The sequence below is a fragment of the Lytechinus variegatus genome, chromosome 8 (genome assembly GCF_018143015.1).
Source record: "Lytechinus variegatus isolate NC3 chromosome 8, Lvar_3.0, whole genome shotgun sequence".
Lineage (NCBI taxonomy): Eukaryota > Metazoa > Echinodermata > Echinoidea > Temnopleuroida > Toxopneustidae > Lytechinus > Lytechinus variegatus.
In genome coordinates this window covers 31799973-31937352 of record NC_054747.1, presented here as the reverse complement: position 1 = coordinate 31937352, position 137380 = coordinate 31799973, and the positions used below count along the sequence as shown (strand labels likewise).

Sequence of the window (137380 nt, the reverse complement as noted above, 5' to 3'; positions counted from 1 at the left end):
TTAAGGGTCTGAATGTGCAGCCTACTCATGCCTTGTGTGTACTGAAGGGTCTGTGCCTGCAGACTACCCACCCCTTCCAATGCAGGTTTGGTTTGTTAATTTAATGGTAGGGGAATCCGGTCGCATGAACACTATTGAATTAATTGTAATGGCTTACTTTCAAAAATGAATTTACATATATCCAGAATGACATCCCACCATGATTAGATAATAATAACATTTAATTTTCAATTGAAATTATAAATGAAGCATGACCATAAATAGTTCGAATTTCTGTCGTTGTAAACTGGTTTGTAACACATTATTCTTAACGAAGCGGGTTACAAAACATCACCTGGAATTTGCCTGATAACAACATCGAGATGTTTTTGGTTTGATCGGAGGTCTCCCTTCCATACCTTGCCGAAGTCACCCCGTCCAATCGAGCCAAGTCTGGTGAAGAATGTCACGTTTTCACGAGTGATGACGAAGGAGTGGGATGAGTCAGGTTTTAACTCTGTGTATGCTACATTTTTAGAAACATAATAATAGTAACAGTCAGTTCTTTTATAGCGCGTAACGCATTATGAATAACGTCTCTATGCGCTTCCAAAAGAATCGGATATTATTACCCAGGCGGTAGCTCAAGCAGCATGTCCAGCGCTCCGCATTTTAAGGAATAAATCCCAGCCAGGTACCTATTCACCACACTGTGGATAAATTTCTTGCTGAAGGAAACTACGCCATGGCTTGGCTTTTAACCCACGACCCTCTGCTTCAAAGCCGGAGACTAATCATCTGGCCACAACGCTCCACATATAACATTCTCTGATAATTACACTACTTTGCATAAAACTCCAAAACCAATCAATCCATATGAACTACAGCAAAAGTTACATTTTTATTCGACAACCATGGACTTCAAGGGGTGTTCTATATTTCTTAAAAATCTTAAATTAATATAATAAATTGGAAATTCAAAGCGCCAACAGTGCTTTTCAATGCACAAAAATGAATTACGTACATGTATATGCGTTTAAATTTTAGATTGCATTTACATGTAGTTATTTAGATCTCATTTGGAAAAGTAAAATGTTCATCTGTTCATGAGATGATCTGAATACCATAAATTATTGACCAGAGTGTATGAATAAGTCATCACATATATGTGTAAAACTTAAGTACAATACAATCAGGTAGAATACTCTTCAAAACAGATATATGAAATATGACCAAGGAAATGTAATTGACCTCAAAAACATCATTTTGTCCCTACCATGTAGAATGAAAAGGAATATAGAAAAAAAAATGTTTTATCGCGTACCTCTATCTCCGCTTTGAATCATCTCATAAGCTACGTTGTCATTCAGCTCATGTTGTATATTAAATTCATCTCTGTACAAGAAAAAAATTGTTAAAATATATTTGATTCCGTAATGGGATAACGTGTAATGAATAGATCATATTTTTTTTACACCTATTCAACAGCCCAAATTTACACATTTTCACAACAACCATGTAATATGCGATTGGCAAATGATTATTATAAAAAAAAAATGAAAATCTATTGTGGATTCTAAATAAGGAGATTGGGCAAATGTAAGGTCATATGTCAAGTATTTAAAAAAAATACATATATATCTAAATAAAATGATTCAGAATGAATGGAAACAAGGAATCAGAATGATTAATCCACTGTATTGTAGTAACCAATTCTCTCGATGTTTTTAAAGCTTAAAATCTATCATACATTAGATATGTAGTGGTTCTGACTCTCGCCTTGTAAAGGGTCTTGTGTTCGAATCCCACCGCGGTCTAGCGTCCTTTGGCAAGGCGTTAATGCACACTTTGCCACTCTCGACCCAGGTGCTAAATGGGTACCCGATAGGATGCGAAAGATATTGTATGTTTGATTTTGCCAGCGCCATAATGTCGCTGCGATGAATGCAAGGAATGCTCCCCAGGGAGTGGAAATTGTGCACTTTTCGTGCTTGATTGAAATGAATCCAATGACCGGGGTAATAATATGCTGTAACGCGCTTGGGCCATTCTGGAAAAGCGCTTTATAAAAATTGGCTATTATTATTATTATTACCGTTTGGCTGAGCAGCGCTCTGCTCGCATCGCGCGCACAGCTCGCAAATCGGGGGGGGGGGTCAAAAAACGTACAGTTAACTTTTTCCCTAGGGGAAAAAATGGACTATGCGTGACGTCAGCAAGGAAAATGAACTATTTCATGGCAAACGTTTTTTCGTAGTAAAACTATTCCTTTTTTCTTTGTGTACACTCTCAATACAACAATCTTAAGTGAGGGATACAGTATTACATGTCTCATGGTTCAAAATGTCGTCCGTGTCTTGAGGGTACATCTGAATATAGTGTTTTAAAAACAAATTGTGTTTTTAAATATTGTATAAATATGCGTGAGGGTGGGTATTCGGTATGCGGTGTTCCATTTTCTGACAAAGGGGTAAAGGGGTGAAAGTGTTTACGTGTGGTGAGTGTGATGTTGAACGTGCGCTTATATGTAAAGTTCGTCAAGAGGGTGTGTGCGTACACAGGATAAGAGGATGTGTGCGTACACAGGATAAGAGGATGTGTGTAGCAAGGTGTGTGTGTGTAGTGTGCGAGTGTAAGAGAGAGGGTTTGTGAGCGCATGTGTGATAATGGTGCGGGCATGTGCGTGTGGGTTTGGGTATAACATAAGAGGTGTATGGGAGTGTATTTGATGTGTGTAAAAGTGTGTGGACGTGGAGGTTACTTAGAGTGAGAGGGTGCAAGGGTTTTGTGAGGTGAGTGGGTGGATGTGCGTGTTTGTGCACATGATATGGGGGTCAGCTGGGGATATGCCTGCGCTAAATAGATTGGTTTGGGATAATAAAGACTTGATACAGTATGAAATCATTTTAGTCATATAAAATGTGAGACTGGGTATTGCCTTCGAGGGTGTGTTTGGCGTGTGATCAACATTATTTGTTGTTCTACTTACCTTTTATCATTCTTCTTTGAATCATCAAACTCTAGAGAACATAAATAAAGATAGACATGTTTGTCGGTTTTAAGAGTGATGAGGATATGAAATGAAGTGTAAACCTGAGTGGCAAAAATAAATTCAAGATAGCATTCGAGATCAAGATGTTCTCCGCTCTTAACTTTCAGTTTAATCTTTCCATGATATAAAACATGAACAACTCGAGGACTGTTGAAGAACCCACCTACTTAAGTTTAATTACGGAAAAAATCTTTCTATCACAATTTTGGTGTCTGGTGTCAAGGGGAATAATGGTGTGATCTAGTAACCAATCTACCTTAGATGGATATTGGGCATCAGAGGAAAGTAATTACATCTTTGCGTTATCTTTTCTTTTATTTCTATGACCATCGCCGTATTCACAATTGTTATATACATCTATGTCATGTATTTTTACATAAAACATTAACGATGCTTACCAAGACCAAAGGGCAGAAAATGTATACAACTTTGCACCTTTACCATTTCTACACATATTACACCTGGAACACCTCTGAACGTGCTCCTCTTGTTGTAATAATTATACTCGTTGAATGTGTGATTTTTGTCACTTTTTACCTCTAGATCTCCCCCCCCCCCCCTTTATTTTACCTCTCCTTCGTAATTATTAAAGCAAGTGCAAACACATGTCGTTACCTTATCTTCTTTTGTACTCCCATTTAGTAGACATATCAAAGGAACTGATGAATAACAATTACCTGCTTTATTCCTTCTCCTAAAGAGTATGAACTGTACAATATTGACTGAGATAGAAGCTACTAGAAGAATTGCTAAAACAGCTATCCCTGCAGAGGCTCCAGAACTCAGACCAGACGGTACACATGGGCATGGTGTAGGTTCGGGTGTGGTTTCTGTGTATCAAATAAGATCGATTTATAAATGATATTTCCTTACACATTAAACAATTTAGATAAAACATGATGGACTTTGCTGGCATCTATCACTTAACCTGTAATGATTGATTATACTCAAAGTAGATCATTTAATATTTCACGATCTTCTAATGCTAACGAAGATGCATTAACATTAATTAATTCTACAATAATGCATAACTTGTCAATGACTGTCTGATAAAGAAATATTATTTTTAAGTCAACAAACCTGATTTTTTGGCAACAGGATAAAGTTATACAGTAAAGCTCTGAATAGATTCTGGTATACTGTATGAAATGCTATAAGGGATTGTTTAAATGTTGGACGGATTTTTTAATTGATAGCAGTGTTCATCTGCTATTCTTTTAATAGCTGAGTGTTGTCAAACAGTAATCCAGGTTGTGTAAAGTTTATATGCATGTTCTTTTTTGGTTTCACCCTGTTTTTCAGCAAGTCAGTAAAAACAACATAACGAATTTATACATTTTTTGTAAAATAGCATTAATAGTAATATTTCAGTACACGCAAATATATGTATAAAAACACACACCCACGCAATACATACACACAAAAGAATACAGCATCTCAATTTGCTTAAAACATCGTGTATGTTGGATCCACAGTGAGTCTAAACATTGTACAGGGGAATTTCCCCCAGAATTATACACCATCAAAACATGAACAATACAGCGTGTTTATAGGCCTACCTGGTTTGAGAGAGTGTTCATGAATATACGATAAACGGACTTCGGCCTCTCTCCCTTGAATTTAAACTTACAGGACAATAAACCTAACAGAGATCAATGCATATCTTTTTATTGACCTAGCTCATGTTTGTATATCAGATGCCGAAATAAATAAAAAATAACTATGCAGTACTTCCCTATTACAATGATACAGCAATGAAACATTCAGTAGAGTACAACGTTTCTACCGGTTATATACATTTTCTACGTAGAAAATGTGTTTTTGATTACCAAAATTAGTATTTCCTATGAGAAATCATTTCATACACCGTTCATACGTTTTGCCCATCGACTTAATATCAGTTTTAATAATATTGAATTCTTTCATATGAAAATCTGAGTATAAACAGGTCAAATTTGTGTTCACGATAATTTGAAGTGGTTATAAAACTACCCAAGTTTTCTGTTCATCGCCAAGTACGTGTCTGTTTGATAAGGTCATGTGTATTTTTGTTAATGATTGTCCTCATAGATCTGTTTCCAATCGGTTTCTTTCTTCGAGAAACAATATTTGAAGTAAATCTACCTTTTTCTGATTCTGTAGTACTACGGCTGGGATGAAATTCCTCTGAAAAGTGACGGGGAAAAATCATACAAATGTCAAAAAGAAAAGGAAATCATGATTGTAAAATTGTAAAAATTAGAATTGTAAAACAAACCACATTCCTTCCATCGAAAACATACTAGTAAAATAATGATTAGATATCAACTATTGCTACACTTCTCAAATTAAAAAAGAAATAACCAAGAAACGAGAATCCCCTTATACCTACCATGCCTACCATCGCTTCACGACTTGTTTGATTTTTATTCAATTTCACTACTCATTTTCATATTTCGTTTTATTACTATCAATAATTAGCACCTGTCATTGATTGTTTCGTAATTATTCGGTTTCTTTATCCATGATCTGTTTTTTCCTAAGAAAGACGCACATCGCCAACCAGTCACCATGCCAACCCCGTCCAAATCTATATGATGGTAAAATTTTGTGCATTTCAAAAACTTGGGGGGAAAGATCATTTGCTTTTGCATGCCCCACTTTGTGGAATAGCCTTCCTGAAGACATAAAAAAATGTACCTCTGTCGAAACTTTCAAAAATCTTCTAAAAACTTTGCTATTTAACTCTTAGCTCTTTATGCGCCTTGAGCACTCTACAGAGTGGATTTGGCGCTTTACAAGTCTCATTATTATTATTATTATCTTGAAATTTGATAAAATACCACAATGTAAACAAACGTTACGAAAGTAGACGAACACTAAGAAAACTGAGGAGCGCCTTCGAAATGTTTTCTGAAATGAATGATTTTTAACACGACGCATTAGTTAGTTACATTTTTTTCTCATTTGGGGAAAACATAACTTTGCCACCATGTAAATCTAACTAGCAGACTCAAAGGGGAAGTTCACCCTGAAGAAAACTTTGTTGTAAAAATAGCAGAAAAAATAGTAAAAAATATTGGTGAGGGTTTGAGGAGAATCCAATTAAATCCAATTAAAGAGTAAGTTATAAGTGTTCAAAATTTTGGATTTCTGACGTCATAAACGAGCAGCTGCCCCGTGTTTATGTAATATAAAATGTATGAATTTCAAATTTTGTATGGTTCTTGATGACTTAATCTCGTTTTCTTTTCTTGATCGGGTGTGAAATGATTTGTCTATTGATATAAAAAAGTTACAGTGAAAGCCATTAGATAGATAGATAGATAACTGGTTTATTGATAAAAAAAATCATTGCGACAGAGTCGAATTGCGATGAGTTTACAAAGGTAAGTTTACAAAAGAGGCATTACAAAATCATAATAATCCAAACAAAGAAAATAAAAATATTAGTTAAGAAAAATATATCACATAATCATACATTCGTAATTTCATGAAAGTAATACATTTAGACACAATTTAGATGTATAATACGAGATCAGTTTGAAAACAAATACATGAATTCAGGGGAAAGGTAATAAAGAATATGCACGTGGATGGAGGGGAAAAATAAGTGAAGAAGGAAAGGAGGGGGGGAGAAGGTACTGAAGTTAAGGAGGGGAGAAATAAGAGAAAAGGTGAAACGGAAAAGGCATACAAAAGAAAGAGGAAGGATGGAGTGAAGAATCACACAGATTGAAATATTGATAATTTAATGAGAAAAAATTGACCCATATATGACAATGATACTCTATGTGATGAAATTATATTGGGTTACAGAGTGTGAACTATATTGGAAGATAACCCCCCCCCCCCCTTCCTGATCCGAACAAAGTACATGAAGCATTATCCCCGCCCTAAGAAATATACATCTCATTCTCTCACACACACAGCACACACATACACCCTCACACACACCATCATTAGCATATTCCTACAAACCTCAGGGGGAGAGTGTTCCAACGACAATGCTGTAACCATGGTAACAGATTTTAAAATTTTCCTCGCCCAAACATATTAAGACACAAGAACTGGCTAAAATTTTGAAATATATTAAAATAATTTTCCCTAAATATTTGTTATTAAATGAATAATTACTGGAATTTACATTTAAAACTGACTTGAAGTATATAAAAAATAAGAATATTGGTTTCAATTACTTAGTTCATTCGGTACTTGAGGTTTTATGTTCAATTTAGAGTTCGTTCGCAATTTCACCGAGTATGGGATAGTGCTATCCCTGAGTCTGTTTGTTCTGAATTTTATTTGCGGAACTTGGGGGCTCTTTCTAAGCCTCATAGAGAGGGCAGTTCTGGCGCCACTGGCATCAAATGGTGACATGGTCCTGACGGCTTGTTCAGTTCCTTAGCAAATTGGAGAACATTTCAGTTTTCTGAGAAAATGACATTTCATTGATTTTTTTTACCATTCGCTATGTATGAATGCTGCTCGCATATGACGTCACAAATCAAATAATTGAAATTCTAATAACTTTTTAATTATTTGATGATTTTTTCTCAAACCTTCGGCAATATTTTTTTATTATTTTTTCTGCTATTTTTACAATAAACTTTTTGTCAGGGTGAACTTCCCCTCTAAAATGAAATAAAATAAAAACAGAGACATACTCGAAATCAAAGTTAACATTATTTTTATTTGTAATATTCATTAACTTATGAGAAAAATCAGTAAAAAAAAAAGTTGATTTTCCCTCTATATTATGTTTATAAAATAAATAGACACAAAGAATATATAAATGTTGAATGAAATAGATCGAGTCAATTTCTTAAAATATTGGGCATACCTGTAGATGATGGAGTGAGGGTAGTTCCTGTTTTCAATTATGAAAAGGACAAATATGAAACAAACCAAGATTAACAGGTGGAAGTTACGTTTGATGGCAGATGAACAGATATCGCCTAGAGGCATATGATTATACCCAATAATACGAATGCAAGAAGATTTTAACTATCAACAATCAATCAGTTTTGTCACTTTCTTGTGACACGTTTTTATAATCATGCTAAAGTTTAGTCCAACCGCAACAACATTCTATTCAAATTCTGTCGACACACGTTGGTTGTTAAGTTTGTTTTTATTGAACTACCATTGGTGAATGGGCTACCATGACAAAACATTGAGATAAATGAACGAATCTATGGGCACAAATTTAAGAAGCATAATCCGAAATCCAACCTATTACTTCTTTTGTACTCTATTATTATATCTGATTATTTCCATTATTTTAATTCCAATATGGAACCAAAGTTTGATTATTCCCTGAACATGAGTTACAAGATTGTATAATTGACATTGCTAACCAATGTAGATTGATAAATGGTCCCGTTATTTTCAAATCCGAACAAAATATGGACTCCTTTACAATTGAGTTATTTCGGTCCTTCAACTAATAGTCTAAGAGCCAGGGGCTTTATTCAGAATTTTTGGTGGGGAAGGTTTGACAAGCTTATCCGGGTAAAATTGTGCGCTGATTCCAAAAATGCCACTCTTATTGACCGTACGCACGCCATTTTGGTCATTTTGGCCAAAAAATGACCTTTTGACCACTCTTTGGAAAATGGTCCCTTAACAGACTGCTTTTGTAGCCACATTCAATTAAAAGGGTCTATCTTAAGTAAAAATTCACACAGATTCCAGATAAAGTGCTTTCATTTGCCAAATCACAATAGCAGTGGTCATTTTGGCCATAATTTGGCCAAAATTGACAATTTTCATGATTTTTTGGCCGAAATGTGTTACAAATATTGATCAGAGCTTCAACTGGATGTTTTTAGAAATCCACATTTATTTTCAAAATTTGCGCTGGATCATAACCATCAACCTTATGTCATTTATTCCGTCAGTTTTGACCTATGAGGGTCATTTTGGGTACTTAAGACATAACTGACCATTCACGCAGTTTTGCATATAATAAACTGCACATAGACAGGAATTGCAGGTCTTCAGCGTGTTTTATCTTCTTCCATATAAAATGGAAATGCATTCAAAAGTTCATCTTATGTAAAATGTGATGCTGATTCCAAATATATCACCCTATTTAACAGCTTTAGATTATTTTGGCCACTTATGGCCTTAAAATGGCCAATAACATCAGTTCAATTTATCCAGAAATACTTGAATGTTACCAGAATCTTAACAAGGGGTGTGCTGTAATACCCAACACTGGTGAATGAATCCTTAAAATTGAGCATCCCCGAAGTTGACTACCTTGGTCATTTTGGCCACCTTGACCCCCCCCCCCCCCCCCCCCCCCCCCCCCCCGGCAGCCCTGCTCATTGTGTATGTTAATTCAGGTGATATCGAACATGGTGAGGAGAAATTTTGGATTGCGTTAATATTAGCATCAATTATTGTTAAATGGGGAAGTTTGAAAGCTTTTTGGTGGAAATCAAATTATTCCACACAGACCATAACTATTGGACCCTGTGGTCATTTTGACCACGTTTCCCTCAGTATTGACCAGTGACCATGGACCCTAGGAATCTCCAATTAGTGGAGAGATCAGCTAAGAGAGAGACCTTGCATGCTTTGATGAGTCAAAAAGGGCTCAAATGCTGGTCAGTATCATTATCAGCATGAGCTACCAATAATCGGTGAAGAGTGTCGATAATTGTGATAAAATCCTTTACATCGTGCATACAGAAGGTTGTTTGACCATGGCACTGTGGTCATTTAAATGATTTTAGCCACCTTGACCACACAGTAAATGTTTATGGAAACCTCACATATATGGGGCAGTAAATTCAGGAATGAGACACTTTAGCATCATTTACATGTTATTTTAAGACACTTTTCTAGATTAATGTAGATTAATGATTCCAAATATATTAGTCTTAATGACCATTTATGAGCTAGTGGTCATTCGGTCCCGACAATGACCAATCACATTTGCATGTATCAAAGAGGATTCAAATGTTGTTGTCGCTCCGTATTGTTAATAAGATGTATTATATCAATTATTGATTTCAATATGATATGACTAATAGCACATTATCAAAATTTTGAAACCAATTTGGCCATTTTGACTATCTATCGCATGTATGACTTTTGTAAATAAACATGACAGGAGCAATCGTGGAAATGCGTTCAATCCAATTCAATTCAAACAATGCGTTGAATTGTTTAGATCTCCTCCCACTAATGTAACCCCCACATATTCTTCAGGTACATATGATAATTTCATTGCTGATGCCTTCAGTTCATCGGCTGAAGAGCTGCAATTTGACTTTGATCACAATGACCGGCACATACTTCCCTTTGTAAATACGTAACCGTTTCCCAATTTAATGATATTGTTAAGAATTTTTATACCAATACATTCTCCCTACTTCATTTAAATATAAGAAGCTGGAGCAAGCACTTCGATGACTTACAATTGATACTGAATAACCCATCACCACAACCTATGTCTATAATAGGTCTTACAGAGACGTGGCTATCCCAGGACACTAACCTTCCATTTTCTTTAAACAACTATAACTTCATTAACAAAAACAGACAGGGTAGGACAGGTGGAGGCGTTGCTCTGTACGTTCATCATAGTTTTCGCTACTCTATCCATGAAAATATTTCAATTGTCAATGACTTTATTGAATCTCTTTTTATAGAAATTGAAATCACGGCGCCAGGAATGTCATTGCAGGTGTCGTTTATCGACCTCCAAATTCTAATGCAAATGACTTTACCTCGTATTTATCTGACCTGTTAAATTGTCCCACTTTTACCAACAAGGATTGTTTTATTATGGGGGACTTCAATATAATATACTGAAATTTACAAACAATAACATTGCACACGAGCTTGTTGAAACTTTCTTAGCGGCCTCTTTCCTACCACTTGTGTCCAAACCAACTCGTGTCGCAAACTTATCTGCTACGCTAATTGACAACATCTTCTCTAATATTATACCTCATCCTGATTCATGCATAATTTTGTCCGATATTACAGATCACTATCCAATTATGACTTCTTACAAATTAGCACAACCGTCCTTTCGACAAGGTGCTTGTTCCTCAAGACGTAGCGTCAATTTAGGCAATTTAAACAGATTAAGTGCTAGTCTTGAAAATATGGATTGGTCTTGTATTTATGACATAGAAGAGGTTAACTCTTGTTACGATAAATTTTGCGATTTGCTTTTAGGTCAATTTGACATTCACCTTCCTAAAAGGAGAAATGACAAGATGAATTATAAAAAGTCCCCTAGACTACCTTGGATCTCCAAATCCATACTTCGCTCAATTAATCGAAAAAATAATCTTTATTATAAATATAAAGCAAAAGGAACAGAAAATGCCAAATTGAAATACACATCTTATAAAAACACTTTGACTAAAATCATTCGTATTGAAAAGAAAAGATACTTCGAAAATAAATTACAACTACATAAACATGATATGCAAAACACTTGGAAAATTCTCAAGCAAGCTATGAATGTCTCAGAAAATAAAGATGTTATTTCAGAAGTTAAATCAAACAACGAGATTATTCAACAGCCCCTCAACATCGCTAATATATTCAATGACCATTTTTCATCGATCGGAAACCGCCTTGCTATGGATATAGCGCCCTCATTCAAACAATTTACCGAATTTCTTGGTACACCCAATCCAAATTCAATATTTTTGACCCCGACATCCCCTTATGAAATTATGGATATTGTCTCTAATCTTGATAATAAAAGAAGCTCCGGTTATGATGATATCAATAACGTTATACTTAAAACTATTATTCAATATATTGTTGATCCTCTTGCTTACATTTTCAATTTGTCTTTACTTCATGGACAAGTTCCTGACTCCATGAAAATTGCAAAAGTCATTCCCATTTATAAGAAAGGAGATAGACTGAATATTAACAATTATCGACCTATCTCCCTACTACCATGTCTTTCTAAAATTCTGGAGAAACTCATATATACTCGAACGATTAAATTTTTGAATGATAACAACGTTTTTTCAAATTTCCAGTTTGGGTTTTAGAGAAAAGCACAGTACAATTCACGCCTTATTATCCTTTGTTGAAAAAGTTGCTCATGCTGTCGATAAATCTTCACACATGGTCGGTATTTTCCTGGATTTCTCCAAGGCCTTCGACACTATTAATCATGACATCCTACTTCATAAATTATGGCATTATGGCATACGTGGGAAGGCCTTGGAGTGGTTCAGGAATTACCTCTCTAACAGAAAACAATTTGTTTTTCTTAATGACCATTCCTCCAATTTGTGTAATATTAATTGTGGTGTGCCACAAGGAAGTATTCTGGGACCCCTCTTGTTCATTTTATATATAAATGATTTTTGCAGAGCATCTGACATTTTATCTTTCATTATCTTTGCTGATGACACAAATCTATTCTTCTCTCACAATGATCCGCTTACACTTGTTAACATAATAAACTCCGAATTAACTAATATTTTGAATTGGATCAGAGCTAACAAATTATCAATTAACCTTCAAAAAACTAAATATATTTTATTCAGTAATACCATAGATTCCTTACCTTTTGACATTTTTATTGAAGATTTCCGATTGGAAAGTGTTACCTCAATTAAATTTTTGGGAGTTCATGTAGATAACAAACTCTCCTGGAAATGCCATATTGATAAAATTTGCAAAACAATATCCCGAAATATAGGCATCATAAATAGGTTGAAAACGTTTATTCCTGTTACTTCTCTACTTACATTATATTCTTCTCTTATACTACCATACATCAACTATGGGATCCTTGTTTGGGGCAATACCCATCAAAGTTTACTTAACAAAATATTATTATTACAAAAAAAAAGCCCTTCGTATTATTTCATTCTCGCACCCCCGTTCTCACACTGATCCGCTTTTCCTTGATTACAAAATTTTAAAGGTTCAAGACTTATACCAATTTCAGCTTGGGCAGTTTATGTTTATGTATAAAAATAGTATGGTTCCTTTAGCATTTAATCATTTGTTTTCTCAAAATAACAATTTTCATAGGTATCCTACCAGGCAAGCCGATAACTTTCATCTGCCTATCTTAAGAACTCGTTTTGCGCAAAATACTTTTATTTTCACCCCCCAAATTTTGGAATTCACTCCATAAAGATGTTCAACAGGCCCCCTCTATCCACTCCTTTAAGAGAAAACTGAAAATAATTCTTTTACTGTCTTACCAAAGTAATTAATTAGTTTGTATATTTTTAGTACTATCTAAGCATTGCTATTTTTGATTTTTTGATTTTATTGTTTACTTCTGCAATTACATCATTCTGCAATTACATCTATTGAGTCACACTCTCGTTGATCCACGTTTGTACTCTCGGTCTTGCCCCCCCCCCCCCTTTATCTCTTTTTCTGACCCTCTCTCTCCATATTATCTGTGTCTGTCTGTCTGTCTGTCTGTCTGTGCATCCATCTCTCTCCCTCCCCCTCCCTACTTATCTTTGCCCTTTCTCTCTCCCTCTCGCTCCCCTTTCAGTACTTTATTCCTTCTCTCTTCCTTATATTCTTTATCATGTCTGTTTTCTTTTTAGTTTTTAGTATCGTCCTGTATCTCTGTCATCTTTTTATCATTTCTCGCTATCACTCACCATCTTGTTATTATTTCCAATATTCTATTTTAACTTATTGTATTTACTCCTGCGAATGAGCCCCATTTCTCAAATGTTTGATATACTTTCTTAGGGGATCCACGCTCTACAAGCAATGCTTTTTAGTGGATCCCCTCATTTCCATATCAGATTCTGTTAAAACTATTTTACAAATATTTTGTAACTTGTAATTGATTTGTAATCATTGTTATCACATTTCATTTGTTTCTGTCTATATTTATAATGTATGTTTGATTTGTATTTGCCTGTAATGTTGATCATGGAAATGGAAAATAAACTTGAACTTGAACTTGAACTTGAAATCCCTTTCGATTGGAAATATTAAAAGCTCACCTTGAGTAAAAAAAATTGTTCCAAATACCTCACCATTTGGTTATTGTGTGGTCATTGAGTAGCCATAACATCATTCCCTCCTTTTTTATTTAAATTATACAGATAACTATATTCTAGAGGAAGGCACTAATCCTGAACTCATAGGTGCGTCATTACAAAGCTATTGGTCAAAGTGGATTTCACGAATAGATTTAACCATGGTGCATTTTTATTACCTTTGCCATTTTGTGTAATGTTTCACAAACCTCACATTGGCATGATTGGTAAAGTTGAAAGTGGAAAACTTGCCCTAAACTGTTAAAGAGTGACCAAAATTCGGCACAGAGAATAATTTCATATGGAGAATGTATTTTTTACCCAGTACGTCTTCAAAAGAATTAAGGGTAAGTTTGCTGCTTACCAATCATGCCAATGTGAGCTTTATGAATCACTGTACAAGAAAAAACAAAGATTGTAAAAATGAATGATAGTCAAAGCTCTTTGTGAACTTCACTGTGACCTATTTTGCTTTGTAATGATTCTCAGTAGAATTTGACTTTAAAGAAGGAAAATAATTCTGGCTATTTAGGAACATACAGTGATCAAAGGGGCCACAGTAGACAGTCACATGATATCTGGCACAATTTTTACTCAAGGTGAGCCTTTAATATTTCCCATGAAAAGGGATTACGCATTTCATCATGTTCATAGACCTACAATTGCTGCTATCATGTTTATTTCAAAATTCACACATTGGATAAACGGTCAAAGTGGCCAAAGTGGTCACGTTTTGATTATGTACTATTAGTAATATCATATTGAATTAAATAATTTGTCACTGATTATGATTGATACAACAATTCTTACAAGAATATAGAGCAAAAACATTGGAATACTTTTGATACATGTAATTGTCATTGCTAATTGTAGGGACCAAAATGACCACTAAGTAGTCATTAAGACTGATATATTCTAAATCATTGTATTAATCTGGTGCAGAAAGTTTTTGTAATATGTTTTATCTAACATCATTCTTGAATTCGTTTCCATGAATTACAAAATGGTTAATGTGGCAAAAATTATGAAAATGACCAAAGTGCATGGTCAAACAACCTTATGTGTACTTGATGTAAAGGTTTATTGGTGTAGTAGCTCAAGCTGAAAATAATATTAAGCAACATTTGAGCCCTTTTTAAATCAAATAATGTGTGGTCACGAGAAATTATTGAGGAAAGGTGATCAAAATTACCACAAAGTCCAATAGTTCGGCCAATAACACTGATTTATATGGAATCATTGCATTGATTACCACCCCAAAGCTTTCAAACTTTTCCAATTTAACAATAATTGATGCTAATATTAACACAATCCTGAATTGTCTCCTCACTATGTTCACTATAGGCTAATTTAGTATACACATTGGGCAGGGGACAATCTGGCCAAATTGACCAAGATTGTCAAAAATATTTTGGGACACTCAATTTAAATGATTAATACACCAGTGTTAGGTGTCAGAGCACACTCTTGTAACGATTATAGTAACATTCAAAGTATTTTTGGATAAATTGAAGAATTGAACAGATGGTATTGGTCATTTGGGGCCAAAAAGTGGCCAAAATGACCATAATCTGTTAAATGGTGTCATTAAGACTGACATATTGGGAATCAGCTTGAAATTCTACACAAGAACGACATATGCATCATTCCCATTTTATAAAGGAGGAAGATAAAGCACACTGAAGACCTCAAATTCCTGCTGATTTGCACAGTTATTATGCAAAATTGCACGAATGGTCAGTTACCCAAAATGGTCAAAAGTCAAAACTTATGATATAAATTACATGAGGTCAAAATACTTTTGAAATGTTAATTTTAAAGGATTAATACACCAATGTTCGATGTCACAGCACATCCTGGTAACAATTCTGGTAACATTGAGGTATTTTGGATAAATTGAACTGATGTTTATTGGTCATTTTTATGGCCATAAGTGGCCAAAATGACCATTAGGTGTTCAATAGGGTCATTAAGACTGATATATTTAGAATCAGCATAATATTCTATACAAAAGGGACATTTAAATGTATTCCCATTTTATAAGGGAAGAAGATAAAACACACTAAAGACCTCAAATTCCTGCCTATGTGCGAATGGTCAGTTATGTCTAAAGTATCCAAAATGACCCTCATAGGTCAAAACTGATGGAATGAGGTCAAAATAATTTTGAGATGTTCAATTTAAAGGATTAACACACCCAATGTAAGGTGTCGCAACACACCCTTGTAACGATTCTGGTAACGTTCGAAGTATTTGGGGGTAACATGATCTGATGTCATTGGTCATTTTAAGGCCATAAGTGGCCAAAATAACCATAAGCTATTGAATAGGGCCAATAAGACTGATATATTTGGAATCTGCATAAAATTATACACAGGATGGATTTTTGAACGCATTTGCATTTTATATTGGGAAGAAGATAAAACACGCTATGAGACCTCAAATTCCTGCCTACATGTATATGTGCACTTTATTATGCAAAATTTCATAAAGGGTCAGTTATGCATAAAGTACCCTAAATGACCCTCATAGGTCAAAACTGATGGAATAAATTACATAAAGTCAAAATACTTTGTGAGATGTTCAATTTAAAGGATTAACACACCAATGTTAGGTGTCGCAGCACACCTTGTAATGGTTCTGGTAACGTTCGAAGTATTTGGGGGTAAAATGAACCTATGTCATTGGCCATTTTGAGGGTCATAAGTGGTCAAAATTACCACAAGCTATTAAATAGGTTTATTATGAATGATATATTTGGAATCAGCATAAAATTTTACACGGAAGGACATTTAAATGCCTTCTCATTTTATGAGGGAAGAAGAAAAAACATGCTGAAGACCTCAATTTCCTGCCTATTTGAACAGTTAATAATGCAAATTGCGCGAATGGTCAGTTATGTCTAAAGTACCCAAAATGACCCTCATAGGTCAAAACTGACGGAATAAATTACATGAGGTTGATGGTTATGATCCAGCGCACATTTTGAAAATAAATGTGGATTTCTAAAAACACCCAGTCGTAGCTCTGTTCAATATTTGTAACACATTTCGGCCAAAAAATCATGAAAATTGTCATTTTTTGCCAAATTATGGCCAAAATGACCACTGCTATTGTGATTTGGCACATGAAAGCACTTTATCTGAAATCTGTGTGCATTTTTACTTAAGATAGACCCTTTTAATTGCATGTGGCTACAAAAGCAGTCTGTTAAGGGACCATTTTCCAAAGAGTGGTCAAAATGGTCAATTTTGGCCAAAATTTGGCCAAAATGACCAAAATAGCGTGAGTACGGTCAATATGAGTGGCATTTCTGGAATCAGCGCACAATTTTACACCGGATAAGCTTGTGAAACCTTCCCCACCAAAAATTCTGAATAAAGCCACCTGGCTCCTAGACTATAATTACACATCATGAGTATGAAAAAAAAAATAGAATTTTAAAGACTTATAAGACTTTATGCTAAAGACATTAACTTTAGGGTCTTGAAACCATTTACGTAAAAATAGCTAGATACCTATTCGTTTGGGATATACCTAAATCGCACCAAGCTAGTGTCGAGCGTCAAACAATGTTATAATTTCTTCGTCCCCAGTTATACTTTTTCAGTAGCCTGTATAGAAATCTAAATATTATTATTTTTAAGTTTTAGGTCAACAGTTCGTTTAGGATTGTTTTAAATGAATATGCATGCCACCTTAATTAAATGTTTAAGTATTGCAATTGATTTAATATTAAAATGCTCTGCAGAATTCGTTATATTCGTTTATTTCTTTCCTCGATTAATAATGACTTTAAGCAATCATTAAAGATAAACTTACATATTAAAGTATATATTTGAACGTACGTCGCCCAACGTATTCTGTTTTCTAAAAATAATACTCAATACATTATCAATGTACATGATATAAACGTGTACTTACTGCCAGGATAAAAAGTCTCTATAGCTGAAGTATTTCCAAGATAGTTTCCTCCTACACACATGTATTCTGTATCATAATCAGCTCTAGGCTCAGAAAGAATAACTGCGCTCTGCGATTGGTTTATCAGTGATCATGGTTCCACTAGAATATATGTAGAATGAACCCATAGGTGGAATAGCTGCATCTACTTCAGGATTAATGTTACATGATACTGTGAGGTCTGTTCCATCACTGATTAACCCAATGGTAATGCCTTCAGCTTCTGGAGGATCTGTGAAAAAAAAAATTAATAAAATGATAAACATGATAAAGAAACATGATTTTACCTCAAAATCAATTACAAAATATTCAGTTTGTACATCACAAATTCACATAAGCTGCAGTATTCTTTCTCAACTACAAATACACATATATTATCTTACATCAAATTACTCCACAATATCAATAATATCTTGTACATCACATATACAAATTACATATCAGAACACTCATCTTCTCTACAGTCATATATTTTATCAAAAAACAAACACGTTCAAAAAATCGAACAGAATTCTAGTCATAACTATTTCAAAATAGACTATGGCATTTTAGAATCGAGAAGGGTAATGATAACAAAATAATATTGCGTGATACATGGCCTGCTCAAAGAACAGTTCATTAATACACTGGGTAAATGAGACATGAAAAATCTAGAAGCTTGGAGATGGGAGAATGATTTCCATTTTCATGAAAATTATTTTATTTTGAAAGATAATTTCTGAATTCTGTAAAAAGACATGTAATAGACATATTTGTAAGGGGGTGTAGAATGAAAAGAACCGAAAAGGGTAAGCGAGAAAGAATGAGATTATGGTTGTATTCATGTAAAGTAAAATGAAGAATACTTTAATAATACATGATGTACACACTGCAGACGTAGGTGGAAAAGTCGGTGTCTACAAAAAGTTACCTTAACAATTATTGATAACTTACTATGAATATCAACCAATCTTGTTTCTTGTCTGTTTAACTTGTCAACTTGATGACCACTGATGTTACAATCCAATCTCGCATTAATTTTCAATGGTTGCTGGAAATATGGACACGCTCCTTTTATCAAACAGAGAATCATCTGATATCTGAGGGTCTGTTTCCACTATGCCATTAGTCTGAGTAACACCGTTTAATATCCATGTAATAGTCTCTACTGGTGAGCTGCCTATAGCATTACAGGTTGCTATATATTCGCTATAATCAGAAGAGCTGGTTATTATTGGTGTTTCAGAAGCTGATCCCACTGTAAAATGGATGAAACGAGGCAAGAATTAGGGAGGACCAAGTTGACTACACTTTTTACGTATGAATTTACTATATTTACATACTGTAGATTCAAACCAAACCTGTTTTCATCATCATATCTACAAAAACCAATTAATTTTTAATACTAGATAAAACACACAAGAAAAGAACTTAGTATTCTGTGCAGCATCATTGGTTTTATCATACATGTATCTTAAATTGTGCGCATAACTGAAATAAAATCAAATTCAAATTCAAAATGTCCTCCGAAACCTTCTCTGATCTAATGTTACATTTACATTTTTAGATTTATACAAATTTAGACTTGTTTGATTTTGCTATAATAAAAGCCTTTTTTGTTGGAGCGTATTTTCAATAAGCACACTATCTCTTAATAACATAACTTCAGGGTTACTTTCATGAAAATGAAAAAAACAAGGAATAATTCTAAAGGGGAAAGAGGTAAATAATACCTTCTACGATCACAGTAGCAGGATCTTGATTTGGTTGTTGACTGACAGTACAACGATAGTCATCTGCATCTCTCTTCGTATATTACTGATAATCAATATAGATCTCTTATCAGCGACATCTTCTTCCAAATCAAAATTGACATATGTACCAGGTGGGACTTCTTTCCTCCCTCCTAAAAATATGACAGTTGCAGTAGATACCTCAGTCCATGAGAATTCAAAAGTACCATCTGGTGCTGTAGTAGTACATTCTAATGAAACCTGACCACCTACTTCTACATACACCAACAATGGTGCGATGGCTTGTCCTTGGATTCCTTATGAGATATATAATAATTAAATAACGTCATAGTTAGGAGCATTATTATCGGCCTGTAATCGTATTATTGAGGAATTTCATTGATTTGATTTAAATACAGTACTATTTGTAGGGAGAAATTGTATAGTTACTTTATATTTACTGTGCATCACGATTTTAGTATACATGTAGGCCTACATATCGTTATTTAATCGTAATAAGCCAAGAGCATTAGGTTTAGCATGGAAATTTTTGGTAACAAGCTAATTTTTTCAGGATAGGTCCAGAAATATGTCTAAAATGACATACTAAAATTCCTCATATATCCTCCTTGAGGGTTTTCCGTAATCCAAGATGGCGTCCAATATGACCGCCATTCACAGAATATGGACATATCCCACTCATCATCCACCCTAGACATCAAGTTTTGATGCATATTTCATGGTTTAAATGTGTAAAAAGAGCTATTGATACAGGTTAGAGTAACCATAAGCAGACAAGTATACCCAAAAATCCAAGATGGCGTCTAAAATGGCCGCCATAACCTGAAAATCCACAATTCGTCGAATACTAATGTTAGTATCTTTGATTTGTTTTAATTCAGTGGTGTTCAAGGTTAGGTAGTATATTTGGACATGTTACAAGGACAGTCAGTGGTCAAGTATGTCAAAAAATCCAAGATGGCTTCAAAAAATGGGGTCTAAAATGGTTGCTATTACTTAAAAATTGACATTTGTACATTTAATACCTGCTTGAGATATATTATTGTGGTATCTAAACCATGGTTTAAAGGGTCAAATGATACATTAGGACAGGTTAAAAGGAGTTTCAGTGGTCCAGTATGTCCAAAAATCCAAGACAGTTTCAAAAAATGGCGTCTGAAGTGGTTGCTATTCCTTACAAAGGGACATAGTTAATTTTACATCCACGTGAGAGATATCATTTTAGTGTCTTAATGGTTTTAAGAGTCATATAATACATTAGGACAGGTTAAAAGGACAGTCAGCATGGTCAGTGGTCCAGTATGTCAAAAAATCCAAGATTTCTTCCAAAAATGGAGTTTAAATTGACTGCTGTTACTGAAAAATTGACATAAAAATCGAAGATGGCTTGTAAAAATGGAGTCTAAAATGAGATAGTCTTATCTATTATATGCCTGGGAGATGATATTTTTGGGTCTTAAGCATGGTATAAGGGTCTTATAATGCATTATGACAGGTTAAGAGGACATTCATTGGTCCAGTATGTCATAAATCCAAGATGGCTTCCAAAAATGGAGTCTAAAATGGATGTTTTTAATTACAAATGGACATAGTTCATTATTTTGATATCTGCCTGGGATATATGATTTTGTTGTCAAAACCATTGTCTAAAGGGTCAAATAAAATATCATGAAAGTTCAAAGGACAGTCAGTGGTCCTGCATGTCCAGAAATTTAAGATGGATTCCAAAAATGGAGTCTATAAAATTGACTGCTGTTATTGAAAATGGAATACTTCATTAAAAATCCACCTGAGATATATGATTGTGGTATCTATACTGTGGTTTAAAGGGTCAAATAATACATTAGGAAAAATTAAAAGGACAGTCAGTGGTCCAGTATGTCCAAGAATCGAAGACGGCTTCTAAAAATTGAGTTTAAAATGGCTGTTTCTACATACTAATGGACATTGTTCATTTCATATCTGCCTGGCAGATATGATTTTGGTGTGTAAACCATGGTTTATAGAGTCAAATAATATATTGACACAAGTTACAAGGACAGCCAGTAGTCCAGTATGTCAAAAAATCCAAGATGGCTTCCAAAAATAAAATCTGCTGTGACTGAAAAATGACAAATTTATTAAAAATCCACCTGAGAGATATGATTGTGGTGTTTATACTATGTTTTCAAGGGTCAAATAATATTTTTTGACTGAAAACAATGATATGCAGTTGTCCATTTTGCCTAAAAGTCCTAGATGGCGTCTCAATGACTCCTATCATTTGAAAATAGCGTTAATTCATAAAATATCCACCTGTGAGGAATAATTGCGGTATCAACTCTTAAATGCATTGGGGAAAACTGATCCTATGGCTTACGGTTTCAGGAGCAGGTAACAGCAGGCATTTTTCAATAATTTTACCCCCTTGGATTTTTGCACATAATGAAAAGCTGAACATCCTTGTTACTTTCTTGTCCTATATTTGCCAATTCACTTCTTACAGGTGGATATGAAGTATGACCTTTTATAAGTGATGGGAGTTACACGCCATTTTGGAAGCCCTCTTGGATTTTAATGCAAAATGGACGATTGCATATCATTGTGAGGGGTCCCAGAGTATTATTTGACTCCTGAAACTATAGACACAAAAATACTAGTAATATCTCTAACGCGGATGTAAAATATACTAATGTCCCTTTGTATATCAGCCACTTTAGACTCCATTTTTGGCAGCCACCTTTGATTTTTTTGACATACTGGACTATTGAGTGTCCTTTTATCTTCTCGTAATGTATTATTTGACCCTTTAAACCATGGTTTAGACAGCTTACTATCATTTTCCAGGCAGCTATTAAATGAACTATGTTAATTTGTTTGTAACAACAGCCATTTTAGACTCCATTTTTACAAGCCATCTTCGATTTTTGGACATACTGGACCACTGGCGGTCCTTTTTTTTCCCTTGTATTAGTGTATTATTGACCCTCTAAACAATAGTTTGACACCAAAATCATATATCTCGGGTAGATTCTTAATGAAGTAATTCAATTTTTCAGTAGCAGCAGTCAATTTAGACTCCATTTTTGGAAGTCATCTTGGATTTTTGGACATATTAGACCTCTGGCAGTCCTTTTTATTTGTCCTGGTGGATCTTTTGACCCTTTAAAACCATAGTTTAGACATCAAAATCATATCTCTCGGGTGGATTTTTAATGAAATATGTAATTTTTTTAGTAATAGTAGTCAATTTAGACTCCATTTTTGGAAGCCATCTTGGATTTTTGGACATACTGGACCACTGCATGTCCTTTTAACCTGTCCTTATGTATTATCTGACCCTTAAACCATGGTTTAGACACCAAAATATTATCTCCCAGGCAGATATTAGATGAACTATGTCAAGTTTAAACTCCATTTTACAAGCCGTCTTTGATTTTTATGTCAATTTTTCAGGAACAGCAGTCAATTTAGACTCCATTTTTGGAAGTCGTCTTGGATTTTTAGACATACTTGACCACTGAGTGTCTTTTTAACCATTCCCTTCAAACTATGATTTGGACACCACAATCATATATCCAGGCAGATATTAAATGTACTATGTCCATTTGTATGTAATATAAGCCATTTTAAACCCCATTTTTGGAAGAAATCTTGGATTTTTGGACATACTTGACCACTGACTGTCCTTGTAACTTGTCCAAATGTACTACTTGACCCTTAAAACCATTGAATAGAAACAGAATTAAAGATACTAACATAAGCAATAGATACATTGTGGATTTTAAGGCTTTGGCGGCCATTTTAAACGCCATCTTGAATTTTTGGGTTTACTGGTCTGCTTACAGTGTATGTTCACTCCAACCTGTATCAATAGCTCTTTCACACCTTTAATCCATGAAATATGCACAAAAATATGATGTCTAGGTCGGATAATGAGAGCGTTATGGCAATTTTCGGTAATGGCGGCCATTTTGGACGCCACCTTGGATTACGGAAAACCCTCAAGGAGGACACATGAGAGGACTTTTAGTACATGTATGTTATTCTAGACATATTCCTGGATCTATCCCGAAAAAATCAGCTTGTTACCTGAAATTTCCTTTCTTAAAGCCAATACTCTTGGACTATAATAGACAACTCCTCTTGTTATAAAGACCCATGTTTTAAATATCATTGTTAAAATAATGCCATGATAATCTTAAAAGGTATATCTTTTAGGACTGGCTATATATAACACGCAGTCAATGAGAGACTTAACACACGTTTAACACTGGGGCCCTTTTCCACGATCATTCTGCACGCATACTTCTCTTGTGAAAAGTGACCCCTCCCAGGCCCTTCAAGGGTTATACTTTTCTTACCTGATAATACGAGATAGAATGACATCAGAACCAGCAGTCCACTTGAAAATCCATTCATGATTCTTTGCTTTGGTTGTTGGCTTGAATATTTTTTTAGATCCAATAGAATACGAAAACAGCATTCCCTGAGAGGAGAGTAGAAATATTTCACGTTTTACGCACAGCAATAAACATGACAATAAACACGAGATCGGGTAAAATCAAGGAGCTTATATCTCCTTGGTAAAATGTGAGCAACATGAACAAATCATATTCTAGTTATCTTAAAGAGTTTATATAACGTGACGATGTACTACGGGTGGTACTACGCACCGTCCGTTGCGATCTGAATGTAAATATAGCTTTGCCAATAGTCAACGTCCAAACTACTTTTTTAGAGATATAGGTCTACCACCATAGCCGGCGGAAGCGGGGGGGGGGGACGGGTGTGACAGGTCTCCCCGAAAATTTGAGGTGGGGGACAGTTCCCCCCCCTAAATTTTTAGCTGATAACCTTTTTTTTTCCTTTGTTTTTGCTTGTCAATTTTGTTTCCTGCGTCCCCCCTAAATTCTGGTGGACCCCCTTAAAATGTCTCTTCCCCCCCCCCCTCCTAAAATTTAGGTCGGTGACCTATTTTTTTTTTTATTTTTTTGCTCTTTTTTTTTACATGTGTCCAACTCAAAATTTCAGGTAGACCCCCCTATTTGATTTGATTTGATTTTATTGTTTACTTCTGCAATTACATCATTCGTATATAATACATTTTCCATAACATAGTATATTGAGAACTTTTTTGGCATGAATCATAACTAAGTGTACTAAAATTATCATTACAAACAAAACTGATCTCATTCCAAATTAGTTAACATTTACAATTTGCAGGAGAAGGATTGTCATCATAAGCAGACTGCTTGAAAAAAATGACAACCCAAGGTTAAAACTCATTGATTCATATAATACATTAATACAGCAGAATCGATATACAGTACATTTCATGAAAAACAACAGTAATGCAATTTGAGCAATGAAGATGGAGATGATAGGGATGAAGATGATGGTGAAATGGTAAAGATGAAGGCGATGGAGAGGATGATGATGGTGATGATGCTTTAATGATGACACATCGACATTGGGGGCTTCCGCCGCCAATGTCTACCACAGACCGGATTTTGATATAAAAAAGATAATCAAGGCTGGAAAAAGTATATCTAAAAACTTGAGCAAAATTCACAAAGCAAAATTTGAAAATTTGATAAAGATCAGATGACAAACGACGAAGTTTGCATTATTTGCATTATTCCGGTGAAACAGTTTTAGGCTTGAGTAGTAAAATTAACCAGTTGTCTCAGGATGGATCAAACGTGATCAAATGTAAAGGTTGGCCCTTCAAGTATTTCAGAAGATAATATAACTTATCCTCTGTCCTTATGTTCCTTCTTTCAATCAGCAGGTCATAGCTTCTTTTCTATGTGGGATATTGCAAAGAACTCCCACCATACACAGGTGGTTCTGGAGGGGGCAGATGATTTAGACTCATCTGGTCCAATATGGTTGCCGCCAACTGATCCCCTGTTCCAAGTACTTGAGCACTCGGAGTCATTTTCGCCGTAGGAGGAGCATCTTGGTTCTGAGCGTCAACCCACTGCTTGCATTCATTCTCCTTTCGTCATGAACGTTTGGAGGAATGTCTGGACGAAGTTGAACTTGAGGAGCCTACTTGTAGAGCTTTCATACGAATATGAGTTTCCTTCATAAGTTCGGTGAGTTGCTCCTCAATCTCTTCGATTTTGTCAATACTGTCATCATCCCTATCTATAGCAGCCTGTACTTCGTCTCTCTGTTGTTTGATTACTAAGATAAGTTCTTCATCATGAGGGCATGCAGCTCTAAGTTTGTTGGCCGCCTGTCGCCAAGTCCTTATCAGTGAGCGAAAGTGTCGTTCCTGCAGCTGATACTGCAGGCCCCTCTTTGTGTCATCGTCCGACATCTTGTCCTTGTTGAAGAATAACCTCTCAGCCTGAAGTTTTCACTGTAGTTGCAGCCACTCACACAACATGCGAGGTTAGTAATACTAACCTCGCACAACGCATGTGATTTCATAGTGGACTTTGACGTTTTCATTCATCACACGAATGTGAGGGAATGAAACACGCCAAAGTCCTTTCAATATTTCTCCACTATGACTCTTGCAATTGAACATTCATATTTTAACTTCATTCTAAAAAGGAATTATTTATAAAACTGTTTTTATCGCTTACCTCCAAATGTCAACCGTTCAATCCGTCCTTAGTTATCCTTGATACTGCGGTGGAAAGTACGCAAACAACAATCGAAAAGCAATTTTTCCTATCGAACATTCTCGATTCAAGTCGTCAGCGCATAATAGGAAATTGTACCAAAAATCAACAGGTTGCATCTCATGTATATACTTATTGGTAAAGTACGCCATCTTTTGACAAGATGATGGTAAAAGTGGATTGAACGAGCAAGAAAATAATGCTGATCGCCTAGAATGCAGCTAGCTTGCAAAACCGTAAACAAAGGTATGGTATACCGTAAACAAACGGTAGGCACTTAAGAACCAAGTTTGAAAGGACACTCGTAAAATTACGTCACTCTCGCGATGAATATTCATTAGATCGTGGTCGTGCGTGTTCAATACAAACTCTCTGCATGCATGCACTCAGTGTGTATTGAACACGCACGACCACGATTTAATGAATATTCATCGGCGAGAGTGACGTAATTTTACGAGTATCCTTTCAAACTTGGTTCTTAAGTGCCTACCGGCCTGTGAATAATATCGCGCGCCCTCTTTAGGCAAAAATTGATATCCACGCTGATCCAGAGGCATCTACGTGAAGATCACGAAAAAATGCTTTTATTTTATTAAAAAAAAACAGCAAAGAGAAGTCAACAAACGATCCATATGGTTCGGTAAGTGCCATATCACAATTAGAATCCGTAGCTATGATGTAAAGTCATAGTTACTTGAGCTAAAAAGGTGTGAAAGATTCGCGTTTACCAGGTGCATATGAATCCTTCACACACGAGACGATTTGAAACCATGAGTTGCAGCCAATCAAACATAGCAGACATGCTTTAACAGGAGTAGTTTCGTTTATTCTGTCTTTTCTTTGACTCCGTGAAAACTGTAATGAATAAAATACACAGATGGAAGCCAATCAATACCATAAAACTTGGCTAAGCTCTTTAAATTAGATGATATATCATCAAATAAAGCTTCCTCAGGTCCTGCTATTATATCCCTTCACTCATGGTTTCAAATCGTCTCGTGTGTGAAGGATTCATATGCACCTGGTGCACGCGAATCTTTCACACCATTTTTACTAAAATAACTATGACTTTACATCGTCGCTATGACACTTACCGAACCATATGGATCGTTTGTTGAATTCTCTTTGCTGTTTTTTTTTAATAAAATAAGAGCATTTTTCGTGATCTTCACGTAGATGCCTCTGGATCAGCGTTGATATCAACTTTTGCCTAAAGAGGGCGCGCGATATTATTACCAAGCCGGTAGGCACTTAAGAACCAAGTTTGAAAGGATACTCGTAAAATTATGTCACTCTCGCCGATGAATATTCATTAGATCGTGGTCGTGCGTGTTCAATACACACTGAGTGCATGCATGCAGAGAGTTTGTATTGAACACGCACGACCACGATCTAATGAATATTCATCGCGAGAGTGACGTAATTTTACGAGTGTCCTTTCAAACTTGGTTCTTAAGTGCCTACCGTACCTTTGTTTACGGTGTTGCAAGCTAGCTGCATTCTAGGCGATCAGCATTATTTTCTTGCTCGTTCAATCCACTTTCATCATCATCTTGTCAAAAGATGGCGTACTTTACCAATAAGTATATACATGAGATGCAACCTGTTGATTTTTGGTACAATTTCCTATTATGCGCTGACGACTTGAATTGAGAATGTTCGATACGAAAAATTGCTTTTCGATTGTTGTTTGCGTACTTTCCACCGCAGTATTAAGGACGGATCGAACGGAGTATCCTGGTTGAGACTTGGAGGTAAGCGATAAAAACACTTTTATAAATAATTTCCAATTCATTTTTAAAACAAACTTAAATCATTAAAATAAGAATACGATAATGGAGAAATACTGAAACGTTTGGTGTTTTTATTTCCCTCACATTCGTGTGATGAATGAAAACGTCAAAGTCCACTGTGAAACCACATGCGTTGTGCGAGGTTAGTACTACTAACCTCGCATGTTGTGTGAGTGATATCCCTTATAACATCTCCATTACTAAAAATTTGGGAGTGACCCATTGGCATTTCAACACAATTGCCCTATCTGACTTTTACCCTTAAGATGGCCCTTCTTGTATTTCATTAATTATCCTAAACACTTTTATTATAGATAAATGTTCACAAATTGACTCACTTCAATACTTGATTTATACAGGTCGATACTATATTCAACAATAAATAAATCCATCCTTTTATCAAAGAAACTGTTTCATTACGACTTTCGACCTTTGTAAAATATATAAACCAACATGAATTCTTAAACGTGGGACAGGTAACGCTACTCACATGTACGAGTGTAATCAACTAATATTTGAACACATAAATGTCATAAAGGTAAACATTATTTCTAATAAATTATTCAATACGAGTGTAAACACTGACCTTCTTGCCACTATTTTGACGTTTAGGATGACTCCGACTAAGGGATTACTTAGATTTCTTCAATTCAATGTAAATATCAGGCATTTTATGCCTATCATCAAAACTCTAGATGTGGTGCCGCAGATGGCGTCCTAACTTTTTCGTTATCTCGAAGTCACGCAGTTACACTTTTGAGAAAATTTGAGAAAAATCGGACAAATAATGAGAAAGTTATGAGAATTTGAATATTGCAATCACTAATGCTATGGAGATCATCCTATTGCCAATGCGACAAGGATGTATGATGTCACATGTGAACAACTTTCCTTTGGTGGACTATAAAATACCCTCAAAATGTCTCTTTCTGCTTTTTCTTGTGGTGATACAAACTCTTTATCCATGATGTATTCTTTGAAGATCTGTCTTACGTTGCCCTCCTATAGAAAGAACACATGATCTACTGATAGATGTGATAAAAGAGGCAGTTTAAGTGAAATATACATTAAAGTAATGGGGAAAGTTGTTCACAAGTGAAATCACACATCTTTGCCGCATTGCCAATTTGAGGATCTCCATAACATTAGTGATCACAATATTCAAATGCTGATTAACTTTCTCATGTGGTAATCTCCTCAAATACCCCGCGCCTGTTGTTCTGTGAACCTTATCCAAATTTCAGAAATCTCGTCTTGTACCTTGGTGGGAAAAGTGTGATCTTGACCCGATTAAAAGGTGCCGCATATCAAGAGTGGCAATGTGAAAAAATACAGAAGTTCAGCTTTATGATGATATAGATATCATTGAGGCTCAAAATAAAAAGTTTTGCACAATTTGCAAAAAAAAAAAACAGAGGAAGAAAATTCAGTTTTGAGGCACATTTTCAGGCCAGAAATTTACTTATTTAACAAAATATTGTATACAAAATAAATGACCAATATGAAAGAGTAACTTTACTCTATCTGATGGTGTAATAATATTTCATTTAACTTGAGGTTAAAACAGTTAAATTCTTAAAGAAAGAAAATCTCACGAATCACGAGATTTGCAAGGAGGAGGATTCAGCCACGAGATGATTTGGATGAATCTGGCCTTTTTGCTCATTAACATAGGGACCTGCGGTCTGACTGACACCACCCGAGCGTTGTTGGAGCGGTCGTGGAGCGGTAGGGATAGGGGTCGAATTTCGCTCACAAAATTGGGGGGGGGGAAATGGAAAACAAAAATCAAAAACAAAATAAAAACAATCGAAATCGAAAATGGTGAACGGGAGCGAGCGGTAATGATTTTTTTTTCTCCGCTCCACGACCGCTCCAACAACCGTTCGGCTCGGGCGGTGTGACCATGCCTTTAGCAACTATAATTGTTAAATCTTTCGAACAAAATAGCTCGAAAGGGAAGAAAACTGAAGCGATAAAGCTGCTCACTCAAGAAGTGAGTGATATTTGGCATTCACATGTAAAGGACTTACTAGTTAATGGTCGGTTTCTGGATCTCATGTCAAAAGAAGACAATTGTGTTATCTGGAAAACTATAATAACGTGTTTGTAAGAGTGCTAAAATTTCTCATAAATTATGTAGCCGACACAACCAACACAAGAGCAAATTTGGAAAGATGGATTAAATTTGTTACAAACAGATGTAGTTGTAAAGGTGTCGAAACTTAAAATCATGTCTAGAATAGCTGCCCTTCCTTCCTCTTACAGGGCCGCTATACGTGGCGCCAGAAATATAGTTTGAAATATTTAGTACGTCTGGCCACAGAAAACACAATTGATAAACCCGAACTGCAAATCTTTCACAACATTCCAAACATGAATGGTTACTCTCCAGCCTCGACCATCCCCATGTCATGCACCCAAACGATCTTTGTATCTTAAATGAACGTACCAAAATATCATTAATCTAAGAACTTACCGTTCCTTTTGAACTTGCAATTGACAGAGCGCATCAATACAAAACAAAAAAGTACACTGCTTTGATTACCGACATTGAGAATAATGACTACCGAGTAGATTTCCTCGCCATTGAAATTGGTTCAAGGGGTTTTCTTTCCAAAGAAAACACACACAAAATCAAGTATTTTTTTTTTTTTTTTTTGAGGCGAGACTAACAAAATATTCTTCGATTAGAGATAATTTGAGTAAAAGGGCGGTTGTTTTATCTTTCTCAATATATTGTGCAAAGGATGAATCCATCTGGGGTGACTACAGTCTTTTGGAGCAATAACTCATATTGTTCATTATTTCCGAAATCTCCCCCCAACCCCATCTCTACCTCTCCCCCCCCCCCCCCCCTCTCTCTCTCTGTCATTCATTTTTCTATACCCCCTCTTTTCTCTAATCATTCAATTTTCATTCCTCTTTCTCTTTCCTTCTACAATAAACATTTTCGATATTATATTGACATTGATGATTTGCTATACAGTTTAATGGTAGACCTTTCAGACTTAGTATTGTGGTCAGAAGAATACCTGCTATTTGCCTATGCTTTTGAGATTGGCCCCAACCTAATATTTGCAAACTTTGTATAAGTATGTATGTATGTATGTGTAGTTCTTTTTCTCTTTTTTGTAATAATATTTACCCTAACTTTTGGTTTTTATTGATCATTTTACATACTCATTTTTAAGATATATTATATGTGTAAGCTATGTACCCGTTAATTACATTACACTTACCGACACTGACAGTTATACGCCATGAAATGATCTTGTATTGACTTTTTAAATTTCTTTCCTTTATTTTGATTTTAATAAAGACTAGATATCAAAATCATTTAAGAAATTGTCTTGATAATGTTTTTGTAGAAAATGTTCAGGGGTGTGAAGCTAGCGGACATAAGATAGTTGAAACACATTTTTTGTGTCTGAATTGTGACTTTTTTTTTAATAGAATGACTCATAATCATGATAATAGTCCCCAGCACAAACATGCAAACGGACCAGGTTTCCACTTTGGCGAGTTAACATCGCGAGTTATGGCGAGTTATAGAGAGTTGCCAAAATGAGGCACTTGCGATACCTCGCATAAAGCTCACCATGAAACTCGGGATAACTCGCGACAACTCGGCATGGCTCGGCGGATCTCGTTCAAGCTCGGGACAACTCTCCTTGAAGTCGTGAGCAGTTTCGAAATTTTTGAACATGTTCAAAAATTTTGCTAACTCGCTGTAACTCGTGCTGAACTCACCTAAACTCGTTATATACTCGCATGGCTCGCAATTACTCGTAAAAAACTCGAGATAAACTCGTTATAACTCGCCACATCTGAGAATACGCGAGTGCGTTCCGAGCTCTTAAGAGCGAGAAACGAGCATTGCGATCGTTTTACGAGTCAAGTGGAGGTGCCCATGAGGGCTTATTTCGAAAGGGTGGGTGCTGTCGCGTTAGGGTGCGTCAACGCGAACGCGGAGATTCGTCCAAAGCCCCCCCCCCCCCGGTTTGGCCGAAAGGGTGCGTTGGGAACGCCACGTCGCGTCACGTTCACTGGAACGCGCCCTTTCGTCCAAAGCCCCCCCCCACCCGGTTTGGACGAAAGGGTGTGTTTAATAATAATGAATAAATAAATACAAATATTTATACGAAAGCTGAACAAACAAAAAAGACGAGTGATATGTGAAATTTGCATAGGAACATAAATCATCATATGACACAAACATTCTTTTTAAGGTAAAAAAAAAACAATGACGGCATGCTGCATGAGGATTTTTCGGTGGAAATGTTTTATGGTGTAATATTGATACATGTAAAAAATATGACTGATTTCAAGGTTCTTTCAAATAAAAAAAAAGTAACTTACCTTCAATTTTATACTTTGCAGGTGTGTATTTATTACAAAGGAAAACATTCGTATACCTGGAGATATTTGGTGTCCCCCAAATTATAAAACTTACGGCAGATGTGTCCTGGAAGGGCAAGGCCAAAATTGATGTCGGGTCAGCATTCACAACGTTTAACTCTTCAGACCCTACCTTACTATATTTTACACTTGAGACCCTGCCTCAGTATATTTTGTGAGATGTATCTGTTGTGTATGTGTGCGTGTTGTGTGTATAATAATAATAATAATAATAATACTTATAATAATAAAAATAATAACAATAATAATAATAAAACTTATAATAATGATAATAATAATAATTTTCACCCCAAAGAGTGAATTTATGGAAATGAATTTGGAGTGAAAAATTGGCGCCAAGTGGCTTATTGCAAGGGTGGGTATCTGATTTTATTATCATTATTATTATTATTATTATCATTATCATTATTATTATTATCATTATTATTCTTAGTTGAACTTTTCTTTCTTTTCCTCAAATTGTCAATGCTTTAAAATGATTGAAAATCCATTATTTTACGTCCAAATTGGCAATGTTTGACAAAATACCTTATATTCAGCTTTCGTATAAATATTTGTATTCATTTATTCGTTATTATTAAAGTAGACAACCGAAGAATCAAAAGTATTTCATAATGACTTTTTTTGGTCATCATTGTAAAGGGGAAGTATTACTAATCAGATATATAACTTCACCTTTTAAAATAGTGATTAGAGTTTGCAGAAATCAGCTCTCAAAAATGACTAATTTTCATGGCATATTTCTGCCTTCGTCCGTCCTCTGGCGAGCTCCAGCTGAGTGACGTCACACCACGAGCAGTGAGCAGCTGAGCTGACAGCAGCCCATTGAAGACGATCTTTCCAATCAGCGTTTTTTGCTCTTAGAATAGTTTATTCCTCTCAAGATTGGTCTTATTACATAGATAAAAGTTTGAATTTTCTGAACAGTAAAATGAAATGCACATTTAACATATTTTGGTAACCGATATTTAGCTTAGAAAAAATTATTTGTTTTCAAGAAATATACGTGAATAAACAAAGCATATTTTCACTTAGAAATCATGCTTGCACCACATTGATATTATTATCAATATAAAGCATAGACATTCGTCTTCACAACTGAATTAAAATTATGAAATTTAATTACGTAGCAAGTTCAGGAACCACAAAAAAACACGGCAATATATGATCGCGAAATGATTGGAATTGCACTTGGATTGCCGAAGCATTGCGAGGCAACTGCAGCGAACGCACATTGTTCATATATCGTTATGAACACGATCTATGCTATAACATGGTCTGTGGACAAATCTGTACGCACGCATTTTTTTTTATGAGTGCGGGGATCCTGGTTCGAAACTCTTTGATTTTTTTTTTGGTTCTGGATTTTTTTTTTAATTATGTTCCTTCCCCATTCCTATCAGCTCTTTTTTTTCTTTTTATTTTCATGTGAGATTCTATTCAGTCCTGTATTTATTTATTAAATCTTACTTCTTAATTGCTGCTTTTGATTTTCAAGTTCTTGATTAGATTCTCTACTTATATTATTTGGGCAGCGACTCACTCACTCACTGACTGGAGTGGAGCAACACAATGACGACTGCAGTGGACAAAATTGGTCTTTACAGTCCACAATTCAATAAAAACGGGCAAAGGAACACAGTTCTGAATCACGTTTGGTCTGAAGTTGTCGAAAACAGAAATTGAATATCACATTACATGAAGAAAACGGTAAATTCGGAAGATATTGAACAGGTCAGTAAGGTGATTCAGTGCATGATGCACAGAGAGATGATGAGCACGTCGATTGTGTGACGTCATAATTCTCGACCGTTTTCGGCTGCGTGATTGTCGGTCTGGGGGGCTGAGAAGGGTGTCTAATAATTTCATTTCTTGCATTTCCACGACATCTATAAGACTTTTTAGTGACATATTTGTGTATAAAAAGACAATACCTTTCCATCCATATATAATTTGTCTATAATCATCACTTTCGTGAAATTTTCTTCGTGTGTCTCCTTTAAACAAACCCTTTCGTCCAAACCGGGGGGCTTTGGACGAAAGGGCGCGTTCCAGTGAACGCGACGCGACGTGGCGCTCCCAACGCACCCTTTCGGCCAAACGGGGGGGGGGGGGCTTTGGACGAATCTTCGCGTTTGCGTTGGCGCACCCACCCTTTCGACATAAGCCGTCCACGAGAGAAGCGCGACTTTAGCTCGAGCACCCCGAGTTACAGCGAGTTTCTTATGAGTTTATTCAGAGTGCGTTGCGAGTGATCATTGACTTGCCAGCTGAATGATAAATATCCATTTTGCTATATATAAACCCCTCAATTTTTTTTGGAAATCTGAGTTTGACCATTAATTTCTCCCAACTCCCAATTTTACACAATATATATTTGACATCATTTAAAAGAACATTTAATTTTCTTTACAATGATACCATGCTTGTTATGATCATGCCATTAAGAAAAGAGTATGATTCATTAGTGTTAGATGAAGTCTAAATTGAAAAGTTGCATAACGAGCAAAAAAGTTTGGAAATCTGAGTTTGGCTATTAATTTCTCCCAATTCCAAATTTTACACAATGTATATTTGATATCTTTTAAACGATCAGTTGATTTTCTTTAAAATGATAACATGCTTGTTGTGATCATGCCATCAATACAGAGCGAAATTCAGAAGTGTTGGATGAGGTCTAAATTGAAAAGCTGCAAAACGAACAGAAATAGTCATGAAGGGTCAATACAGAACATGATTATTTTGTCTGTGTCAATAGAGATGAAAATCCATTCAAATCAAGCCCGTGCTTCTTCATTTCTTATGTTTAGTTGTGGTTTACGTTGGTTTGTTTGTTTTGTGTTTGCTTGTGCAGAGGTGTGTTTGATTCCATTTTTAATGTTGATATTAAGGTGCATGAAAACAAAGAAACCGCTGGGAAACTCACTCATCACCATGGAAGAAAAGAACAGTGACTTTCAATATTGTGTCATTTTGCAACTTTTGAATTTTGACCTTGCCCCACATTTCAAGGCACTGCACCTCCATGTGAACCATAATCATGTCATGTAGGGTATCAATTTTAAAAGAAATTAATGATCTATTTATTGATATTAATTACACATTGACATTTACTAAAACCGAGGAGGGATTATTGATCAAAGTCAGATTTCCAAACTTTTTTTGAGGAGTTTATTTCAAAGTGAGAGCACGTTTTTACTGACCCACGCATGTGTACGTACTTTTAAAAAGGCTGTTGTCACTCCATTATTACAACTACCGACAAATAAGGAGAGAAATATGCCTCGACCCAAAAGATCCAAGAGTTGATATCAAATCGTTACTTCCCAATTCCTACCATTGTATCAGTTCGTAAGGAGGTTTTTAGAAATCCAAATTCATGTCCCAATCGAAGAAACCTCATTCCTGTAGTGGCTAGAATTAAAAGTACACATCATAATCTGACTTTACCGAAAGTACTTTTGTGTAATCCCAGGTCACTAAACAATAAAATTGAGGAATTGAGTGCTGTACTTGACAATGGTTCTATTGATGTCGCGGCAATCACCGAGACATGGTTTTCGCCAGATGCACCCATGGATCTATTTGGTATAGCAGGCTACAACTGTTTCTCCCGTCCACGATCTCATCGGCGTGGGGGAGGGGTAGCTCTTTATACAAAGGAACATCTAAATGCTAAATTCATCAATGATGTTCAAATCCCCAATGATGTCGAAGGATTATGGGTCAATCTACGTCCTCAGAGACTTCCGAGACATATCTGCAGAGTTGTCGTTGGTGTTTTTTATTATCCCCCAAACAGTCCAATAGCAGAAACTCTAGTTGACCACGTCAGTTCAACTATTGACTATCTACTCACTGAACAACCGAACTCTGGCATTATTGTTCTTGGAGATTTTAATAGATTAGATATCAGTGGTATTGTTTCTAATAGGATGGTGCAAGTTGTAAACAAACCTACGCGAAATGATGCAATTTTGGACAAAATTATTACCAATTTGTCCCATGAGTATAAGAACCCTGAGACAAGTGCACCATTGGGACTAAGTGACCACCGTATTGTTCTCTACACACCTCATGCGCACGTACCTAGCGGAAATAAAACACGTAAGCATATAGTTCGCCCAATGCCTGATAGTAAAGTACGAGAATTTGGGACTTGGATACTTAATCATGATTGGTCAGAAGTTTTTTCCCCCTGATGAAGTAGCTGACAAGTGCACTGCATTCTACGAAACACTCCGCCAATCGATTGAGATTTATTTCCCTACGCGTACTATCAAAATGCACTCGACTGATAGAGTATGGATCACCCCCTACATTAAAGGTCTTATCAAGAAACGCCAAAAGGCCTTTCATGACAATAAACAATGTTTATGGAGACAATTGCGGAACAAAATCAAACGAGAAATAAAGAATGCCAAAGAATCGTATTATATTGATCGTATTCAACACCTCAAGTCTACCAATCCGAGCGAATGGTTCCGCCAAATTCGTGTGATGTCAGGTAAAGACACATCTATCTCAATCTGCGTCCCGAATTTAGATCCCTCAGACCACAAAGAGATTGCAAACACAATTTGTGAGAAGTTTTCCTCTGTGGCAGATGATCTCGATCCAATTGATAGAGAACGCTTGCCAGCTTACCTTCCATCTCAACCTATTCGACATGTCACTCTGTGGGAAGTCTTCACGGAGCTGTGCAAAGTCAAGGTTAGGAAATCTTGCGGTCCAGACGGGATCTCATCAAGGTTTATCAGGTTATTTGCATATGAACTTACTAAACCTCTGACCCATATCATCAATGCATCCTATACCCAACTGTCTATTCCGCCAATGTGGAAGCGAGCACACATTACGCCTCTTCCAAAGACTACACCTGCTCACGTAGACAGTCTGCGACCAGTTGCACTAACAGACACCTTTGCCAAGGTAGCAGAGCACTTTGTTGCTAGGGATGTTCTTCAATCAATGATGCCAAGGATGGATCCTGCTCAGTTTGGTAACCTAAAGGGCGTTTCCACTAGTCACTGTTTGATTGACATTCTGCATATCCTCCACAGTCATGCTGATAAGGGTGGTTCAGCCTCTACAGTCCTCGTCACCGATTTTTCTAAAGCTTTCGATCGAGTGGATCATACAGTAGCGATCAACAAACTGCTAGACATGGGCGTGCAGGGCAGTCATGTGGCGTGGATCGAGAACTTTCTTTCAGAGCGCCATCAAAGGGTGAAATACAAAGGAGCTCTATCGAATTGGTGCATCACTTCAGCGGGCGTGCCCCAGGGCACGAAATTAGGCCCGGTTGTGTTTCTGGCATTGGTCAACGACGCTGCAACCAATGAACTCAGTTTATCAAGGACCAATGACATATGTGTGGATCATTTCAAATATGTGGATGACCTTACCTTTGTTGAGACCCGTCCTGTGAGAGCACCGTCAACACTCTTGTCTGCACTTACTGAATTACATGAATGGTCAACCGCAAATGGAATGCGTTTGAATTTACAAAAGTGTTTCACAATGGACATAAGTTTTTGTAGAAATGTACCAAACCCGACGGTGCTCTCACTCCATGATGTGTCTCTTCCTCGTAGCAATACTTTGAAATTACTTGGTGTCTATATCCAGTCGGATTTGAAATGGTCTACACATGTTGAATATATGGTCAAGCGTGCAAATAGTCGTTTGTATGTTCTTCGCACTTTGAAATATCATAGTCTGTCATTTCAGGACCTTATAGTTGTATATACTAGTTTCGTGAGACCAGTTGTTGAATATGCTGTACCTGTATGGTCAGGAGCACTAACAAAACAACAAGTACAAGTCATCGAACGTATTCAGAAACGTGCCCTTAGAATCATTTTTGGAGCAGCATATTCTTCATATGAGCATGCTTTACTCCAGTCAAAACTGATGTCTCTTGAAGATAGACGGATCAAACTCTGTCTTGCGTTTGCGAAGTCTATGCAAATCCCTACGTCTAAACTGCATCATCTTCTACCTCAAAATAGGACTTGTCAATATCAGACCAGAAGCTCGACTGGAATAGTAGAGATGCGATGTCGAACTTCACGATATAGAAATAGCCCCTTGCCCTCTTTGATTCGTCACCTAAACTCTAAAAGAATTGATTACAAGGAGTAGTTTTGTTTATATATCTTCCCCTATCGTTACATGTATAATAATATCAAGCTATTCAACATTCATTGGACTCTTTAAATAGGATATCATTAAAAGATTGTTGCTTTTTGTAAAATGCAGATTATATGTACATAATAATTCTAATGTTGAGCTCTCTTTATGTTGGAGAACTCAAGTTTTATTTCATCTCATTTTACTTTGTTAATCAAAATATTTTTCTTCCATATGAGCAATTATTCACTGATATCTAGTCGTGAACTTAATATTTTAATTGAAATCACAAAAATCTGCCAAAATATGTATCATTGCAAGTATGTATGAAAACATGTGACCTAATTGCTTTTTCGCCTTTTTCTCTCAGCTTCCCTTTCACTATCAATTTCTTGTCTTCTCTCTCCCCCCTCTCTGCTTCTCTTCTCTCTTCAACTACACTCTAAGGGATGAGGTGCTGATTTGGCTCTTGAGGAGCGTGTATAGTGGCTGCGCTTCGGAGTGCTGATTTGTCTAGTTCAAATTTGAACTTGACGGGTCAGCGCTCCGAGGTGCAGTCGCTGTGCGCGCTCTTTGGGAGCTGAATTGGCACTTCATTTTTTAGAGTGTATTTCTCTTCATTTCTGCTTTCCATTTCATTTCCTGTATCCACTCATATTTACATGTACTTTGAATATTTTCCATTTTTGTTTCATTTATCAGTGAGTATTGATTTGAATTTCTTTATGAAATACTTTGTTACACATATGTCTATATTGAAATTTGTCTGTAGTACTATAAGTTATTTTTACCTTGTTATTGATGATTTTGTTTGAAATGTAAACTTTCGCAATTCGGCTTTGGCTGCAAAGAAAGGATTTTTGATAAACCATTTTGAATTGAATTGAATTGAATTGAGTTGTGGCCATTCAGGTCGGGAAACAGCGAAAGAAGATCATGTGACATTCAAACAAGGGTAGAAGAAGTGCAGGAAGAGACAATTGAAACGGAAGAGGAGGTCAATGACGAGCAGAGCCAAGGTAAAAGAACAAGACATCAAACTAGACAAGGTCCAAGTGGAGCGCCTCTGGCAGTCTCACCTGCATCACGCTATCCAATATAGTAGCAGTCCTAACTTTTAAAACTACTATAAAATAATTATTCACAAAAACACCATTCATACAATGATACAATACTACGTTCATTGACAATAAATGACATTTGACCTTGATCATGTGACCTAAGACTTGTCAGTGATACTTGATTACCCCTATATCCACATTTTATAAACTGTATCTAAACTTTGAAAGTTATGACAGCAATATAGTATTAATCTCCAAAATGGCCAAAGTTCAATAACCTTAAATGACCTTTGACTTTCGTCATGTGACCTGAAACTGGCATGAGATGTTCGGTGATACTTGACTACTCTTATATCCAAGTTCCATGAATCAGATCTATAAACTTTCAAAGTTATGATGGTAGTTCCAGATCACCCGAACATCACTAAAGTTCATTGACCTTTGACCTTGGACATGTGACCTGAAATTCGCACAGGATGTTTAGTGATACCTGATTACTATTATGTTCAAGTTTCATGAATCAGATTCATAAACTTTCAAAGTTATAATGTTAATTTAACAAATACCCCAATTGGCCAAAGTCCATTAACCCTAATTGACCTTTGACCTTAGTCATGTGACTTGAAACTCAAGCAGGATGTTTATATACTTTAATAACCTTATGTCCATGTTTCATGAACTAGGTTCATATATTTTCTAAGTTATGATGACATTTCAAAAACTTAACCGAATGTTAGACGTTGATTTTTCCTAAACATGGTCTAAGTTCATTGATCATAAATGACCTTGGTCTTGTGACCTGAACTTCAAGAAGGATGTTTAGTAATCCTTGATAAACTTTATGGTCAAGTTTCATGAACTAGGTCCATATACTTTCTAAGTTATGATGCCATTTCAAAAACTTAACCTTCGGTTAAGATTTGGTGTTGACGCCGCCGCCGCCGGCATCCTAGTCCAGATTGGACCTTGTTGTTTGGAAGTGCCCTTTCCCAAAAGCTAACATAGAGGGCACATGTCTCCCAATCTCTAATCAGCGCCAATCTACTCATCTTGACTCCCCCAACAAGGTCCAGTACAAAACTTTGCTGTACCAGAAAAGCTAGGCATCAATCAAACAAGTTCCACGGTAGGGGGTCAGGTGCCCTAGTCTCACACACCAAACAAGACACATTTTACCCAAAACAACTTCATCTCAAACAGGGTGAAGAATGCAAAGTTGTGCTTTTTTTATAATGTAAAGATAAGGCTCCGTGTTCGCGCACTTAAGAAATATCTATTCAGCGCCTTCCTCTCTCGCCAAATAATTCCACCCATGATGAACCAAGTATCAGAGTTTGAATAAGTAGACTACACCAGTCACAAGGAGGCAACAGCTGGTTAACATCTCTGGCTCAGGCAGCGATCAAGAGATGCTGACCCCCTCCCCCATCATGGTCAGTGGTAGTCCAGATTGGACCTTGTTGTTTGGAAGTGCCCTTTCCCAAAAGCTAACATAGAGGGCACATGTCTCCCAATCTCTAATCAGCGACAATCCAGGGAGCGAAGATGAGTGGATTGTCGCTGATTAGAGATTGGGAGACATGTGCCCTCTATGTTAGCTTTTGGGAAAGGGCACTTCCAAACAACAAGGTCCAATCTGGACTAGGTTTCCCCTGACCCTCCACTGCCCACTGACCACGATAAGGGAGGGGGTCAGCATCTCTTGATCGCTGCCTGAGCCAGAGATGTTAACCAGCTGTTGCCTCCTTGTGACTGGTGTAGTCTACTTATTCAAACTCTGATACTTGGTTCATCATGGGTGGAATCATTTGGCGAGAGAGGAAGGCGCTGAATAGATATTTCTTAAGTGCGCGAACACGGAGCCTTATCTTTACATTATAAAAAAGCACAACTTTGCATTTTTCACCCCTGTTTGAGGTGAAGTTGTTTTGGGTAAAATGTGTCTTGTTTGGTGTGTGAGACTAGGGCACCTGACCCCCTACCGTGGAACTTGTTTGATTGATGCCTAGCTTTTCTGGTACAGCAAAGTTTTGTACTGGACCTTGTTGGGGAGTCAAGATGAGTAGATTGGCGCTGATTAGAGATTGGGAGACATGTGCCCTCTATGTTAGCTTTTGGGAAAGGGCACTTCCAAACAACAAGGTCCAATCTGGACTACCGGCATCCATCTTTGAGTGCCAAAAATGTGCATATTCCACCCCTTGGTCGTATGAAACTCTTATCACTCGTAACAAAATCTTTATAACTCGTTCATAGCTCGCTTCAAGTCGTATAAAGGTCACTGCAACTCATACTAAGCTCGGCAAGACTCGCTTCGCGCTCGGTTCACTCGTACAGCGAGCGTAGTGAACTCAATGTTGAGTCTTTTGTCGCTGAAGCAAATTCCAGGAAAAAATGTAAATTTCACGCGAGCTTGTGCGAGCTAATAAGGCGAGTTAGAGAGCTCGCGCAGCTCGCGTATGACTCGCAACTCCAACTCGCCAAAGTGGAAACCTTGCTAATGCATAGACGTCTAGTAGTCTCTACTGACACAACTACAAACCATGTAATGAACACACATACATTACTGTGAAGTATTTCATGGGTCGATTTATTAGATAAAAAAACGACCGAGCAATTTATTGATTTCCTTATTTTGTAGTAGAAAGCTATCAAATGAACATTATCAAAATTAGGTAATATAACACTCTCCCGTACCATTTCAAAGCTTATTTATCAACAATTTTATAACATTATTCTTATATCCAACCAACTATGTTTGTAACCTACATTCAAAGACAAAACCAAATGATTTATGTACATGTATCTTAAGTTAGTCTATTTTTTTCTCGTCACCCATCAATCCATGATGGTCAACTCATTATCTACCATTAATTTAATCACAAATTAACATGATTAAAAGTATCGGAAGCGCATAAATGTATTACTCATGTCCTAAAGCAGAGGTTGGTCATTGATTTATTTTTTTTTTAAATCATGAAAAGCAAAAAAATCCACAAATTGATCCTTGTGGCATTTCAAGCCTGATAAGAGAATCTTCAAAATTGAGTTACTAATAGTACGTTGAAACAATTTAAGGACTCTCTGTAGATCAAAACACTGTAGATTTAAAGGAGAAAGTTGGATATTATCCAAGATCAAAGCTTTTGTATACTTAATGAATATAAGTAGAATTTATAATTTGTAGTTATTATTTTTTTTAAGTAGTCTTAACTTGTCTTTTAATTTACTTAGTACTTGATTTATTTGGGTTCAATATACGTTTGAGAAAATTCACGTATTGCTAGCTTGCTCGGCGTAAATCTAACTCAATTAGGCAAAGATGATTGTTACTTATAAATTCTTGTCAGTGGCGTAACTACGGGGGGGGGCATGGGGGGCACGTGCCCTCCCCCCCCCCCCCCCCATCGGCTGGCAAAAAAAATAAACCGGGGAAAAAGAAAAAGAGGGAGAAAGTGAGAGAAACGTAGTGGGAAGGACGAAATTATTGTTAATTATGTTATATTACATTATAATTATGATATGTTATATTACATGAAAATAAAAAAACATCATAACTTTATGAAACATAATTTGCTCAGGTCCTTTGTCTTCATTGTTCCTGATGTTCACATTATCTGTTTAACGAGATGTATAATCCTGTTGTACTAAAACCTCAAGCCAACTCAAGTAAACCCTTTTCAAGTCAATATACACCAAATATATTTCCTCGCACTTCGAATTATTATTGTTTTATGTAGTGACATATAATTTTAAGGTCTTAATGTAAAACACTTCCCGTCCGCGCTTACGTTCGCAATAGTGGATTAATGAGATATGTCTGCTCTTCATGAATTCCTAATATCAGTCCTTAAAATGTCCCTTTTTCTGATCTGAATATAAAAAAAATTAGCTTGCGCTCGCATCGTTTGATTAGGAAATGCGCATGGTCTACATGAATTCCTACAAACAAGCCTTAGAATGCCCCTCTTCAGGTGTGAATTTCCTAATTTTTCAGCTCGCGCTTCGCGCTCGCAATATTTGACAAGTGAGATGCGTATGATAATCATGACTACAAAAAGTATGTCTCTATGTGTAATTCTAACTAAATCAGCATGCGCTTGACACTCGCATTTGATGACTATAGTGAGATATGTGCACTCATAATGGATTCTTTTAAAAAATAGTCCTTAAAATATCCGTGTTTGGGGTCAATTTGTACAAAAATTTCAGCACGCGCTTTGCGCACGCTTATTTTGGTTAGTGAAATATGTATGGTCTTCATGAATTCCTATAAAAAAACCTTAAAAGTGTACCTCTTCAGGTCTGAATTTCCAAACTTTTTAGCTCGCGCTTTGCGCTCGCAATAATTGATTATTGAGATGCGCATGCTAATCATGATTACAATTACTACAAGTGCTTTATGTGTTTGGATGCATATAATTCTAAAAAAAACAGCAAGCGCTTGACACTAGCATTAGATTACTATGGTGAGATACATGTATGTATACTCTTAATAGATTCCTAAAATATAGCCCTTAAAATGTCCGTTTGGGTCAATATATACAAAAATTTCAGCTCGCGCTTCGCGCTCGCATTGTTTGTTTAGCGAGACAGGTCATATCATGATTACAAAATTTGCTTATAATGTCCCTTTTTAGGTCTGAATATAAACAATTTTCAGCTCGCGCTCCGCGCTCGCATTATATCATCAGTGACATACATATTCGTTTAATGACACTGTCCTTAAAATGTTTCTGTTAGATCAGCAAACCTAGCAGTGCGCTATACACGCACACTAGGTGACTCAAAATTTGTGCTGGTGCCCCCCAATGCCGTGACTCACGGTACGCTACTGATTCTTGTTGAATGTACCTATATTTTTCAATTAACGCCTTATTCAAATAATGCAGGAATATTCATTAGACATGTTAGAGCAAGCAAATATTTGGGTTTTTTTAAATAACCGTCATATCTATTTGTGTTTGATTTTTTTTCGGATAAGGGTGTGCTAACTATTTTATTATTATGTTGAATCAAACAAAGGGCAACATTAAATAGTCATTTAGCAGAAAATTTCAGATGACTTTTTAGGTTTTTGGAATATGCTTATATTATTCTGACTGTTTTATTTGTAAGAATTACTCGATCGCGTACAAATATCAATGTGAAAGGTAAGTGAAAATGTACAAAGTCTAATATTTGGATAAAAGATGTCTAAGATGAAAATGATGCCACTAAAGTAAAAGAGGGAAGATGGGGAAGCGGACTTTCGAATAATGAAAGACCACTCCCCATTTGATTTTTTGAAATATTTTAGTGATTGTTTTTCTAAATTGAATTAATTTATTGTGACGTAAAGGTCAAGTTCACCTCAGAAAAAGGTTGATTTGAATCAGTAGATAAAAATCAGACAAGCACAATGCTGAAGATTTCATCAAAATCGGATGTAAAATAAGAATGTTATGACATTTCAAAGTTTCGCTTATTTGTAAGAAAATTGTTATATGAACTAGCCAGTTACATCCAAATGAGAGAGTCGATGACGTCACTCACTCACTATTTCTTTTGTTTTTTATTGTTTGAATTATACAATATTTCAATTTTTACGAATTTGATGATAAGGACGACCTTGCCTGAAGCACAAAATGTTAAAATAATTGAATTCCACGTGTTCAGGGAGGAATGAAACTTCATTTCACATGACAATGACGAGAAAATCAAAATATTTCATATTTCAAACAATAAAAAACAAAAAATAGTGAGTGACATCATCGACTCTCTCATTTGGATGCAACTGGCTCGTTCATATAACTGTTTTTGTGAAATAAAGCGAAACTTTAAAATGTCATAACTTTCTTATTTTACATGCGATTTTGATGAAATTTTCAGTGTTCTGTTTGTTGAGTTTTTCTCTTTTTATTCAAATCAAGTTTTTGTTTGGGGGTGACTTGTCCTTTAATTTCCTTGAGTAAAATGGATGCAAGAAAATAAGTGAATTTTACTTAAATCTGCCAAACTAATAAATACTTGAAAAAATAAGGCAATTTGTTGAAACAATTTTATTTAGTAATTTCAAAAAAAAATTTACAGTGTAGGTAGATACCAATAATGAATTTCCTTTATCTATAAGTTTTTACAATTTATCTTGACTTTAATCACCGCCGTTGAAGCAGAATGTTTGATTAACATATCAAACAGTATCTTTCTATGAATATTTCCCATGACGAATTTTACTTACTGTTTGCAGTGTCATCGATAAACAAGACTCAAGATACTTTTATATAGCAATAATCATACATACAGATTAACAAATACAATGAATATAACATAATATCATTAGAAAAGCGGACAATCAAAATAAGGACCAAAAGAAAAACTATAAGCATTTGTTTGGTATGCCTCTGACCATGTACAGACACTGTAGATTGCATACATAATAACACACGCACAACATATTTATTTACGAAACCACACTCACAATTTAATTCAATGTACTCTTTATTCGCATACGAAATACATATATACGATAATAACAATAATCTGCCGTTTCAAAAAAGCAAATGAAAGAAACGCCATAACACGGTGATAGTTTTTTAACATAACGAAAAGATAGATGCCAAGATTATTTTAATTGAAAAAGGCCTGATAAGGGTACTTAATCCTACTTACAGTTGAACTTGATCTCGATTTTATATATCTAATTCCAATACTTTAAATCATTTGAATTAGATAGATAAAATAAATGAGTTTAACAACGAGGTTAATTTGATCCAAGTATTAACCCATAAATATGATTACAATAACTCGAATGTTGTAAATTAAGACTAAAGTAAATCAATCTGAGTACAAAGCTTGACAAAGTGTACCTTAATCTCAATAAAAAGGCCCACTGCTTATACATTGCAAATGTGTGAGAAATTCAGTTGAGAGTATTCATTTCTGTTAGTAACATTCTCTATACTTTGCAAATTACACATATTGGCATCATTCTCTGTCGTCGAGATGAGACTTGAATATTTGAATGCCGACCTCCCTTCTTTTGCTTATCTTTTTCATCCTCGCAATAGTTTTGAAAAAAAAATCACAAGGTTTAAAGACTTGTTTAAAAGTATAAATAATTTTCTGATAGGTTGACTGGCTAAAACATTGTGCTTAAATTTATTAACAGCGTTCGGCGTGATCAATTTATCTCTGAGATAGGGCTTACTAATTTGGAAAGCATGTCATCATCAGTTTTTTAAAGTGCTGACCTAGTTACCATAATGCGTATTTTGATAAAATGTTTAATAAAAAATATCCAAGTTTGTGAAAGATTTTTTAGACCGAATGTTCAGAAAATATTTCATATTTTACCCTTATTCCTTTTCGTTTATTTCCTTAACTCTTTTTTTCTGGTTCCTAAAGTATATGTATACATACATACATATATATATATATATATATATATATATATATATATATAAATATATATATATATATATATATATATATATATATATATACAGTGCGTCCCAGAAAAAAAACGAAACCGAGATTTATAGATGATTTATCATAATTTAATTACAAATACAATAAACAAATGACCTTCCATTTTAAAGCTTAATATCTCCTCTTTCATCTGAAACTACTTAGATTATTTCTCATTTACGCATAAGTGAGCGAAAACTATTTGAAAAGGAGATTCCAAAAAGTCACTTGGCGGGCCGTATCTGGGTTTTGAAATGAAAACCACGTTTTTAAAAAGTTCAATATCTGTTCTTAATTTGATGCCTCAATTACAGAAAATTGTCAAGGAATAACAAAGTTCAGGTTATTTGAAATAAGGCTTCAATTTCAATTATTTCATAAAATGAAGAGGTTTTACAGGCTAGCGTTCAAACTCACTCTACAATCCGTTTTGTTGACGATCACCCATGCATTAAGTCTTTTGTTAACCATGCGATAGCTTCTGTGGGAAACTGGTGAAAACACGTTTATTTAATGAAATTATGGAAATACAAGCATTGTTTCGAGCGATAATAACTTTTTTACTTTATTACCATTTTTGTGTTTAGGTATCAAATAAAAGAGCAGATATTGAACTTTTTAGTCATGTGACTTTCTTTTTGAAATTTAGATACACCCCGCCAAATGAGTTTTTGGCATCCTTTCTTTCAATTGTTTTTGCTCACTCATGCGTGAATAAGGAATAATCTACCAGATGAACGAGGAGATTCTAAGCTTTACGTTGGTAGGTCATTTGTCCATTTTATGTATGATTAAGTTATGTAAATCATCACTGAATCTCGGTTTCGTTTTTCTGGGACGCACTGTATATATATATATATATATATATATATATATGTATATATATATATATATATATTGGGGGAGCCCCACCCTCCCCCCCCCCCTCCCTCCCCCATCTGTACGCTAGTGTTCTGCTGTGAATTCAATCCATTTTTTTCCTCTCGAAGTACTCCTGTATTTTTCCTGCACTCTTCGGATGTTTTGTGTTTAGGTGTCTCTGAAGCTTTTACGGTTTTATAGGCGCCTAATTTGACAATAACTTCAACACATTCGACACACATTGCTTTTGCTTTTGCATCATTGCCAGTTATAATGAATTCAAATTTAATTTATTCAGGGTCATAATTTTCTTACAGCTCCCTTATGACACTTTTCAACTGTAGATTTGTTTCCCTCCCTTACCCTTTTGCTTTAAAACACGGTCCAGTGTGATGAAAGTATGTTTTGTGTAATTTGAACATAAAGCTCTAAAGCACATTCGAAACAAAAAGTTTGAGAACTGCATTCGCCGAGGTCCGATAAATGGGCGACAATTAACACAATATGTAGGACTGGGGTTCACGTCAAAATTTCGAATGAAACCATCATACAATGAATGTCATGCATATTGCAACATGCATGATCGATAATTTGTAATGTCATCTTTGTTCCCCTTGCCCTTGTATACAGGGGTAGTGCGGGCAATCTTCAATCACAGGGTATGTCACCTGTGTACAGGAATAGTATATTGCAACATGCATGATCTATAAGCGTGTCCATGCTTTGTTTGACCCACGAAGACCGATCATATATAACATTTTCGGACATGAAAATAGTACGTGTGAAATATACTATAGTTTTCCCCCTATTTTTTCATCTTATGGACATTCTCGCGGCCCACCTGAGAGAGTTTCGTGGGTCACCGGTTGAGAAGCGCTGGATTAAATGACTTGCTCGCAGGCGTAGGTACATCGGACGGGTATCGAACTCTGGACTTCCCATGTATAGTCAGGCACCGGAGACCACTCGGCAAAGGCACCTCAACCTCAGCACATAATCATTATGTAATTCTTATAGGATGCTTTAATCATAATTCAAATATCAATAGCAGACGCGTAGACTCCTTCATCCAAGTCATTAAGTGACAGGTAGCTCTGTGAAAAATTAAACGATTTAAAGACAGCGAGAGGACTTTTATCAATATGATGAATTGAAAGTCATGTCAATAGATATTTTTCAGCATTGTATATCAAGCAAATTCATTAGTTGAAGTTTTGGGGTATATATATTTCAATATTTATTGAATATAAGTCAATATCAACAATTACAAAGAAAAAACAAAATGAAATGCAGGGAATAATATGCACATAGCAATGGGGAGCGAAACAATGTAAGACGAAACAGGCACTCAAATCAAATTTCCTCTATTGAAAATGAATAGCACTTTTTTTTTCTGCGAGGTCATACTCTGTCCATTGTTACTTGGAATAGGGGATGTATTCCTGTTTACAAAAGTATTGCACATAGTAATAATACAATGAAATCAATCATGTATGGCTGCAAAAAGTAAAGGCAGGATGTAGCGTGAAATCGATTTGTTTGAAAGAAATTGAATTGAAGTTTAATCTTACATGAGTCTTTTCTAGAATCCTTTCTAAATCCTTCAGGATCCGGTCAAAGTTGGTCCTAGATGTAGGGTCCTTCTCCCAACACCCAGTCATAATCGCATACCTGTAAATAAGAAAATTATTCTTTTTACACCACTGTTAGATTCATAGGCTTTTTTCCATTGGTGATTAACAGATTACATTATTTATTATGTTGATACTCTTTGAACACAGATTGCTCTTGTTCTTGCTACCGTATAACAGTGCATGAGTTGTTTTTTCTCTAATCCCGCGTGGCTTTTTGACAACTAATTTGTATCTGGGTCATTTTGCCTCCGCCAAAGATTTTGCTTGGATCGAAAGCTTAGGCCCATTTTGACTTTCAATTTGAATCTAGTCAAATACACATTTTATCTAGAATTCATGCAGACAGATAATTCAAAACGGATGATTTAAGAACGGCTTTGTTGCTCTGAACAGGTAAGGATACCTGGAATTATTACCAATATAATTAATCTTCTCAAAATCACATCGCATTTTGACGTAATAGTGTTCATGGCGCTTGCTATTGTTAGGTTTTATGTCAACATTTGATAATAAAGATGTGTAGTTTCCTTTATGTTTTTATTTCTATACACCATGTGGGGTTATTGATTGATACAATATCATCATCATGATCTCCTTGTGATCTGTCTAGATATTTCCTTGAAAAACACTTATTATCTAAAGTTAAAACGGCTGAGTGAAACTGAAATTACACTTCTTGTGCACAGTGACGAGGGCGTGGCATCTGGTAACCATTAGCAACCTTCGTCTGGACAGTGGTAAATGTCATATTAGGGTATGGCCTTGCACCTATCAGCAGCAGAAGAAGATAAGAACAAGACTCGATGCAATACATTGTAATTGGTAGACGGTCTAAAAGGACTAAAATGTATCATACAACAATTCCTTGACAAGCGTCAACAAGATGGTGATATTCAGCCTTTCGTGCTCTGCATAAGGATATACTCTTTGATTTTTATATTTCCATTAATCATTTTTCCATTTCAATGAAAGATGAAACACAAACGACATACATGCATACGAAATGTAAAAAAGTAGTAAATAGATTTTCAAATCAAACATTGAAACTAAAGCGAAAACATCTGAACTTATATGATGCACTATTCAACTATATGTGATTCTGAGATGCGTACAACCTGACATGTTATTTAACAGGTGATATTAAACACATTGATGTTTCATGTTACCATTATTGTTGTTACTGATGATATTGCAACTATTATATCAACAACATGAAAAAATATCCATAATTTATTGCTTGAAATACATGTAGAATTTTAAAATTCATTGGAGCACCAAACAGGGTAGGGACAAATTCCACCTATTATCGTCTTTTGGTCTTACGTGGCCGGGGTTTGAACTCCCGACCTTCTGGTTGCGTGGCGGAAGCTCCAGGACACACCAGTATGAAAGTTTGGCTCCATACACATGACACAAATTTGTGTAATGTATACTTCTACATGTTTTTATTCCTTACCTAACGTTACGATTTCCCACAGTACGATACCAAAAGACCAGATGTCTCCTTCTGTCGTTGGGTCACTCGTTACCATGTTTTCTGGTGAACTCCATCTTGTGGCTTTCTAAGAAATGAGTATGATAATGGAAAGGTGCTAAACATTATCGCATTGCACTGAGAAACAAATATATTTGGGGGTAGCTATCAGCTGCGGATCAAAGATCTTTTTTTCTGAAGGGGGTGCATTGTGTTACAAAAAAAGAGAACAACATTTTTTGATCTTCAATGTTAATAATTACTGTTTAAAATTATTACAGTAGCACATGCTTCATTAACAGGCTCTCAAATCTGTTCTATAATACAACGTAATAAGACGCAACCCTGGCTCGGTCCATTTTTTTAGTTTTTAGTTTTAAGAAATGAATTGGCTCCTGGATGTCGAATACTTTATACGACGTTTTATGAAACAAACTATTTGTTCTTAGCTTGCTCGCTTTTCTTCCACACATTTTTTCAACAGTTAATGTGTAATCTTTGTTTTACTCCCAAAACATTATTTCTTCTCCAACTGATTATCATTTTTGTTGGTTCGTTTAAGTCTAGCTTTAGCATCTGTAGAAATCAATCATTCCTCTGGCGAATATAGTAGATACTCTATCAGATATTGTACTTACTCCTTGGTCAGAAAACAGTGAGTTGGATAGTCCATAATCTGATATCTTGCATTGTTTTCTATCTCCTAGTAACACATTGTGAGCACAGAGAGTTCCGTGAATGATCTAAATTTGTAAAGAAAAAACATAATGATAAATAAAACAATCATCTTGAGGTAATATCTTAGCCACGAAACCATCAGGGTGGTTTTTTGGGGGGTCTATTATATATTTTCAATCAATGTCCAAATGTAAACAAAAGGTTCCAAATTATCTCTAAACATTCTACTTTTCCTCCTTATTCTTCTCAAAATCGTTCATATCAGCACCAGTCATGCCAGTATAATCATTTTTATTGATATGCGCCAAGGTCATAGATTTAGGAATACCTTATCAAACCCCTTTTATGGAATCACAGTTTATTGGTATAATATTATCAATAAATCAAATTACCTGTTTAGATGCAAGGAACTGCATTCCTTTAGCAACCTGCCAAGCCAAGTTAAGTAGGGTACCCTCATCAATACGAACACCGTTTGGTTTGAGATTACTGTACGTAGGTTGAGATTGCACCCCAGAAGTCTGTAGATATGTAAGGAGTGTACCCCCTGAGATGAACTCATAGAGAATACTACCTATATGAATAGTAGATCGTTAGAGAAAGGTAGACTCAGTGACCATTTTCTAGTAAACCATCGGATTGTGCTTGAAATTTGGAGAATTATTTGAACTGTTTCATTGAATTCCTGGCTGCCACATGAGAGGTGAGAAGACCTCATCACCACCACCTCTTTTCCTATCTCTTGGTGGCATTTTGCCCATTAAAATCTGCACTTTGCAAACTCTCGCTCGATGCCTCTCAAGGAGGAAGGGGCAAACAAGCAATATATCGGATATTAAAAATAGTAAGGATTCCTTTCACTGCGCTTTCCCAAAGGTCATTTCGAATATCGATATTATTCAAGAGTTTTCACTTACCTTGTTCTTTACAATATCCGAGACATTTGACAATATTTGGTTGATCCGATAGCTTGTGAAGTATCTTGATGGCTTGAAGTACTTGTGATGATTTTGTCCAGCGATCTACGATTATATAACAAACAAAATTTAGTTTCATAACAATTCATTTTTATAGTTTCAAATAGATTTGTCATTGGCAGGGGCAGATCCATGAATCTACTAAAAGAAGTGGCGACTTAACACTTTGCACACTGTATTATTTTTTTGGGGGGGGAATAATAATGACGATTGTTTCCATGTAATTTTCTTTCATTTAAGCAATCCATATTGCACCATTAGATGTTATCCAAGAACTGTTGCATTTTATTAGCTTATCTAATTTGAAGTTAGTGGACAAAACTAATTATTACAATTGTTGATTTTAATTGTACGAATGTGCAAAATTGCAACATCAGCGCGCAAATAACAGACAAGAGGGCTGTTTTCAATCATTAACAGTCTTTCCCATGACTAATTTCTGGACAAGCGAAGAAAAAATAAAAAGTATACATTCGGTTTTCAAAAGGGGCACGTGCCTCCTTTGTGTACCCCCCCCCCCCCCACTTCCAATGTAAGTCCGGTTGGTTGAATTCATACATAGGGGAATCCCATCGCATAAAAAAAGCTTTCCCAAATGAATCTGCATGTCCAGAATGACATCGTAATGAAATTCAATTTTCATTGAGATTACATATGAAGCATGACCATAAATAGTTTGAATTTCTGTCGTTGTAAACTGGTTTTTATCAATTATTCTTAACGTAACGTGTTACAAGCCATCACCTGGAATTTGCCTGATAGCAACGTCGAGATGTTTTTGTTTTGAGCGGAGGTCTCCTTTCCATACCACGCCGAAATCACCCCGCCCAATCGGGCCGAGTCTAGTGAAGAATGTCACGTTTTCACGGGCAATGACGAAGGAGTGGGATGAATCAAGTTTTAACTCTGTGTATGCTACATTTGTTCAGAAACATAAAACATATTTTATAAGTTCACTACTTTACATAAAACTCCCAAACCAATCAATCCATACGAACTAAAGCAAACGTTACAATATATTTATACGACAACCATGGACTGCAAGAGGTGTTCTATATTTCTAGAAAATCTGAGATGAATATAATAAATTGGAGATTGCTACTAGATTTAATACAAACAAATAAATTACGTATATGCGTATATAATATATACACACCAAAAAAGTAAGTCCCCCTAAATCAAATTGCTGTAACTTTTGAACGGAATCATTTCGAGATATGAAATTTCGTAGGTGTATTTTTACACTTATTAAACAACTCCTGGGGAAAAATGAGATTGATCGGTTGAGTCATGCATGATTGATTAAAGATCGAATTAAAAATGACCATTTTTTGAAAGTCACAAGAGTCGTTTTTCAGATTGTGCAAATACAAAGTTGGGCAAAAGTTTTTTTTTAGGTAAATTCTATGGTGTTAATGCTGTTTTACTATCCATCATTTAGCCACTCCACACACTATTCTGATATCGTATGTTCATGGTTGAGTGAGCACATTATTGCAGGGGCCGCGGAGGCGGGGTGGGGGGCTGGGGGCCCCCACTTTTTTTCCAAAAGCATGTACAAGAAGGTAAAAATGACCATACGAATGTGATGATTTTTTGCATGATCAGGCCCCCCCCCACCCACTTTTGGCTCAGCTCCTCCCCCACATTTCGTAAACCGTTCCGCGGCCCCTGTATTGTGATGTATCATCACAGGGGTTTTTGGTAGTATCCTCTACAACTTGTTAGGTCATATTAAAATTTAAAAATATTGGTGGCTCCCCCGATTATAGGCCCCTCCCTAATTTCTAAATTCTGGATCCACCACTGATTTGTCCATAAATAAACCTGATCATGGGAAATTGTTAGGAAAAGAATACATTTATGCAGTAAAAGAGTATTCATTCTAAGTTTTCGAATGTGCTTGCTCAACCATTAAAATGTTAAAAGTTCGGAAAGTGTGTGGTTATAGAAATTATGGATGATAAAAACATCAGCAATTAAAGTCACATTTGAAACCGAATTTTTCCCCAATATTCACCTTATTACCCTTTAAAATGAGTATATTTTATGTGACGTTGAAAATACCAATTTTCCAACTTTGATGCGTGCTCACTCATCCGTAAACAAATGAACGATTTCATTTTTGCACATAATTCTGTCCATATGTTGATAAACATTACTGCCAAATGACGTTGCTAAAGACCGCCTTGAAAAAAAGTTCCACCATATTGAATAAGGGGTTACTTATTCTTAAACATATGCACCCATAATATACACAAGTCTATAAGAGAGGGAGTCAACATTTCAACACATTTGAAATGAGGGGTTGTTTCATGGACGGTTTTTGTTACTTCTACCAACAGTTATTTCATGAAACTTAGCACATGGCTTTAAAGTAACACTATCCAAAAGGCGCGCACACCAAAATAACCATTCGATACGGCACAGAGTGGGGCCAAGGCATTGAACTTTCTTCTCATTTGCATAATTTTCGAATATTGTGTGCTCACTGATGCATTAAACATCGGGATTTTCATAAGAACCAAATAAAATGAATAATACAAGGAGGTTCGTTACAGATATCCATAGTCACAAATTGCATTTTTTCCAATAACGTAAAAAACAGCTAATCACATTCCAGACGTTCATTCAATCGTTAATGTTTAATTGAATGCCTTTGAATCATTGAAGCATATTAATTGGTCATGAACATAACGAAAAAGTTGATAAAAGATCAGTTTCAGTTACCAAAATGAAACAATACTTGCCTATGATATTTGAAAATCGTATTTTTTGTTTTCAATAAATGTTCATTGAACCGTGAAACGATGAATATTGTTGAAGATACTCTTCCCCAAAAGAACTGTCACCATATTCTATCATTTATATTGATAAAAATATGTAAAAAAATCCAATTCTAGAAAATTTTGACTTGTGTTTATTCAACCGTTAAATTTAGCCCCAATGTTGTATCGTCCTTTAGAAAGTACCTTTTAGAAGCCTTCTGACTATGTTTCAGGATGAGAATGTGGAATCAGTTCCAATAAAATGGAATCAAAGTCATGATATTTTGCTTGTGACTTTTGAAAAGTGACATTTTTGCCTTCTGATGGTGCTCACTGAAGCATGACGTAAAATACGTCCATAATATTTACTCAGAGGGTAGCATATAAAATAGCCTACACGCTCATGTAAAAATATATCAAAACTCGCATCGTTTCCGAAATTATTGACGTTTGTTCAAGGGGGGACTTACTTTTTTGTTGTGTATAGATTACATTTAGTTATTTAGGTCTAATTCGGGATAATCAGAATATTCGTTATTGACCAGAGTGTATGAATGAATCATTGCAACTATGTGTAATATTAATGCACAATAAAATTTGGTAAAAGTAAAATAAAAACATTTCAAAACAAAAATGTAAAACCAAGGAAGTGTATTTGATCACATAATCTTCATTATGACACTACCGTGCAGAACAAAAAGGGAAAAATTACATTTTCATACTACCTATATTTCTACTTTGAATCATCTCATAAGCCACGTTGTCATTCACCTCCTGCGGTGTATTTACTTCATCTCTAGTTAAAAGATACATATATATATATATAGGTAAGCAAGTGAGAAGTGATATACTGCAATATCTAATAGTGCTCGACTGTGTAGGAGCTGAGTATAAATAATTTATTGGTTGGATGCTTAACTTAAGCTGGTCATACAGACTGTTTCACCCGAAGGATCATCAGCGACTGGTAGTATGAAGAACACAATTTTTTGAGACAGAATAAAGTATATACAGAGCATGTGCATTAGGGTATAGCATTGGGTTGACAGAGCATGTAAATATGAATGGGGTTACCGAAGCCTTTTTTCATAATTTTTGTGTTTTTGACACCCTTATCACGTTACGTACGTAACGTGCCCTATCGTGAAAAGGACATCCTTTTTACGTGTTTTTTGGTCGCGCATGGTATCCACTCGTCAATGTAAGTGCCCCCCCCCCCCCGGGGTACATGTGCTTTGTTTATTACATAAGGGGTACTTAGGGGTCATTACTGCATGGTTACAAGTGAGGTGGGGGGGGTAGGGCTATCCATATCCAGCAAGGAGGAACTTTTTCTTATGTCTACAGGTAGATATGAGTTCAGTTCGAGAGTTCAAATTGTTGTTTTTCTTTGCAGTGATGATGAAGAATTTCTCCCATAGGCAGAGGTTGCAGCGTTTTGTGAGTGGTGAGTAATGATGCTTTGTGAGATGCATGTCTGGTTTTGAATGTGGTGGAGGTCAGTCCGATGTAGGATTTTTCGTCGTGGGGGTGGTAACTTTGGCTTCGTAGATCACGTTTTTTGTTGTGCATTTTCCTGGTAGAGGGCAGTCTTCTGTTTTCCGGCAGTTGCACTTTTCGGTTTCTCGGCTTTTTTCTGTATTCGATACTTTGTTGTTGTGTGCCTTTATGGATTTGCCCATGTCATCCATGCAGCTGTAGCTTATTTTTAGGGTGTTTCTGTTGCAGATTTTATGGAGTTCATGTTCCTTGGGGAAGTGCTGGTCCACAAGTGCCAGAAATCTTTTCCCGATGTTTGTGTTGACATTTTGGCTATATGGCGGGATGAACCAGGTTATTGTTCTTTTCCTTTGCTGTTGGTGTGGCCTTGGATCCGTATATATATATATATATATATATATATATATATATATATATATATATATATATAAAAATTCATAATTCATTAGGGTTCACTTCATCTCAAAAGATATAAGAAATATTTTGATTTGCATCTATTCAAAGGAATTGAACTGCACATATATATAATAATCGTGCGTGTTCAGTGAAATATGCTATTGACAAGAATGGTTGTACAATTTAATGAAGTATAAGAGATTAGACCAATATGAAGGTCATACGTACAGTACTAGTTAAAACAGTTACACTCTTGCAACATTTGAAAGGACACAAAATCACAAAAAATGAATATATACGTAACATATTTCTAAATAAAATGATTCGGATTTAAAGGGAAAAATGCAACAATAATCCATTTTATTGTAGTAGTCAATTCTCTCATTTTTTTCCAAAAGCTTAAATCTATCATGCATTAAATATCATTAAATGGTATTTTGAACTGTTTTCAACCCATTGAACAGGAAACTAATACCCATTTACTAAAATAAAATCATAATTTCTTTCTGTTTTGTTATACATGTAACTCAGATATATTGGTTCCTATGATGCAATTGCATTCATACTGATCAGTGTACATGTTTCTGGTTCAAAATGTGTTCCGTGTTTTGAGGGGGTATATCTGTATAAAATGTTTTAAATATGTTATGGTGTTTTAAAACATTACATAAATATGTACGAGGGTGGGTATTTGGTATGTGTTGTACCGGTTTCTGACAGAGGGTGTGCGTATATATGTGTCAGTGGTAAATTGCCAATTCGTCCACTGGCAACTCGTCCACTCACCAAATGGTCTACCTTCGTTTAGTGTAATGCCATTCCGGCCATCAACGTTTCGTCTAACAACCATTTGGTCCAATCATAACTTCGTCTAATCATCATTTCGTTTATTACCATTTCGTCTAATAACCAGTTGGTCTAATACCCATTTTCTTTTCGTTCATTTTTCACAATTAACACTTTAGTTTAATTAGACCAAATGACATGGACTAAATGGCTATTGGACCAACTGGTTATAAGACGGAATGGCATTAGACTAAATGAAAGTTTACCATGTGGTGAGTAGACGAACTGATGATACATGTAGATCAAATAGTAGAAGACGAATGTACGATTTGGCATTGGACGAATTGGAAATAATTCTTAGGTGTGGGTGAGTGAGTGCGATGTCGCGCGCGCTTGTTCATAAGGTGAGTATGGAGGGTGTGTACGTGCACAGGATAAGAAGATGAGTGTACAAGGGTGTGAGTGGGGTAAGCTGATGTGGGTGAGAGGGTTGAAATGTGCGTGTGGGTGCGTATATGATAGGGTAGGTATATGGGAGTGAAGGCGATTTATGTGTGAGTGTGTGTATGTGAAACTAAGGGTGGGTAGTGGGTGTGCGAGGGTGATTGTGAGATGAGTGGGTATGTGTGTGTGTGCCTTGTGCATGTTGGGGAAGAGCTGAGGATTTGCTTGTGCAAAATAGATTGTTTTGGGGTAACAAATATTTGTATACAGTATGGAATCATTTTGGTCATATCAAATGTTAGAGAGGGATGCCTATTATTTTGAGAGTGTGTTACGCGTGTGATCGACACTATTTGTTGCTCTACTTACCTTTTATTAGTCTTATTTGAATCATCAAACTCTAGAGAATATAGAAATAAAAATAGACATCAAACTCTAGAGAATATAGTAATAAAAATAGACATCAAACTCTAGAGAATATAGAAATAAAAATAGACATCAAACTCTAGAGAATATAGTAATAAAAATAGACATCAAACTCTAGAGAATATAGAAATAAAATAGACATCAAACTCTAGAGAATATAGAAATAAAAATAGACATCAAACTCTAGAGAATATAAAAATAAAATAGACACCAAACTCTAGAGAATATAGAAATAAAAATAGACATGCCGGTCTGAAGAGTGATGAGGATATGAAATGAAGTGTAAACTTACATGGGAAATAAATTCAAGATAGCACTCGAAATCAAGATGTTGAAGATAAATATACCTTGCAGTTTTATCTCTCCACGATATAAACATGAACGACTCGCGAATGTTGAATATCCCACCAACTTAATTACGGAAAAGTGCTTCTATCAAGATTTTGGTATCAAGCGGAAATAATGGTGAGATTTAGTAACCAATCTACCTTCGATAGTGGGCATCAAAGGAAAATATCTTTGCTATATCTTTTCTTTTATTATTATGATCAACGCCGTATTCAAAATTGTTATATACCTGAATGTCATGTATATTATAAAACATTCACGATGCTTACCAAGAAAAAGGGCAGAAAAATGTATCCAACATTGCACCTTTACCATGTTTACAAATATTACACATAGAACAACTCTGACCGTGCTCTTCTTGTTGTAATAATTATACTCATTGAATGTGTGATTTGGGGGGTCGCTTTTTACATGTTTTACCCTTTTCCCCCTTTTTACATCAACTACGTAGTTAAGTAAAGCAAGTGTAAACACATTTTACTTTATCTTCTGTTGTATTCACATTCAATAGACATATCGAAAGAACTTATGAATAACAATTACCTGCTTTGGTTTTTCTCCTCAGAATATTGAACTGTACAATGTTGATGATAATAGAAGCTAGTAGAAGGATGGCTAAGATAGCTATTCCTGCAGAAGCTCCAGAACTCAAACCAGACGGTGCACAAGGACATGGTGTGGGCTCGGGTGTGGTCTCTGGGTATCAAACAAGATCGATTTATGAATTTTGTTTTCCTTACACTGTTACACATTAAACAATTTAGATAAAACATGATAGACTTTATTGGCTTATAGCACATGTACATGTATAAACTTCAACTGTAATGATTGATTGCACTCAAAGTAGATTAAACATTTAAAGATCCTCTAATGCTAACGAAGACTCTTTAACATTAGTGTACATTCAATTCTACAGTAATGCATAACTTGTAAATGACTGATTTTTTTGCAACATGCAGGATTAAGTTAAATACAGTAAAGCTCTGAATAGATTCTGGTATATTATATGAAATGCTAAGGGATTGTTTATATGTTGGGCAATTTTTATGAATAGCAGTGTTCATCTGCTAATTTTTTAATAGTTGAGTGTTGGCAATCAGTAATCCAGGTTCAGTAAAGTTTATATGCATGTTTTTTACTGTGTGTGTTTGTTTGTTTTATTAATTTCGATACGGTTACAAAAAACTTGCTATCAGCCGACCAACCATTTTACGTTAGGTCGATTATTGCACATCCTGGTTCTGGTGCAGGTCGGACTGCAATCGAAGCAGACCTGGGAAAAGGCTGATCGGGTCCGACTCATTTGATCCTCATCGAGTCTGAGTCTTGAGAGTTTGAATTATGTAGAAGCTGCTACTCCTTTGTGGTATCCTGGGTGATGTAGGTAGTGTGCAACCACCTGTAGCCTCTGACTTTGGGTAGGCATTGATTACACGGACTCTTCTATTTTTGTGTATAAATGATTAATTCTAATAGAATATTGTGATTTATATAGAGTATGATGCATTCTAATGCCATCTGACTAAATATGAGTAATATGCTGATTAACTACTAAAGAGTCTTGAGATAGCTGCAACAATGATATTTCCAAGCTGTTTTTGAGGATGCATGTATTTTGTCATTTCAGTAAATGATAGAGGTGAATACACCCTACTTTCAATATCAATATTTTGCCATGTATTCAATATGTGTGATGCAGGTGCTAATAGATTGAAATGGTGTTATTGATAATCTTATTTCATTTTTGTCATTACAGGGTTGTTTTTGTGTCACTCCTTTCATTTCGTTGGTTTTGGTTAACCTCAATAAATTCGAAGAAGCTCAGATCTGGTGTTCCGCAGCATCTGCAAGGTTTGCTCTGTTACGGTCTTAATTGGCTAACCCAACCCACCCCCGACACAACAAACCAAATTTATATTTTTTTTAATAATAGCATTAATAATAATATTTCATTACACGCACATATACATAAACACACACCCACGCAATATATACACACATAAGATACATCATCTCCATGTGCTTAAACACCGTGTTATGTGAATCATGACAATGTTTAGGGGAATTTCCCCCAGAATTATACAACATCAAAACAGGAACAATGCAGCGTGTGTGTACCTAGTTTAAGAGAGTGTTCAAGAATACACGATAAACGGACTTCGGCCTCTCTTTTGACTTGAAACTTACGGGGACAATAAACCTAACAGGGATCAATGCATATCATTTTTACTGACCTTGCTCATGTTTGTATATCAGATACCGTGATTATGAATAACTATGCAGTACTTCCCTTTAACAATAATACAGAAATGAAACATTCAGTAAAGTGTAAAACGTTTCTACCCGTCTATACGGTACACATTTTCTACGTAGAAAATGTGTTTTTGATGAAATATTAGTACGAAGAAAATGTTCATATGAGCAATCAATTCATTAACCGTACATAACATGTGTTCATCGAGTTAATATCAGTTGTAATACTATTAAACTCTTTAATATGAAAATCTGAGAATAAACAGGTCAACGTACATGTTCAAGATCATTTGAAGTGGTTATTAAACTACCCACGTTGACTATTCAATGCCAAGTATTTAACGTGTCTGTTTGAGAAGGTAATGTGTATTTTGCAAATATTTTTCCTCATAGGTCTTGCAATCGGTTTCTTTCTCTGAGAAACAAAATTTGAAATGAATCTACCTTTTTCTGATTCTGTAGTACTACGGCTGGGGTGCAATCCCTCTGAAAGTGACGGGAAAAAATCATACAAATATCAAAAAAGAGAACGAAATCATGATTGTAAAGTTGTAAAAATTGGAATTGTAAAACAAACCACACTCCTTCCACCGAAAACATAATAGTAAAATAATGACTAGGTATCAACTATTGCTACACTTCTAAAATTATAAAAATATCCAAGAAAAAAAAATGATGAATACGAGATTTACTTATACCTACCATGCCGACCATCGCTTCAGGACTTGTTTGGTCATTATTCAGTTTCACTGCTGCTCATTTTCATATTTCTTTACTATCAATAAATAGCACTGGTCATTGAGTGATTCGTAAATATTCGGTGTCGTTATTCGTGATTTGATTGTTCCTATATGAAGGACGTGCATCCCCGACCAGTTATCATACCAACCACGTCCAAATCTATATGATGGTAAAATTTTGCGCATCTTGAAATTTGATAAAATACCACAATGTAAACAAACGTTACGAAAGTAGACGACCACTAAGGAAACTGAGGAGCGCCTTCGAAATGTTTTGTGAAATGAATGATTTTCAAAACGACGCATTAGTTATTTATATTAATTTTTTCTCATTTTGGGAAAACATATCTTTGCCACCATGTAAATTTAGCAAGCATACTAAAAATGAAATGAAATAAAACAGACAAATACTCGAAATCAAATTTAACATTAATTTTATCTGTCATAATCATTAACTTATGAGAAAAATCATTTAAAAAAAACAAGTTAAAAAAACAAGATTTTCCCTCTATATTATGTTTATAAAATAAACAGACACAAAAAATATATAAATGTTGAATACACTAAATCAAGACAATGTCTTAAAAGATTGGGCATACCTGTAGTTGATGGAGTGAGGGTAGTTCCTGTTTACAATTATGAAAAGGACAAATATGAAACAAACCAAGATTATCAAATTATATAAACAGGTGGATGTTACGTTTGATGGCAGATGACAAATCATCGCCTAGAGGTATATGATTATCCCCAATAATACGAATGCAAGACGATTTTAACTATCAACAATCAATCATTTTTGTCACTTTCTTGTGACATGTTTTTATAGTCATGTTAAAGTTTTGCCCAACCGCGACAATCTATTCAAATTCTGTCGATACACGTTGGTTTTTACGTTTTGTTTATTGAACTAGTATTGATGAATGGGCTACCGTGACAAAACAGTGAGATAAATGAACGAATTTATGGCACAAATTTAAGAAGCATAATCCGGAATCCAACCTATTACATGTACTTCTTTTGTACTCTGTTATGATATATGATTTTTTTCGTTTCTTTTATTTCCAATATGAAACAAAAGTTTGATTATTCCGTGAACAAGAGTTACAAGATTGTATAATTGACATTTCTAACCAATCTAGATTGAAAAATGGTCCCGTTATTTTCAAATTCGCACAAAAAATGGACTCCTTTACAGTTGAGTTATTTCGGTCCTTCATCAACTAATTGCACATCATGATTATGAGAAAAAAAAAATTTAAAACTTTTAAGTCTTTATGCTAAAGACACTAACTTTAGGCTCTTGAAACCATTCACGTAAAACAAATAGCTAGATACATATTCGTTTGAGATATTTTTGATATAATTTTTACGTCCCCAGTTATATTTTTTTCAGTGGCCTGAATAGAAATCTTAATATTATTACTTTTTAAGTTTTAGGTCAACAGTTCATTTGGATAGTTTTAAATGAATATGCATGCCACCTTAATTAAATGTGTAAGTATTGCAATTGATTAAATATTGAAATGCTCTGCAGAATTCATTATACATGTATTCGTTTATTTCTTTCCTCGATTAATAATGACTTTAAGCAATCATTAAAGACAAACTTATATATTAAAGAATATATTTAAACGTTTGAGGAAACGGTACGTCGCCCAACGTATTCTGTCTTCTAAAAATAATACTCAACACGTTATCAATTTATATGATATAAATGAGTACTTACTACCAGGATAAAAAGTCTCTGTTGATGAAGTATTTCCAAGATAGTTTCCTCCTACACACATGTATTCTGTATCATAATCAGGCTCTGGGAAAGGGTAACTGCGATCTGCAATTGGTTTATCAGTGACCAAGATTCCATTGGAATATATGTAGAATGAACCCATGGGTGGAATAGGTTCATCTACAATATTACATGATACTGTGAGAGTTGTTCCATCACTGTTTAAACCAATGGCAATGCCTTCAGCTTCCGGAGGATCTGTGAAAATAAAAACATATTTAAGAAAAAGATCGCAAACTATAAATTTACATTACATTTTAAACAGTCCAAAATGCAAGAGCACACTCCAAAGATTTTCAATGATATTTTGTTTTTTATGTATGCTCATTTCAACAACAAATGAATTACATATCACAAAAATGCATCGTTGCATAACTTGGTTTATATTACAGAAATGTATGCAGGTAAAAAACAGGACAAAACGGTTTTTTACAATTTATTATGAAATCAATTCTCTTCAGACGAATGATTTCTGAATACTACAAAATTGATCTTTTCGGTATATAATACATGTACAAGTATCAAAGTGAAACACGGGAATACATGAGGGAGGGGATGTGGAGTTATGAAGACAGATCTAGAGATATAGAGGGAAATGAATAAAAAGAAAGAAAAAAAGTCAGAGAGGTGGTCTTCATATCTAGAATATCTGTGTACATGATAATTATGATTGCATGTATCAAAATGAAATTTAAAATAAACAAAAACTTACTATGAATGTCTACCAATCTTGTTTCTTGTCTGTTTAACTTGTCAACTTGATGACCGCTGATGTTACAATCCAATCTCGTATTGTAATTCTCAACTGTTGCTGGAAATGTGAACACGCTCCTTTTATCAAACAGAGAATCATCTGATATCTGAGGGTCTGTTTCCACTATCCCATTAGTCTGAGTTTCACCATTTAATATCCATGTAATATTCTCTTCTGGTGAGCTGCCTATAGCATTACACGTTGCTATATATTCGCTAAAATCAGAAGAGCTGCTCAATGTTGGTGGTTCTTCAACTGATCCCACTGAAAAATGGATGAGAAGGGGCAAGAATTGGGGAGGATCAAGGGGACTACATGTTTCAAGTATGAATTTACTATATTTACATACTGTAGAATTAAACCAAACCTGTTTCATCATTATATCTAAAAAAAACAACATGTAGAATAAAATACACAGGAAAATAACTTGGCATTGTGTGCAGCATAGGTTTTATCATACATGTATCTCAAATTGTGTGCATAACTGTGAACAAAAATTATCTTCAAATTCAAAATGTCCTCTGAAACTTTCTCTGATCTAATGTTGCATTACATTTTAGAGTTATACAAATTTAGACTTGTTTGATTTTGGTATAAAAACGTATTTTTCAATAAGCACACTATCTTTCAATAGCATAGCTGCAGGGTTAGATTCATGAAAATGAAAAACGGGGATTAATTTTTAAGGGGAAAGGGAAATAATACCTTCAACGATTACAGTAGCATCATCTTGACTGGGTTGTTGACTGACAGCACAACGATAGTCATCTGCATCATCTCTTAGTATATTATTGATAATCAAAGTAGATCTCTTAGCAGCGACATCTTCATCCAAATCAAAATTGTCAAATGAACCTAAAGGGACTTCTTTCACTCCCCTTGAATATATTATAGTTGAAGAAGATACCTCTGTCCATGAGAATCCAAAGTTAATATTCGCTGGTGCCGTAGTAGTACATACTAATGAAACCTGATCACCCTGTTCTACATGTACCACCAATGGTGTAATGGCTTGTCCTTGTATTTCTGGGATATAAAAATGAATTAACGTCATAAATAAAATTGATTTAAATAAAGTATTATTTGTTGAGAGTAATTTTATGGTTATATTGACTGTGCATCACTGATTTATTCTACACGCTCTTAGTATACATGTACATATCGATATTTAATCGTAATAAACCACTCCTCTTTATATAAAGACTCATGTTTTAATCATCATCGTTAAAATACTGCCACGATACTCTCAAAAGGTGTGTCTTTTAAGACTAGCTATCTATAACACGCATTTAATGAGAGACAAAACACGGTGTCAACACTGGGACCCTTTCCAAGTTCATTCTGTACGCATGACTCGTGAAATGTGACCCCTCCCATGCCCTTCCTGGGTGATACTTTTCTTACCTGTTAATACGAAATAGAATGACATCAGAACCAGCAGTCCACTTGAAAATCCAGTCATGTTTCTGTGCTCTGGTTGTTGGCTTGAATACTTTTTTTAGATCCAATAAAAAACGAAAAACAGTATTCTCTGAAACGAGAGTAGTTTTTTTCACGTTTTACGCACAGCAATAAACATGATATACGATAAGGAATACGAGATCGGATAAAGTCAAGGAGCTTATAGCTCATTGGTAAAATGTGAGTAACGTGAACATATCATGTTCCGTGACGATGGTACTACGCACTGTCCGTTGCGATCTGAATGTACATATAGCTTTGCCAATAGTTAACGTCCAAACTATTTTCGGAGATTTAGGTCTACCGCACACCAAATCTTGAAATTAAAGTGATGGTCCATGAAGGGAATTTTCATGTATATATAAATAAAGTAAATTTTTCAAAGCAAAATGTTGAAAATTTGATCAAAATTGGATAACAAATAAAGAAGTTATTGATTTTTAAGATTTGCATTATTCCGATGAAGCATGTTTCCAAGGTAATTGGTTATATAACAGCTTGGCGTTTACCAGCAAAAAATGCTGTCCTGCCGAGTTCCTACGGGAGTTACCGCAAACAGAAACAAACAGAAACAGAGTTCTAAGCATGTCAGGTGTGCTGATGATGTTATATCTCCACTTGTTCTTTTGTATTTTATTACATGAAATGAGTTTTATTTAAATATTTTCTATCAAGAACTAAAACAAATGGATTGACAACTGATTAAGTGCATTAGTTATCTATTGTCGCAACATATTTCATCAAAATGGCGACACATCAGTTACACATGCAGGGAAAATGAAAGATTTACTATTTTATGTAATAACACAAGAAAAAGGAAAGTGGGGGGTGACATCGTCAGCCCACCTAATGAATATTCATGACGATGTGCATAACTGTTTTCACAAAATATTGATGGACTTTAAACTCCAATAACTTCGTTATTTGTTATCCGATTTTGATGAAATTTTCAGCATTTCGTTTGGTGAATATTACTTTTTGTAGTAAGATCTAATTTTTTTCAGCCCGGTCCATCCCTTTAACCTTGAAATAATCGAATTATTTTTAAATCATATACGGCTTACGGACCCGTCCATGGTTATAGAAAGTGCTCAGAATGACCGATGTCAAGGTCCAAATATTTACAAATTTCTTTTCTCGCTTCGCGCTGATATCAATTGTTTAGTTAGATGCTATCCTGCTCTTGTTCATGTACAATGTACAGCAGTGCTTAGAATATTAATCAGTCAGCTTGGAATATGAAATTTTTTTGCGGTCTCATCAGTTATTCATTTAGATACCATCTGGTTCATAATCATGGTTACAAAAAGTGCTTATAAAGTCCAGTAACCATTTTGGAATACTATCAAAATGTTCAGCTCTCACTTTTCGCTCACATAATTGTTGATCCTATTCAGTGGCGTACAGATAGGGGGAGGGCTTGGATGCGCTTGCCCCCTTCCCCCAAGAAAAAAAATCATGACCAAGGGGGGGGAGTAGGAAAGGAAAGCCATTTTCTGAATATCTATTACAAAATTGTATTTTTTCAATAAAAATTCTGTATTTTGTGCCTGCTCACTTTGCTCGCATTTTTTTTATCGTACGCCATATCTGTCCCCATATTTTTTTGGCTCATTAGGCCACTGATCCTGATCAAGATTTTTTTTTAAATGCTTGAATTGTTCAGTTTCAGATCGCGGAATGTTAAAAATGTTCAGCTCGCGCTTCGCGCTCTTCATGAAGATTCCCATCCATTTCATGATTAAGCGCACCCTGAATGTATACCGTTTTGGGTCTAGTCCCCACATTTTCTGCTCGAGCTTAGTGCTCACCATTATGTCTTGCTATTGATTAAGAAACATTTCTCATGACCATCGACTTTCATGAAGTTAGATATGTGTTTCCATTAAAGCCATACGTCCGTTGTGAAAGGATGAATATACTATATACAGATAATATGAACCATTCACCTACCAAACAGTCCACATTCAAGACTTTCGCTCACCACAACCCCTTAAAAATCTGGCTACGGGGGCCTGTCCACCGTGGGTAGGGGGGTGTGTTACACCCACAAATGTAATAATCGCCCACAAATGTTATAACGCCCACAAATGTAATAACACTTTACCCACAAATGTAATAACGCCCACAAATGTAATAACACTTTACCCACAAATGTAATAATTTCACCCACAAATGTAATAATTTTTGATCGCCCACAAATGTAATAATGACTTTACCCACAAATGTAATAAATTTGAAGGGATTTTTGGCAAATCCGTTCTAAACTAAAATCCTATAGTAATGCGTTCATATAGCACAAAAGTGCAAAGTCTCTTTTCCTGACCCAGTTAATTAACAAATTATAATATAAGTCCAAGGTCTTTATTCCAGACCCGGTTGTTTCAAAAATAAGAATATGAGCCCAAAGTCTTTTTCCAGACCCTGTTGTTTCAAAAGTAATAATATAATTCCAGTCTTTTTTCCAGACCTGGTTGTTTAAAAAATTATTAGTCCAAAGTCTTTTTTCCAGACCCGGTTGTTTCAAAAAATATAAATCCAAAGTCTTTTTTCCAGACCTGGTTGTTTAAAAAATTATAATATAAGTCCAAAGTCTTTATTCCAGACCCGGTTGTTTCAAAAGTTTTAATATAAGTAAAAAGTCTTTTCTCGAGACCCAGTTGTTTCAAAAATTATAATATAAATCCAAAGTCTTCATTCCAGACCCGGGGTGGTATTCTGAAAACGTTCTTATCTTTGTTCTTATCTCAATGAGATAAGAAGACGCTAAAATCATTGCAAATCGGTATTCTGAAAATCTTCTTAACGCGTTCTTATCTCTGTAAAGACTGCTTCCTTCTTTTCTTCAACACGCCCATTTTTAAGATATTACCAATCAAAATGAGCTTTATATTGGCAGTTTAACCAATAGAAGCGTTCCTTATTTGTGAAGAGAATATCATGGGCGCTGCGCGTACACTGTTTCGCGTACACATTTGTGGGTGCAACAGGGTGTCAGAAATTTACGAGGGTTGTCCCCAGAGGAGTTGTCCTCCGGAGCTACCAGCGCAATTATCCTATGGTCATGAAAACAGGATAGGACAAGGGTTGCAATAGGAAGCTCTGCTTAGGGTAGAACGGGGCGGAATGAACTGAAGTTCGTTTGATTCTTTCATTATTTTTACCTCTTAAAAATAATAATGTGACGTAAAAAATTGTAATTTATTGGACTGCACGCCGGAAGGTAACGTTCCAAAAAGTAACTTGCGTCAAAATGAGTCTTTCATCGGTACAACTTTAAATTACGTAATTTTGAGGGTAAAAGAAACATGAAACCCCATCCTGGCATCACATGACTTGTATTCTGAGATCCTAAGCAATGCATGACCAATATTGCAAATTCCAATACATTCCAAATACATATGTAGGTATTCGTATAACCTTTTTTAATAATTAAAGATAAAGGTGGAACGCAATTCTTAATTTTGTCACCCCCCCAAAAAAAAAATGATAGGAACAGAACAGGAAACAGACAACTGTAATTTTTGTTGTCGTTCATAGTTAGAGTGACAAAACCGAATAATGGGGCCACAGAAATGTAGTTCATCTTGAAAGCTTTGGGCCTAAACATAATATAACAATCACAGGCACTTAACCAGAATGAGGTCACTGGGTTACGAGTGGGAACAAAAACAAATAGGACATGGGAAATTAATGAAAAAGCAATGTGAATGAAACAAGAGGCTTAAAGTGCACGTTTATAAGTTAATATACAAAAAATATTACTAGAATCTATGATCTAATCGCAATTTTGGGATTTTATTATTTTGTTTCATCGAAATACGCAATTACGCATCCTGTTCGTGATTTTAAAAAATGATGAAAAGCCAAAATGTTTGATTAGCAAGATACGTATTTCATTCTTAAATTCCAACAAACCGTGTTTCATGTCAGTAGGTCTTTATCAATTATTTCAGCGCTCTTCATGCGTATTAACAATAATAATATGATCTGAATATATGATTATAACAAAAATATGATCTGAACAGATAATAACCAGAGAAACAAAATACTAAAAATTATGATCAAAATCGGACAAGGAATAACGAAGTTGTGCCATTTGCATTATTTTAATAAGTGAAACAGTTCTATGCATATCTTCATAAATATCAAAAGAGCTAATTGATGATGTACATAACTCCCACTTGTTCTTTTGTGTTTTATTGCATGATTTTTTTTTTATTCAAATTATACCTTCTCTATTTGAAAACGTGTTTAAAGTGTCTGGTCATGCTGGTTTCATTTTGGAATGACACCTATTTTCTTGCCCTCGCATCATTTTCCTTAGCAAGACATCCGTTCTTTTATGATTACAAAAAAATAATAGAATGTCCCGTTTTGGAGTTTAAACCCCAATAAGCGCACGTTTCACATTTGCAGTAATTGTTTATTAGATAGGCATATACAGTGCGTCTCAAAAAAGTTATACACTTTTGAAAGGGGTACCAAACCAAAAATATGTCACTTTGGGGAAGATACTATATATATGGAAAGCCAGTGAAGTACATTTTTAGATGACACCAAAAAAATGGAAAAGTATTCATGCAAGAGTGAGCACTACCCAATTAAACAAAGGGTATGAAAATTAGGGTGGGCAGGAATTAGCCATTCGAATTCTGTCAGTTTTTGAGAGGCGAGTCCCTTAGAACTTACAAACTTAAGTGAATTCAAATTAAATTAATGGTCATCCATGATCGATTTAAATTGTTGGTGCAAATTTCATGAATTATCAAATTGACATTTCATGCATGAGTGAGCGTGAATTGCAATCTTTAGTGCAGCATTTTAACTTTACAATGTGGATCTCAGCAGTGTGTTCATTGGAGTAAGGAGAATAGGGGCAACATATGACTTCGGTGGGTGAAGTAAGCTGACGGGAAAGGGGTCAACAGAACATTTAGCGTCCCTCCTTCAGGTCAGTCCCTCTCCCCTCCTGTTGAGATTGAGACTGATTGCTATTACATGCACGCATTAAGTCCAGAGTGGACTGTCAATTTCATAATGATGGAAGCGCGTTGGTGTAGCGGTTTTGACTCTCGCCTTGTAATCAGAGGGTCGTGTGTTCGAATCCCACCGTGGCCTAGCGCCCTTTGGCAAGGCGTCTGTCAGGTGTGACTAATTTCTTTGACAGATATCCCTCAGTTCTTTTGCTAGTTAACCTATTAGCATTCTTGATTCCTTTATTGCAGGCACAACTTTAGGAGCTACAGTTTGACTTGATATGCAAATTAACCTCTAAAGAAACTGTGTGTTGGCTTGAGCGATTCTGAATGGAAGTGTGTGAGCTGATGTGTGGAGTGAGAGATAGTGTGAAGGGTTGCCTTTCTTGTATAGCTTGGGCAAGCACTGTGCCTATTGACTTTTGGAGAGAGAGGACCTGTGTCTTCCTTTTTGGCCTATTTTCACAAGTCAAGTTGTAAGTTGAATTATACCCTTACATTTCTTCCACTTTAATTGAAAGATAGACAGGTTAGAGAGTAATAATACAAATGCTGTTTGAAATGTGTATTCTGAATATTGAAATCTTAATTCACTGAATTATCTTTACATGTACTTTGTCCTTACTTGCAGTGGATAAAATATCTTGCAGTTAAAATGCATTATGAATAATAATTACTATGGTATGATAAGTGATATCCTGTTGTATTATGATGAATACTGACATTTATAAAAGGAATGGTTACTGTTACACGCAAGCATTGGTAATGATTTACAGGTAGCTCTTATTACTGAGGATATTGTCTAGACTTCGGCCACGCCCTTTGAGTCTTGGCTTGACACCGGAGACGCCTTTGTGAGGCCCCTTTGTGGCAGCAACATTGGACATTGGAATTTGATCGCCTGCTACCTCAGTGAAACGGCAGGGGACTATAATGCCTAGGTCACATAGCCCGGCCGATGAGGTTCCGATGAGCCAGCGATGCGATTTTAGCCGGACACCGGCCGGACTCCCGTGGTCACCGGCCGGCGTTTGGGGCTAAAAACCGCATCGGTGGCAGCTCGGCGAAATTTAACTTCGGAGTTAAAAATTCGACGGGCTCTCACCGAGCTCCCTCATCGCAGCCCCATCCTTACCACATCGGAATACGCATCGGCCGGTGTACGACCGAGTATCGGCCGGTGTCCCATGCCTCTGAGGTCACCAGAGGACAAGCTTTTGTGAACGGACACCGGCCGAGTTTCGGCCGAGCTCCGACCAATGTGGGACCGAGCCCTGGAAAGTATAGTACCGGTGGGTGACCGATGTAAGGGACAGCGGCCGAAGCTCGGCCGGACATCGGCCGGATATCGTTGCTGGTATATAAACCGCTCGCTTCGGAGATCCGTGCTCAACATTCAGCTGGTTGTATTCATACAAGCAACATCTCAGGATACCACGCTTTTTAAAGACTTTAGAGTAACAGTCTATTTAAGGATGCCAAAAGTTGTGAGGGTAAATGATTGGGATGAAGAGGAGAGGCCACCACTAGAGGATGACGGGAAGAAGAGGCCGCCACCAGGTAGCAGAAAGGGGAAGGCCCCGAAGAAGGGGAAGAAGGCGCCGCCGGCAGTAAAGACAAGAACCTCTTCCCGAAAGAGATCACCAGAGGGAGAAGGCGGCGCCAGTGGCACGGAGGAGGAGCCGTCAGAGGCGTCTGATGCCGATTCCCATTCGTCCCAGTCCAAGTCCACGTCCAAGTCCTCTTCCTCGTCGGCGTCCACGTCGCGGCGAGCCGTTGGAGTGCCCATAGAGGAGATTACCCCAGAGCAAATGCAAGAGATAGCAGAGTTCTACGAGGGACACCCTATGTACTACGATGTTGGGCATGAGAACCACAAAAACACGAAGTTGAAGGACTGGACTCTGGACAAGTTTAGCGAACAGATCGGGCTTTCTGGTGAGACCTTGTCAGCTTTTAAAATTTTTCGAAATTGTTATCAAATTTGTCGGATTTCATTGGTACTTTTATCTTTAAGAAAGCATTTTATTAAATGTCTTGCTGGTTTATTGTTTTGGTTTGTTTTTCTGTATGTTGCAGTCCAAGCCATACAGAGGCACTTCACAAGTTGCCGTACCGAACATTTCAAGCTCAAGAACAGACCCAAGAGTGGCAAGAGTGGATCCTGGGCAGCCCCCCTTACGTCACTCCAGAAGTTCAAGCTGAAGGCGTATGAGTTTCTGGACGCCCATCACATATCACGGACGCAGAAATCGACTTGTGGGAGGGTAAGCATCTGCAAGCAGAATTTTGTCAAGTTGCCTTGGAAACGTCTTAATGTTTTTTCTTTGCCTGTCTGTTGCACACCCTTCTTATCCCACTTCCGCCTTTCGACTCTAATGTCAATGTTTTGCTTGCTCATGCTTCAGCTTGCTGGTGAGGACGAGGATTCAGCGTCGGAGGCGAAGTGTGCTGCACCGTCTGAGTCTGAGCCGACCACGTCGCAGGGAGCGGGAGCTGTCAGCAAGAAGAGCAAGGCTACATCCGCCAGCGACATGTCCAGGACGCTGATCGAGTGTCTCGAGTCTAGTGCCAAGGCCACTCAGGACGCAGCTGAAAAGGTAAATACTTCACAAAACTTGCAAAATTTTGTCATTTCTTCTACTTACATCCCAATACAAAATGCAAGAATTGTATTTACAATTACATGATTTTTTTTTCATATTCTCTTCACAGGTGCGTGTAGCCCAGGCTACAGCTGCAGATCCGTTCCAGGCCGAGCGTGACGCCTGGGCGGAGTGGATGACAAGCGCGAACAACCAGGTGCCGGCACACCGGTACAGACAGTTTCAGCTGGAGACTTTCACCACATTCATGAGATTCGTCCCGCTCATGCAGGGGATTCAGCAGCAGCCCCAGCAGCAGCCTCCGAAGCCCCCGCCGCAGATCGTACAGCCGGCCGTTCCTCTGGCAGATCCTTATAACCAACAGCCGATGTATCTTCAGCCCGCATCCCTGAAACCACAGCAGCAGCCGCAGCAGTTTATCACCTGTATTACGCCTCCAGTTCGGCAGCAGCAGCAGCAGCCGCCACAGCAGCTGTATGAACAGCTCCAGGTACATGTTTCTCTTCCATAGTGATATTTTACAGTACATATTTTAAAAAAAAATGAGTTTCTGTATGCCTATCATAACTTTTAGTTTTCTTTTGCACAGCAATAATATTTTTATGCTTTTGCTATGTTTCAGCCTCCCAGGGCAGTGTCTGCACCCCCAGTCACCTCTGCGACATATGACCTCTCATCCTTGCTGGCCTTGCCGTCTCCCCTCAGGCTCCCCGCCAGCAAAGGGTCTAACATCACAGAAGCTGCGTGGCAGATTTCTTCACCCGCCAACATCAGCCTCAACACGCAGTCACCTGCACAGAGGTCAAGAGATAGCAGCCTTTCGCAGTTGCTAGATGCGAACGAACGTGATGTCACAAACGAAGGTCCCGAGGACAACACAGCAGAGCTGCAGCGGGAGAAGGAGCAAGAGTATGAGCAGGAGTAGGAGCAGGACAGGCCGAGTTCTTCACAGTCTGACAGAGACCCACCTCAGTCAAGTAGTCCAAAGTTTTAGTGATCGTACTGACAGTGTGCCTCGGATACTTATAGCGACAGTGTGCCTCGTATACTTACAGTGACAGTTAGCCTCGGTTACTCACAGTGACAGTTATTTTGGCAGCATTGCCAGTCGGGTTATAGTTATCTTGTGATATATATTCTTTCGATGGCAGCGGTCTACAGTGCCAGTTTATGTTTATTGCCATATTTATTGTGTATGTGGTAACATCCAAGGTATGAAAACTAAAGTTCTGTCGTTGTCTTTATTGTTTTTATCTTTTTAACATCTTAGAGCAATAAACTGAGAACTCAAAAGGTAAAACAAAGTTAATTTAGAAGGAAAGAAAATGTCATTTAGAAGGTTTTATAGAACACACCATAAAAATTGGTTAATTTTAACAAAGTTGCATAGATCAAAAGTTAAACAGTACTCAAGTAAAAATTAATATTTCGTAAGACTTTAGCTGATATGTAAACAATGGAGATCCTTCCTCATTATGAAAAAACACATACTTTTTAAAAGGTGAAAACATATTAATGGGCAATCATTTGAAGCCTATTACAAAATTACAAAGCTAATCATATTGGTTGATACAAGTGTTTTTCTTTATGAAAGGTTAGTTTTTAAAGGTGAAAGAAAAGATACAATGACGATTATTCTTTGATTAAAAATAATTCAATCACAATGAATGTGTTGCTGTTGTATTATTTACACACATCTCATCTTATTCATACTGGTGTATTTTAATATTGATTTATTCTTTCAAACAGGTTTGATTTCTTTTGGCATTTATTACTAGTGTTCAAATTAAAAAGAGCAAAGGCAATGTTTTAAGATTACCCAATAACAGATTTATTTGCAAACAACATACTGAATAATGGAAAGTATAACACATCAAAAATGCGTTAAGTCCTGAGAAGAATAATGGAATGTCTGTGGCTGCATCCGGTATACTGTAACAATATTAGACACAAGTTACTGCTGGTTTATTGCCACATCTTGCCATGGCACACTCCCGGCAGGACTGCAAAAGTAATTCTTGAGGTATGCGCGCAGTTCTTTGCCTGGTCGGGTCAATCTTGGCCCGTGCCCTGCTGCTTGCACATCTTCGAGCACGGCTTGGTCTCGCCATGCACCCGCGATGATCTGACCCTGCTCATCTTCCCGGTCGAGGTCAGCATTCTGAAGGTTGGGGTAACGAGTCCTCATGAGGTTGTGAAGGGTCATGCAGGCCTTGACGATCTTGGTAACTTTCGACGGTCTCAATCCCAGGGTTGTTAGCAGACATCTGAAGCGATTGGCGAATATACCAAACGTGTGCATGTTTCAACCACACGGCGTGCCCTGGAACACCGGTAGTTGTAGATCCGCTCGTCCCGTTTCAGGTGCCGATGAGGGTAAGGCTTCATCATGTATGGCCGTAGGGGGAAGGCGTCGTCTCCGACCATGTAGTAGGGTGTGTCCTGGTCGTCATTTGGTAGGGGATCCGGCTGGGGTAGTCCGATCGTTCCCTCACGCAGACCTGGCTCCAGTCGCGACCGGTTAAAGATGCCGGCGTCGGAATACGACCCTGGTGACCCCACATCCGCCCAGATGAACTTGTAGTCAGAGTTTACCACTGCAAGCATGACGATGGAAAAGAAGCCTTTGTAGTTGTAGTAAAGTGAGCCGCTCTTGGGGGCTTCTTGATGGCGACATGTTTCCCATCGATCGCGCCACAACAGTGGGGAAAGTTCCATCTGTCTCCGAATCCCTCGGCTACCGGGCGCCAGTCATCTTCTGTCTGGGGAGTGGCCCACATCTCGTCCTCGTATTCGTCGTAGATGGCCTGACAGACCTCGGGGACGAACAGAGAGATGGTGTTGTGTGGGACACGAAACGCGAACGCCAGATCATGATAGCTGCTTCCGGTCGCCAAGAACCTCAAGGTGATCGCCAGCTTCAGCCCAGGATCCAAGGGGGTTCGATGCCTGCAACAGAAGAGGGTGAAATATGAATAAAATCAAACTAGAATAAATATGGATGGAAGACATTTCAGCACAATTTGACAGTAGGTTCATAAAGTGTAAACTTACGTTGTGGTCTTGGCAATGCGGGGGCCAACTCGGTCAAGCAACTCATAGAACATCTGTGGCTCCATGCGGAGGTAGGATTTGAAGTCGGCAGCGTGCTCGGCCTCGAGTTCCCTCATGAGCGTCTCATACTGGCCGAAACGAGGTCTGCGTAGGATCCACTCGCGCACCCACCAACGTCTTATTCTTCTGCCGGCCCTCTGTCGCTCCCTCTCGGCTTCTTCGAGCAGTGCTGCCAGGACCAAGTTGTACTGGAACCTCGCCTGAGCTAGCTCGTGTTCTAACAACGCCATTCGTAGTCTTCTCGGTGCAGCCATAGTGATGAACTGACCATTCCAGGTAGGGTGGACATATATATACAGGTATGGAATAGCTGACCATCGGCCCCCCAAGTCCGAGGTACACCGGCCGAACATCGGCCGGGCAGTGTTCGAAGCCCGTTAACAACCCGGCCGGTGATCGCACGGTGTCCTTTAACCTGCTCGGGTACCGGCCGTATACCCCCCCGATGTCCGGCCGACCATCGGCCGGACATCGGCCGGTAGTTGCTGCCACATCGGCCGAAAAAAATCTCCACTTTTGAGACAGACTCCGGACGGTCATCGGCCGGTGTTTGGTCGGTCGCCTGTAGATTTCCGGACGGAGCCCGGTCACGTCACCGAGCTATGCCACCGATGAGGGGAGCTCGGCGACACCTCAAAAATCCACCGAGCTCCACCGATGCCGGACACCGGCCGGGCTATGTGACCTAGGCATACGCTCCTTCATTGTGGATGTACTTAGTGAGACTTAGTGACAATTGCTAACGCCTGGGCCAGCGCTCAAAACTTGAAAGCCAACTGTGCGATCTGCCAGACCGCGTTCTGTTGTATATCATGGCCGAACCCTACTGATTCTTCAGTCATCAGTTCTGATCCTGCTTACCGTAGGTTTGATGAAGGCGTATAGGTGACGTATGCTTCTGATAGTTTCTATCAACATATTTATAGACAAACCTTATGGAGTTGGTGACAAACGTTTATTTCTGAACTTGCACTTCCAGTCTAAGTTTCAACCACATGTTCATGAACGAACCTTTTGGGACATCGCAACTGAATTTAACTGACGCTCATGAATACAATTGACTTTTGACAATATTGGCCAATATGCATGTCGGCATTAGTAGTCTTTGTCATTTTTTACACTGTGATACTTGATTAATTTGAAATCTGTTTTTCCAGCAAGTTGATGCACTTTATTAATGTGTTATTTATTAGTTGAACAATTTGATCCATTGGAAGTTTGTATAATTTGATATTGAATTGATTTGATATTCGGTGTGCAACCAATGTGAGATTGTTTGGTGTTGGATTGACTGGATAAGTGTTAAATGTGATGAGATTCCACAAGTCCTTGATTAAAAAGGGAAGTTAAAAGTATATTTCAGTGATCTATACACTCTAAAAAACAATAGTAAAATTTTGATGTGCAAAAAAAAATTGAGCACTTTTTTACCCAATACTGCATTAAAATAGATATTCGCATGCGAAACGACTACTCTTTACACTGTGTCAAAACAGAAATGGCAAGTAACCAACTTATTGAGTAAAAGATGTTATATGGACGATTAAAATTTAACCTCATAATGGGTAAAAGGCAATTTACCCGCACGTGGTCTGCTACTAGTACTCAGTGTTGTGCATTTTTTTACCATAGGGTTAGGGTAACTCAGTGGTTTTGACGCAGAGTTGGCTAAACACCCTTCAAAACACGCGCGCACGTGTGTGACGTACATAATTATTTACTATACTAGCGCGCCTGATATATCGATGATCTTTGGATAGACACAGTACAGGCCAGGGCCTAAGTGGCAGGTATCTTCGTCTCGTACTTTTGGAAATATTTTGATGTGGCAGGATGGCAAAAAACCCACGGCAACTTCTGCAACAATGGGGCATGCCTCCAGAAGTAATATCTGCTTTCGAAGGTAACTTTTTAAAAGTTTCAATGATGTATAAGGGAATAAAACTTTGTGTGGTTGAAAACCGACCCGACCCACACAGGGTGCCGGGCGTCGCTATGAGTATGAGGAACTCGCACAGCGGAAGACGGTACACAACCGGGTACACAACACATAGTAAAAAGGGTCTTAAAAATATAATTATTGTAACAACAAAGAAATATTTCTTCCGTGAATAATATGTCTTTTATTATTTTCTTTGCTGTCATCTTGTTTTTTTTAAATCCCAAGTTCAAGAGGCAAGAGCACTCAAATCTTTAATTCTGAGCAATTTTTTTTTTTTGCAAAGCCAAGGGCCAAGCCAAGCCCAAGCCAAGTCAAGTCCCTCTAGGTCAAAGGTTCTAGATCTACCTCTAATTTCTATTTATAAATTTGGAATTGTCAAAAACCAAGTCAAACACTGGAGGGCTTCACAAAGAAATATGCTCAAAATTAAAGATTTGAGCGCTCTGGTGAATAAAGAACAACACAACAGCCAAGGTACTATACTAGGCCCTAGGGCCTAAATGAAAGACATGAGTTTTTTCTTTATTTTTTTCACAGTAGGCCCTATACGACCGTAATCATATTCATAATTGGTTGTGTGCTGTATAACGTTAGTTTCACTACACTACAGACAGGGTGGTCCACCACTGCATCAGCACGTTGTGCATAGACTATTGAGTGTTATGAACGAGGCAGTGATGGCAAGACTCCACTTTATATTTATTTCCCCCAAATAATTTAAGGCACTAGAGTCACGAGACCATGTCTAAAATTTTAATTTCCAAAATGATATTTAGACCTACTTCAAACTTTAGTCTTTAGATCTAGGGCCACGCTAGCCCCTAACTTAGGGCTAACTGAACTTAGAACTAGACCTATAGGGAGTCTACTCTTTCTCTGGTTAAGATCTGCATTCAGCTGCAGCTTCAGCTTGCAAATCCTAAAATTCACATCGTACATGTAGGTGTAGCACACAGTGACGGCATCAGGATTTTTTTAAAGTAGGGAGTAAAATGGGGAGGGGGGTGGGGGCAATGCAGGACCCGAAAATGTATGTATCGCCCTTTTCCTTTCTTTCCCATTTTCAACCCTTTATTTTTTTTCACTCCAAAAATTATTGGGGTATTTGCCCCCCCCCCCCCGTTTTGCCGCCACTGGTAGCACAGCGATACCAGTCAAGCACTGGGAATTCGAGGTCAGTATAGCATGCAGACCTCCAAAAAAGGAGAGTGGGCTCGACCTAACAAGTAACAGTTTAAGTTAGACTGAAAGCTTTAGGCCTAGGCTAGTCTCTGTAGGCCTACTCTGTATCGTGGGCGGATTTAAATAAATAGAGAAAAATCAAACATGAATAACGCCAAAAACTTCATCAAAATCGGATGTAAATTAAGAAAGTTATGACATTTTAAAGTTTTGCTAATTTTTCACAAAACAGTTCTATGCTCAACTCAGTGTTATGCAAATGAGAGAGTTGATGATGTCACTCACTCACTATTTCTTTTGTTTTTTATTGTTTGAATTATACAATATTCAATTTTCACGAATTTGACAATTAGGACCCCCTTGCTTGAACAACAAAATGTTGAAATAATGGATTTCCATGTTTTCAGGGAGAAATGAAACTTTGTTTCACATGACAAAGACGTGAAAATCAAAATATTTCATACTTCATATAAGAAATTACAAAAGAAATAGTGAGTGGGTGATGTCATCGGTCCCCTCATTTGCATACCGAACAGGATGTGCATGTAACTGTTTTTGAGAAATTATGCGAAACTTTAAAATGTTATAACTTTCTTATTTTACATCCGATTTTGATGAAATTTTCATTGTTATGCTTGTTTGATTTTTCTCTTTTTATTCAAATCAAGTTCTTGTTGGGATGGACTTGTCCTTTAAGGATCAGTGATTTGGACCCTCAAGTGAATGGTATGAAGATGATATAATACATTTTGGAAGAAACTGGAAACAAGGGAAATTGTATTGTGTTCAATATTTACAACTTAAACTAGTGATGAAACTGACTGATGAAGGATCAGTCATTTGGACCCTCAAGTGAATGTTCTGGTGATCATACAAAACATTTGGGGAGAAATTGAAAACGGGAAAAATTGTATTATGTTCAATATTTACATCTTTAACTCGTTATGAAACGGACTGATGAAGGGTCAGTGATTTGGACCCTCATGTTGATTGATTGATGATGATTAGATATTTTTGTAAAGAACTGTATTGAAATAGGTGAAACTTTACTATGTCCAGTTTTTACAACATAGACTTTTATTTAATATCATCTTTGTTGGATTTTCTTTCATTGTTCTGCTTATACAAACCAACTTAACTTCAGGGTTAACCTTTCCTTTAGTAATTACTTCTACTTATACCTTCATGACAAAGGAAGGACAAATGGTTAAAAATTAGAAAGTTATGTACCAAAATTTCCATGTTAGTGTTTTAAATGTGTTACTGAGCCTGTAATACTAAGACTAATACTGACAAATGAAGGATTAGTGATATGGAACTTCAAGTAAATACAGTAGATATCATAGTAACGATGATTGCATGCATTTCGTAAGGAACTATATTGAAATAGGTGAAATTGTGTACTGTGTCCAGTTTGTACAATTTAGACTAGTAAAATTGATATCTGGGTTGATACCATGTTATTTGAAGAGTTGTTTTCAGCAAGTTTTTTTTCAGTTTTTCATATGTATTGTACTATAACAGACTACTTACAGGAAGGACAATATCATTTGGAATGTGGTCCACAAAAATTCTTGTCTCAATTAGCCATCTATAATACTGCAATTGTATGACAAAGGGAGTAAATGTTTTACAATTTTTATTTAGCCTATAATTATTGATTTTTTTAAATAGTTCATTTAAGGATGAGTAAGTGCAAATTATATTACAGGTCTGTTTTTATTTCACCGGTATAAAACATTTTGACATTAAGAACAAATCTAGCTTGGTGTATGTCGACTTTTTTTTTATTAAAGTAGAGTCATTATATATTCTGTTTAAAAACGAGGTTTTCCTTAGCAGTTGGAAAGAACTGATTTTGTAAAGTCTTTACTTGAGTATCTATCCAGATTTGTAGAGCATTTCAGTGTTATGTTAACATTTCAGTGTTGTTTATTGGGTTTCGAGCCTTTAACTTGCCACTTGGTCAAGCAAATTTCAGGATGTACAGATTTACTAAAGCAGAATAAATTAGACATCTTGTTTTTTTAGAAAATACTTTCTCCACTGTTTCTTTCTGTCAGACTGCATTGCATACTCTTCTGGGACAAACAAAACCGTAAAAGGCATGCAGTAATTTACTTTCCAGTTGAGCAGAAGTCGATTCCAGCTTTAGTAAAAAGTTGATAAGTGGAATTGGGTAAACGATAAAGATATGAATTGTTTGAAAAGGAAATGGTCTGATATTGGCATAAATGTTTGATGATTAAACTTTACACTTCAAATTGTGTCAAATAATTTAATCAGCTATGTAGTAAAGTAATGCACAATTGTTGGAAAATATTTTACACAATCTGTGTTGTGCAACATTTTACCCAACAACGACCATGTTCCCTTTTTTAACCCAGCATGATCAAAATTTTACACTTCAAATTGGGTAAAAAATTATGCTCAACTGTTGAATAAAATACTGCACATTTGTTGGGGAATACTTTACACAACCTGTCCTGGGTAAAGTTTTACTCCAATGACAACCATGTTCCCTTTTTACGTCTGTAAAGTGTAAAGTTTTAGCCAATATTGGGTAATTATTTTTTAGAGTGTAAGTTTATTTTGTTGAAGTTCTTGGCTCAAACCTGACAGCGTCATCCACACTTTGCCACTCTCAACAAGGTGCTAATTGGATACCGGTAGGAAACAACCGTCATTGTGGTTGGTTTAGCAAGTTTGCGCCTAACAGGCTGCTTGGAATGCTATAAATCCTGTGACCGGGTAATAATAATTGTGAAGCGCTTTGAGCAGTCGTAGATTGATAAAGCGCTATACAAAATGCCAGTTATTATAAATTTTGAAAATTAGGTCATCAACTTTCACTTATCAATCATTCAAGCAACAATTTGTTAGTAAATCAGCTCAGTCATTGTGATCAATCAAACATTCAGCTTTTTCAATAAATTATTTCATAAATCACCATAATTAGTCAAGTTCTTAATAATCATTCAATTGGATAGAAAGACCCATCAACCATAAGTCACGAGGCACTTAAATTTTAATACCATCCAGGAGAAAGTAAGGGGTGATTGGCTGAAGTGAGTACATGACATTTAATTTGCATAAGAACGCAAAGAAGAATACCCCTTGCATGTAAGAGGTACAGTATATCACTCTGACTCTCACAAGCACACTTGCTAAGATCCACATAATAAAATAAAACTGCTACACTAAAATTACAATTCCTGTTAACTCATGTATTACATTTCATTTTTTTAACTCGTGAAATTTGCGTAAGAAACCAAAATTAATCTCAATTCATCAGTAATTTAGCGTAACACCCTACCCCTAACTTTGCAAGTTCTAAAGGACTCACCTCTAAAAAAACCTGGAAGACTAATTCCTGCTCCCCCTAGCAAAGGCTAGTCTCTCAGGAGGGGTGAAAGGGGTGGAGAGAGAGGGAGGGGGGGATAAGTGATCTGCTGACCCTTATTGCATCAACCTACTTCCCCCACCTAAGTCATATTGCTGAGATCCACGTGAAAAAGTTAAAAATTGTATTTCATGCTCTCTCATGCATTAATTTCAATTTAATTATTCTTGAAATTTGCTCTAAAAATCTAAATTGATAAATGCTTGAGCATTGATTTATCAGAACACCCTCTTATTTGCAAGTTCCAAGGGACTCGCATGTCAAAAACTGAAAGAAATTGGAAGGCAAATACCCGTCCAGCCTTATTTCCATACCCTTTTTTAAGTGGTTAGTGCTCACTCAAGCATGAATAATTTTCCAACTTTTTGGGGTCGTCTGAAAATTGACTTTATTGGCTTTCTACATATATAGGGAAGTCCCCCCATAGTGACATATTTTTTTGTTTGGTAGCCATTTCAAAAGTGTATAGTTTTTTTTGAGACGCACTGTATATCTTATTCTAAAATTTAAACGTCCATATTTTTTTACGTTCAAAATATATTGATTCAGTCTCATCGATTGTCAATTAAGATACCCATCCATGTTATTGGTGCAAAAAGTTTTTTTGAATGTGAAGCTTTCAGGTTAGAATACAAAAAAAAATCACTTGCATTCGCACTAATAGTTTATTAAGACAAAATCCTGAGAAATGCTTAGAATGCCAAGATTTCAGAGTATTCAAAGGTTTTAACTCGCGCTTTGGGCTTGCATTATTGACTGGTGAGATATTTAGAATCCTCATGAGTCAAGGGCGCCGGAAGCGGGGGGCAGGGGGGCACTTGCCCCCCCAAATAAAATTTTTTTGGGGGGCAAAACGAGATTTTGCCCCCCCCCCCGATGTGCCCCCCTGAAAGTAGAAAAAAAGATAAATTATTTAAGGACAAAAGCAAACGAATGCGCTTTTCTGCCTAAAAATTGTCATTTCCATTGTCAAAAATGAAAAAAATTTGCCCCTAACGGGGCAAATACATTATCATAGTAACCCTCCCGCCTTTCGACGAAAAATTCCTCTGTGAAACATACCTTTGATAAGCCGCTTTTCCATCTTATTAAAGTGTAATTACGTTTAACCTTTTAATGAATATGGCAAATTGATAGTGGTCCACCAATGATTAGGTTTATAACTCTATGATGCTGGCTGTGTCGTCTAACAAACGCGCGGTCGCCCAGAAACGGCTCAGACCGGACCCGATATCACTAACGCGCGTGAACACTAGTTACTCGAGCAACAATTATGGAATCTATGTCATAGCTGTCAAGCCCAGAACAACATCTCGAGAAACTTGTTTCAATTATTTCATTTTCAACTAAATATGAGTTGAGTTAGTACAGTGCTAACAAGTCAGTGCCCTAAAGAAAATACCAAGGTCATTTCAACTCAATATAAACATATCAGAAAATTACACGTAGAATAATCATGTGTAGAGGATTATAATTTATAATTTGTGAAGCCCAGAACAACATCTCGAGAAACTTGTTTCAATTATCCCACTCGAAAGCAACTTGAGATAAAGTTTAGACATGAAAAAAATAAAATCATCTGTGAAAGTGTCTTCTTGACCGGACTCATATTATCCGAGATACGAATAAAAATGTAAATAAAGAATATAAAAGAAAAAATAAGCGTTACAGTACTGCTCTACTATAAAAAAAAATCTTAAGATATTTTCACAGCCCCGTATTTTCCTCTAGTCCTTTTCATTGGCATGATTGGAAGGCGTTTTGTCTGATGTATTTTAGATTCCAAAACTTCTTCCCATTTCCTGTTACTAATCAGATCGAGATGGCAGCTATGTTCTCTGGTTCATCCCAGCTTTTGTTATTCATGGACGTTTGCAAAAAAAAAAAAAATCCGGGAGTGGGTGGGGCTGCAAGACCTAAATTTTCGAAGAAACTTAAGAGCGAGGGGGTTTGTGATGGGAGAGCTTAAAAAATTTCTAGAATAAAATTGAAGGATTTCGTGCACACTTTTGGTGAATTTTGTAAATTTTGCCCTCTCGGTCGGCGGCCCCGGCTGCGTACGGTCATGTTTGTCATCTTAAAGTCTTTAAAAGGCCTATATATTACATTGGTTTGAAACAATATCGTTTGCAATAAGGCTCGTAATTTGCTGGAACTGCGACCATGATCATGAAGAAACACCAGTCTGGGTCAGAAGGGAGGAAACAGAGCAAAAAGAACTCCAATACTGTTTAATTCTCAAGAAATTTATTTTGAATGCTCTTAGAAACGCAACTTTTATACTCAATTTTTTCACAAAGTCCTTACCGTGGGGGGGGGGTCCCACAGCCTCTTCCGCTCGATCGCTTCGGTATCTCACACTGTCAAAAATATTGTGCCCCCTTCGGAATTCTGCCCCCCCCCAAAAAAAAAAAACTGAAAGTGTTCCGGCGCGCCTGTCATGAGTCACTGCAAATAGCCAAAAACAGATACTTTTTTCCTGTTTTCAGGTCAGTATATTACCAGTTTCAGCTCGCATTTAATTCCGTTACGTCGCAGTCATTTCATTTTCCTATTCGATCCAGTAGACATTTTAATATAGCGCCTATTCAGGTTACAAAGGGCTGTACACGCAAACACTACTCCGTGTTTAAATGAGCAGGTTTTCATGGTTTTAATAGCGATTACATAGGATTTGCCACAATGAATGATGCTATTAATTCATCTTCTCCAATTGTTTTGTGATGGTTTTAGTGTCGATCTATTTCTTTTTACGCTTTTATGTTTTTTCTTTACTCTCTTCAAAATGGCCCTTCTCCCTTCTCTTGACTCTTTTTTTTTCTTAGAAAACATGCAGACCAGTGTTGTGTGCGAGGCGTTTTCTCTCTCTTTCCTTGGCCATGAAATCTTCCGTGTTCCTCCTTCCCCTTTCTATTAATCGTTTCAGCCGACCTAAGCATTAGCAACAGTCATGGCATCTGTTCTGGAACTAGAATCGTATCAATCTTGGTAAACTGCAGCAGAAAAGTGTATTAACTTCCGTAATAAGTACTACAAGAACTTTATATAATATATATAACTGTAAGATAATTTGAGTAAAATAGCGGTTGTTTCATCTTTCTAAATATATTGTGCAAATGATGAATCCATTTGGGGGCGACTACAATCTTTTGGAGCAATAACTCATATTATTCATTATTTCCGATATCTCCCCTCCACCCCCTCTCTCCCATCTCTCTCCCTCCCTCTCTCATTCTTTTTCTATACCCCCTCTTTTCTCTGCTCATTCCATCTCCATTCCTCTTTCTCTTTCCTTCTTCGTTTTCTATTGCTTTTCCTTTCTTCTTTCTAAGTCTATACATGTTGAAGTTTAGATATTGACATTGATAATTTTGGTATTTGGTATACAGTTTCTTTTAATGGTAGGCCTATCAGACTTAGTATTGTGATCAGAAGAATTCCTGATATTTGCCTATGCTTTGGAGAATGGCCCAAACCTAATAGTTGTTAACTTAGTATAAATATGTATGTGTATTTCTTTTCACCCCTTTTTCTAATATTTACCCTAATACCCGTGGAGCGTTGTAGCCCAGTGGATTAGTCTTCGGACTTTGAAACAGAGGGTCGTGGGTTCGAATACCAGCCATGGCGTAATTTCCTTCACCAAGAAATGTATCCACACTGTGCTGCACTCAACCCAGGCGAGATGAATGGGTACCCGGTAGGAAGATATTTCTTGAATGCTTTGAGCGCCTAGGCAGCCCAGCTAAAGCCGGGGTAATAATAATAGCAGGGCCCGCTGGGAGAACAGTTTTCGGAACTGAAGCGACTTCCCTGGGTAAATATACCTATTATACCTATATACTATATTATTATTATCATTATTATTATTTTTGGCTGTTGTTTATCATTTTACATACTCATTTTTAAGATGTGTTATATGTATAAGTTATGTACCTTTTACTTACATCGAAATTGTACATTGACTACTGACCGGCATTGACAGTAATGCGTCATGAAATAATCCTAATCTTTATTATGGTTTGTATTGACTTTGTAAATTTCTTTCCTCTATTGTGATTTCAATAAAGTGATATCAAATCATTAAAAAATTGTTTTGATAATGTTTTTGTAGAAAATGTTCAGGGGTGTGAAGCTAGCGGACACAAGATAGTTGAAATACGTTTTGTGTGTGTAAGAGAGAATTGTGACTTATTTCGAGAATGACCCATAATAGTCCCCAGCACAAACACGCAAGCTGACCTCGTTTCTTAAGTTTCCCATTACCTCTACCCATGCATAGACGTCTATATGTAGTCTCTACTGACACAATCACAAGCCATGTAAATAAACACACATACATTACTGCGAAGTATTTCATGGCTTGATTTATTAGAAAAAAAAACATGAAGCAATATATTGTTTTCCTTATTTTTAGTAGATATCTATCAAATGAACAAAAGATTAGACGATATAACACCCTGGCGTACCATTTTCAAAGCTTATTTATCAACAATTTTATAACATAATTGCTAAGGTAAACTGTTATTCTTTTATCAAAACCATTTATGTTTTTAACCTATATTCCAAAACAAAACCAAATGTATTTTTGTATTTTTACTTCTATTTTTTTCTCGTCACCCATCAATCCATAATGGTCAACTCATTATCTACCATTTATTTAATCACACATTAACATGATTCAAAATATCAGATCAGCATAAATGTATTAATCACGTCTTAAACATGTTAAAGCAGAGAGTAGGTCATTAATTTATTTTCAAAAATCATGAAAAGCAAGAAACTCCACAAAATAGATCCTTGCGGCATTTCAAGCCTGATAAAAGAATCTTCAAAATTGAGTTACTAATACTAGTACTTTGAAACAATTTAAGGACTCTCTCTAAATCCAAACACTGTAGATCTAAAGGAAAAAGTTGGATATTATCCAAGCAAGATCAAAGCTTTAGTACACTGTAAAAAAATTATGAATCAGTAGTTAATACTTAATGAATATAAGTAGAATTTATAATTTGTAATTATTTTTCATTTTTTAAGTAGTTTTAACTTGTCTTTTAATTTACTTGATTTATTTGGGTTCAATATACATTTAAGAAAATTCATGTATTAGGCAAAGATGATTATTACTTATAAATTCTTGTTGAATGTACTTATATTTTTCAATTAACGCCTTGTTTTAATAAACATGAATATTCATAAGACATGTTAGAGCAAGTAAATATTTGGGGGTTTTTTAAATAACTGTCATATCTATTTGTGTTTGAATTTTTTTCGTATACGGGTGTGCTAACTATTTTATTCTTTTGTTAAACCAAAGAAAGGGCAACAATAAATAGTCATATAGTTTCAGATGTCTTTTTAGGTTTTCGGCATATGCTTATATTATTCTCACTGTTTTATTTGTAAGAATGAAACGATCGCGTATAAATATCAATGTAAGTACCTACACATGTAACAGGTAAGTGAAAATGCACAAAGTATAATATTTGGATAAAAGATGTCTAAGATGAAGATGATGCCACTAAAGTAAAAGTGGGACGATGGGGGAGCGGACTTTCGAATAACGAATAATAAAAGCCCACTCCCCCATTTGATTTTTTCAAACGTTTTAGTGATTGTTTTTCTAAATTGACTTAAGTTATTGTAACTTAATTTCCTTGAGTGAAATGGATGTAAAGAAAATAAGTGAATTTTACTTAAAACTGACAAACTAATAAATACTTAAGAAAATTGAGGCAATTTGTTGAAAAAAAATTATTGAGTAATTTCAACTATTTTTTGTACAGTGTAGGTAGATACCAATAATAAATTTCCTTTATAAGTTTTTTACAATTTATCTTGACTTTAATCACCGCCGTTGAAGCATGATGTTTGATTAACATATCAAACAGTATCTTTCTATGAATATTTCCCATGATGAATTTTAATTACCGTTTGCAGTGTCATCGATAAACAAGACTCAAGATACTTTTATATAGCAATAGTCATACATACAGATTAACAAATACAATGAATATAACATAATATCATTAGAAAAGCGGACAATCAAAATAAGGACCAAAAGAAAAACTTAAGCATTTGTTGGGTATGGCTCTGACCATGTACAAACACTGTAGATTGCATACATAATAACACACGCACAACATATTTATTAACGAAACCACACTCACAATTTAATCCTTTATGCTCTTTATTCGCATAAGAAAAACATATATACCATAATAACAATAATTTGCAGTTTCAAAAAGCAAATGAAAGAAACGCCATAGCACGGTGATAGTTTTCTAACATAAGGAAAAGATAGATGCCAAGATTATCTTAATTGAAAAAGGCCTGATAAAGGTACTTAATCCTACTTACAGTTGAACTTGATCTCGATTTTATATATCTAATTCCAATACTTTAAATCATTTGAATTAGAGAGATAAAATTAATGATGTTGTAATAAACCAGCATAAAATAATGAGTTTAACAACGATGTTAATTTGATCCAAAGAAAGTATTAACCCATAAATATGATTACAATAACTCGAAAGTTGTAAATTAGGACAAGAGTGAATCAATCAGAGTACAAAGCTTGACACTGCTTATACATTGCAAATGTGTGAGAAATTCAGTTGAAATTATTCATTTCTGTTAGTAACATTCTCTATACTTTGCAAATTACAGATTTTGGCATCATTCTCTGTCGTCGAGATGAGACTTGAATATTTGAATGCCGACCTTCCTTCTTTTACTTAGCTTTTTCATCCTCGCAATAGTTTTGAAAAAAAAATCATAAGGTTTAAAGAATTGTTTAAAAGTTTAAACAATTTTCTGATAGGGTGAAGGGCTAAAACATTGTGCTTAAATTTATTAACAGCGTTCTGCGTGATCAATTTATCTCTGAGATAGGGCTTACTAATTTGGAAAGCATGTTATCATCATATTTTTTTTTTAAGTGCACACCTAGTTACCGAAATGCTTTTTTTGATAAAATGTTTAATAAAAAATATCCAATTTAATGCTCAGAAAAAAATTCATATTTTACCCTTATCCCTTTACGTTTCTTTCCATAACTCTTTTTTTTTTTGGTTCCTAAAATATATAAACATATATATACATATACGCTTGGTGAATGCTATCCTTGAGTGCTCGATGTATGTGATGAGGCAGAGCATGAAATAAAATAAAGTTACACAGATAACGTGTGGTTCATCAGTACATTATTGATTTGCTACTCGGAGTTTCACGCAGATACGATCTTCAGGCAACAATAAAGGCTAGTGGCCTTTATATATATATAAATATATATATATATATATGTGTGTGTGTGTGTGTGTGTGTGTGTGAGTGTGTGGTTTGTGTATGTACATATACAAATATATATATATATATATATATATATATGTATGTATGTATATATATATTGGGGGATCCTCCCCCCCCCCCCCCCCCATCTGTACGCTAGTGTTCTGCTGTGAATTCAATCCATTTTTTTTCTCTCGAAATACTCCTGTAGTTTTCCTCCACCCTTCGGATGTTTTGAGTTTAGGTGTCTTTAAAGCTTTGACGGTTTTATAGGCGCCTTATTTGACAATAACTTCAACACATTCGACACACATTGCTTTGGGTTTTGCAGCATTGCCAGTTATAATGAATTCTAATTCAATTTATTCAGGGTCATATTTTCTTACAGTTCCCTTATGAGACTTTTCAACTGTAGATTTGTTTCCCTCCCTTACCCTTTTGCTTTAAAACACGGTCCATTGTGATGAAAGTATGTTTTGTGTAATTTGAACATAAAGCTCTAAAGCACATTCGAAACTAACAGTTTGAGAACAAACTGCATTCGCTGAGGTCCGGTAAATGGGCGACAATTAAACTGCATATGTAGGCCTGGGGTTCACGTCAAAATTTCGATTGAAACCATTATAGAATGGATGTGCATGTATATTGCAACATGCATGATCTATAAGCGTGCCCATGCTTTGTTTGACCTACGAAGACCGATCATATATAACATTTTCGGACCTGAAAATAGTACGTGTCGTGTGAAATATATTATAGTTTTCCCCTATTTTTTTTCTTCTTTTGGAAATTCTCGCGGTCAACCTGACAGAGTTTCGCGGCTCACCTGTTGAGAAGCGCTGGATTAAATGACTTGCTCGCAGGCGTAGGTACATCGGACGGGTATCGAACTCTCGACTTCCCATGTATAGTCAGGCACCGGAGATCACTCGGCAAAGGCACCTCAACCTCAGCACATAATCATTATGTAATTCTTATAGGATGCTTTAATCATAATTCAAATATCAATAGCAGACGCGTAGACTCCTTCATCCAAGTCATTAAGTGACAGGTAGCTCTGTGAAAAATTCAACGATTTAAAGACAGTGGACTTTTATCAATATGATGAATTGTAAGTCATGTAAATATATATTGTTCAGCCTTGTATATCAAGCAAATTCATAGTTGAAGTTTCGAGGTAGTTATAGTTCAATATTTATTAAATATAAGTCAATATCAACAATCACAAAGCAAGAACAAAATGAAAAGCGGGGAATGACATGCACATAGAAATGGGGAGGGAAACAATGTAAGACGAAATAAGTACTCAAATCGAATCTTCCCTATTGAAAATGAACAGCATTTTTGTATCTGCAAGATCATACTCTATCCATAGTTGGAATAGGAAATGTATTCCGTGGTTAATGATTACAACCGTATTGCATAGTAATAATACAATGAAATCAATCATGTATGGCTGATAAGAGTAAAGGCAAGATGTAGCGTGAAATCGATTTGTTTGGAAGAAATTGAATCAAAGTTTAATCTTACATGAGTCTTTTCAAGAATTTTTTCCAAATCCTTCAGTATCTGGTCAAAGTTGGTTCTATTTGTAGGGTCTTTCTTCCAACACCCCGTCATAATCGCATACCTGTAAATAAGATAAGAATTCTTTATACAACACTGTTAAATTCATAGGTTTTTTCCATTGGCGATTAACACATTCTATTATTAATTATGTTGATCCTCTTTCGACACAGATTGCTCTTGTACTCGCTACAGTATAACAGTGCATGAGTTGTTTTACTCTAATCCCGCCTGGCCCTATTGACAACTAATTTGTATCTAGTCAAATACACAATGGCATCATGTTATCTATACACAACAATAAAAGTAAGTCCCCCTAAATAAAATTGCTGTAACGTTTGAACGGAATTATTTTGAGATATGATATTTCGTAGGTGATTTTCTACACTCATTAGGCAACTCCTGGGGAAATATGAGATTGATCAGTTGGGTCATGCATAAGTAATCAAAGATTGAATTAAAAATGACCATTTTTGAAAGTTACAAGTGTCGTGTTTCGCATTGTGCAAGTACAATGTTGGACAAAAATGTTTTTTAGGTGAATTTCATGGTGTTTTACTGATTTACTATCCATAATTTAGCCACTCCACACACAATTTTGATATCGTATGTTCATGGTTGAGTGAGCACATTGTATTGCAGGGGCCGCGGAAGCGGGGGAGGGGCCCAGTATTGTGACGTATCATCATAGGGGGTTATGGTAGTATCCTTTACAACTTGCTAGATCATGTTAAAATTTGAAAAAGTTGGTGGCTCCCCCGATTATAGGCCCCTCCCCCATTTCAAAATTCTGGGTCCACCACTAATCTGTCCATAAATTAAACTGATCATGAGAAATTGTTACGAAAAGAATACATTTATGCCGTATAAAGAGTATTCATTCCTAAGTTTTCGAATGTGCTCGCTCAACCATGAAAATGTTTTAAGTTCGGAAAGTGTGTGGTGATAGAAATGATGGATGATAAAACAAAAACATTTGAAACCGAATTTGCCCTCAATATTCACTTTATTACCCTTTAAAATGAGTCTGTGACATTGAAAATACCAATTTTCATACTTTGATGCATGCTCACTCATCCATGAATAAAGATATCGATTTGCCAAATGACATTGCTATAGACAGCCTTGAAAAAAATTTCTACCATATTGAATGAGGGGTTACTTATTCTTAAACATATGCACCCATAATGTACACAAGTCTATGAGAGAAGTCAAAATTTTCACAAATATGAATTGAGGGTTTGTTTCATGGACGGTTTTTGCTACTTCTGCCAACAGTTATTTCATGAAACTTCGCACATGGCTTCAGAGTAACACTATCCAAAAGGCGCGCACACCAAAATAACCATTCAACACGGCACAGAGTGGGGCCAAGGCTTTGAACTTTCTTCTCATTTGCATAATTTTCGAATATTGTGTGCTCACTGATGCATTAAACATCGGGATTTTCATAAAAATCAAGTCAAATTTCCAACAGATATCCATAGTTACGAATTGCATTTTTTCCAATAACGTAAAAAGAGAGCATCACATTCCGCTTGTTCATTCAAGCGTGAATGTTTAATTAAACGCCTTTGAATCATTGAAGCATGTTAAATGGTCGTGAACATAACGAAAAAGTTGAGAAAAGATAATTTTCAGTTGCCAAAATGAAACAATACTTGCCTATGATATTTGAAAATCGTATTTTTTGTTTTTATTAAATGTTCATTGAACCATGAAACGACGAAAATTGTTCCCAAAAATAACTGTCATCATATTCTTTCATTCTTACTGATATTAATGTATAAAAATGCCAATTATTGCAAATTTGGACTTGTGTTTATTCAACCGTGTAATTTAGCCGAGAAATTTGTATCGTACTTTAGAAAGTACCTTTTACAAGCCTTCTGACTATTTTTCATGATAAGAATGTGGAATTAGTTCCAGTAAAATGGAATCAAAGTCATGATATTTGGCTTGTGACTTTCGAAAAGTGACATTTTTGCCTTCTGACGGTGCTCACTGAAGCAGGACGCAAAATAAGTCCACAACATTTACTCAGAGGGTAGCTTATAAAATTACCTACACGCTCATGTAAAAATATACTAAAAACTCGCATTGGTTAGGAAATTATTGATGTTTGTTTAAGGGGGGACTTACTTTTTTTGTTGTGTATAGAATTCATGCAGACAGATAATTCAAAATGTATGATTTAAGAACGGCTTTGTTGCTCTGAACAGGTAAGGATACCTGGAATTATTACCAATATAACTCATCTAATCAATGCTAAATTTTATCAAAATCACATTGCATTTGACATAATAATATTCGGTTACACTTCGTAATTCCGAAGGTTCTTTATTCCGAAGGTTCGTAATTCCGAAACACGTAAATTGCCTATACCTCGATGTTCGTTAATCCGAAAACGAAAAAGGGTTCGTTAATCCGAACATTTGTGGCGTTATTCCGACGGTTCGTTATTCCGAAGGTTCGATAATCCGAAAACGAAATAAGGTTCGTTGTTCCGAAGGTTCGTTAATCCGAAAACGAAATAAGGTTCGTTGTTCCGAAGGTTCGTTAATCCGAAAACGAAATAAGGTTCGTTAATCCGAAAACGAAATAAGGTTCGTTAATCCGAAAAAAATAAGGTTCGTTAATCCGAAAACGAAATAAGGTTCGTTAATCCGAAAACAAAATAAGGTTCGTTAATCCGAAAAATGAAAACCGGGAAAGCAGAGGCAAGGGGGATGGGGGCGGGGGACACTGTTGCCGTTCAATTGTTATGAGGATGGGAAGGCAAGGGCGGCCGAACGAATTTTCGTTTTGGGGGTAAAGCCAAAAAATGAAACTCATACGTCAAAATGGACACTTTGGTGATATTTTCCCCTTAAGATTATCATCTGCTTGAAGTCATTGTGTGTTTGATAGTGATTAAGTAGAGAAAAACCTTTTTTGAAGTGATTCCTTATTAAAAAACTTATTCAAAGGTGAAGTTGTCAAACGTTTTGGGGGTCAATTATTCTTAAAATGGCATAATTGCGAGGTGTTGCGAGCGTGAATCACAAGCTAAAACTTTAGGGTATTTCAATAAAAAATGAAAATAAGTTTTTAAAAATCCGAGCAGATTTCTGCTGTCATTAAAAAGATGTGCATCTAACTAAAAAATTAACACGAGCGCAAAACGCAGCTTAAACATACTGACCAGAAAAGGAACCTGTTAAAGAAAGCATTTAGTGACCTCTTTAGGATGCATATTTCACCAATCGAATGAGAGTGCAAAGCGCAAGCTGAAAATTTGCAATATTCCAGCCTGAAAACTTAACTTGTATACTTTAAAAAGAGTATTTTATTTCTAAAAAAAACACGAAAAACGGCATATTTATTTTTCAAAAAAGGAACTTTCCCATTTTGGAAAATATTCATTTGCCTGTTTTTTAATTCATTTTGGGGGTGCAAGTGCCCCCTGCCTCCCTCCCGGCGGATCCAACTTTCATCAAATAGGGGGGGGGGCAGTATTTTTTTCAGCCACATTTTCCTCGATCGGCAGCTTAAAGTTGATTTTTGTTTGTTTCTTTGAAAGGGTAGTCCTAACAGTCAATAATTAGCTTTATACACTGATGGTCATAAAGGTGGAATAAAATATTTTTGAATAAAAGTCGACAGTTTTGTTGGTATTTGAAAGGCTACGCGTAGACAAAATGGTAATTGAGTGATTACCTAATGTTTCCCCATTACACAGGTGACATTATCGTGTCACGCGCGTAAAACATTCCTCATAGACTTGTGTGTTAAAATGGCACTTTTGAAAAATTCATAAAAAATAAATGTGAAATTAGAGGGTGGAATGTTTACTACCATTGGATAGGATATATATCTGGCATTCCATATCTGACCAGGAAAGGGTAGCGTAGCTAGCTCATTTTAAAAATAAATTGCCATTTATGAAGATAACTATGAATGGAGCAAATTCATCGACTCAAACAGTAAAATAGCCCTAATTAGTCCGCCAGTCAAAAAAATAGTTCCAAGTCACTTTTTTATCTTCCCAATTTGGGCGAAGGAAGTTCAGTAGTTACCATTTCTAGAATCAGTGTTAGATTTTGAATCATATTCATACAGTTTTGTCAATCAGCAACATCAAATTGAAAAAAATTCGAATGGGTTGGGTCGAACGAATATCTTGAGCCCTCCTGATGTAATTAGGCTCATGGCACCTTATAACGTGAGAAATTTGAATTACGTAATAAATTCTTTTGTTGTAGACTATAAAAGCCTATGCATGGGATATTCTATCCTTTCCCTGATTTGGCACTGTGTATAAGAAGGATGCATTTTTTCGAGTTCCTTGTACCGTTTGAAATAAAAATCGGTAGAGACGTTCCCTGGACTATGCCTGGTCCAACGGCAACAGCAACAGGCGGGAGAGTGGTAGCACTGCGACAGGAGGGCTACAAACAGACTGATATCGCAGTAGGGATATCACAGAGTGCAGTCTCTAAGATTCTAAAACGTCAACCTGAGGAGGGGAATGTGCGGCCACGGAAATCTCCAGGACGTCCCAGATTGACCACAAGAAGAGATGATCGCCAACTGTTGAATTTCAGCCGCAGAAACCGGAAATTGGCCACGAGCCGTCTTCGTCGATTGTGAAGAAGGTATCATGGGATCAACGTTTCCCGGTCAACCGTTAATCGCAGATTGCTCCAACATGGTTACCGAGCACGACGGTTGACCAAATGTCCACGCCTGTCTGTTCGCCACAGAGTAGCTCGTCTTCTTTTGGCTAGGGAGCACAGAAGGCTTCATCCAGGACATTGGCAACATGTGGTCTTCACGGACGAGAGCCGGTTCATCCTTGACCGAAAGGATGGGAGACAACGAGTTCGTCGATTAGCCGGGGAAAACCTTCGCGATGAATGTATCCACGAGACGACTCAAGGCGGAGGCGGCTCAGTGATGATATGGGCCGGCATCCATTATGGAGGGAAAACGCCACTGGTGGTTCCGGACGGAAACGTCAACGCCGCCCCCTACAGAGATATCTTGGAGTTCCACTGTCTTCCATATGCAAGACGAACGTATGGGCACAATTTCCGACTGCAGGATGACAACGCTAGACCGCACAGGGCCGCTGCAGTAAGGGAATTCCTGGAGGCAGAGGGCGTCGTACAGTTGCCATGGCCAGCTTGTTCGCCGGATATGAACCCCATAGAGCATGCATGGGATGCCCTAGGCCGAGCCATCAATGACAGAGAGGTCATTCCTCAAAATCTGCAGGAGTTGGCAGATACTCTGAGGGAAGAATGGGACGCTATGCCTGTTGACGTCATCAACAAGCTTGTGGACAGCATGCCACGACTTCTGCATGCGCTGGTTCGTGCCAGGGGTGGACATACCCGATACTAGCGACTGAGTAAGAACAATGACTCAAGTTTGATGCAAATTTGTCCATGAAATCACAAAAAAGAAGTCATCTGGAAAACTGAGAGAGATTGAAAATAAATATTCATGATCCTTTAATTTACTGTATATTGTCGTCGTTGTTGTTCTATGCTCATGACATCCATCGCTTAGGACATAAACTTGTAAAATATCACTGTCAAACGTGTGTAAAAGGCAGAATAATAAAGTAAAGTGGTTATCATGCACCATAAATGCCATATTCAAATCATGTTGTAATAATTACGCTGTGAAAATTTGGTGAAAAAAAATATTCCACCTTTATGACCAACAGTGTACTTATAAAATAAAGTAAATATGTAATAACATGATAAACCCTTTTTAAATAATGTGAGAACGAGCTATATATATTTTTTTAATATGATGGGCAATATGTTTGTGATCTTCAAAACGAAATGCCTATGTAACTAACTTTAGATAATAACTGCGAGCAAGATCGCAAACAGAAATTTTAAATATATAAGCTCTGACCTGATCTAAAGGGGACATTTAAAGAACTTTTTCAGTTAGCCATGAAGAAGATGCGTGTTTCAATCAGTGGCGGCGGAATATATTTTCCTTGGGGGGGGGGCAAAGCCAAAAAAGGGGCCAATAGGGGCAATTTGGTGCAAACGTATATTTTCACCATGAGATTATCATCTGTGTAAAGAGGTTGTGTGTTTTGTAGTAATTGAATTGAGCAACAAAATTTAAGTGATCACTGATTGATAAATTATACATTTACGTTTCATTTCTGCGAGCGTAGCGAGCAAGCGGTTTGGGGGAAAAGAAATCAAATCTGAAGATGTAAAATTCGCCTTTTTGGTCAATTACTGTTAAAATGGCATCCTTGTGAGATGTTGCGAGCGAATCACGTGCTCAAACTTTTGGAAATTTCATGTAGGCCTAGAATGATAATAATGATATAGATATTATTTACCCAGGGAAGCCACTTCAGTTCTGAAAACTGTTCTCCCAGCTATTATTTTTTTACAAGAATGCTTAGAATGTCCAGTTTTCAGGTTGGAAATTGGAAAATTTTGGCTCACGATTCTTGCTCGCATCAAGTATTGTTTATTGAGGAACTCATTCTATTCCTGGTTACAAAAAAATATAAAATGTCCAGTTTTCAGGTGGAATATCACAAATTTTAAGCTTGCGGTTCGCGCTCTCATTATTTAGTTCGTGAGATATATATTCTATTCATGAGTCACTAAATGCAGTCCTTAAAACAGGTCAGTATATAAACAAATTACAGCTCGCCCTCGAGTTAATAATTTCTTTAGAAGGATACACATCTTTCTCACGATTAAAAAAACTGCTCAGAATGTTTAAGTTCACGTCTTGTTACATGAAATGTCTACTAGTTTGAGCTTGCGATTCGCGCTTTCAACATCTCACAAGGATCATTATTATAGTATTATTTTTATTACCAGCAGAAGCTGTTATTAAAAATGACATCCCCTCCAATACAAATCCTATTATCTAGAGGTTACTCGCACGCGACCAACACACTTGATCCCCTGCATCTTTAAATCATTTGCTTAGGCAGCAATTGCTCAGATAAAATCGAAATTAACCTATAATGCTTGATGGCCACAACACATGCATGTATCATCGATCGTCATTGCATAATATCGTGTAATCTTGTAATGACAACACCGTTTTTGCTACCAAAATAAATATTTTTTTCAAAATTTTTCAAAATTAATTTTCGGATTAACGAACCTTATTTCGTTTTTGGATTGACGAACCTTCGGAATTACGAACCTCATTTTGTTTTCGGATTAACGAACCTTCGGAATTACGAACCTTATTTCGTTTTCGGATTAACGAACCTTCGGAATTACGAACCTTATTTCGTTTTCGGATTGACGAACCTTCGGAATTACGAACCTTCGGAAATACGAACATTCGGAATTACGAAGATTCGGAATTAGGAATGTATCCGTAATTTTCATGGCGCCTGCTATTGTTAGGTTATATGTCTACATATTTGATAATGAAGCTAAGTAGTTTCCTTTGTGTTTTTATTTCTGTAAACCATGTGGTTTTATTGGTTAATTGACACAATATCATCATGATCTACTTATGCGTCTGTCTATAGACATTTCCTTCGAAAACACTTATTATCTAAAGTTTAGACGGCTGAGTGAAACTGAAATTACACTTCTTGTGCACAGTGACGAGGGCGTGGCATCTGGTAACCATTAGCAACCTCCGTCTGGACAGTGGTAAATGTCATATTAGGGTATGGCCTTGCACCTATCAGCATCAAAAGAAGATAAGAACAAGACTCGATGCAATATATTGTGATTGGAAGACGGTCTAACGGGACTAAAATTTATCATACAACACGTACAGCATGATATTAAGAACAACGATTGCTCAACAAGCGTCAACAAGATGGTGATATTCAGCCTTTCGTGCTCTGCATAAACATATTTGCATTAATGACTCTTTGATTTTTATTTCCATTATTTTCTATTATTCATTCTTCCATTCCAATGAAAGATGACACGCAACCGGCATAAAGGCATACGAAATGTACAAAGTAGTAAATAGATTTTAAAATCAAACATTGAAACTAAAGCGAAAAAAATATGAACTTATATGATGCACTATTCAACTATATGTGATTCTGAGATGCATACAACCTGATATTAAAGACATTTGATGTTTCATGTTACAATTATCATTGTAACTGATGATATTGAAACTATTATATCAACAGCATGAAAAAATCCATAATTTATTGTTTGAAATAGAATTTTTAAATATAAATATTATTGAATCGTTTAGCACCAAACAGGGTAGCGACAAATTCCACCTATTATCGTCTTTTGTTCTTTAGCGGTTGGGGTTTGAATTCCCGAACTCCCTGTTGCGTGGCGGAAGCTCCAGTACACACCAGTCATGCCAGTATGAAAGCTTTACTCCCTAGACAGGACACAATTTTTGGTAATGTATATTTATACTTCTATAATTATCTTTCTCTTCCTTACCTAACGTTACAATTTCCCAAAATACGATACCAAAAGACCAGATGTCTCCTTCTGTTGTTGGGCTACCCGTTACCATGGTTTCTGGTGAACTCCATCTTGTGGCTTTCTAAGAAATGAGCATGAAATGAAAAGGTGCTAAAAATTATCGCATTTCATTGAGAAACAAATATATTTTGGGATAGCTATCAGCCGCGGATCCAGGATTTTTTCTTTTCTGAAGGGGTTTCATTTTGTCACAAAAAAGAGGACAAGCAAAAAAAAGAAATCCACAAAAAGTCATCACTCCAATATAAGGGACGTTTGGTAATTAGAAGAAAAAATGAAAAAGCAAAAAAAAAACAAAGGAAAACCAAACAAAAATTCGGTTCTCTCTTACTGTGGCAATTTTAACAGTGTGCACCCTCCCATTGATCCCAGTCTGGCTATGTGTTTACTTAATCCACGTTGACATTTGTTGATCTTCAATGTTAATAATTACACGTGTTTAAATTTATTGCAATAGCACATGCCTCATTAGCAGGCTCTCAAATCTGACCGTAATAAGACACAACCCTGGCTCAGTCCATTCCCTTTTTCAGATATGAATTGTCTCATGGATGTCGTACACTTTATACGACATTTTATGAAACAAAACATTTTTTCCTTAGCTTGCTCGCTTCTCTTCCACACATTTTTTCAACATTCAATGTGTAATCTTTGTTTTACCCCCAAAATAAATATAGCTCGTAAGCCCCTGAAGCAAAGCAATGAACTCTAGAGATTAAAAATCATATCCTCAAACTGGGCAATTTTCGACGATTATTCCAATTTTATCTATTGGTAAATTCAGGTTCAATTCGATGACTTTATTTCAATGTATTTCAGTAATATTATTAGAACTGGCAGAGTGTTTGGTATATACATATATATATATCTATTTACCACTGTTTATACACACCAAATGCACTTAAAATAAAAGAACACATTATCTATCTAATTCATCCAGTTAATTCGACGCTTGAAACAATGCCAAATTTCATAAACAACAATAAGAGATGATTTCGTCTCCGACTGATTTCGTCTATCATTTTTGTTGTTTGGTAAACGCCTAGCATGCCTTTTCAGCATCTAGATAAATAAATTTATTGTTCTGGCGAAAATTCCATAGCAGATACTGTATTAGATATTGTACTTACATCTTGGTCAGAAAACAGTGAGCTGGATAGTCCATAATCTGATATCTTGCATTGTTTTCTATCTCCTAGTAACACGTTGTGAGCAGAAAGAGTTCCATGAATAATCTAAATTTGTAAAGAAAAAATATAGTGATAAAGAAAAAATATAATGATACTAAAACAATCATTATAAGGAAAATCTTTGCTGCGAAACCCTCCTATAAACATCAGATCCTTCTCGAAAAATCAGGGTGTTTGGGGGGTCTGTTAATATTTTCAATGTCCAAATGTAAAAAAAAGGTCCAAAATCAACTCTAAACATTCTATTTGTCGTCCTTGTTCTTCTCGAAATCGTTCATATCAGCACTAGTCTAATCATCTTTATTAATACTAGCAGCAATTACCCGTGGCAGCACAGGGGGTAGGAGTCATTTTTCGTTATCAAAGTGTGTGGGGGGGAGGGGTGACAATCTTGTATGTACAGCTAGACTGCCTATTCACACTGAAAGCCAAGCAGTTTATGGATGAAATATATTTAGACAACTGATTCATAGCAGACTTCTCTTTCAATATAGATAGGAGGTTCAATTAAGTTAATAGTCAGGCAGCATATGTCATGATTTACCGGCTACTTCGACATATTGGCTAAGTCTGATTTTTCACTTTTATGTGATTGGTGACATCACAAGGAACAACTTTCAACTTGATGACAAATTTCTAATGGTCATCTTGACAATGTGAGGGGGTCAAAATGTGGTCAATAGGGGTCAATTTTTGCCCCGATTGTGTCGAGTTATACATCGAATTGTTTGTCTGGTTATACTGAACAAAAAGGAGTACCCAATTATATACTCTTGACCTCCCGTTAAAAAGTTATGACCGGATATAGCAAAAGGTCAACGAACTTTCGTTGCATTGTATATATGGCACATTACATCGAAGGTATTAAGAAAGCTATTTTCCGGGGGGTTTTTTGTGCATGTTTGTACTTTTTATTTTCGATTTTAATAAATTCACCTTCAGAGGTCCTTATCCAGAATATATTAGGGTCAAGACAAGGTCAGGGAAAGGTCAAAGGTCAACATGTAGCTAAAATACACTAAAAGCGACTAGAATCCTAGAAGTCCAATTTTTCGTGGGTTCTTTATTTTGAGAAGTCTGTATCTAAGACATTTAATATATGAATAGTCCAGTCAATCTAGCCAGAATAGGGGGTGACCCGCCACTAATTGCAACGTTTGATTTTCCACTGCAATCCTTTTCAGGAAGGTCCCTTTAACAACATACTAAAAGTCCCAAAAACTCAAAGCAGTGGAAATTTATGAAATTTGCATATTATGCAAATTAGCCATAAAAAGTTAGAAAAATAAGGAAAATAGTCCTAAGGTTACAAATTAAGTGTCCAAAACAATTTAATTTGAGCGAAAAGTAATGACAAATAACTGTATTCAATGATTTTATTCAAAAGCGCCAATAAATCTACCTAATTTGCATATTATGCAAATAAGCATCCTTACATGGAAAAAATGTCAAGATGTTGTGATTGTTCTCATATAGACTGCTTGAAAACATTTCATTTATGTAGACATTTATAAGCTACTATCACTAAGCATGAGAATTCATCCCAATGCCTGAAAATTAATTTGCATATTATGCAAATTAGCCATTAAAAAAGAGAAAATAAGGAAAATAATCCAAAGATTATAAATTATATGTCAAAAGCAAGTAATTTGAACAAAATTTCATGATGAATAAATAAGTATAATGTTTTTATTTTAAAAAGCTAGCAAATCTGCCTCATTTGCGTATTATGCAAATAAGTATCCATATATGGACAATGTCAAGAAATTTTGATTTTCTCACATTGACTGCTGTTCAAATCAATATGCTCACTAAGCATGCATATTTATCCTGATATAATTTGTATTTAAGGGAAAATATTGGAAATGTGTTCTTCACGTCCTAAACCCTTGTTGTTAGTCTGACAAGATGATGGGATTGGCAAGAACAAAGCACTGTATTTGAAATTGGTGAGTAGTTTGTTAGAGCTGACAATCCTTTCTTATATGGATGGGAACGACAGAAGGGAGGCAAAGAAAAGCAAACTTATGGCAGGTGAGATCAGAGTATTCTCATTAAGAAGTGTAGCAGAGATTCCATCTGGCCTAGTAGCTTCATGCAGGTTGTTTTCTTTAACAATTTCTTCAGTAGTTTGGCTACACCCGCTTGACTAAAAAATATGTTTTCTGGCCATGTCTGGGTCAGAACAGGGTTCCAGGACTGCAGAGCAGCGTCATCATCATCATGATCAGTGGTAAATACTAACACTAAAAATCTGTTGTCTTCCAATGTAGTCATAGCGCATGATATTAAGGGCTTCCAACATGTTAGTTGTTGCAGCCTGGATCATTGCCAATCCGGTCAACAAATTGTGTATTATAGGCTTGTCTACAAACCATTCTATGGTCCTCTTTAATGCATTGTAGCAATTCTGAGCTTCACCTTACTGATGCTTTAGGAGCTCAACATGCGCAAGCCTTCCTATAAAACTTTTCTTCCGACACAACTTATGTCCAGTGTCTCATTGAGGCAACTTGTGTCGGAAGAAGACATGGGTAATGGTTTGATTCTTGTCAAAGTCTTGTTGATTGACATTCAATCTCCTATGCTCGACTTGTCGGATTTCAGTACAGAGAGTTGTATGATTGTCCAAAGTACAACTGCATGACACTGTGAAAGTCAGCATTCCTCCAGACGAACATCCTTAGTGGTACCATAATTTCTGAAAGGTTTATTCCTCTGTATACCCTCACAGTATACCAATGAGTAACACAAAGTGGCTAACAAATCCTTAAAGAGCAATGCCAGTAATTGCAGTAAACACTGATTTCATGAGAAAGTCTTTTATTTATTCTGGGTGTGACATCTTGTGCTGATCACTTGACAATCAAGGAGCATGCTAGCGTGGACTATACTAGCAAGAAACGCAAAGACTCTACCAAGTCAAGGAGAGAGCAAGACTTGGATGGAAATATGAAGCATTCAAACAGTGGGACCCATGTAGAACTGACTCCTTATTGCATGATATGTTTGGGGTATCTGCCACGGTGGTAACTGCTCATGAAAAAAATCAATATCAACCAAGAAGAAGTGTAGGATGGTCATCATGGTTACACATAATCTACGTGGAATTTTAGAGGAAAATATCACAAGTTTCCTTGATTATTTATAACATGCCGGATGCTTATTTGCATAAAATGTACATTCCACTTTAGATATCAAGCTGATAATTAATGTACTAGGCATTTCTAGTAATCATATCATATTGATCTAGATCTACAGAGGGGAGACCTTTGAAGGACCCAAAATTGGCAAGGTCTTATACAGCAGTCTCCAAGATCACTGAATTTTGTCATCTTTGTGGAGTGGCTCAGAAAGACTCTGAAAATAATAATAATAAATAACTCTGAAAGACACCTGTCCTATAGAGATCTTTCAATGGTCTTTCAGAGATGTTTATGCACCAAGTGATCTTTCAGAATTCTTTCCATAGACTTTGCCTGGTCTTTCATTTATCTTTCGATGATCTTTCAATGATCTCTCATGAGTCTTACAGTAATCTCCGAAAAAATCTTGAGAGACTGCCTAAAGATCATAGAATGACTAATAGTTTTGGGACTCACGAGGACCACAAAGACCATTGAAAGATCTATCAGGAATCGTGGAAGACATCGGAGATCTTTGAAAGTTCGTTGAATGACCCTTGAAAGATCAAGCAAGTTTTATGGTCTTACAGCAGTCTTTCAGAGGTCTTGCTCTCTGTGGAATGGGGTTTAACTGTTTGTGTGAGAAAAATCCAAATTTCTGGGTTGTTTTTTTCATACAAGGATGCTCATAATTATATATGCAAATGATGTAGATTTATTTACAATTTTTTCTTATTTGAAGAATTATTAAATTTGTAAAGATTATCATGAGCTTCCGTTCAATTTATATTGTTTTCCGCACTTGATTTCCAAATTTTGGATTAGTTTCCTTATATGCAAATTATTATGGCTAATTTGCATAAAATGCAAATTTGTGATTTTCCTATGCTTGTCTGTTTAATGACTTTTCACATGGTGTTAACTTCCTGTAAGGCATTGCCATATTCCAATTTCAATAGATAATCTACTTGCAATTTTCACCAGTGTGTTTTCTTGAATATTTATTACATGTTAGATACTTATTTGCATAATATGCAAATGACACTACAGATACTAAGCTTCATATAAATGTATTCAACGTCCTTAGTGATAGCAGCATGTTAATTTCAACATTATTGAGATTTTCAAGCAGTCAATGAGAGAAAAATCACAATATCTTGACATTTTTTTCCATATAAGGATGCTTATTTGCATATTATGCAAATGAGGTAGATTTTTTTGCACTTTTGATTAAAAACATTGATTAAAGTTATTCATCATGAATTTTCGCTTAAATAAAATTGTTTTGGACCCTTACTTTGTAATTTTTGGACTATTTTCCTTACTTTTCTAACTTTTTATGGCTAATTTGCATAATATGCAAATTTTATAAATTTCCACTGCTTGGATTTCTTGGGACTTGTAGTATGTTGTTCAGGGGACCTTCCTTGAAAGCATTGCAATGGAATATCCAGTGTTGCAATTAGTGGTGGGTCAAACCCTATATTGACTGGACTATAAGGGGCTTATTTAGGAACAAAATAGATTAATAGAGATAGACGTCGAATGCATTTAGTGTGGTATCATGGTATTGCAGGAATACCTTGAAACAACTTGACAGATCCTTATGCCCTTAAAATCTTATCATCTTCAACCAGCTCTTTCCGAGTTTCTCTTTTTTTAAGGAAATTTAATTTAAGCTCAATTCATTTTTAATTTACTAGTCTTTGATATGTAAAGAAACATTTCCTTCATTGCTTTGTCAGAATATTTCAATCAACAGAAATTATTGTATTGTAGTAGGGTATAAGTGTAATACTATGTTAACGGAATATCGATTGACCAGTGCTCCCAGCTCCTAAGAAAGATGCATAACATTTCATTTGGATTAACTTAAGAATAAGATTATGAGGTTTGGATTGAAGATGATATGATAAGTTTGGCTCCAATTGCTCCTTAATTAATTCAAATGGGTGACGGATATATTGTTTCTGACAAAGAGGCAACATCATGCAGGCATGCGTATTGTAGTCATGTATGTCAATTATGCTGATGTGATATATTCTGACCATTTCGATCTCTGGAGTCAAGAAGGACTACACATTTCTGGTGCTGTGCTGTTCTGAGCTAATCATCGGGGCCGTTTTTGCATAATTGTAAAGAGAAATTTATAAATTTCGTGCATACTTTTGGTCAATTATTATGTATCTTTCAGTAAAGAAAATGCAAGTTTTAACAATTTCTGGGGGCAGCTGCCACCCCCGCCCGCTGCGGCATGGCCGTGGTTTACTTCAATGACATTTGTGATTATTCTTTCTGGCAACATCCAGGTAGTTCACCAAGTAGGAAAAAACACGACAAAAGAAAAATCAGCATCTATGCATATCACTATCGTGAGAACAGGTATTAAGTTTAGATTCACGTTGTATGCTCTGGAAAAAAAAACTTGATAAACACTTGATAAAATAGTAGGCCTAAAGCCGTGTTAATGACAGCACAATCAGAAATATTGTGCAGTCTTTTTTGGCTCCAGAAATCGAGTAATGGTCAGAATACATCACATCAGCATAATGGACATGACTAACGACTACAATGAGCATGCCTGCAAAATGTTGCCTCTTAGAAATAATATAACCGTCACTCGTTCCAATTAATCAAGGAACAACTGGAGCCCAACTTATCGTATCATCGTCAATCCTACCTCATTATCTTATTCGTAAGTTAAATAAGATGTCAGGCATCTTTCTTTGGAGTTGGGAGCACTGATCAATCGATGTGTTTATTAGCAAAGTATTACACATATACCCCAGGACATTACAATATTTTCTGTTGATTAAAATATTCTGTACAAAGCAAATGGATGAAATGTTTCTTTACATATCAAAGACCGTTAAATTGGAAATGAAAAGAACTTGAATTGAATTCCTAAATCAAGAAACTCGGAAAGAGCTGGTTGCACTTATAACATCATGAAGATGATACGATTTTCATAGGTTTTGTCAAGTCGTTTCAAGGTATTCCTGCAATAAACCATAATACCACACTAAACTATTCGACGTATATCACTGTTTATCTATTTTGTTCCTAAATGAGCACATTTAACCCCTTTTTATCTAATGGATGATGTCTTCTTAAAGAGTTTTCCAAATGAAGAACCTACTTCTAAGATTCAAACCGCTAAGTGTATTTTGGATACCAATGAAAGTTTGTTGACCTTTTGACCTTTCCCTGACCTTGTCTTGACCCTTAATATCTTCTGGATAATGACCTCTGAAGATGAACTTATTAAAATAAAAAATAAAAAAGTACACACATGCAAAAGAAACGAAAACATTAGCTTTTTATCACCTTCAGTGTAATTTGCCATATAATATTATAATGTAACGAAAGTTCGTTGACCTCTTGACATTTCCGGTCATAACTTTTTAATGGGAGGTCAAGAGTATATGGTTGTGTACATTCTTTTGTTGAGTATAACCAGACAAACAATTTGATGTATGACCCAATACAACCGGGGCAATTCCAAAAATTGACCCCTATTGAACCCATTTTGACCCCTCACATGGTCAAGATGACCATTAGAAATTTGTCACCAAGTTGAAAGTTGTTCTTTGTGATGTCACCAATCACATAAAAGTGAAAAATCAGACTTAGCCAATTTTTCGAAGTAGATGACATATGCTGCCTGACTATAAGCATCTTGGGTTGAACTGGAGGAAGAACTTCAATAATCATTACAGAGTGAAATCCAAATCTAACTATAAAATGGAAATATGTATTAGAACACGGTGTATTCAGTAAGCAGTCAAGAGGCAATCATTGTGATATAGAAATGTTATGATTACATGTATTGGGTCAGAAATAAATATGTAAGTACATTGCACATGTACCTTACAATGTACATTAGACTGCGGTTGTTTGTACTTTTTAAATTAAAGGTTGCTCAATCATATATAAGTATGGCAGGATGTCGAAAAGAAGTGAGAGTGAGAGAAAGGGGGGTGATAAAATGAGTGAGACAGTCTGTAAAATCATTTTACCAATGCTTGTTTATTACAATCACACTACATTAGTATTTTGTTAATCACACAGAAATAAAGTTTAACATATGAATTGGCGAACATAATACTAAATATAGTTCATATATATTTGTAAATGAATTTTAGAGACATTAATTTTGTAGCAAAGAAAGAAAATGCCAGTGTTACCAATGTTCCGAAGAAAATCTGATCAAATTTGCCCTTAAATAAAAGGGTTAATAGCAAATCTATTAAGAAATTTTTAATTTTGGGTTTTGGAACTTAGCACTGAGTTGATTATCTGACTCAACCAAACAACTTCATCATATGTTGGAATTTAGATTCACTGCGGCATCAATCATTCAATATAAATATTACATTTTACGTCAAAATACTAACCATGCACTGAACTGTGTACAACAGAGCACTGGCACAGTTTGATTTTGGAGCATTGAGTAGCAGGTAGCTGAATCTGTTAAAATACAGGATTAAATATAAAGGATGTTTTAATGAAATTGGGTAGGTAGGTCATTGGATTGACCTACATGTAATTATCAAGAAAAGGTAACCTTCTCAAAGATTCATCATGAAGGTTTTATCTCCCGATTTCACTGATGTTGACATAGATTCTAGGCCTACAAATAATATTCTCACTTCATTCTCACCTGATCAGCAAGCAGGTGACAGTGAAGTGAGAATATTGTTTGTATGTCAAAGAAATCGGGAGATAAATCTTTTGTGATGAAGTTTTGCAACATGTACCGTCGCAAGAAATACACATCGCTTGTGAGTTGTGTTACGCGTTTGCGATTACTTCTGATGCATAGTGACGCGTGTAGCGGTATCCTCAGCGGGGTGCGCGTTTCCGTTTTACACCCTGGCGAAGGCATTTTCCGGAAAAGTAGCCAAAAAGCGACAAGTGAAGAGTCTACGCACGTCGCTGGTTGCATGCAACGAATTTCTGTGGTTGCATGCAGCGTGTGACACAGGCGAGTCCACCACCGCATGCAATTTGCACAGTTACTGATCAGAGCACAGAGTTCCTCGGCACTTCATGTACAGAGAGAGCGGCAGTCAGGAGTGAAATCCGAACATGCTTTTGCAGTCGCGTTGTTTATGATAGTTTTTTTTTCTAAAAATAAATTATTAACTAAATGAATAGAATGACAGACAAAATCAAAATAAACAGATACTTATAATGGAAAGACAAATTGAAGTTTGATGGATTGATACACTTAGAAGCTGCCGAAAGATAGATATAGAAGACTGATAAATAGATAGAGACAAGATAGACAGATAGATAGATAGATAGAAATAGAGAGAGAGGTGGATAGATAGATAGAAAGAGAGAGAAAGAGGGAGAGATGGATGGATAGATAGAGAGAGGGGGAGAGACAGAGAGGTCGATATATAGAGGGAGAGGGGGAGAAAGAGAGAGAGAGAAGGATAGATAGATAGATAGATAGAGAGAGAGAGAGAGAGATGTTGTAGATAGAAATATGGACGGACAAAGAGAAAGAGAGAAAAAAGACAGACAGATGCTAGAGAAGGAGAGAGATAGAGAATATGAGAGACAGATAGATAGATGTTAGATAGATAGAAAGATAAAGAATGAGAGAGACAGAGAAGATAGACAAATTAACAGATACATAGATAGATATATAGATAGAGAGAAATAGAGAAAGACAGACAGATGGATAGATAGAGATAGATAGATGAGAGATAGATAGATGTTAGATAGATAAATAGGGAGAGAGACAAAGAATATTAACAAATTAACATATAGATTAGTTAAAAAATAGATAGATAAATAGATAGAGAGAATAAGAGAAAGACAGACAGATGGATAGATAGATAGAGAGAGAGAGAGATATTAAATAGATAATTAAAGAATGAGAGAGACAGAGAAGATTATTAACAAATTAACAGATAGATAGATACTCTAGTTAAAAAATAGATAAATAGAGAGAGACAGACAGACAGACAGATGGATAGAGAGATAGATAGAGAATTTGAGAGATAGATGTCAAATAGATCAAGAATGAGAGAGAAGAGCGACAAATTAACAGATAGATACTGTAGTTACATAGGTAGGTAGAGAGAGAGAAATAGAGAAAGACAGACAGATGGATGGATAGATAGAGAGAGATAGAGAATTTGAGATAGATAGATGTTAGATAAAGAATGAGAGAGACAGAGAAGATTATTAGATAGATAGATACTGCAGTTACATAGATAGAGATAGAATTTGAGAGATAGACAGATAGAGAGAAAGACAGACATCAGCAAATCGGCAAGGCAAATGATCAAGGCAAACATTCGTATTGAACCTGGAAAGTATAAGCTCAGCTGCATTTGCAAGTACGGTATGTTCTGCGGATAACTTCGGTGCGGACTTTGGATCGCGCGCCCAGCTGATAATGTAAACAAACGTAGACGTAGACTCTTCACTAGTCGCTTTTTGGCTACTTTTCCGGAAAATGCCTTCGCCAGGGTGTAAAACGGAAACGCGCCAGCGGCGCATGCATGCTTTGTATTTCGCTGACCCGAGAGAGGTTAAAGGGACTGGGAACTTCGAAGCTATACTCAGGGCTGCGAAAAGGAATGCCAAAAAGTTACGAATTGTAAAAAAACTTTAAATAATGCGACCAAAATACCACAAACAACCCCCTCATGACAATCTATGAACAATTTAACCATGTTTAGAAAAAATTCCAGCTCCATTGAGTGGAAAACCACGGAGAAAAGCTGCTTCAAACAAACGGAAGGACGCACATGATTAGCCAAATTATAGTAAGGATGCGCCAAGGTCATAGATTTAGGAATACCTTATCAAACCCCTCTTTATGGAATCACAGATTATTGGTATAAAATTATCAAGAAATCAAAATACCTGTTTAGATGCAAGAAACTGCATTCCTTTAGCAACCTGCCATGCCAAGTTAAGTAGTGTACCCTCATCAATACGAGCACCGTTTGGTTTGAGATTACTGTACGTAGGTTGAGATTGCACCCCTAAAGTCTGTAGATGGGTAAGGAGTGTACCCCCAGAGATGAACTCATACAGAATACTACCTGCATGAATAGTAGATCGTTGGAGAAAGGTATCAGTGACAATTTCTAGTAAACCATCGGATTCTGGTTTAACTTTGGAGAACTGTTCGTATTGATGAGAAGCTGATTTGGGCAACCCATTGCAGTAATAATTGTAAAACTATATCTAAAAATACTGGTGTAATCTATAAATTAAGTTCATTTGTTCCACAAGAAATTTTGCTTATTTTATACTCCACATTAATTTTGCCTTATCTTAATTATGGAGTGTTGGCATGGGGGAGTCATTAAAAATGCAGCTAGATAAGATACACATCGCTCAAAAAAGGTGGTTAGAATTGTTTTTAATGTAAATTATCGTGCTCATACAAATGCTTTGTTTTATAGTAATAAACTATTAAAGCAAGAAGATATTTACTTCTTACAGTTAGGCTCAATCATGTATGATTTTGAAAATGGTACTCTCCCGAGTGTGTTGGCACAAATTTTTAGAAAGAATAATGAGTTTCATAGTTATAATATGAGACAGGCAACTGCACTTCACATTCCACGTGTCAGAACTACCTTTGCCTTGAACACATTAACTTGTACTGGTCCCAAGTATTGGAATTCACTTCCTATTAATGTAACTTCTTCTGTCAGTATCTCTGTTTTTAAACGCAAACTTAAATTACATTTATTGAGTAACTATGCTGAAAATATTTAATCATGCCTATATTCCCCTCTTTCTTTCACAGGCTGGCCCTTAACAATAATTTCTGAACCAACTTGCACTCTTGTTTTGATTTGTTTCTTCTTTTGTGTTTCTTTTTCTCCAACATTCTTTCCCTATCCTTGAAACCCTCTTCTTTCACATGTTTTCTTTTTGCCCCCCCCCCCACACTTACTGTTTCCTTCTCCATCTTGTATATTTTTCCTCTTTCCAGCTTTCAACCCTATCCCTTTTGCAGATATTTTAGATTTAACCTAAATGTAAATATACGTTAGCTTATTTTGTTTAGATGTCTTAAAGTATTAAACATTCAAGTATATATTATTTTCTCTTTGGTGACCTTGCGTTAACAAGCCCAGCTTCTTTAAGGTCTCCTCCTTTCTTTCATGACTTTAATATTAGTAACAGGTTATGGACTTTACTTTGCAACACTTAATTGTCAATGACAAGATGTGTCATCTATACTGACTTTTTTGTATCTTTAATAATTATGTTATTTTGTTATTATCTCCTTTGTTAAAATTTACCATGTTAATCACTTAATGTCCTGTTTGTACCAATGTATATATGTGAAGAAAGGAAATCAATAAACTTGAACTTGAACTTGAACTGTTTCATTGAATTCCTGGTTACCACATGAGAGAAGACCTCGCAACCACCACCTCTTTTCCGATCTCTTGGTGGCATTCTGCCGATTAAAATGGGCGTAAGTGTAAGTGGGGAAACACAAGAAGTGAAGAGGACCGCAAATTGTATAAGAAACAACGTCAGGTTGTTTCTCAGGAAATTGAGCAGGCAAAAACAAAATACTAAGAGTGTGTTGAAGAATGTGAAGGCAACCAAAGACGTATTTTCACTGTAGTAGATACTTTGCTTCATCGTAAGAAAGAGTCCGTTCTTCCGGTCTCCTCTTCTGACCAAAAACTGGCTGAGGATTTTTGCCAGTTCTTCTTTAACAAGGTCACCAAGATACGTGATGACATTGACGCCAAGCTGCAATTAGAAAAACGTGTGCAGCAATGTGAATCAATGCATGTTCCATTGATGACTGACTTTGCTCCGGCTTTTGTAAGTGAGATCAGGAGGGTTATTGTAGATTCTTCAGCATCGTCATGTGACCTAGATCCAGTTCCTACTTCCTTGATAAAAGAATGCATTGATGACTTTGCTTCATATATTACAGACATTGTCAACAAATCTCTTCGGAGTGCTAGTTTTCCAGCATCTATGCAACAGGCTCACGTCAAGCCTCTCCTGAAGAAAACAAATCTTGACAGGCAAGAATTTTCAAGTTATCGACCTGTGGCAAATCTAAGTTTCTTATCGAAGGTTATTGAACGTATTGTTTCAATACGTATTAGGTCCTTCCTTACTGAAAATGACCTTCAGAACAACTTCCAATCAGCTTACCGTGAGAAACACAGTGTTGAGACTGCCCTTTGACTCGTGCAAAATTATATCCTCACTGGAATGGATCATGGAAAAGTTACAGGGTTGATCCTGCTCGATCTCAGTAGTGCATTCGATACAGTTGTCCATGCCATACTGTTGGACAGACTTCAGTCTATCGGCATTAGTGGACGGGCTCACCAGTGGTTGATGTCATATCTTTCAAACAGATCACAGAGAGTGTGTGTACGTGGAGCTGTCTCGAGCAAAGTTCATCTTCCCTTCTCTGTGCCCCAGGGTCGGTCCTTGGGCCGCAACTCTTCAACATCTACACTCTTTCTCTTCATGATATCATCAAAAGGCATAATCTCAATCACCATATGTATGCTGATGACACGCAAATATATTTTTCGTGCTCTCCTACACAATAGGAAGTTGATGCCTGGATTGCTCGTGTTGAAGCCTGTTTAAGTGAAATTAGGAACTGGATGATGGAGAATTATTTGAAGCTTAATGATGATAAAACTCAGTTTCTTATGCTGGGTTCTAAGCTGCAACTCGCCAAGCTGACAATTCCAAATTTGCATATTGGTTCCTTATCGATTATTCCAGTGGATAAAGTTCGAAATCTAGGAGTAATTTTTGACTCAAATATGACAATGGAATCGCAAGTATCATCCAGTGTTAAACTTGCGATCTACAGTCTCCGCAATCTCCATATTGTTCGCAAATATCTCACTAAAAAAGCCGCTGAGCAGCTTGTTCATGCATTTTGTTACTTCTCGCATTGATTGTTGTAACTCTTTGTTGTACGGCATTCCCTTGTCTCAAGTAAAGAGGCTCCAACTTGTTCAGAATGCCGCAGCACGTCTAATTACCTATAGGCGGAGGTCTTCCCATATCACACCAGTCTTTAAGTCCCTTCATTGGCTTCCTGTTCAACACCGTATCACCTATAAAATTCTTCTGATAGTATATCGTGCGCTGACCTTCTCTTCACCAGAATACATCTCATCTCTTCTTGATTTTCGAAAACCTGGTCGCTCTGGTCTTCGCTCTTCTAAGACTTCTCTCGATTTCTCTATTCCCAAAACCAGACGGTCATGGGGAGATCGTGCATTTGCATCAGCAGCTCCCCGTCTATGGAACAATCTTCCAACTAAACTAAAAGACTGTAGATCAGTAGAACATTTCAAGGCCAGTTTAAAAACTTATCTAATGGCCAAATTGTAAGTTGTACCAGTAGTGAGTTAAGTTTATTGTAAGCGCCTTGAGCACCCCCAATAGGGTGGATATGTTTGCGCATTATAAATGTCTTATTATTATTAAATCTGCACTTTGCCAACTCTCGCTCGATGGGTTCCCTCTGAAGGGGTAAGGGGCAAATAAGCACCATACCAGTATTAAAAATAGGGAAGATACGTTTCACTGGGTCTTTCATAAATGTTATTTCGAATATCAATATTATTCAAGAGTTTTCACTTACCTTGTTCTTTACAATATCCGAGACATTTGACAATATTTGGTTGATCCGATAGCTTGTGAAGTATCTTGATGGCTTGAAGTACTTGTGATGATTTTGTCCAGCGATCTACGATTATATAACAAACAAAATTTAGTTTCATAACAATTCATTTTCATATTTTTTAAAGAGATTTGTCATTGGCAGAGGCAGATCCATGAATCTACTAAAAGAAGGGGCGACTTAAAAATAAACAGACAAGAGGGATGTTTTCAATCCTTAACAGTCTTTCCCATGACTAATTTCTGGACAAGCGAAGAGAAAATAAAAAAATTATATATTTGGTATTCAAAAGGGGCACGTGCCTCCTTTGAGTTCCCCCCCCCCCCTCCACTTCCAATGTAAGTCTGGTTGGTTGAATTCATACATAGGGGAATCACATCGCATAAAAAAGCTATTAACTTAATTGTATTGGTTTACTTTCCAAAATGAATCTGCATGTCCAGAATGACATCATAATGAAATTAAATTCATAAATAGTTTGAATTTCTGTCGTTGTAAACTGGTTTTTATCAATTATTCTTAACGTAACGTGTTACAAGCCATCACCTGGAATTTGCCTGATAGCAACGTCGAGATGTTTTTGTTTTGAGCGGAGGTCTCCTTTCCATACCACGCCGAAGTCACCCCGTCCAATCGAACCGAGTCTGGTGAAGAATGTTACGTTTTCACGGGCGATGACGAGAGAGTGGGATGAATCGAGTTTTAACTCTGAGTATGCTACATTTGTTCAGAAACATAAAGCATATTTTATAAGTTCACTACTTTAAAACTCCAAAACCAATCAATCCATACGAACTAAAGCAAACGTTACAATATATTTATACGACAACCATGGACTGCAAGAGGTGTTCTATATTTCTAGAAAATCTGAGATGAATATAATAAATTGGAGATTGCTATTAGATTTCATACAAACAAATAAATTATGTATATGCGTATGTAATATAGATTAAATTTAGTTATTTAGGTGTAATTCGGGATACTCAAAACATTCGTGTGTTCATGTGATGATGTGAATACCATAGATTATTCACCAGAGTATGAATGAATTAATAATGGCAACCATGTGTAGGATCAATGCACAATATAATTTGGTAAGTGAAAAAAAATAAAACAGAAATGTAAAATATAACCAAGGAAATGTATTTGACTTCATAATCTTCTTTATGTCCCTATCGTGCAGAATAAAAAGAAAATTGAACAATTAATATTTTCATACTACCTATATTTCCGCTTTGAATCATCTCATAAGCCACGTTGTCATTCACCTCCTGTGGTGTATTTACTTCATCTCTGGTTTAAAGAATATATATATATATATAAATTCATGAGGGGTTCACTTCATCTCAAAAGATATAAGAAATATTTAGATTTGCATCTATTCAAAGGGGATTAGACAAAAATTAACTTCGTACGTATAGTAGTGTTGAAACAGTTACACTCTTGCAACATTTGAAAGGACAAAAAATCACAAAAAGATGAGTACATATTATATTTCTAAATAAAATTATTCGGATTTAATGGTATAAAGGCAACAATAATCCATTGTATTGCAGTAGTCAATTCTCTAAAAAAGAATTTAAAGCTTAAAATCTATCATGCATTAATTATCATCAAATGGTATTTTGAACTGTTTTCAACCCATTGAACATGAAACTAATACCCATTTACTAAAAGGAAATCATAATTCTGTTTCTTTTTCTCCTTCTGTTTTGTTATACATGTAACTCAGATATATTGGTTCCCATGATGCAATTGCATTCATACTGATCAGTGTACATGTTTCTGGTTAAAATGTGTTCCGTGTTTTGAGGGGTATATCTGTATAAAATGTTTTAAATATGTTGTGATGTTTTAAAATATTACATAAATATGTACGACGGTGGGTATTTTGTATGTGTTGTACCAGTTTCTGACAGAGGGTATGCGTTTGGGTGTCAGTGGTAAATTGCCAATTCGTCCACTGCCAACTCGTCCACTCACCACATGGTCTACCCTTATTTAGTCTAATGCCATTCCGTCCATAAACGTTTCATCTAACAACCGTTTGGTCCAATGACCATTTGGTCCAATCATAACTTCGTCTTATCATCATTACGTTTATTACAATTTCGTCTAATAACCAGTTGGTCTAATACCCATTTTCTTTTCGTTCATTTTTCACAATTAACACTTTAGTTTAATTAGACCAAATGATATGGACTAAATGGTTATTGGACCAACTGGTTATTAGACAGAATGACATTAAACTACATGAAAGTTGACCATGTGGTGACTAGACGAACTGATGATACATGTAGATCAAATAGCAGAAGACGAATGTACGAATTGGCATTGGACGAACTGGAAATAATTCTTAGATGTGGGTGGGTGAGTGAGTGCGATGTCGCGCGCGCTTGTTTATAAGGTGAGTCAGGAGGGTGTGTACGTGCACATGATACGAGGATGTGTGTAGGAGGGTGTGAGTGGGTAAGTGGGTGTGGGTGAGAGGGTGTGAAATTTGCGTGTGGGTGCGTATATGATAGGGTAGTTATATGGGAGTGAAGGCGATTTATGTGTGTGTGTGTGTGTGTGAAAGTAACTAAGGGTGGGTAGTGGGTGTGCGAGGGTGTTAGTGAGATGAGTGTGAGGGTGTGTGTGTGTGTCTTGTGCATGTTGGGGAAGAGCTGAGGATTTGCCTGTGCAAAATAGATTGTTTGGGGTAATAAATATTTGTATATAGTATAGAATCATTTTAGTCATAAAAAATGTTCGAGAGGGAATTGCCTATTTGAGAGTGTGTTACGCGTGTGATCGACACTATTTGTTGCTCTACTTACCTTTTATTAGTCTTATTTGAATCATCAAACTCTAGAGAATATAGAAATAAAAATAGACATCAAACTCTAGAGAATATAGAAATAAAAATAGACATGCCGGTCTGATGAGTGATGACGATATGAAATGAAGTGTAAACTTACATGGGAAATAAATTCAAGATAGCACTCGAAATCAAGATGTTGAAGATAAATATACCTTGCAGTTTTATCTCTCCATGATATAAACATGAACGACTCGCGAATGTTGAATATCCCCCCAACTTAATTACGGAAAAGTGCTTATATCAAGATTTTGTATTCAGGCGGAAATAATGGTGAGATTTAGTAACCAATCTACCTTCGATAGTGGGCATCAAAGGAAAATATCTTTGCTACATCTTTTCTTTTATTATTATGATCATCGCCGTATTCAAAATTGTTATATACCTGAATGTCATGTATATTATAAAACATTCACGATGCTTACCAAGAAAAAGGGCAGAAAAATGTATCCAACATTGCACCTTAACCATGTTTACAAATATTACACCCGGAACAACTCTGACCGTGCTCCTCTTGTAATAATTATACTCGTTGAATGTGTGATTTTGGGAGTCGCTTTTTACCCTTTCCCCCGTTTTACCTCGACTTCGTAGTTGAGCAAAGCAAGTGTAAACACATGTTACTTTATCTTCTTTTGTATTCACATTTAATATACATATCAAAATAACATATGAGTAACAATTACCTGGTTTGGTTTTTCTCCTCAGAATATTGAACTGTACAATGTTAATGATAATAGAAAGTAGTAGAAGGATGGCTAAGATAGCTATTCCTGCAGAGGCTCCAGAACTCAGGCCAGACGGTGTACAAGGACATGGTGTAGGCTCGGGTGTGGTCTCTGGGTATCAAACAAGATCGATTTGATAAATTTTGTTTTCCTTACACTGTTACACATTAAACTATTTAGATAAAACATGATAGACTTTATTGGCTTATAGCACAGGTTTATACTGTACTTCAACTGTAATGATTGATTACACTCAAAGTAGATTAAACATTTAACGATCCTCTAATACTAACGAAGATTCTTTAACATTAAGTGTACATTTAATTCTACAATAAGGCATAACTTGTAAATGACTGTCTGATTTTTTTGCAACAGGCAGGATTAAGTTAAATACAGTAAAGCTCTGAATAGATTCTGGTATATTATATGAAATGCTAAGGGGTTGTTTAAATGTTGGACAATTTTTTTTAATGAATAGCAGTGTTCATCTCCTAAGTTTTTTAATAGTTGAGTGTTGGCAATCAATAATCCAGGTTCAGTAAAGATTGCATGCCTTTCACTGTGTGTGTTTGTTTTATTAATTTCGATACGGTTTAAAAAAAATTGCTATAAGCCGACCAGCCTGTTTTTCTACAAGTCATTAAAAACAACTGTCGGAAAGTGGAATTTTCATTTGGTTACTCGAGAAGAATGTGCCTAATTTGCATAGTATTTTCGTACAGGTGTTTGGAATTTTCTTGATCGGCCGGATCACTAGATAGGGTTAGGATGATCGATGTATGTACGCTCGAAAAATATAATTCTAGTTATTTTCTAATCCTTGTTATGTAATTTACGGATTTTAAGGATTAGTTTTCTCGTAATATTGAGTGAAAACAATATCTTTTCATATTCGCTGTTTCAAAGTTTAACAAATCCTTAGCGGAATGATATTTTCTGGGTGGTTCTGCGACTCCACTGCTTGTTGGCATTTTATGTTATGTAGATTATTGCACGTCCTGGTTCTAGTGCAGGTCGGACTGCAATAGAAGCAGGCCTGGGAAAAGGCTGATCGGGTCCGACTCATTTGATCCTCATCGAGTCTGAGTCTTGAGAGTTTGAATTATGTAGAAGCTGCTACTCCTTTGTGGTATCCTGGGAGATGTAGGTAGTGTGCAACCACCAGCTGCCTCTGACTTTGGGTAGGCTTTAATTACACGGACTCTTCTATTTTTGTGTATAAATGATTAATTTTAATAGAATATTGTGATTTATACAGAGTATGATGCATTCTTATGCGATCTGACTAAATATGAGTAATATGCTGATTACAACTACTAAAGAGTGTTGAGTTAGCTGCAACAATGATATTTACAAGCTGTTTTTGAGGAATGCCTGTATTTTATCATTTCAGTAAATAATAGAGGTGAATACACCCTACTTTCAATATCAATATTTTGCCATATTCAATATCTGCAGTCTATTATGTACATTGTGTGATGCAAGTGCTAATAACATGTATTTGAAATGGTGTTATTGATAATCTTATTTCATTTCTGTCATTACAGGGTTGTTTTTGTGTCACTCCTTTCATTTCGTTGGTTTTGGTTAACCTCAATAAATTCGAAGAAGCTCAGATCTGGTGTTCCGCAGCATCTGCAAGGTTTGCTCTGTTACGGTCTTAATTGGCTAACCCAACCACCCCCCCCCCCCCCCCGACACAACAAACCAAATTTATATATTTTTTTATAATAGCATTAATAATAATATTTCCTTACACGCACATATATACAAATAAAAACACACCCACGCAATACATACCAGGGTGACCAGATTTCACAAAATGAAATACGGGACAATCGACAAAATAAGAGATCAACAAAGTTCTTTTGGCCACAAAAATGTTACACTTGTGGAAAGTATAAAGATTTGGAAGGAAAGGTGAACGAAAGAATGAAGGAGAGAAAGGAAAGGCGATCAAGAAAAGAGATGAATTGAGAAGAAAAATGAAGGGGAAAATGAAGGAAAAATTAAAAAAAATGAAAGAAAGTTAATAAAGAAGGATGAAAGAAAGAATAAAAGAGAGAAAAAGGGGTTTCCGTCATTCTTTGATTTGAATATAAAAAAGAAAGAAAAAGAAAGGAATGGAAGATGAATAAACTGTGTGTGAAAGACAAAATAAAGAAAAAGGAAGAAAAGGGACAGAAAGAATGACGGAAAGAAAAAATGTTTCTTTCATTCTTTGAGAGAAACAAAGAAAGAAAGAAGAAAAACAGGAAGGGAGGAAGGAAGGAAGCAAGGTAGGACTAGAATAAGGGAAAAGAATTAGAAAAAATGAAATAAGAAATGAAAGAAAGGGGGAAAGAGAGGGAGGAAAGAATAAAGGGAGGAGAGAATGAAAAAAAGTAATGGAAGGAGAGAAAGAACGAAAAGGAGAGGAAGGGAGAAGGAAACAAAGAAAAGTTTAAGGAAAGAAAGAATGAAGGAAACAAAAGAGGAAATTTAATAAAGAAGGCAGGTAAGAAAAAGAAGGAAAGAACGAAAATCGGAACACAGAAAGGAACAAGAAACAAAAATAGGAAATAAAGCTAGCACAAAAAAGGGCAAGCAGGAAGGATAGAAGGATGAAGAAAGAATGATAGAAAAGGAAGAAAACGGAAAGAGTTCGAACTTCAAGCAAACAAAATCAATCCAATCATCTTACAAAAATCATGACATTTGGTATTTTTTAAATATATTATCAAAATTTTAAAAATTAAAATGTTTTAGAAATGAATAAAATTTCAAAGTGAAACATTGTCAACTTAAAAATGAGACGAATCATGGCAGCATAATACACAATTAAGACTCAAATCAAAAGCTGAAACAACTAGATCTAGTTATGAAAACTCAATGTTTGATAAAATTAGCTCCAGTCTATCTTCAACAATTAATATCAGAATACTCGCCCTCCCGCAACTTGCGCTCATGCAAAAAATCACTCTTAGCAGTTCCTGCCATCAACACCCAGTCTTATGGTTCCCGATCTTTTTGTTCAGCATCCCTCAACTTTGGAACAACCTACCTCAAAGCATAAAACAAGCAGACTCGACTGACAAATTCAAATCTATGTTAAAAACTCACCTTTTTGTTAAATAGATCGTCCTTAGCATATGCCGCTTCAACTGTCTACTTTCAACTGTCAACATGTATAATTTAATTTTAGCTGAAATTTCTTGTCTTCCTTTTTATTTTCCTTAAGCGCTTAGAGACGTTCTTTGTGATAAGCGCTATATAAATGTTGTCAATTATTATTATTATTATTAATAACTCGTTCCTCCGATTACATCTCCAAATCAGTAATCTAAGAATCCATACAAATTTCCCGCCGAGCTTGTGATTATTTTGGTGAAAAAAATGTTTATCATGTAATTGTTTGCACCATTGAGAATCTGCTCCGATCCTATTTGCCTAGCTAGTATCCTGCCTCACACAGGCAGGAGGCCAGTTCGTTTGCAATGTATTGGGTTAGCAAGAAAATCACCGAAAAACTTGCAAAAGTTTACAGTTATCGATTTTATTGTTGTCTCTGCTTCGTCATCTGTTGGTTATTTGATGAAAATTCGTCACTTTTAAATGTATTAACTACATTTTGTTCAATATGCTGAAATACGGGACAAATAGGCGTCCCGGGAAGGGTTTGTCGGGACACCGGGACAAAGGAGCAAAATACGGGACGATCCCGGGAAATACGGGACGTCTGGTCACCCTGATTCCTACACTGTTAGAAAAAATATAAGAAGTTCCTGCAGCAGAGTCTCGGGAACACCTGTAATCTTACCGAATTGCGTAATAATCATTCTGTAAATTCATAAAACAAGAATTTTTCTGCAATTTAACACAATAGGTCTGTTTAAATAGGGGAAAAGGGTGTTTTATTCAAGGAAATTTGTAAGATTCCATACATCAAAATACCAATTTCCTGTAAAATTACGCAATTCGGTAAGATTACAGGTGTTCTCGAGACTCTGATGCAGGAACTTCTTTTATTTTTTCTAACAGTGTACACACATAAAATACATCATTTCCATGTGCTTAAACACCGTGTTATGTAGGATAGGTCCATGGTCTAAACAATCATGACAATTTATTTTTCCCCAGAATTATTCAACATCAAAATAGGAACAATGCAGCGTGTTTGTACCTAGTTTGAGAGAATGTTCATGAATATACGATAAACGGACTTCGGCCTCTCTCCCTTGACTTGAAACTTACGGGACAATAAACCTAACAGGGATCAATGCATATCATTTTTACTGACCTTGCTCATGTTTGTATATCAGATGCCGTGATTATGAATAACTATGCAGTACTTCCCTTTAACAATAATACAGAAATGAAACATTCAGTAAAGTGTAAAATGTGTCTACCCGTCTATAGGGTACACATTTTCTACGTAGAAAATGTGTTTTTGACGAAATATTAGTACGCAGAAAATGTTCATATGAGCAATCATTTCATCAACCGTACATACGTTGTGTTCATCGAGTTAATATCAGTTGTAATACTATACTCTTTGATATGAAAATCTGAGTATAAACAGGTCAACGTACATGTTTAAGATAATTTGAAGTGGTTATAAAACTACCCACGTTGACTTTTCAATGTCAAGTATTTAACGTGTCTGTTTGAGAAAGTAATGTGTATTTTTGCAAATATTTTTCCTCATAGGTCTGCTTGCAATCGGTTTCTTTCTCCGAGAAACAAAATTTGAAATGAATTTACTTTTCTGATTCTGTAGTACTACGGCTGGGGTGAAATTCCTCTGAAAGTGACGGGGAAAAAATCATACAAATATCAAAAAAGAGAACGAAATCATGATTGCAAAGTTGTAAAATATGGAATTGTAAAACAAACCACACTCCTTCCACCGAAAACATAGTAGTAGAATAATGACTAGGTATCAACTATTGCTACACTTCTGAAATTATAAAAAAAAATGACCAAGAAAAAAAAAAGAGGAATACGCTATTTACTTATACCTACCATGCCGACCATCGCTTCAGGACTTGTTTGGTCATTATTCAGTTTCACTACTACTCATTTTCATATTTCTTTACTATCAATAAATAGCACTGGTCATTGAGTGATTCGTAAATATTCGGTGTCGTTATTCGTGATTTGATTGTTCCTTTATGAAGGATGTGCATCCCCAACCAGTTATCATACCAACCACGTCCAAATCTATATGATGGTAAAATTTTGTGCATCTTGAAAATTGATAAAATACCACAATGAAAACAAACGTTACGAAAATAGACGACCACTGAACTGAGGAGCACCTTCGAAATGTTTTGTGAAATGAATGCTTTTTAACACGACGCATTAGTTATTTAAATTTTTTTCTCATTTTGGGAAAACATAACTTTGCCACCATGTAAATCTAACAAGCAGACTTAAAATGAAATAAAATAAAACAGACAAATACTCGAAATCAAATTTAACATTAATTTTATTTGTCATAATCATTAACTTATGAGAAAAATCAGTTAAAAAACAAGTTGATTTCCCTTTATGTTATGTTTATAAAATAAAACAGACACAAAAAATATATAAATGTTGAATACAATAAATCGAGTCAATGTCTTAAAAGATTGGGCATACCTGTAGTTGATAGAGTGAGGTTGGGCATACTTATAGTTGATGGAGTGAGGGTAGTTCCTGTTTAGGAAAAATATGAAAGAAACCAAGATTATCAAATGATATAAACAGGTGATGTTACGTTTGATGGCAGATTAACAGATCATCGCCTAGAGGTATGATTATACCAAATAATACGAATGCAAATCATTTTGGCACTTTGTCACACGTTTTTATAATCATGTTAAAGTTTAGTCCAACCGCAACAACATTCTATTCAAATTCTGTCGATACACGTTCGTTATTAGGTGGTCTGTCATGAATATGACAGATCACCTATTATATTCGTCAGATTTTACTTTATTTTTAGGTGGTCTGTCATGAATATGACAGATCACCTATTATATTCGTCAGAATTTTCTTTATTTTTATTGCCAAAGCTAGTAACCACTTTATCTCAATATCGGGCATGTCAATTTTCTTGATTTTCATGTCATGTATGGCAATCATTATGGACATGCGAAACGAAACTTTTCAAGGTTATCAAATCATGATGACGTCATCTAGGCGCCATTTTGTAAAATTAAATGATTGATCATATCATCGCAACTAATCATAAAAAATCATCAATTTTTGCATCATATCAAGTTCAGGTGACAAGTCATCAGGACATGTCAACAGAGGTCATGCAAAGGTCACGACGCGCACGTACGCGCGCGTCAAAATTTTAAAATTCCCCAAATCAATCGTGGTCAAATTTGGGTACGTTTCAGGCCATTTTGAGCATGTCAAAAATTTGCGCGCGCACAGGTATGCGTGCGCGTTTTTGCTCCTACCATCGGTATGCATCTTCGGGTCGTCATTTATTTTATGTCTGTTCACTGTCCATGATCTTCCGATTAATTTGATACCTCATTCAGCCTCTTACGACCAATAATACGCAAATGCGCGTCAATTCAAATGTTCATTACACGCGCATGCAAACTCGCAAAACAAGTCAAAAGTGGGCAAAAATATGCCTATATAAAATTCACTGTAGCTCTTCAAGGAGTCCGTTGACCCCCAATTTTTTTTTCCTATTCGAATAGAGTATGAATTGGAGATATGATTTTATGCCACATTTGACCCTTAAAAACATCGTGACGTCATCAACATGGCGTCGGAACTAAAAATTAGTGTTTTCTGTTTCATGATGTCACACCACTCATGTAAATTGATTCTAATTTCGTAAATATTGGTCTTTTCTCGCCAAATTTTCAATATGTTTTACCTTAGTATGTACCCTTTAGAAAATATGTCCATTGTTTCATTTTAAAGCTTGTACTATTCTCCAAACTGGAATTTGTACTAGGTTTGTCATCATGACATTTTTCTACTTGCAACAATTTACATTGACAATATGTTTCCTGTTTTGCGCTCCCTGTCTGTCCGGAAGATCGTGGTCGACTGGATAACGCACCTGCCTGGTAACGCTAGGGTCGGTGGTTCAAACCTCGCTTGACTCTCTCTTTTTTTTTTTTTTTCCTTATTAGGTGGTCTGTCATGAATATGACAGATCACCTATTATATTCGTCAGAATTTTCTTTATTTTTATTGCCAAAGCTAGTAACCACTTTATCTCAATATCGGGCATGTCAATTTTCTTGATTTTCATGTCATGTATGGCAATCATTATGGACATGCGAAACGAAACTTTTCAAGGTTATCAAATCATGATGACGTCATCTAGGCGCCATTTTGTAAAATTAAATGATTGATCATATCATCGCAACTAATCATAAAAAATCATCAATTTTTGCATCATATCAAGTTCAGGTGACAAGTCATCAGGACATGTCAACAGAGGTCATGCAAAGGTCACGACGCGCACGTACGCGCGCGTCAAAATTTTAAAATTCCCCAAATCAATCGTGGTCAAATTTGGGTACGTTTCAGGCCATTTTGAGCATGTCAAAATTTGCGCGCGCACAGGTATGCGTGCGCGTTTTTGCTCCTACCATCGGTATGCATCTTCGGGTCGTCATTTATTTTATGTCTGTTCACTGTCCATGATCTTCCGATTAATTTGATACCTCATTCAGCCTCTTACGACCAATAATACGCAAATGCGCGTCAATTCAAATGTTCATTACACGCGCATGCAAACTCGCAAAACAAGTCAAAAGTGGGCAAAAATATGCCTATATAAAATTCACTGTAGCTCTTCAAGGAGTCCGTTGACCCCCATTTTTTTTTCCTATTCGAATAGAGTATGAATTGGAGATATGATTTTATGCCACATTTGACCCTTAAAAACTTCGTGACGTCATCAACATGGCGTCGGAACTAAAAATTAGTGTTTTCTGTTTCATGATGTCACACCACTCATGTAAATTGATTCTAATTTCGTAAATATTGGTCTTTTCTCGCCAAATTTTCAATATGTTTTACCTTAGTATGTACCCTTTAGAAAATATGTCCATTGTTTCATTTTAAAGCTTGTACTATTCTCCAAACTGGAATTTGTACTAGGTTTGTCATCATGACATTTTTCTACTTGCAACAATTTACATTGACAATATGTTTCCTGTTTTGCGCTCCCTGTCTGTCCGGAAGATCGTGGTCGACTGGATAACGCACCTGCCTGGTAACGCTAGGGTCGGTGGTTCAAACCTCGCTTGACTCTCTTTTTTTTTTTTTTTTTTTCCTTATTAGGTGGTCTGTCATGAATATGACAGATCACCTATTATATTCGTCAGAATTTTCTTTATTTTATTGCCAAAGCTAGTAACCACTTATCTCAATATCGGGCATGTCAATTTTCTTGATTTTCATGTCATGTATGGCAATCATTATGGACATGCGAAACGAAACTTTTCAAGGTTATCAAATCATGATGACGTCATCTAGGCGCCATTTTGTAAAATTAAATGATTGATCATATCATCGCAACTAATCATCAAAAATCATCCATATTTGCATCATATCAAGTTCAGGTGACAAGTCATCAGGACATGTCAACAGAGGTCATGCAAAGGTCACGACGCGCACGTACGCGCGCGTCAAAATTTTAAAATTCCCCAAATCAATCGTGGTCAAATTTGGGTACGTTTCAGGCCATTTTGAGCATGTCAAAAATTTGCGCGCGCACAGGTATGCGTGCGCGTTTTTGCTCCTACCATCGGTATGCATCTTCGGGTCGTCATTTATTTTATGTCTGTTCACTGTCCATGATCTTCCGATTAATTTGATACCTCATTCAGCCTCTTACGACCAATAATACGCAAATGCGCGTCAATTCAAATGTTCATTACACGCGCATGCAAACTCGCAAAACAAGTCAAAAGTGGGCAAAAATATGCCTATATAAAATTCACTGTAGCTCTTCAAGGAGTCCGTTGACCCCCAATTTTTTTTTCCTATTCGAATAGAGTATGAATTGGAGATATGATTTTATGCCACATTTGACCCTTAAAAACTTCGTGACGTCATCAACATGGCGTCGGAACTAAAAATTAGTGTTTTCTGTTTCATGATGTCACACCACTCATGTAAATTGATTCTAATTTCGTAAATATTGGTCTTTTCTCGCCAAATTTTCAATATGTTTTACCTTAGTATGTACCCTTTAGAAAATATGTCCATTGTTTCATTTTAAAGCTTGTACTATTCTCCAAACTGGAATTTGTACTAGGTTTGTCATCATGACATTTTTCTACTTGCAACAATTTACATTGACAATATGTTTCCTGTTTTGCGCTCCCTGTCTGTCCGGAAGATCGTGGTCGACTGGATAACGCACCTGCCTGGTAACGCTAGGGTCGGTGGTTCAAACCTCGCTTGACTCTCTTTTTTTTTTTTTTTTTTTTCCTTATTAGGTGGTCTGTCATGAATATGACAGATCACCTATTATATTCGTCAGAATTTTCTTTATTTTTATTGCCAAAGCTAGTAACCACTTTATCTCAATATCGGGCATGTCAATTTTCTTGATTTTCATGTCATGTATGGCAATCATTATGGACATGCGAAACGAAACTTTTCAAGGTTATCAAATCATGATGACGTCATCTAGGCGCCATTTTGTAAAATTAAATGATTGATCATATCATCGCGACTAATCATAAAAAATCATCAATTTTTGCATCATATCAAGTTCAGGTGACAAGTCATCAGGACATGTCAACAGAGGTCATGCAAAGGTCACGACGCGCACGTACGCGCGCGTCAAAATTTTAAAATTCCCCAAATCAATCGTGGTCAAATTTGGGTACGTTTCAGGCCATTTTGAGCATGTCAAAAATTTGCGCGCGCACAGGTATGCGTGCGCGTTTTTGCTCCTACCATCGGTATGCATCTTCGGGTCGTCATTTATTTTATGTCTGTTCACTGTCCATGATCTTCCGATTAATTTGATACCTCATTCAGCCTCTTACGACCAATAATACGCAAATGCGCGTCAATTCAAATGTTCATTACACGCGCATGCAAACTCGCAAAACAAGTCAAAAGTGGGCAAAAATATGCCTATATAAAATTCACTGTAGCTCTTCAAGGAGTCCGTTGACCCCCAATTTTACCTCACTCTTGGATAGAGTAAATATCTCATTTGGAGATTGTGTAAAAACCACAAAATTGTGTTAGAAATAAAAATTACACATTTTTGTAATATACGTCAACGTATTTATGAATATTTGACCGTATCTTTTTTATTAGTGGTTAGTTTTTTCTCAAATTTTAATATGATGTAGTCGAAAAAATTCTCTACAAATAACGTGTGAATAATTTTCACTTTTGACCACAGCATCAATATGTTGTGAGCTGTTTAAATTTTCGACAAATTTTTCTTGGCCTAATTTTTGCGAATTTTTTAAAGAAAATGTTTTATTAGTCAATTTTACGGTCTTCCTGTAAATTTTAAGCCCACTGGTTTTGCGGTTTTTCATGTAGGACATTTTTCGTAGTTTTTCCGGAACTTTTTAAGAGCTAATTTTAACATTGTAAAACATCATTTATGTATTTTCTTAGTAAACGCTACAATATTGAAACGCTATTGTGTTGAAAATTTCATTCCGGACATTTTGTGGAAATTTCCAGATTTTTTTTTTATTTGGTTATTTTCACTAAATATAACATATAACAGATTTTCAGATACCTTCTGTGAAATAAAAAAATGCAATTTACTTAAATAAATATTTTTCTTGAAATTTTGCGGGAAAATTGCCTGTATTTGAATCTTTCACCTAACTTTTTTTTTGTAAATTCATCAAGAAAGAATTTTCAAGTTAATGCTAAAGTCATACACAATTAATAAATCGATATTGAAAATTCTTGACGGAAAATATAATGTGAAATGTTTAGGAATTTCAGAAATTTTGCAAACATTCCCCCCCCAAAAAAAAATCTACTTAATTCTTTCATCAGATACATCACTAGTGAGTTTTGAAGTGAATGCTGTGAAATTGTAGCATTGCAAAATTTCTCATTAAAAATAATTCAAATTTACCAGACGTTTTGAACATTGTGAAAATTCTTGTTTGAAAGCTTAAAAGAAAAATTGTTGACAGAATAAACAATTTTTAAAAAGATTTTCCATACAAAACATGAAACTGTAGATTAAAAATTTGCTGCTCTGAAATAGAAGGCTCCTTTCATAGCGCAATTTTGGAAAGCCAATTTCGGTAAATCGTATCAAATTTTTGAGGAGTTTTAAGGCATTTTACGTGCTCCAAACTTCATGTCGTATTTACCGTATTGCATTATCATTGTAATCATGACGGTTGTTATCACCACATTAATAATCACATTTAGCAATGGTAAAAATTTATTCCTAGAATGTCTATGATCAAGATTATGAATCATATCTAAAAAATCATTTCATACAACATCAGCCGACACTGAATGAAAAATCATGACAGACCACCTAATTCGTCCTAATGACGAATTAAAATCTAGTTATTGCCAAATTTTGTTCCCAGGTTATCTCAAAATCGGGCCTGTCAAATTTCTTGATTTTCATGTCATGTATGGATATTATTGTGGAATCGCGAAACGAAACTTTTCAAGGTCATCAAATCGTGATGACGTCATCTAGGCGCCATTTTGTAAAATTAAATTATTGATCATATCATCGCAACTAATCATCATAAATCATTCATATTTGCATCATATCAAGTTCAGATGACAGGTCATCAGGACATGTCAACAGAGGTCATGCAAAGGTCACGACGCGCACGTACGCGCGCGTCAAAATTTTAAAATTCCCCAAATCAACCGTGGTCAAGTTTGGGTACGTTTCAGGCCATTTTGAGCATGTCACGAATTTGCGCGCGCACAGGTATGCGTGCGCGTTCTTGCTCCTACCATCGCTATGCCTCTTCGAGTCGTCATTTATTTTATGTCTGTCTACTGTCCATTATTTTCTGATTAATTTGATACCTCATTCAGCCTCTTACGACCAATAATACGCAAATGCGCGTCAATTCAAATGTGCTTTACACGCGCATGCAAACTTGCAAAATAAGTCAAAAGTGGGCAAAAATATGCCTATGTAAAATTCACTGTAGCTCTTCAAGGAGTCCGTTGACCCCCAATTTTTTTTTCCTATTCGAATAGAGTATGAATTGGAGATATGATTTTATGTCACATTTGACCCTTAAAACATCGTGACGTCATCAACATGGCGTCGGAACTAAAAATTAGTGTTTTCTGTTTCATGATGTCACAACACTCATGTAAATTGATTCTAATTACGTAAATATTGGTCTTTTCTCGCCAAATTTTCAATATGTTTTACCTTAGAATGTACCCTTTAGACAATATGTCCATTGTTTCATTTTAAAGCTTGTACTATTCTCAAAACTGGAATTTGTACTAGGTTTGTCATCATGACATTTTTCTACTTGCAACAATTTACATTGACAATATGTTTCCTGTTTTGCGCTCCCTGTCTGTCCGGAAGATCGTGGTCGACTGGATAACGCACCTGCCTGGTAACGTTAGGGTCGGTGGTTCAAACCTCGCTTGACTCTCTTTTTTTTTTCCTTTATTATTAGGTGGTCTGTCATGAATATGACAGATCACCTATTATATTCGTCAGATTTTACTTTATTAGGTGGTCTGTCATGAATATGACAGATCACCTATTATATTCGTCAGAATTTTCTTTATTTTTATTGCCAAAGCTAGTAACCACTTTATCTCAATATCGGGCATGTCAATTTTCTTGATTTTCATGTCATGTATGGCAATCATTATGGACATGCGAAACGAAACTTTTCAAGGTTATCAAATCATGATGACGTCATCTAGGCGCCATTTTGTAAAATTAAATGATTGATCATATCATCGCAACTAATCATCAAAAATCATCCATATTTGCATCATATCAAGTTCAGGTGACAAGTCATCAGGACATGTCAACAGAGCTCATGCAAAGGTCACGACGCGCACGTACGCGCGCGTCAAATTTTAAAAATTTTCCAAATCAACCGTGGTCAAGTTTGGGTACGTTTCAGGCCATTTTGAGCATGTCAAGAATTTGCGCGCGCACAGGTATGCGTGCGCGTTCTTGCTCCTACCATCGCTATGCCTCTTCGAGTCGTCATTTATTTTGTGTCTGTCCATCGTCCATGATCTTCTGTTTAATTTGATACCTCAATAAGCATCTTACGACCAATAATACCGGAATGCGCGTCCATTCAAATTTGCATTGCACGCGCGTGCAAACTCGCAAAATAAGTCATAAGTGGGCAAAAATATGCCAATATAAAATTCACTGTAGCTCTTCAGGGAGTCCGTTGACCCCCAATTTTTTTTTCCTATTCGAATAGAGTATGAATTGGAGATATGATTTTATGCCACATTTGACCCTTAAAAACATCGTGACGTCATCAACATGGCGTCGGAACTAAAAATTAGTGTTTTCTGTTTCATGATGTCACCACACTCATGTAAATTTATTCTAATTACGTAAATATTGGTTTTTCTCGCCAAATTTTCAATATGTTTTACCTTAGAATGTATCCTTTAGACAATATGTCCATTGTTTCATTTTAAAGCTTGAACTATTCTAAAAACTGGAATTTGTTCTAGGTTTGTCATCATGACATTTTTCGACTTGCAACAATTTACATTGACAATATGTTTCCTGTTTTGCACTCCATGTCTGTCCGGAAGATCGTGGTCGACTGGATAACGCACCTGCCTGGTAACGCTAGGGTCGGTGGTTCAAACCTCGCTTGACTCTCTTTTTTTTTTTTTTTTTTTTCCTTTATTAGGTGGTCTGTCATGAATATGACAGATCACCTATTATATTCGTCAGAATTTTCTTTATTTTTATTGCCAAAGCTAGTAACCACTTTATCTCAATATCGGGCATGTCAATTTTCTTGATTTTCATGTCATGTATGGCAATCATTATGGACATGCGAAACGAAACTTTTCAAGGTTATCAAATCATGATGACGTCATCTAGGCGCCATTTTGTAAAATTAAATGATTGATCATATCATCGCAACTAATCATCAAAAATCATCCATATTTGCATCATATCAAGTTCAGGTGACAAGTCATCAGGACATGTCAACAGAGGTCATGCAAAGGTCACGACGCGCACGTACGCGCGCGTCAAATTTTAAAAATTTTTCCAAATCAACCGTGGTCAAGTTTGGGTACGTTTCAGGCCATTTTGAGCATGTCAAGAATTTGCGCGCGCACAGGTATGCGTGCGCGTTCTTGCTCCTACCATCGCTATGCCTCTTCGAGTCGTCATTTATTTTGTGTCTGTCCATCGTCCATGATCTTCTGTTTAATTTGATACCTCAATAAGCATCTTACGACCAATAATACCGGAATGCGCGTCCATTCAAATTTGCATTGCACGCGCGTGCAAACTCGCAAAATAAGTCATAAGTGGGCAAAAATATGCCAATATAAAATTCACTGTAGCTCTTCAGGGAGTCCGTTGACCCCCAATTTTTTTTTCCTATTCGAATAGAGTATGAATTGGAGATATGATTTTATGCCACATTTGACCCTTAAAAACATCGTGACGTCATCAACATGGCGTCGGAACTAAAAATTAGTGTTTTCTGTTTCATGATGTCACCACACTCATGTAAATTTATTCTAATTACGTAAATATTGGTCTTTTCTCGCCAAATTTTCAATATGTTTTACCTTAGAATGTACCCTTTAGACAATACGTCCATTGTTTCATTTTACAGCTTGAACTATTCTAAAAACTGGAATTTGTTCTAGGTTTGTCATCATGACATTTTTCGACTTGCAACAATTTACATTGACAATATGTTTCCTGTTTTGCACTCCATGTCTGTCCGGAAGATCGTAGTCGACTGGATAACGCACCTGCCTGGTAACGCTAAGGTCGGTGGTTCAAACCTCGCTTGACTCTCTTTTTTTTTTTTTTTTTTTCCTTTATTAGGTGGTCTGTCATGAATATGACAGATCACCTATTATATTCGTCAGAATTTTCTTTATTTTTATTGCCAAAGCTAGTAACCACTTTATCTCAATATCGGGCATGTCAATTTTCTTGATTTTCATGTCATGTATGGCAATCATTATGGACATGCGAAACGAAACTTTTCAAGGTTATCAAATCATGATGACGTCATCTAGGCGCCATTTTGTAAAATTAAATGATTGATCATATCATCGCGACTAATCATAAAAAATCATCCATATTTGCATCATATCAAGTTCAGGTGACAAGTCATCAGGACATGTCAACAGAGGTCATGCAAAGGTCACGACGCGCACGTACGCGCGCGTCAAATTTTAAAAATTTTCCAAATCAACCGTGGTCAAGTTTGGGTACGTTTCAGGCCATTTTGAGCATGTCAAGAATTTGCGCGCGCACAGGTATGCGTGCGCGTTCTTGCTCCTACCATCGCTATGCCTCTTCGAGTCGTCATTTATTTTGTGTCTGTCCATCGTCCATGATCTTCTGATTAATTTGATACCTCATTAAGCCTCTTACGACCAATAATACCGGAATGCGCGTCCATTCAAATTTGCATTGCACGCGCGTGCAAACTCGCAAAATAAGTCATAAGTGGGCAAAAATATGCCAATATAAAATTCACTGTAGCTCTTCAGGGAGTCCGTTGACCCCCAATTTTTCCTCACTCGTCGATATAGTCAATATCTCATCTGGAAATTGCATAAATATCACAAAATTACATTAAAAATAAAAATTACACATTTTCGCAACATACGTCAACGTATTTATAAATATTTGACAGTATCTTTTTTATTAGTGGTCAGTTTTCTCTCAAATTTTGATATGTTGTAGTCGAAAAAATTCTCTACAAATAACGTAGAATAATTTTCACTTTTGACCACAGCATCATTGTGTTGTGACCTGTTTAAATTTTTGCAAATTTTTTCTGGGCCTAATTTTTGAGAATTTTTTAAAGAAAATGTCTTATCAATCAATTTTACGGTCTTCCTGTAAATTTCAAGCCAACTGGTTTTCCGGTTTTTCATGTAGGACATTTTTCGTAGTTTTTCCGGAACTTTTTAAGAGGTAATTTTAACATTGTAAAACATCATTTATGTATTTTCTTAGTAAACGCTACAATATTGAAACGCTATTGTGTTGAAAAATTTCATTCCGGACATTTTGGGGAATTTTCCGGATTTTTTTTATTTGGTTATTTTCACTAAATATAACATATAACAAATTTTCAGATACCTTCTGTGAAATTAAGAATTACACAACTTACTTAAATACAAATTTTCCCGAAATTCTGCGGGGAAAATTACCTGGAATTGAATCTGCCACCTGACTTTTTTCAGTAAAAATCATCAAGAAAGAATTTTCAAGCAAATGTTAAAGTCATACACAATTAATAAATGGAATTGAAAATTCTTGACGGAAAATATAATGTGAAATGTTTAGGAATTTGCAGAAATTTTGCAAACATTCCCCCACCCCCCCCCCCCAAAAAAAATCTACTTAATTCTTTCATCAAATACATCACTAATGAGTTTTGAAAGTGAATGCTGTGAAATTGTAGCATTGTGAAATTTCTCATTAAAAATAATTCAAATTTAGCAGAAGTTTTGAATAAAATTTTTAAGACATTTTAGTTATCAAAAAGTATCACCTGTGAATTTTCAAGCATTCTGTGAAACTGATACCCACTGACATTGTGAAAATTCTTGCTTGAAATCTGAAAAGAAAAATTGCTGACAGAATAAAGAATTTTAAAAAATATTTTACATACAAATATGAAACTGTAGATTAAAGATTAGCTGCTCTGAAAATGAAGGCTTCTTTCATAGCGCATTTTTGGAAGCCAATTTCGGTAAATCGCCCCGTCTCTTATTTTTTGAGGATTTTTTAAGGCATTTTACGTGCTCAACACTTCATTTCGTATTTACCGTATTGCATTATCACCAACATATTTATAACCATCACGTTTATCATCACCACATTAAAGAGTGAGTATTTAGCAATGGTCAAAATTTACTCCCATGATGTCTATCATCAAGATTGTCTACTGATTCATTTCATACATTAGCCGACACATAATGAAATTTCATGACAGACCACCTAATTCGTCCTCATGACGAATTAAAATCTAGTTTTTAGGTGGTCTGTCATGATATGACAGATCACCTATTATTATCGTCAGATTTTACTTTATTTATTTTTATTGCCAAAGCTAGTAACCACTTTATCTCAATATCGGGCATATCAGTTTTCTTGATTTTCATGTCATGTATGGCAATCATTATGGACATGCGAAACGAAACTTTTCAAGGTTATCAAATCATGATGACGTCATCTAGGCGCCATTTTGTAAAATTAAATGATTGATCATATCATCGCAACTAATCATCAAAAATCATCCATATTTGCATCATATCAAGTTCAGGTGACAAGTCATCAGGACATGTCAACAGAGGTCATGCAAAGGTCACGACGCGCACGTACGCGCGCGTCAAAATTTAAAAATTTTCCAAATCAACCGTGGTCAAGTTTGGGTACGTTTCAGGCCATTTTGAGCATGTCAAGAATTTGCGCGCGCACAGGTATGCGTGCGCGTTCTTGCTCCTACCATCGCTATGCCTCTTCGAGTCGTCATTTATTTTGTGTCTGTCCATTGTCCATGATCTTCTGATTAATTTGATACCTCATTAAG

The 137380-nt window shown here is 36.1% G+C and overlaps 4 protein-coding genes across 4 annotated transcripts; 1 reads left to right on the top strand and 3 right to left on the bottom strand.

Annotated features, from left to right (window-relative positions):
• Positions 1-49102: 49102 nt before the first annotated feature.
• LOC121420820 (tyrosine-protein kinase receptor Tie-1-like) lies at positions 49103-56381 on the bottom strand. The gene is made up of 9 exons (XM_041615452.1): positions 56325-56381; positions 53576-53746; positions 52772-52876; positions 52247-52428; positions 51815-51919; positions 51159-51264; positions 50374-50470; positions 49640-49739; positions 49103-49162 (listed from the first exon to the last, which is right to left on the bottom strand). Exons 1-9 carry the CDS (start codon positions 56344-56346, stop codon positions 49103-49105), a joined length of 948 nt encoding a protein of 315 aa, XP_041471386.1. The 5' UTR covers positions 56347-56381.
• A 16566-nt stretch (positions 56382-72947) lies between these two features.
• On the top strand, positions 72948-75470 carry LOC121419648. Its single transcript, XM_041614106.1, has 4 exons — positions 72948-73410; positions 73552-74072; positions 74188-74568; positions 74701-75470. Exons 1-4 carry the CDS (start codon positions 72948-72950, stop codon positions 75001-75003), a joined length of 1668 nt encoding a protein of 555 aa, XP_041470040.1. The 3' UTR covers positions 75004-75470.
• Positions 75471-76387: 917 nt separating this feature from the next.
• On the bottom strand, positions 76388-77881 carry LOC121420361. The gene is made up of 2 exons (XM_041614962.1): positions 77133-77881; positions 76388-77027 (listed from the first exon to the last, which is right to left on the bottom strand). The coding sequence occupies exons 1-2, from the start codon at positions 77543-77545 to the stop codon at positions 76670-76672; spliced, it is 771 nt and encodes a 256-aa protein (XP_041470896.1). The 5' UTR covers positions 77546-77881; the 3' UTR covers positions 76388-76669.
• A 14125-nt stretch (positions 77882-92006) lies between these two features.
• Positions 92007-117298, bottom strand: LOC121420360 (tyrosine-protein kinase receptor Tie-1-like). Its single transcript, XM_041614961.1, has 9 exons — positions 117262-117298; positions 116586-116756; positions 116001-116105; positions 112253-112434; positions 102177-102281; positions 101002-101107; positions 100165-100261; positions 92540-92639; positions 92007-92066 (listed from the first exon to the last, which is right to left on the bottom strand). The coding sequence occupies exons 1-9, from the start codon at positions 117281-117283 to the stop codon at positions 92007-92009; spliced, it is 948 nt and encodes a 315-aa protein (XP_041470895.1). The 5' UTR covers positions 117284-117298.
• Between the last annotated feature and the right edge of the window lie 20082 nt (positions 117299-137380).

What these genes read in the sequence shown, in the direction of transcription:
- LOC121420820 (XM_041615452.1), bottom strand. Translation starts at nt 56,346, where the DNA reads ATGATTCAAAGTAGAAATATAG. An exon ending in TGCTATCAGGCAAATTCCAG is followed by an intron (nt 52,877 to 53,575) that starts GTGATGGCTTGT and finishes ATATAATCGTAG; the next exon opens with ATCGCTGGACAAAATCATCA. An exon ending in GTGGGAAATCGTAACGTTAG is followed by an intron (nt 50,471 to 51,158) that starts GTAAGGAATAAA and finishes TGCTGCTGATAG; the next exon opens with GTGCAAGGCCATACCCTAAT.
- LOC121419648 (XM_041614106.1), top strand. Translation starts at nt 72,948, where the DNA reads ATGCCAAAAGTTGTGAGGGTAAATGATTGGGATGAAGAGGAGAGGCCA. An exon ending in CGAACAGATCGGGCTTTCTG is followed by an intron (nt 73,411 to 73,551) that starts GTGAGACCTTGT and finishes TGTATGTTGCAG; the next exon opens with TCCAAGCCATACAGAGGCAC. An exon ending in AGCTGTATGAACAGCTCCAG is followed by an intron (nt 74,569 to 74,700) that starts GTACATGTTTCT and finishes GCTATGTTTCAG; the next exon opens with CCTCCCAGGGCAGTGTCTGC.
- LOC121420361 (XM_041614962.1), bottom strand. Translation starts at nt 77,545, where the DNA reads ATGTTCGGCCGGTGTACCTCGGACTTGGGGGGCCGATGGTCAGCTATT. An exon ending in CGCATTGCCAAGACCACAAC is followed by an intron (nt 77,028 to 77,132) that starts GTAAGTTTACAC and finishes CTTCTGTTGCAG; the next exon opens with GCATCGAACCCCCTTGGATC.
- LOC121420360 (XM_041614961.1), bottom strand. Translation starts at nt 117,283, where the DNA reads ATGATTCAAAGCGGAAATATAG. An exon ending in CACTGTTTTCTGACCAAGAT is followed by an intron (nt 101,108 to 102,176) that starts GTAAGTACAATA and finishes CTCATTTCTTAG; the next exon opens with AAAGCCACAAGATGGAGTTC. An exon ending in AAATTCTTGAAAAGACTCAT is followed by an intron (nt 92,067 to 92,539) that starts GTAAGATTAAAC and finishes AATTTTTCACAG; the next exon opens with AGCTACCTGTCACTTAATGA.